We start from the raw sequence: 144179 nt of genomic DNA on the forward strand, positions 1-144179 counted from the left end.
GGAAGAGTTATTCCCTCCAGAGTACTAGAGGAAGAGTTATTCCCTCCAGAGTACCAAAGGAAGAGTTATTCCCTCCAGAGTACTAGAGGAAGAGTTATTCCCTCCAGAGTACTAGAGGAAGAGTTATTCCCTCCAGAGTACTAGAGGCAGAGTTATTCCCTCCAGAGTACTAGAGGAAAAGTTATTCCCTCCAGAATACTAGAGGAAGAGTTATTCCCTCCAGGAAGAGTTATTCCCTCCAGAGTACTAGAGGAAGAGTTATTCCCTCCAGAATAGTAGAGGAAGAGTTATTCCCTCCAGAGTACTAGAGGAAGAGTTATTCACTCCAGAGTACTAGAGGAAGAGTTATTCCCTCCAGAATACTAGAGGAAGAGTTATTCCCTCCAGAGTACTAGAGGAAGAGTTATTCCCTCCAGAGTACTAGAGGAAGAGTTACTCCCTCCAGAGTACTAGAGGAAGAGTTATTCCCTCCAGAGTACCAAAGGAAGAGTTATTCCCTCCAGAATACTAGAGGAAGAGTTATTCCCTCCAGAGTACCAAAGGAAGAGTGATTCCCTCCAGAATACTAGAGGAAGAGTTATTCCCTCCAGAGTACTAGAGGAAGAGTTATTCCCTCCAGAGTACTAGAGGAAGAGTTATTCCCTCCAGAGTACTAGAGGAAGAGTTATTCCCTCCAGAGTACTAGAGGAAGAGTTATTCCCTCCAGAGTACTAGAGGAAGAGTTATTCCCTCCAGAATACTAGAGGAAGAGTTATTCCCTCCAGAGTACTAGAGGAAGAGTTATTCCCTCCAGAATACTAGAGGAAGAGTTATTCCCTCCAGAGTACTAGAGGAAGAGTTATTCCCTCCAGAGTACAAGAGGAAGAGTTATTCCCTCCAGAGTACTAGAGGAAGAGTTATTCCCTCCAGAGTACTAGAGGAAGAGTTATTCCCTCCAGAGTACTAGAGGAAGAGTTATTCCCTCCAGAGTACTAGAGGAAGAGTTATTCCCTCCAGAGTACCAAAGGAAGAGTTATTCCCTCCAGAGTACCAAAGGAAGAGTTATTCCCTCCAGAGTACTAGAGGAAGAGTTATTCCCTCCAGAGTACCAAAGGAAGAGTTATTCCCTCCAGAGTACTAGAGGAAGAGTTATTCCCTCCAGAGTACCAAAGGAAGAGTTATTCCCTCCAGAGTACTAGAGGAAGAGTTATTCCCTCCAGAGTACTAGAGGAAGAGTTATTCCCTCCAGAGTACTAGAGGAAGAGTTATTCCCTCCAGAGTACTAGAGGAAGAGTTATTCCCTCCAGAGTACTAGAGGAAGAGTTATTCCCTCCAGAATACTAGAGGAAGAGTTATTCCCTCCAGAGTACTAGAGGAAGAGTTATTCCCTCCAGAGTACTAGAGGAAGAGTTATTCCCTCCAGAATACTAGAGGAAGAGTTATTCCCTCCAGAGTACTAGAGGAAGAGTTATTCCCTCCAGAGTACTAGAGGAAGAGTTATTCCCTCCAGAGTACTAGAGGAAGAGTTATTCACTCCAGAGTACTAGAGGAAGAGTTATTCCCTCCAGAATACTAGAGGAAGAGTTATTCCCTCCAGAGTACTAGAGGAAGAGTTATTCCCTCCAGAGTACTAGAGGAAGAGTTACTCCCTCCAGAGTACTAGAGGAAGAGTTATTCCCTCCAGAGTACCAAAGGAAGAGTTATTCCCTCCAGAATACTAGAGGAAGAGTTATTCCCTCCAGAGTACCAAAGGAAGAGTGATTCCCTCCAGAATACTAGAGGAAGAGTTATTCCCTCCAGAGTACCAAAGGAAGAGTTATTCCCTCCAGAATACTAGAGGAAGAGTTATTCCCTCCAGAGTACTAGAGGAAGAGTTATTCCCTCCAGAATACTAGAGGAAGAGTTATTCCCTCCAGAATACTAGAGGAAGAGTTATTCCCTCCAGAGTACCAAAGGAAGAGTTATTCCCTCCAGAGTACTAGAGGAAGAGTTATTCCCTCCAGAGTACTAGAGGAAGAGTTATTCCCTCCAGAGTACTAGAGGAAGAGTTATTCCCTCCAGAGTACCAAAGGAAGAGTTATTCCCTCCAGAGTACCAAAGGAAGAGTTATTCCCTCCAGAGTACTAGAGGAAGAGTTATTCCCTCCAGAGTACCAAAGGAAGAGTTATTCCCTCCAGAGTACTAGAGGAAGAGTTATTCCCTCCAGAGTACCAAAGGAAGAGTTATTCCCTCCAGAGTACTAGAGGAAGAGTTATTCCCTCCAGAGTACTAGAGGAAGAGTTATTCCCTCCAGAGTACTAGAGGAAGAGTTATTCCCTCCAGAGTACCAAAGGAAGAGTTATTCCCTCCAGAGTACTAGAGGAAGAGTTATTCCCTCCAGAGTACCAAAGGAAGAGTTATTCCCTCCAGAGTACTAGAGGAAGAGTTATTCCCTCCAGAGTACTAGAGGAAGAGTTATTCCCTCCAGAGTACTAGAGGAAGAGTTATTCCCTCCAGAGTACCAAAGGAAGAGTTATTCCCTCCAGAATACTAGAGGAAGAGTTATTCCCTCCAGAGTACCAAAGGAAGAGTTATTCCCTCCAGAATACTAGAGGAAGAGTTATTCCCTCCAGAGTACCAAAGGAAGAGTTATTCCCTCCAGAATACTAGAGGAAGAGTTATTCCCTCCAGAGTACTAGAGGAAGAGTTATTCCCTCCAGAGTACCAAAGGAAGAGTTATTCCCTCCAGAGTACTAGAGGAAGAGTTACTCCCTCCAGAATACTAGAGGAAGAGTTATTCCCTCCAGAATACTAGAGGAAGAGTTATTCCCTCCAGAATACTAGAGGAAGAGTTATTCCCTCCAGAGTACTAGAGGAAGAGTTATTCCCTCCAGAGTACCAAAGGAAGAGTTATTCCCTCCAGAGTACTAGAGGAAGAGTTATTCCCTCCAGAGTACCAAAGGAAGAATTATTCCCTCCAGAGTACTAGAGGAAGAGTTACTCCCTCCAGAGTACTAGAGGAAGAGTTACTCCCTCCAGAGTACTAGAGGAAGAGTTACTCCCTCCAGAGTACTAGAGGAAGAGTTATTCCCTCCAGAGTACTAGAGGAAGAGTTATTCCCTCCAGAGTACTAGAGGAAGAGTTATTCCCTCCAGAGTACTAGAGGAAGAGTTATTCCCTCCAGAGTACCAAAGGAAGAGTTATTCCCTCTGGAATACCAGAGGAAGAGTTATTCCCTCCAGAGTACTAGAGGAAGAGTTATTCCCTCCAGAGTACTAGAGGAAGAGTTATTCCCTCCAGAGTACCAAAGGAAGAGTTATTCCCTCCAGAGTACTAGAGGAAGAGTTACTCCCTCCAGAGTACTAGAGGAAGAGTTATTCCCTCCAGAATACTAGAGGAAGAGTTATTCCCTCCAGAGTACTAGAGGAAGAGTTACTCCCTCCAGAGTACTAGAGGAAGAGTTATTCCCTCCAGAGTACTAGAGGAAGAGTTATTCCCTCCAGAGTACTAGAGGAAGAGTTACTCCCTCCAGAGTACCAAAGGAAGAGTTATTCCCTCCAGAGTACCAAAGGAAGAGTTATTCCCTCTGGAATACCAGAGGAAGAGTTATTCCCTCCAGAGTACCAAAGGAAGAGTTATTCCCTCTGGAATACCAGAGGAAGAGTTATTCCCTCTGGTATTCCAGAGGGCCATATTAAAAGTGCAGAGGTGCCTGGGCCCAGAGAGTCCCAGGCCCCCCACCACAACATTGTGAAAATTGTGAACGATTTACTGTGAAATGACATTTCTTACATCTTTCAGCTGGTGGGACCAACAGCAACACGCTAGACACTGTGCTGTAACTTTCTGGCTTGTTTCTACATTTTCTTCACGTCCATCAGGCCAGTTCATGTCTCAGATTTTCCTTCACAAACACCTATTAATGTTCCATTCCTGGGTCTGTCCACACCTTTCTGTCTCTCAGTGCTTGTCTCCATCCTCCTTTCTCCATCTCTATACTCCATGTCTTCCTTCATCGCTCCATCCTGACTGTGTCTCAGCCATTTTTCTTTTCTCCTTATTGGTGAAACACGTATCTGATATGAAAAGGAAAATCCTCTGACGTTCCCGCTGCAGGCTAACAGTAGCCTCCTCCAGATTCAGACCCGGCTTAACTTCCACATCATCTTCTACGACTTCTTCATCCTCGTTTTCCTCTCAGTTTGAGGAGGAACGTGTCTCTAGAAGGCATCATTTCTAATAGACATGCATCCCTCTCCTCTCTTTCGCTTCCGTTGGTGTACGCCCAACGTGGGCATGGGCCCTGTACGTGTGTACACCCTGGACAGCTTGCCAGTCCATCGCAGGGACACACAGAGACACACAACCAGTCAGTCCTACGGGCCTTTTAGAGTAACAAGTTAACCCAACATGCATGTCTTTGGCCGGTGGGAGGAAGCCGGAGAAACCAGAGAGATGTGCTGTGAGGCCACAGTGCTAACCACTATGCCACTGTGCAGTCCTGCACTAAGGAGCAGCTACACACAGTTTGTTGTCGTATAACATGATAATAAAGGCACTTCTGATTCTGATGACCAGATTACTACTAATAATAATCAGATTACTTCTGAAAACAATTGTGAACTCCTGAGCGTACTTTCTCTCACCTGACTCCTGAACGCCCAGCAGCCGGTGGTCCTGCTGCTCCGGACAAACCCCCGAGCTCCCAGTAAAACCTGAAGCAGAACAGCATGAGAAAGTGGCCTCGGAGATTAAGTCAGAAAAACATGAACATGTGACCAAACGCAGACACACACACACACACCGATCCAGAAATACTCACCGCAGTCTGGAGGAGGAACTGACTCACACACACACATTCACACACACACTCACACACACATACATACCAATAAACCAGAAGCCCATAGACCGGTGGCCCAGGTGGCTTCTCTGGTCACATGACCATCCCACAGGAAGTGAATCTTCAGCTCAGGAAACAGCAGCAGGATGTTAGATAACATGCAGACTATCGCCATGGGAACCAGGGACACGCCCACACATCGAAGACACATCGAAACACACATCTATCAGGAATGAAAGAGTCAACCATCACCATCAGGGGTCCAAGCCCGCGAAGCAGCCGACGATGCACGAATCGTTGTGGTTCCCAACACTCCAGTTGTTTCTTATTCTTCTTCGTATTTTTTGGGTAAAAAAGGTCGTTAGGCCGCCAAACTGCGCGCAAATGATGGAATTTCCAAGGCTTGCACCATACCTGAATGGAGGTGCAGACACCTTCCAGCCACTGGGTGGCGCTATGGTGAGGGTCATTGCGTTACAGCATGATGCATTGGCAGATTTCCAACATGAGACCCCAACAACTGTCTCTAAGTAAGAACAGGACTGGTTTTAGAGCCTGGGTGGACTGGTCCCACAACACAGCTCCAGTCTACCACAGCGGACTCCACCGACTGAACAGACTCAGGTGCTTTGGAGCGCTCTGGTGGTCTGACGACTCCATGGTGGCCTCAGCTATAGCTGGTCAACTGGAACAGCCGAAGTGTCATGTACACGGACACGTACATGTACACGGAAACGGACATGTGCATGTACACGGAAACGGACATGTGCATGGACATGTACAGGTATATGTACATGTACACGGACACAAACATGTACATGTACACGGACACGGACATGTACACGGACACGGACACGTACACGGACATGTACACGGACACGTAGATGTACACGGACAGGGACATGTACATGGACACGGACATGTGCACGGACACGTATACAGATATGTACATGGACACGGATATGTACATGGACACGGACAGGGACACGTACATGTACACAGACACGGATATGTACATGGACATGTACATGTACATGGACATGGACAGGGAAATGTGCACGGACACATACACGGACATGTACACAGACACGTTCAGGGACACGTACACGGACATGTACACGGACACGTACACGGACACAGACACAAACATGTACATGTACAAGGACATGTACATGTTCATGTACATGTACATGGACATGGACAGGGAAATGTGCACGGACATGTACACGGACATGTACACAGACATGTTCAGGGACACAGACACGTACACGGACACGGATATGTACACGGATACAGACATGTGCACGGACACGTACACGGACATGTACATGGACACGGACATGTACACGGACATGTACATGGACACGTACACGGACACAGACATGTACACGGACATGGACATGGAAATGTGCACGGACACATACACGGATATGTACATGGACACGGATATGTACACGGACAAGTACATGTACGCATGTACACGGACACGGAAATGTGCACGGACACGTACACGTACACGAATATGTACATGGACACAGATATATACACGGACATGTACACGGACACGGATATGTACCCAACATGTACACAGACACGGACATGTACAAGGACACGGATATGTACACGGACACGGACATGTGCACGGATATGAACATGGACATGCTTTGCAGCTTCAGAACCGGTCTAACTGCCTTCAGGTCTACGGATTATTGTGCTACCTTCATATCCCCACTGAGGAACAAACTATTTAAATGATAACAAAAACATGAACAGTTTGTTTGTGAAAGTTAATTTTTTTTTAAATAAAGTGTGAAAAACGACTTATATACTTTAAAAAAAAAAAAAAAAAGATAATCATTCTGATAATAAAAAATGTAAAAAGAAACTCAGAAATTTTACAGGGAAATGTTTTTTTATAAACTGGACAATAGTTTAATAGACCAAAATAAAATCCACTTCATTTCATCCCGACATGTCAGTCGTGCCTCCCTGAACCCTACAAATGGTTTAAAAAGGAGGAAGACCAGGAAACTAACAGTTCAACTTACCATGAAGTCCGTCGGTCCGGTTTGGACTGGGTCCGAGGACTGGAGTAGACTTTTACACACAGGCGAGGACACACCCCCCTCTCAGAGGCGGGAAAATAGGCTAAACATTGTCCAGAAGTCCAACCAGACGGACACATGGAGGGAAAGGAAACCTGAGGAAGACCAGCAGTCTGACTCTGATGTGGATCTGAAGGTCCAGCTTGCTCCCCAAGTCCACTTCATGTCTTTTTTTCAGTTCTTCTTATTTTAGCTCCTGTGACTCACTGCAGGACTGCAAAGACTCATCTGTAGATGTGTCAGCATCACTTGATCTGGTCCCAATACTGGACCAGAGTCCCGGTCCATCAGCATCACCTGATCTGGTCCCAATACTGGACCAGAGTCCCGGTCCATCAGCATCACCTGATCTGGTCCCAATACTGGACCAGAGTCCCGGTCCATCAGCATCACCTGATCTGGTCCCAATACTGGACCAGAGTCCCGGTCCATCAGCATCACCTGATCTGGTCCCAATACTGGACCAGAGTCCCGGTCCATCAGCATCACCTGATCTGGTCCCAATACTGGACCAGAGTCCCAGTCCATCAGCATCACCTGATCTGGTCCCAATACTGGACCAGAGTCCCGGTCCATCAGCATCACCTGATCTGGTCCCAATACTGGACCAGAGTCCCGGTCCATCAGCAGCGTCTGATCTGGTCCCAATACTGGACCAGAGTCCTGGTCCATTAGCATCACCTGATCTGGTCCCAATACTGGACCAGAGTCCCAGTCCATCAGCAGCGTCTGATCTGGTCCCAATACTGGACCAGAGTCCCGATCCATTAGCATCACCTGATCTGGTCCCAATACTGGACCAGAGTCCCAGTCCATCAGCATCACCTGATCTGGTCCCAATACTGGACCAGAGTCCCAGTCCATCAGCAGCGTCTGATCTGGGCCCAATACTGGACCAGAGTCCCAGTCCATCAGCATCACCTGATCTGGTCCCAATACTGGACCAGAGTCCCGGTCCATCAGCATCACTTGATCTGGTCCCAATACTGGACCAGAGTCCCGGTCCATCAGCATCACTTGATCTGGTCCCAATACTGGACCAGAGTCCCGGTCCATCACCATCAACTGATCTGGTCTCAATACTGGACCAGAGTCCCAGTCCATCAGCAGCGTCTGATCTGGTCCCAATACTGGACCAGAGTCCCAGTCCATCAGCAGCGTCTATCTGGTCCCAATACTGGACCAGAGTCCCAGTCCATCAGCATCACTTGATCTGGTCCCAATACTGGACCAGAGTCCCAGTCCATCAGCAGCGTCTATCTGGTCCCAATACTGGACCAGAGTCCCGGTCCATCAGCATCACCTGATCTGGTCCCAATACTGGACCAGAGTCCCAGTCCATCAGCAGCGTCTATCTGGTCCCAATACTGGACCAGAGTCCCAGTCCATCAGCAGCGTCTGATCTGGTCCCAATACTGGACCAGAGTCCCAGTCCATCAGCAGCGTCTATCTGGTCCCAATACTGGACCAGAGTCCCGGTCCATCAGCATCACCCGATCTGGTCCCAATACTGGACCAGAGTCCCAGTCCATCAGCATCACCTGATCTGGTCCCAATACTGGACCAGAGTCCCAGTCCATCAGCAGCGTCTGATCTGGTCCCAATACTGGACCAGAGTCCCAGTCCATCAGCATCACCTGATCTGGTCCCAATACTGGACCAGAGTCCCAGTCCATCAGCATCACCTGATCTGGTCCCAATACTGGACCAGAGTGCCAGTCTATCAGAAGTGTCTATCTGGTCCCAATACTGGACCAGAGTCCCGGTCCATCAGCATCACCTGATCTGGTCCCAATAATGGACCAGAGTCCCGGTCCATCAGCATCACCTGATCTGGTCCCAATACTCTACCAGAGTCCCGGTCCATCAGCATCACCTGATCTGGTCCCAATACAGGACCAGAGTCCTGGTCCATCAGCATCACCTGATCTGGTCCCAATACAGGACCAGAGTCCTGGTCCATCAGCAGGTCCACTAAGAGCTGGACCTCCTGAGACCACAGGATCCATCTTGGACACGGGTCTGACTCAACGTCATCTGGTCTGGGAGTGAGTTCCACTGTCAACACTGAGGTTTCTGTAACTCCTGATCCAGAGTCAAAACCAGAGTCATCAGGGACACGAGACGCCGGGTCACATGACTGATGAGGTCACATTACTGCCTGAAACCTCAGCGTGGTGATGAAACTTCCTCTGAAACACCCACAGACAACTTCATACTGCAGTCCGTCCCTCACCTCTTTGTCCTCGCTCATCTGTGGTGGAATTTTGCGTATAGTGTTGTTTTAATATGTTACTCATTTATTAAGTTTCTTTTAAGTAGTACAAGATATATATTCTGCATAGTTAGAGTAGTTCAGTAAGCTTGCTTTGGTAGATTCATGCATAAAACTAAGTGTTCTGTTCAAGGCCTGTTTCAGCTTTGACTGTTGTTATCTCCAAGCTAGGAGTTGTTTTGACTAGTGCTGCCAGGCAAAGGTTGTTTGTGTCTGCTTAAAGAACTATGTAGCACTCTGAGCAGGGGCAACATCTGTACATGGTCAATAAATTGAACAGAAAACAGTTGATTTATAGATTTATTTCTTATCTGATAAATTCCATGACAATTTGGTGTCAGAAGTGGGATCCCATGTGTTTCTGCCGGGACCAGACTGAGGGGCAGGCTGCCGGAATCCAAACAGATTCATCCTCAAACCTCGAATAGGCCTTAAGAGTGACGAAGGCCACAGTCACCGGTTTCGGTCGATCACGAAGGGATCTCAACCCACGTGTGGATTTATCTGGTGAGAAGTATATTTTTCCAAATTATAATTTGATTGAAAGTGGTTTTTGATATAATATTATAGACTGAGTGATTCTTAATGCTAATTGAACTGAAACAGTTTTGTTTATAAAATTGTCGACTGTTTTCATAATAATGGTGGTAGTGCTCCTTTTCCCCAGGACTGACTTTGACAATAAATAAAAATAAAGCAAAAATCAAACAAAAACAGAGACATAGACTCTACGAGATCAGGTTCCAAAACGAAGCCCTGTGAGTACGAGATCAGGTTACTAAACGAAGCCCTGTGAGTAGAAATACGAGATCAGGTTACTAAACGAAGCCCTGTGAGCAGACTTTTAGGACTGACATAACAGAAATATAAGACCAGGTGACGATGGGGACTATAGGGGGAAAGGAGGAGCAACCTAAACCAAATTCTATGAAGGTGTTTTTAAAGCAGCAATATGGTGAAGATGTAAGTAAACTATTTAACGTTCTGCTGTGAAGAATGTGGGTTTCCAGAAGGAAGCTTTATGAGCATGTATCAGATGAAAAAGTTGGAACAGAAAAAAAAAAAAGAGAAAAAGCAAAAATACATTAAAGTGTGGGCTGGTTCACTCTCCATAAGAGGAATTAAAAATAGAGGTCTGACCTGCTATTCTCTGGAGAGTTGTGTGGAAATATTGTAGGAGATTTTTGTTGTTTTTGGTGACTCTTTTCATGGGTGGATTGAAACTGTGATTGGCTGGCTTGGTTGACGTCACAGGGCCATAGCGGCCATTCACACAGAAATCTGTTTGTGTGTAAGTTTGCTCATATGGTGGCAAGTCCCGTGAAGGATCTGCAAATGGTAAAGAACAAGAATATATATATATATATATATATATATATATATATATATATATATATATATATATATATATATATATATATATATATATATATATTAAAGATTGAAAATCAGATCACGGGCATTTCTCCAAAAGATGACAGTAAAGCCTGGTTCAGGCAGACTCTGTTAGATGTGACAGGACGTGCCTGGATGGACCAGGAAAGAAAAGAGGGATTATTATCTTCCCTTAACAGTTTAGTGAAGAGGAGGTTAGAGATTAAATGACAGACAAATATGTATTATTGCAGAGTTTAGAAAATTTTAATAAATTTAGAAAGAACTGTTAGAAGCAGGGGACGAGTTCAGAGCACATCTAACATGTTTACATGTATTTTACAAACTACTGATCAGTGCAGGTGGAGGAGATAAGGAGAAGCTTGGATGAGGAAGGCAGAGCAAAGGAAAGGAAAACATGAGAGAGGGGAGTGAGGAAGAAGAGTGTGTTCATTCAAGGCCTTATGCTCACTGAAGGGGATGATGTCACAGCATTTTTAGTTGTAACAACACATTGGATGAAGTAAAGAATAAACCGAAAGATGAGGGACGTGATGTGTGGCGTTGGGAGCTGATTCTGTTGGGTTGGTGTGCATTGCGTGGACTGGATGGGCTTGGGCTTCTGTTTAATCCCTTTCAGACATGGTGACTTTTGTTTCTTTAAGATTACAGTTATTTTTATGTTTATTATGACTAAATAAACTGACGTTGACTGAAAATAAACGGAGAACGACTTTGGGCTGTACTTGTTAAATACCCAGCTGAGAGAGATCTCAAGCTTTAAAACAGGAACGACACACCAACATCATCTTCATGTGTTAAAGCTGCGTTATCTTCTTGGCGAGGTCATGTTCAGCTTTCCCAGGGAAACACTGACTTATGGATCCACTGCCACTATAGTCTCACACAGATACAGTTATGATCCAAAGTCTAGGATTTTCACAGCACAGAACATGGTCCACATGATATGTTTAACAGTATTCAACAGAAGATTATTATAATTATGAGACTATAATCACATGACTAAATGATTCAGATGCAGCCTCAGAGGCTCGTCTGCTGCACGGCATCGACCACGGCAGCTCGCCGCCCCTTTAACCCTTGTCAGCATGCACCATGGTCTCCACAGGGACCCCAACATGTTAACATGCCCGAGGGGGATTAGGGGGGTGGACTGGGGAAGGGGAGTTTTGGTCTGGACCACTGCAGAGTTCTGTTTGTCACACATGCTGTCAGTCAGGACACTGGAGCAGAAACGGTCCCTACAACATGCTGCAACACTCCACCTTCCTCCTGTGTCAGCTCTGAGTCCTGGAGCAGGACCTGATATGCAGATGTGACTGCAGGGACCCGGCCACTGCTGATGGGGCCCGGGGATCCCAGAACCAGAGGGTCTGGCAGAGCCCTGCTGGTTGTGACTGTGAACAGTGTGGATATGGATTTTATGGGGGACATGTGGGCTTGGTTTTCACCTTTGACCTCTGGAGGTGATGGATCCTCCTTGTCCTCAGACTGGTTGTGGGATTTTCTGGAAGTAAAAGACTAACGGATGTGGCCGGCAGGCAGCACGAGTCCCACCCCGACTACAGAGTCAGATGATGTTTTCTGGAATAAGCTGCACCCTGATTCTGTCAGAAAGACTGTTGTGTTCACTCAGTTCTCTGCAGAGAACCTGGATCTGCTTCCTGGAACCTTTTGTCCCCCTCTCTGATCCTTTACATGTCAGTCTTTATTAATTACACATATGAACCCGATTTATCAACCAGGAAGCTTTAATAGACATGTGTTGGGCACTTCCTGGCATAAATTTCTGCTTGTATGCTGATTGGTGGGGGGGGCATGGTGACTGTGGTGGATCTGATTCCTGAGCAGACCGAGTGGTCCGAGCTGAATGATTATACACACCTCCATATATTCCTGGCCTTGTATCCACATGACCAGGCCAAAAATTAGACCAAAGATCAAACATTTTCTCACTATTTCTGCTTAGCTTCATACTACACTTTGAACATGCATCCAAAGTTCTGCAGTCCTGCAGACTTTTGCAACTGAACAAGGTCCCAGTATTTTCTCTGCTCTGCTGCTGTGAAGCGAAACATCAGTTCTTACAGACAAAACAACTTCTGGCACGCTCTACATCTCTAGCTGTGCCTTATCACAAAACATTTATTTTCAGTGTCTCTGACAAAACATGCACCAGGCAGGCTGTTACGGTGGCAAACCTGTTTAAAGACAGCACACAGATGATCTCTGAGTATTCCTGGCTTGTGTACGTTTCTAAATTTTCAGCCCAGACAACATAAGGCTGCATTAACTGTATGACAATAAATAAGAAGGTAATTTCCTGGCTTCGGTGTTCGCCACTCAGGTGCAATATCGAAGAAAAATATTAGGAAAGGTTGGAATCCTCCATGTTTTTATATGCTGACAGCCCGGTGTGTTAGTCCTGATCTGACTAAGTTAGTCCGATTAATTTCACATCAAGTGGTTTTATCTGACGAGGGGAAGCAACTCTTGTGAAGGCTGCCAGTCGACAGCCCGTTCTCTGGCTCAACATGCTCAACAAACAAATATTTGTACCCTGTAGGTCTTCAAAATACCATAAACATGAGGCCGATCATCTGGGATAATACTGATCTTTCCAAGGTTAAGCTAGTTATGCTAGACCGTTAGCCTTGGCCTTTTCTGATACACACCTTTGTGTTAAGTCCAGTGGAGAAGTGTGTGTAACAGTGAAAAACGTTCTCAAGAAGGAGGTGTTGCTGTGTGTGTGGGTGTGCACGTGCACATGTGTGTGTGTGTGTGTGTGTGTATGTGTGTGTCTTGTTGTAGTGGATGAAATCATCTTTAACATCAGTGTTGGATGTTTTATTCGCGATTTGACTGTCAATCGACACACAGTCCTACATCCAGCCTCTCTACTCCCCGCTCCTGCTGATGACACGCACCATGACTGTGCGGCTGGACTGGCCATCCTCTGCACCCCCAGACCTGACCTCTCTGACCGACCTCTAGTTGACCCTGACTTGATGGCTCCGCTCTCAGAACCCAGACCCAGGTGTGGGTTTTGGAGCGCTGTGGAAACACCGTGGTTTCCTGACATCTGATGGTGACCCAGTTCGTCACTGTCGCCTTATTGACTCCCTTCTTTCTGCCATTTTGCTCCCTTAACAGGTTGCTGTATGCACATGTGCACTGACTCTTCTGACCCTGTCTCTACAGGTGACTCTCCTGCAGATGAAGGCTGCATCTCTGACCCACCCTCCTTTTACAGCCTCTCACTTCCTCTTTTCTCTCACGGCCCATAGATGGAGAGATTTCCTCCTTGGTCTCTCTCAGGCCTTTTCAGGCCTCTTGGACCAAAGCACTTCCTCTCGTGCTGTTGTCCATGTGCATGCGTAAAAGGGGAGGACCAAATTGGTCCCCCCGTAGATTCTTTTCGCAGGTCCACCCGAATGGGCATGGGCCCCTCCGAGGCTCCCCCTCCTGGCACGACCCTGTGTGATAGTAATGTTTTAACATACTGTGCTGATCTCATGTGAACCTTTTCAGGCATTTGCTCTCAGGTTTCTGCAGGCCTTCCTGAACCAGCGTCTAAGCAGCTCCGTTTACTTCAGCCTGGAGACTTTGTTCTGATGAGAAGCTTCAAATGTCAATGGGACCACCCATTTCAGATTCTTCTGGTGACCCAGACAGATGACCGTGCTACTTGGCTGCCCGTAGTATCCAACTACCGTATCATTGCTGCAGGAAGGTTCCTGCACCGACCGTGGCTCCCCGGCTTGCTGCTGATCCTGACGCAGCAGTGTAACGCACCACCCGACAGAGGGCAGAATAATCCCTGTGGTAGCGTGGGTAGTGAGACAGTCTACTCTCACACCTGAAGACCAGCCGCCGTTCTCAAGCAATCTCAGTGTGGAGTGAAATTAGCGTCCACCTGCAACAGTAGCGTGCCAAGCTCCAACGCAAGCTCCGCCCACATGGCATCATAGAGAGAGATCGACCCTGGCATCCATTTAGGGTTCATGTCTGATCATTAAAGAGCTCAATGTGTTGTTTGGTTATTTTAGCTATCATCATTGTGTTTCCTATTGTCTTCTTTAATCAATCTGCTTCACCCCCTGTTAACCGCTCTGCAACTCCCTACCGCTCCTTCTCTGCCCCGCGGTCGCTGAGTGCCCAGAAGGGTTCTAAGGGCAACCTCCAACGGTTAAAAGTGAAGCCTATGCTGAAGTGCATTCAGCTGCAGTTCCCCCTTCATCCACTAGGGGCCGGCTCCAAAACAGAGCAAATCCCCATAGACTCCCATGTCCCATGTTCCCATGCGGGTCCTTTTTATTGACAGGTACCAATCTCTGGCTTCAAGGACGAAGAACGTAGAACAACCACGGTTTTTAGCCGGTAAACAATGTGACTTAGCTTTAGCCTCCGTTAGCTGGGTAGCTCCCGTTATCTTGGGGTTAGCTCAGTTAGCTTTTAGCTACAGTTAGCTCTGTTAGCTTTTAGCTACAGTAGGCTTGGAGTTCGCTAGATGTCCGTCATCCGCCATGACACTCACAGCCCTCCTCTCAACTCCACCTCTTTGCCCATATTTGTGTTTTCCGGGCGAGACGACGCGCATGACGCTACCAACATGGTGACGGTAGGAACCGCCCACCGAGCTTCAATTCAGCTCTTCAGGAACCTATGGGTGACGTCATGGAGACCCCGTCCATCTCTTTATACAGTCTGTGGTTCTAACAGGTAGACGCGCCGTCATGTATTTCCCTGTTAGCACTCTGAGGAGCCCCTGTGCGGTCTACTCTGTCATTATGATACCTGCGCCATGTGTGTGCTCTGGTTCTTTGGATGGCATGGTGATCGGTGGACCAGTTACCAGTGGTGTTTTTCTGATTCCACTTCTGCATCTACTTGGGGGACAGTTTTTTCCTAAACTGGAACTGACTGGTCTCCTTCCTCCTACGTGGGTAAGAAGAATTGTCGCAGGTGGTCTTGTGTATTGAAATTAGACCTGACTAAGGCTACTTTGGTGTTCATGTTTAACACTACCTCTAAACCTCTTTTGTAGTATCCTCCTCCTAGCCAATATCGGGGTGACACTTTTAATAACTCCTGTTGTCGTATGAGGTTGTTTGTGTATGTTCTGGGCCCTCGCCGGGACCCGTAAGTGGATTTTTCTCTTTGCAGTGATGTCGCGTCGTCGCCTCGTAGCTTGGCTGAGTCCTATGCTGATTTCCCCGTTGTCGGTCTTTTCCCGGGTCCCAAGTCTGAACTTGAGAAGTAAGTGGATGATTGCTTTGAGATGATGACTGGCATGTCTGCTCAGAGTAATAATTGGATATTGCTGGCTGAGCAGGTAGAAGTGTTTGTTGGAGTTGCCTGTGTGGTCTGCCTGGGGCCCAGACCTGTGCTGCATGTAGTTACCCCGCCACCTGAGTTTGACTCCACCTGTATGATCGATTTGCTCTCTTCTGAAAACCCTAACCCTTTCAGATATGTATTTCCTTGGATGTTCCTTTCCTTGTTTCCCGCACACAGTCCCCTCCTCTCTGGTTCAGGTGTGACGAAGTGAGGTTTTACTTGCTTCATGAGCTCCTCTCCGGATTCTGGTTTTGGTCCGTGCTTGGTGTGACAGTGTTTATGCTGTTAATTTTCTGTGGCCTGCGCCGGCCTTTGGTGGTGGTACGGTGGTCTGGTTCTTAGGGGCGTGCTGGTATATATGCCCCTGTCACCCTTCTCTTGCCTACAGCTGTCTTCCTGGGTTTCCCATCTGCCCCCTTATCCGGTCACTCGGTCCAGGCACTCTGTTCATCCTGACGACTCAGCTGCTTCTGCCTACATCAATGCTATTGGGGTTCCATTGCAGTATTTGTTGCCCTTTTTGTTCTGTGTTTGCTGTGTCGTCCCGTGTATCAGAGCCTTGTTGGTTGGGCTGATTGACTCTGCCTTAAGATGTTGCATTCCTCGGCTTGTTTATTACTCTCTTCCTGCTTCGGATCTCCCTCTCTTTGATCCTTTTTCCTTCTTTTTTGATAGTGATGGCTTTTCTGATTCTGACTCTGACACGTGAGTGTTTTTCCTTTCAGGATGTTTTATGACGAATGTTCTTCAACCCTGCCGGGAGTGGCCATTCTGATGTTTTAGTTTCCTGCATCTCTTTGGGTAGTTAGTGTTATTTTATGGGTTTGTTTTGTTGCCTTGTTATGTTCGTGAATTGTGTTTCTTTTGTGTTGATCCTGAAAGGATCAAAAGGGGGGAATGTGGTGGAATTATGCGTATAGTGTAGTTTTAATATGTTATTCATTTATTAAGTTTCTTTTAAGTAGTACAAGATATATATTCTGCATAGTTAGAGTAGTTCAGAAAGCTTGCTTTGGTAGATTCATGCATAAAACTAAGTGTTCTGTTCAAGGCCTGTTTCAGCTTTGACTGTTATTTCCAGTTGTTTTGACTAGTGCTGCCAGGCAAAGGTTGTGTCTGCTTAAACACTGTAGCACACTGAGCAGGGGCAGAGCTCTCGAGACCTCTCGCCCGCAACATCTGTACATGCCCAATAAATTGAACAGAAAACAGCTGATTCATAGATTTATTTCTTATCGGATAAATTCCACGACACCTTTCATTAGGTCTCTTACTCTATTTGACATTTTATGTCTTATATTTGACATTTTGTCTCTTATTCTGTTCTACATTTTTTTTGTCTTATTCTATTTTACATCTCATGTCTTTTCATGAGCGATTCGCGGCCGAGTGTGAAGCGGCTGGGATGAGAGTCAGCACCTCCAAATCTGAGACCATGGTCCTCAGCCGGAATAGGGTGGATTGCCCTCTCCGGGTTGGGAGTGAGGTCCTGCCTCAAGTGGAGGAGTTTAAATATCTCGGGGTCTTGTTCACGAGTGAGGGAAGGATGGAGCGTGAGATGGACAGACGAATCGGTGCGACGTCTGCAGTAATGCGGACTCTGCGCCGGTCTGTTGTGGTGAAGAAGGAGCTGAGCCAGAAGGTGAAGCTCTCAATTTACCAGTCGATCTACGTTCCTACCCTCACCTATGGTCATGAGCTGTGGGTCGTGACCGAAAGGAGATCTTGTATACAGGCGGTTGAAATGAGTTTCCTACGCAGGGTGGCCGGGCTCTCCCTTAGAGATAGGGTGAGGAGCTCGATCATCTGAGCCACTGCTCCTGCGCATCGAGAGGAACCAGTTGAGGTGGCTCAGGCATCTGGTCAGGATGCCTCCTGGACCTCCCTGGTGAGGTGTTCCAGGCACGTCCCTCTGGGAGGAGACCCCGGGGAAGACCCAGGACACGCTGGAGGGATTATATCTCTCGGCTGGCCTGGGAACGCCTCGGGATCCCCCCCCGCAGAGTTGGCAAATGTGGCTGGGGAGAGGGAAGTCTGGGCTTCCCTGCTTAGGCTGCTGCCCCCGCGACCCAACCCCGAATAAGTGGCAGAAGATGGATACATGAATGAGTTTTACGTGTTTTTATACATCATACAACAAAGAGGTAAAAAAAACTTTATTGTAAAGATTCACTGACTGTGGAGAACGACCGTCAGAACCCGGCGGTCAGAACCCGGCGGTCAGAACCCGGCAGTCAGAACCCGGCAGTCAGAACCCGGCAGTCAGAACCCGGCGGTCAGAACCAGACCATCAGAACCCAGCTATCAGTCCCTGCAGTAAACATGATGATGTGTTCAGGTACAGCTTGGATCATTACATCTGGGTGCTCAGATTATGCCCCACCCCCAGGCAAACCGTGTCCAATCAGATTTGAGGAAAATCGGTGTGAAAGCAGTAGCAACGTGTGCTGAACCTGACCGATGGCAGGAAGAAACGTGGAGCGTCGTGGTCACGAAGCAGATGCTGGAAGTTTCTGGAAAATGATTTATTCCACTGAAGGAGAACCGACCATCAGCTGTTCAGACTGGAGAACATCGTAGTCAGAGTGGTTTGCTTGGAGGACGAGGCTTGAGTAGTTTTAGTGGTCTTGTGGGCGGAGCCTCCAGATTTCCTTCCTGTCTTGTGGGCGGAGCCTCCAGATTTCCTTCCTGTCTTGTGGGTGGAACCTCCAGGTGTAGCTGCTGCGTTCTGGCGGAGCAGGTAAGCATCGGAGGATCCTTTGCGTCGGTCGGTGGCTCTTCGGCGTTCCTCCTCATCCAGCTCCTTCTGCAGCAGCAGAGCCAGCCGTCGGTCCTCCTCCTCCTGCTGCTGCCGCCTCGCTTGTTGCTCCGCCTCCCAATCAGCTAGCCCCGCCTCCAGAGTGGAGGACATGAGGGCTCGTTTGGAAATCACCTCCTCTTCTTCAGGTGTTTCCAGTGCAGACATCTTCCTCTTGGTTGACGAAGGTGTGATCAGTTGACTCCTCTTTTCCAACTCTGTCTGAGGGCTGCTACAGTCCACCTGAGGGAGGGGCCGTTCCACCTGAAGCCCCGCCTGCGACATGACGATGTTCTCCTGAAACAGGAAGGAGAAGATGTGATGTCATTGATTTCACCTGTTCTGACCAATCAGAGTAATCCAAACTGACCTTGTTGCACAGGAAGCTGCAGGCGGAGCTGGACTGGAGGACGCGAGGACAGAGAAACCTGGGTCAAACACACTCCCTTATTGATCCAGTTACTGTACCACTTATTGATGCAGGTATTGATCCACTTGTTAAAGGCTTGGTGTCATGTGACCACAGCTTTGAACGTAAACACTCACCTTTCCATGCGACCCCCCCCCTCCTCCTTCTTCTTCTTCACCATGGCATCACACAGACGAGGGTCCTGAGCAGAGTTCTGGAGGAGGAAGAGGAGTTCCCAGCGTTTATCACCTGTGGCTGGAAATGATGACATTACAGCGACATCATCAGGCGAGACACTGACCAGCTGGTGACTGAGCATTTGGGCCAGCCGCTCGTCGTCGTCCTTCCTCCTCCTCTCCTCCTGCAGCTGCTCCTCTTCCTCCTGAAGCAGCCTCTGGATCAGCTCCTCACTGGCCTTCGTCTCCTCCTCGTCCAGCAGCCGCCGTTCCTCCATCAGCTGGAAGAGAGACGACCTCGTCAGCAGGGGACGTCAGATGACCCGTCTTCGCTAGAGGTGGCCCTGATCAACACGCCGTTCGTAGAAAAGCCGCGTTCGTTAGCCAGCGTTAGCTAACGTTAGCCAGCGTTAGCTAGCATTAGCCAGTGTTAGCTAGCATTAGCTAGCGTTAGCCAGCATTAGCTAACGTTAGCCAGCGTTAGCTAACGTTAGCTAGTGTTAGCTAACGTTAGCCAGTGTTAACTAGCAAGCTAACGTTGGCTAACGTTAGCTGACGTAAGCCAGCTTCCCACCTTGGTGGGACGATGAACCCTGGACCCCTTTACAACCTGCCATTTGCAGGTCTACCTACACCTGGTCCTGATGGAGGACCCGGTCTACCTGTCCCTGATGGAGGACTCGGTCTACCTGGTCCTGATGGAAGACTCGGTCTACCTGGTCCTGACGGAGGACCCGGTCTACCTGGTCCTGATGGAGGAAGTACTTTCAGTGGAATTACGCAACACTACCCATGAGAATGTATAGAAATCAATGTATTAGCTTAAGGCTAAGGTGAATGGAAAATGCCATTAGTAGGCTCGCGGTTAGCATGTGTGAAGGAAGTAAAACTTTTGTCTCCTTCAGCAAATGTTTATGTTGACAATAATATCTGTCTTCAGTTGCACACTGAGCAGAATACTTGCAGGAAAACATTTTCTGGCCATGAAAGATAAGAGGAAAAACACCTGAACTTCCTGGTTATTCTGACTCAGCTGACTACAGAAAGTGTGAAAGAACCAAACACTTCTTTTTCTCCATTGGCAAAGCAAAGCGTCTCCCCCTTCCTGTCTCCCCCCTCCCTTCCCCCCCTGACACACACACACAACCTGTCCTGGCCTACATGACTCTCAGCAGCAGGTTGACATGATAGCAGCGTTTATTAACTAGATGTGGAAATGCGCTGTATAAGTCTGGAAACTGCTGCAGGACAGCAGGTGAGAAACGGGTGAAACGCAGAAGGTGGAGCTGGCGACAAAGCCAGGTGAAACCAACCAATAGAAACTCTGCTCTCATTCACCAGCGCAGGCCCCGCCCATCAAATGTGTTTAAATTTGCAAACAAAACTTTACAACTTGTAACCAAAGGTTTTTAACTGTAAAGAGAAAAGGACTTATTTTATCCACAATGGTTGTAGTTTCTGACTTTTCTTCATTTGCAATGTGTGACAATGTGGAAACTTATGTGACAAATTTCAATAGTCACTGCTTAACTGTTTTGGACACTGTTGCCCCCTCTAAAAGCACTCTTGCGCATAAAAAGCCCTGTCCATGGATGAGTGAGGCTATTTGTAACTTTAAAAGAAGCTGTCGGAAAGTGGAGCGTTTGTGGAAAGCCACAAAATTAGAGGTGCATAGACTCAATCTTAAAGAAATGATGTCGGAGCTAAATGAAATGATAAAAGTAGCTCGGTCAACTTACTTCTCAAATCTAGTGTCATGTAATAAGAAAAACCCTAAAGTCCTGTTTGATACTATTGAAAACCTTGTTGTGCCTTCATCTCCACATGTTCCTGTGTATACACAGGAGGATTGCAATAATTTTTTAAACTTCTTTGTGTCCAAAGTGAAAGACATTAGGGCCAGCATCAGTCCTTCTTTAAATAACTTATGCCCTGTGTCAAATAGTGTTCGGATATGGTCCTCGTTCACTCCTGTCAGCCTGCAGAATGTGAAGGCTTTAGTGGACAAGATGAAACCTTCCTCAAGTCTGGCAGACATTCTACAGACATCTTTGTTTGTGAAGGTTTTTGATGTAGTTGGTCCTTGGGTTGTTAAATTGATCAATCTTTCATTGGAATCTGGCTCAGTCCCCAACTACTTCAAACATGCAGTGGTAAATCCCATCCTTAAAAAAACAAATCTAGATCCTGCGGAACCAAGAAATTATAGGCCCATATCAAAACTTCCTTTCCTTTCTAAGATCTTAGAGAAAGTAGTGGCTGAACAGCTAACTACATTTTTGGAAGAAAATGATTTTTACGACAAATTTCAGTCAGGTTTCCGCAAAAACTGAAACTGCCTTATTGAGAGTTTCAAATGATGTGATGATGGCCGCTGACTCTGGTCGCTACACAGTTTTGGTTTTACTAGATTTAACGTCTGCCTTTGACACAGTAGACCATGACTTATTGATTGATCGACTTAAATTAGAGATGGGTTTTTCTGGGACTGTTCTTCAGTGGTTCTCCTCATACATAAAAGGTAGAACCTTTAATGTTGCGGTAAACAATATAATGTCTCATGTGTCTAAACTGTCGTGTGGAGTGGCCCAAGGTTCTGTCCTGGGACCTGTTTTGTTTCTTTTGTACTTATTGCCTCTTGGCCGACTTATTTGTGGTTTTGAAAATGTATCTTATCACTTTTACGCTGATGATATTCAGTTGTACTGTTCCTTCAATGATTCAGAGTTTTATTTTTTATCTATGTTGTTAGAATGTGTGTCCTGCATTAAAAACTGGCTCTCCTCAAATTACCTTCAGATAAATTCTAACAAAACAGAAACTCTGATCATTGCCCCTGATAAAAAGATACCTATGATCAAAAACTATCTTGCTGCTCTGGGCTCGTCTGTGAAAACCAGTCTCAGAAACCTTGGGGTTGTGTTTGATCAGGCCATGTCTTTGGAGAGTCACACCCGACAACTGACCAAAAACGGTTTCTATCATCTAAGAAACATCTCTAAAGTAAGGAGGTTGTTGTCAAAATCAGATCTTGAAATGATCATCCATGCTTTCATCTCGAGTCGCATTGATTACTGTAACTCTGTTTTCACTTACATAAATAAGACAACTCTAAATAAGCTTCAAATTGTGCAGAACTCTGCTGCCAGACTTTTGACAGGTGCAGCCAGAACAGCCCACATCACCCCTGTTTTGACACGTCTTCATTGGCTTCCTGTTAAATTTCGCATAGATTTTAAAATTTTAGTATTGACCTTTCAGGCGTTACATGGTCAGGCCCCTCAGTATATCACCGACTTACTATGTCCATACTCTTCTGGACGCTCTCTTCGGTCTTCTGGCCAGAACCTCCTGAAGGTTCCAAAAACTCGTTTTAAAACTGGTGGTGACTTGTCTTTCCAGTCTGTTGCTCCCAGACTCTGGAATGAGCTGCCTCTGTCCCTTCGTGTGCTTGACTCTGTGGACTCTTTTAAAATGCAGCTAAAGACTCTACTGTTTAGAAGAGCTTTTGGTTGATTCTTGGATGATTTTAATTTTTGCTGATTGTTGCTAATTGTGTTATTGTACCCATTTTTATGTACAGCACTTTGTGATTTTTATCTGTGAAAAGCGCTTTATAAATAAACTTTACTTACTTACAAACATTAGTTCTGATTGAAGTTGGAGAAGTATGCTTTCTCAAATATATATTTTTTTTAATTGGAACCTAATTAGTTTCTTTCTCTACAAAAAATTTGATTCTCACTTTTTTTTTGCTCTCAAAAATCATTTTTGGTTTCAAATCTAACCTTTTTGATTGGATAATAAAGACACAAATTTCTCTCCATACTAGTCTGGATTCTTCCAGTTATGGATCAATCTGCTTCCAGATATTTTCCTCCTGCAGCTGGAACCAGACACATTTCTGACTTCATGAATATTTACACATAAATCCCAGAATGTCTGAATGAATCAAACCATTGATCACAAAGTTTTTCTTTTCCTTTATCTATTTTTTATAATTCTATATTTATAATTATCTCTATTTTATTCTATGCCTAGCCCTTTTTCCCTGTGTTCTATTTGCTGCACCGTAAATTTACCCGCTTTGCCACAAATAAAGGAATCTTGAATCAATCCATAAAGATGATCAGATGATGAATTAGATCTGAGGTTGGGACTCCTGCAGGCATGTCTGTGGCTGAAGACCAGCTCAGGTGATTCTTTACGTAGTGGAGGTCTGAGACCATTGATCTATCTGATCAGCCTACACGTCTCTTATTACAACCCCGTGATGCCGTCACCCAGAACTCTTTCACAACACCTGAGGTGACGGAAGGAACGAAGGGGATGATGTGTCCGTCCACATCAGAAAATTTACCTTTCAAAGTGACAAAACAAGTCAAAACGGTGACTGGACTTACTTTGGTGACCTGGTCTTCATACTCCTGTCGTAGCTCACCAGGTTGACTAACCCTGGGAACACACACACACCCTGCACGCGCACACACACACACACACACACACACACACACACACACACACACACACACACACACACACACACACACACACACACACACACACACACAGAAAGATTAAAGTAACATCTCACTGAAGGAGAAAAACCACTGACATCAGCAGAACATCAAAGAAAACATGATGAACATCCACCACCTGCCAGTTGTCGAGCCCCAAGTGGTGGCCAGTGCCTCCCTGAACAAAAAGCTGGCCACCCCACAAATATTGCACGTTTTACTGTTAACACTGCACAGCATAGTTTGTTTATATTTGTGTGTCAAAATATTTCCAAAGCGAAATAAAAACAAATTAGAAAAGTGCTCCTCTTGCAGAAGAGCAAATGTGAATGCCCTTTTATGATGAATGATTGATATGCAATTGCATAACCATTGGAAAAGCAGCACAACTGCAACTTAAATTGTTATAGTAACGCATCAGGATTCAAACCCACAAACATCTGAACAAGAGCCCATTTCTTTAACCACTACAGCTGTCCAATGTGGCATGGCAGAATCATCTAAATTTTTTATCATTGGAATGGGAATGTTTTTTTTAACACTTCCTACAGTGTGGATTCGGCAAAAGACTTGAAGATTTAAATGTGTAAAATAGCACAAAGATCTATTAGACATAGATCAGCATAAGGAGAAGAAGTACAACCATCTGATACGATTTATGAAGACCCAGCACCAGGGATTTTAACTCACGGCCTCCTGAATGACAGGCAATTCATTTTACCACTATGCCACTACAGTTCTTCTTCTTCTTCTTACCATTGGTATGGGATTGCCTTTTCCACCAGTGTGTCATCAGCAGAATTGCAAAAGATGTGAAAGGTTGAACTGCTGTCAGAAAGCTAAAGATTACTTTAAATAGTTTGTAAATACAACTAAAATTCTGAAGTCAGTAGTTAAACTGCATCAATCATTTAGAACTGCTTGTGTAATCAGACTTTATTGTTCAACGTGAGCAATGCTTCATTTAAAGCATTTTAACAACTGTCACATTTTACTGTCATTTCTGCCGTTTTTTTTTTTAACCTTGAACTAACCCTTCGTATTAATTGCACAACTTTTAAAGACAGACATTGCACAGGATATATCTTATTTGTGCAGACAGCCCATACTTTAATTGCACAGTTTGCAGCCAAATACACAGTCAAAGCTGTTTGAGCAGATCAGTCCACAGCACTCTGGTTGCATAACTGACATACCATTACAGTGTACAATGTTCAAGACTGGATTTGAACCCCTGCCTTGTATACCAATGCGTACCTGTGTACCAGTGCAGAAAATGGACCAATTAGACATTCACAATGGGCATTCACAATAATAATAGTGTATCAGGCAAGCAGAGGGCACCTCTCTCAGGTCCTATTAGGACCCTCAATGAGAGGCAGGACAATGAAGTGCGAAGATCAGGGTGATATTCATTGCACTAGTGGGATGGACACGACCAGCTGCAGCACAACAAGAGAGTCGTCAGTAAGTATATAATAAAATAATCACTTCAGTTAAAGGGTTTGATGCCAATTATCGGTGGTGTTTAGAGAACTACTGGGATGATGACTAGTGCTGACATGTAAGTGACCCGAAACGAATAACAAAATCCGTTCCTGCTTCATGGGCTAACCAAGGCTAGGCTAACTAGCTTGGTTACTTAACTTGGAAACATCCTGTTTCTTTTCCCTTTTCCAAAGGCTTTATGTCTGTTATGTCTACTTTATGTATGTGTCTGGATCACATGTAGCAGGAGATGTATCGGGGGCCTGTTAGAAGCTACAGACGCTGACAGAGACACAGTGGGCTTGCAGATATAAAGCATGTCAGGTCGTTAAAGATAGACTACCAGCAATTACTCATCTTCACTAGGAACTGTCGTTAGAGGGAGGTGATCACCGTTGTGATGATGCAAGGGGTTTTAGACCTCTTTAAATTGGACCGTTTTCATCAAACCGATATAATTCCCATTCTCCAAGGTTTAAATGAACTACATATACCAGGTCCTTTGATCTTGGACTTTGGCTATGCCTGTCTCAAGAGCCATGTAGTTTTATTGTTGACGTTTCTCAAAAACAACACAAAATTCGAGATATTATGTCCTTGTTTTATTGTCGCTTCCCAGAGGTTGGTGCTGTAGCATTCAAAGTTGTACCAAATGAAAGCTAATAAAATGTTCTTGCATCTGGAAACACATATACATTGTGCATTAAAATTAGTTAAAACTTACACAAACAATAGCAAAATTTCAAATTTTTTATGCTTGGAAAGGATGACATGTGATATATAACTCAAAATTGTTACCTTTAATGCTTGTACATCACATTTTTATCACTAATTATGTTTTATGTCTTTATTTCAAATGGTCAGTTAAGATTGATTTGTTAAGATTTGATACCTTTGGGTAACTTGATGTTTTAAGTGGAGTCAAAAAGGGCAAAGGCCCTCAACCTTGATTCGTTGGTTGATTTGTTGCCAGAAAACACAACAGCCGAAGGATTAGACTCTTCTAAGTGCTATGTTATGTACTTCATTGTAGTGATATGTACTACTGTTTATTTTAATGTCAATAAACATTTTTTGTAACTTTCCAAATGTTCTGCTTGTTCCTACAAAGAAAGTTGGTTTTTCTCTGCATTTTCTAATAAGTGCAACTTTTTAATAAATACACATTTTAATGGAGTAAAGAGTTGATGTGCTGATGTCCATTAGGTTGTTTAACTAGGTCAAGGCTGTAGTTTCCAAATACATGAAGTGAAATAAGTCCTTACGATATTCGTGGTCTTTGTCTGAATCCAACTTTCAAGACATTTGAAGTTAAATCTCAGTTTTTGGCTTTGTATGTTGAGGAGCAAAGTATTTGCACCAGATAAATGCATTTTAATCTATGATATTACAAGTTTTCTCCTGGGGTGCAAGCCCCCTGACCCCCCCCCCCAGCTAAAGCTATCTACATGATGGCAGATAATTAAGTTATTACAGAACATTATTGAGTTCCTGTTCTTTATATCTTATTATTATTATTATTATTATTATGAACATTATGATAATAATATATTATTCCGCCAATTTTTGCCGTGCTACTAGTCCTGCACCATTCAGGTCACTTCAATCATTCAGATAAACTGTGCAGCTCCTTCCTTCCATGTGTGCTACGATTTCTTTTATTTGAAATCTTTGTAGTTTTTGAGATATATAACATTTTATAAAAATAAATTCAGCCTTTTCATTGGATGAAAGTCCTTCAAACCTAATTTAGATTGGACGTTGAAAAAGTTCAGCTCAGTGATTGGTCGGTTTTTGCATAATGAACTGAAAACAGCTTCATCGGGGGTTCGGAGCTCTGCACCGGTTTACAGTGTCCGGTTCGTCTCGGTCCCGGTCTCCAGTGTCTTTCCTGCAAAATATTTTAAACACTACTCCTCCTACACAGTTTGTCTCACTTCAACCATTCAAGTATCAAACTCTTCAGTTCATTTAGGAGATATGTTCTACGACTTTTGCTCTTTGGAACATTTAAACTTTTTAAGTTATTCAAGTTTTTGTCAATGTATTGAAATCCATTCCTGTGAATGGACGAACCGGAATTCAGCTCAGCAATTGGTCCATTTTCTGCACCAGTACACAGATACACATACAAGGCACTGGTTCAAATGCAGCATTTAAACATATAGTGCCATTGTTGTTTGTCAGCTGTTGCTTGTGTGATGGCGTGCAGACTGCTCAATGTGAACTATTGGTCTCAGCTGCACACTTCAAGGAGCAAAGGAATTTATTTGCAAACGTCCCAGTTAAATATGAAGGATTTGTTCCAACAACGCTCCCTGCAACATTTCAACTCTTTGATAAATCTTAAACACATTTAAAAAAGTTTTTCCACATTGAACAAAGTCTTTCACATCTTAACTGGAGTTTAGTTCAACCTTGCACCTGTTTTTGTAATCCCGCAAATTCCACCCTGCTGGAAGAGTAAAAAATGAAGACATTCCCATGCTGACTGGAAAAACTTTCAACGTTTTTTTTTCCTAGACGCAAGTGTGAGTCCTAGTGGTGTAGTGAGTGAAGTCAGTGTGCTTCAAAACAGGAGATTATGGGTTCAAATCCCGATGGGGGCCAATTAGAATAAATGTCAGTTGAGTATTTTTTTTTTCAATTTCTTATACTTATGCAATTTCATTTAAATCATTCAGCATAGTTCAATAAATGGGCATTCATATTGCTATTATTCCAATAATAGCTGTTTCTTGTTTCATTTGGTCATTTTTCTTTTAATTAAACACGTCAGATTGGTACAATCTGATCTTTGCCATAAATTCAAACCAACCAGATTTAGGTTCTTGCTCACATACAATATTGACTTTTGTAGTTATGCATCATATACTTAATAACTATTTGCCACCCTTAAAAAAGTCTGTGGGCATCCCTGGTGTGGGGAATATCCCAGATATGCTTTTCATGGGGTGGATATGTCAGCAATACCTGAACGGTCCTCGTCCTCGGAGTCCTTCCCACTCAGACGACGCTGACACTGTAGAGGGAAGCAGGTCTGGATCTTCCTCCAGAGCTCCTGGTCCACCAGACTGTTGTTCCTGCTGTTCAGGCGGGTCCAGGAAGAGATCCGCTTCCTGCAGAGCGGACAGTACAGTGTGGCTTTGTCCACCGACTCCAGGAAGCACACCTGGAAACAAAAGAGGAAGTTAGCAAGCAGACAGGAATCAAATGGAACGTCAAGGACGTTCCCAACGGGAAGGCGGCGGTCGTAGAGGAAACGTTCCCAACGGGAAGGCGGCGGTCGTAGAGGAAACGTTCCCAACGGGAAGGCGGCGGTCGTAGAGGGAACGTTCCCAACGGGAAGGCGGCGGTCGTAGAGGGAACGTTCCCAACGGGAAGGCGGCGGTCGTAGAGGGAACGTTCCCAACGGGAAGGCGGCGGTCGTAGAGGAAACGTTCCCAACGGGAAGGCGGCGGTCGTAGAGGGAGCGCTCCCAACGGGAAGGCGGCGGTCGTAGAGGGAGCGCTCCCAACGGGAAGGCGGCGGTCGTAGAGGAAACGTTCCCAACGGGAAGGCGGCGGTCGTAGAGGGAGCGCTCCCAACGGGAAGGCGGCGGTCGTAGAGGGAGCGCTCCCAACGGGAAGGCGGCGGTCGTAGAGGGAGCGCTCCCAACGGGAAGGCGGCGGTCGTAGAGGGAGCGCTCCCAACGGGAAGGCGGCGGTCGTAGAGGGAGCGCTCCCAACGGGAAGGCGGCGGTCGTAGAGGGAACGTTCCCAACGGGAAGGCGGCGGTCGTAGAGGGAACGTTCCCAACGGGAAGGCGGCGGTCGTAGAGGGAACGTTCCCAACGGGAAGGCGGCGGTCGTAGAGGAAACGTTCCCAACGGGAAGGCGGCGGTCGTAGAGGGAAGGTTCCCAACGGGAAGGCGGCGGTCGTAGAGGGAAGGTTCCCAACGGGAAGGCGGCGGTCGTAGAGGGAAGGTTTCCAACGGGAAGGCGGCGGTCGTAGAGGGAACGTTCCCAACGGGAAGGCGGCGGTCGTAGAGGGAACGTTCCCAACGGGAAGGCGGCAGTCGTAGAGGGAACGTTCCCAACGGGAAGGCGGCGGTCGTAGAGGGAACGTTCCCAACGGGAAGGCGGCGGTCGTAGAGGGAACGCTCCCAACGGGAAGGCGGCGGTCGTAGAGGGAAGGTTCCCAACGGGAAGGCGGCGGTCGTAGAGGGAAGGTTCCCAACGGGAAGGCGGCGGTCGTAGAGGGAAGGTTTCCAACGGGAAGGCGGCAGTCGTAGAGGGAACGTTCCCAACGGGAAGGCGGCGGTCGTAGAGGGAACGTTCCCAACGGGAAGGCGGCGGTCGTAGAGGGAACGCTCCCAACGGGAAGGCGGCGGTCGTAGAGGGAACGTTCCCAACGGGAAGGCGGCGGTCGTAGAGGGAACGCTCCCAACGGGAAGGCGGCGGTCGTAGAGGGAACGTTCCCAACGGGAAGGCGGCGGTCGTAGAGGGAACGCTCCCAACGGGAAGGCGGCGGTCGTAGAGGGAACGTTCCCAACGGGAAGGCGGCGGTCGTAGAGGGAACGTTCCCAACGGGAAGGCGGCGGTCGTAGAGGGAACGTTCCCAACGGGAAGGCGGCGGTCGTAGAGGGAACGTTCCCAACGGGAAGGCGGCGGTCGTAGAGGAAACGTTCCCAACGGGAAGGCGGCGGTCGTAGAGGAAACGTTCCCAACGGGAAGGCGGCGGTCGTAGAGGGAGCGCTCCCAACGGGAAGGCGGCGGTCGTAGAGGGAAGGTTCCCAACGGGAAGGCGGCGGTCGTAGAGGGAAGGTTCCCAACGGGAAGGCGGCGGTCGTAGAGGGAACGCTCCCAACGGGAAGGCGGCGGTCGTAGAGGGAACGCTCCCAACGGGAAGGCGGCGGTCGTAGAGGGAACGTTCCCAACGGGAAGGCTTCGGTCGTAGAGGAAACGTTCCCAACGGGAAGGCGGCGGTCGTAGAGGAAACGTTCCCAACGGGAAGGCGGCGGTCGTAGAGGAAACGTTCCCAACGGGAAGGCGGCGGTCGTAGAGGAAACGTTCCCAACGGGAAGGCGGCGGTCGTAGAGGGAGCGTTCCCAACGGGAAGGCGGCGGTCGTAGAGGGAAGGTTCCCAACGGGAAGGTGGCGATCGTAGAGGGAAGGTTCCCAACGGGAAGGCGGCGGTCGTAGAGGGAAGGTTCCCAACGGGAAGGCGGCGGTCGTAGAGGGAAGGTTTCCAACGGGAAGGCAGCAGTCGTAGAGGGAAAGTTCCCAACGGGAAGGCGGCGGTCGTAGAGGGAAGGTTTCCAACGGGAAGGCGGCGGTCGTAGAGGGAAAGTTCCCAACGGGAAGGCGGCGGTCGTAGAGGGAAGGTTTCCAACGGGAAGGCGGCAGTCGTAGAGGGAGCGCTCCCAACGGGAAGGCGGCGGTCGTAGAGGGAGCGCTCCCAACGGGAAGGCCGTAGATTGAACGTGTTACCTTACAGAAGGTGTGGTCGCAGGGAAGTGTGACCGGCTCCATGAAGATCTCCAAACAGACGGGACAGAGGACGTCCTCGCGGGACAGCACTTCATCCCCCCTGTCAGTTACCGAGGACACCTCCACATCTGAGACCGGAGCCATCTTCTTCTTCTTCCTCAAAGTACGTTATAACTTAAAGTACAAAATAGTTTATGTCAGCATAAGGTCTAAACTGGTTCCACCGACCAGCACCTGAAGGCAACCAGAGGACTTAAGAGGTAACTTTGTGGATGACATAAACCATGTTGTTTCTGAGATAACAGTTATTCCAGCCTCGGCTAGCTGTTAGCTCCTCTTTCCAACTCAAATCTGTTCCATTTCAACCAACACCTATCATGCCATAACTCACCTGGTCACACCTGCGCGTCTGCAACTTCTGACTGCCAACAAGTAAAAGCTGTGTTTACGCTGCGTCTGATGGCAGCTGATTGTCCAGCTGGTTAGCCGCCAACAGTTGGTTAGCCGCTAACACTTGATTGGCCGCTAACACTTGATTAGCCGCTAACAGTTTATTAGCCGCTAACAGTTTATTAGCCGCTAACAGTTGGTTAGCCGCTAACAGTTGGTTAGCCGCTAACAGCTGATTAGCCGCTAACAGCTGATTAGCCGCTAACACTTGATTAGCCGCTAACAGTTTCTCTAATGAACACCGTGCTTATACATGGATCCTGGGCAGCTTTAAAATAACCGTAAATCCTATAAACTGACTGGTGCTAACAGAGGCTAACCGCAGGTTAACACCGAGTCCCCGGAATCCCCGCGTGAAGACTGTTGGCACATTGCGCATGTGCGAAGATGTTACGTCGCTCATGCTACGTTCACTTGGATCACGTAATTTGTACTATTTACACAGGATTGTCTTCTTTCATTAAATTTTACAAAGTAGTTGTGATTGTAATGTAACAAAAGTATCAGTTTTACAATGACACTGCCATACTAACTTTAATTAAAACTTCATCATCAGTAGAAAATAAACAAAATTTCATTGAAACTTTTTCACATTTTATTGAAAGGATTAACGTCCGTCTTTTCCAGTAGGTTCTGGTCAAGCAGCGTCCACTCTGTCCGAGTCACAGCAGGGTCTGGTCTGTCTGAGTCGCAGCAGCGTTGAGTCGTCCAGGTCAAAGCAGGGTTCGGTCCGTCCGAGTCGCAGCAGGGTTCGGTCCGTCCGAGTCGCAGCAGGGTCTGGTCTGTCTGAGTCGCAGCAGCGTTGAGTCGTCCAGGTCAAAGCAGGGTTCGGTCCGTCCGAGTCGCAGCAGGGTTCGGTCGGTCCGAGTCGCATCAGGGTTCGGTCTGTCCGAGTCACAGCAGGGTCTTTGTCACAGCAGGGTTCGGTCGGTCCGAGTCGCATCAGGGTTCGGTCTGTCCGAGTCACAGCAGGGTCTTTGTCACAGCAGGGTTCGGTCCGTCCGAGTCGCATCAGGGTTTGGTCTGTCCGAGTCACAGCAGGGCCTCAGTCACAGCAGGGTCTGGTCTGTCCGAGTCACAAAAGGGTTCGGTCTGTCCGAGTCACAGCAGGGCCTCAGTCACAGCAGGGTTCGGTCTGTCCGAGTCACAGCAGGGCCTCAGTCACAGCAGGGTTCGGTCTGTCCGAGTCACAGTAGGGCCTCAGTCACAGCAGGGTTCGGTCTGTCCGAGTCACAGTAGGGCCTCAGTCACAGCAGGGTTCGGTCTGTCCGAGTCACAGTAGGGCCTCAGTCACAGCAGGGTTCGGTCTGTCCGAGTCACAGTAGGGCCTCAGTCACAGCAGGGTTCGGTCTGTCCGAGTCACAGTAGGGCCTCAGTCACAGCAGGGTTCGGTCTGTCCGAGTCACAGTAGGGCCTCAGTCACAGCAGGGTTCGGTCTGTCCGAGTCACAGTAGGGCCTCAGTCACAGCAGGGTTCGGTCTGTCCGAGTCACAGTAGGGCCTCAGTCACAGCACGGTTCGGTCTGTCCGAGTCACAGTAGGGCCTCAGTCACAGCAGGGTTCGGTCTGTCCGAGTCACAGCAGGGTTCGGTCTGTCCGAGTCACAGCAGGGTTCGGTCTGTCCGAGTCACAGTAGGGCCTCAGTCACAGCACGGTTCGGTCTGTCCGAGTCACAGCAGGGTCCGGTCCGTCCGAGTCACAGCAGGGTTCGGTCTGTCCGAGTCACAGTAGGGCCTCAGTCACAGCAGGGTCTGGTCTGTCCGAGTCACAAAAGGGTTCGGTCTGTCCGAGTCACAGCAGGGCCTCAGTCACAGCAGGGTCTGGTCTGTCCGAGTCACAGCAGGGTTCGGTCGGTCCGAGTCGCATCAGGGTTCGGTCTGTCCGAGTCACAGCAGGGTCTTTGTCACAGCAGGGTTCGGTCCGTCCGAGTCGCATCAGGGTTTGGTCTGTCCGAGTCACAGCAGGGCCTCAGTCACAGCAGGGTCTGGTCTGTCCGAGTCACAAAAGGGTTCGGTCTGTCCGAGTCACAGCAGGGCCTCAGTCACAGCAGGGTTCGGTCTGTCCGAGTCACAGTAGGGCCTCAGTCACAGCAGGGTTCGGTCTGTCCGAGTCACAGTAGGGCCTCAGTCACAGCAGGGTTCGGTCTGTCCGAGTCACAGTAGAGCCTCAGTCACAGCAGGGTTCGGTCTGTCCGAGTCACAGTAGGGCCTCAGTCACAGCAGGGTTCGGTCTGTCCGAGTCACAGTAGGGCCTCAGTCACAGCAGGGTTCGGTCTGTCCGAGTCACAGTAGGGCCTCAGTCACAGCAGGGTTCGGTCTGTCCGAGTCACAGTAGGGCCTCAGTCACAGCAGGGTTCGGTCTGTCCGAGTCACAGCACGGTTCGGTCTGTCCGAGTCACAGTAGGGCCTCAGTCACAGCAGGGTTCGGTCTGTCCGAGTCACAGTAGGGCCTCAGTCACAGCAGGGTTCGGTCTGTCCGAGTCACAGTAGGGCCTCAGTCACAGCACGGTTCGGTCTGTCCGAGTCACAGTAGGGCCTCAGTCACAGCAGGGTTCGGTCTGTCCGAGTCACAGCAGGGTTCGGTCTGTCCGAGTCACAGCAGGGTTCGGTCTGTCCGAGTCACAGTAGGGCCTCAGTCACAGCACGGTTCGGTCTGTCCGAGTCACAGCAGGGTCCGGTCCGTCCGAGTCACAGCAGGGCCTCAGTCACAGCACGGTTCGGTCTGTCCGAGTCACAGTAGGGCCTCAGTCACAGCACGGTTCGGTCTGTCCGAGTCACAGTAGGGCCTCAGTCACAGCAGGGTTCGGTCTGTCCGAGTCACAGTAGGGCCTCAGTCACAGCAGGGTCCGGTCCGTCCGAGTCACAGCAGGGCCTCAGTCACAGCAGGGTCTGGTCTGTCCGAGTCACAAAAGGGTTCGGTCTGTCCGAGTCACAGTAGGGTCTCAGTCACAGCAGGGTCTGGTCTGTTCGAGTCACAACAGGGTTCGAGTCACAGCAGGGTCCGGTCTGTCAGAGTCACAACAGGGTTCAGTCTGTCCGAGTCACAGTAGGGTTCGAGTCACAGCAGGATCTGGTCCGTCTGAGTCACAGCAGATTCCGGTCCGTCCGAGTCACAGCAGGGTCCGGTCCGTCCGAGTCACAGCAGGGTCCGGTCCGTCCGAGTCACAGCAGGGTCCGGTCCGTCCGAGTCACAGCAGGGTCCGGTCCGTCCGAGTCGCAGCAGAGTCTTGTCCGTCCGAGTCGCAGCAGGGTCCGGTCCGTCCGAGTCGCAGCAGGATTCGGTCCGTCCGAGTCGCAGCAGGGTCCGGTCCGTTCGATCGCAGCATGGTCCGGTCTGTCCGAGTCACAGCAGGATTCGATCCGTCCGAGTCACAGTAGGGTTCGAGTCACAGCAGGATTCAGTCCGTCCGAGTCGCAGCAGGATTCGGTCCGTTCGAGTCGCAGCAGGGTCCGGTCCGTTCGAGTCGCAGCAGGGTCCGGTCCGTCCGAATCGCAGCGGGGTCCGGTCCGTCCGAATCGCAGCGGGGTCCGATCCGTCCGAGTCACAGCGGGGTCCGGTCAGTCCGAGTCACAGCAGGGTCCGGTCCGTCCGAGTCGCAGCGGGGTCCGATCCGTCCGAGTCACAGCGGGGTCCGGTCTGTCCGAGTCACAGCAGGGTCCGGTCTGTCCGAGTCACAGCAGGGTCCGGTCTGTCCGAGTCAGAGCAGAGCCCGGTCCGTCCGAGTCAGAGCAGGGTCCGGTCCGTCCGAGTCAGAGCAGAGCCCGGTCCGTCCGAGTCAGAGCAGAGTCCGGTGCGTCCGAGTCAAAGCAGGGTTCGGTCCGTCCGAGTCACAGCAGGGTCTGATCCGTCCGAGTCAAAGCAGAGTCCGGTCCGTCCGAGTCGCAGCAGGATTCGATCCGTCCGAGTCACAGTAGGGTTCGAGTCGCAGCAGGATTCGGTCCGTTCGAGTCGCAGCAGGGTCCGGTCCGTTCGAGTCGCAGCAGGGTCCGGTCCGTTCGAGTCGCAGCAGGGTCCGGTCCGTCCGAATCGCAGCGGGGTCCGATCCGTCCGAGTCACAGCGGGGTCCGGTCAGTCCGAGTCACAGCAGGGTCCGGTCCGTCCGAGTCGCAGCGGGGTCCGTTCCGTCCGAGTCAGAGCAGAGCCCGGTCCGTCCGAGTCAGAGCAGGGTCCGGTCCGTCCGAGTCAGAGCAGAGCCCGGTCCGTCCGAGTCAGAGCAGAGTCCGGTGCGTCCGAGTCAAAGCAGGGTTCGGTCCGTCCGAGTCGCAGCAGGATTCGATCCGTCCGAGTCGCAGTAGGGTTCGAGTCACAGCAGGGTCCGATCCGTCCGAGTCACAGCAGGGTCCGATCCGTCCGAGTCACAGCAGGGTCCGATCCGTCCGAGTCACAGCAGGGTCCGATCCGTCCGAGTCAAAGCAGAGTCCGGTCCGTCCGAGTCGCAGCAGGATTCGATCCGTCTGAGTCGCAGTAGGGTTCGAGTCACAGCAGGGTCCGATCCGTCCGAGTCACAGCAGGGTCCGATCCGTCCGAGTCACAGCAGGGTCCGATCCGTCCGAGTCAAAGCAGAGTCCGGTCCGTCCGAGTCGCAGCAGGATTCGATCCGTCTGAGTCGCAGTAGGGTTCGAGTCACAGCAGGGTCCGATCCGTCCGAGTCACAGCAGGGTCCGATCCGTCCGTGTCACAGCAGGATCTGGTCCGTCCGAGTCACAGCAGAGTCCGGTCCGTCCAGGTGAAGACTCGTTCCCCGTCCCCACCCCCACACTGGTGCTTCTTCAGCTGCCGCGAGTCGGAGAAGCCCTGGCGGCAGCGGCTGCAGGAGTAGAGTTTGATGCCGGTGTGGATCTGCATGTGGGACTTGAGCTGGTTGGACTGCCTGAACCTGCGGTTGCAGACACTGCACTGGTACGGCTTCTCTCCAGTGTGAACCAGCAAGTGACGGTGGTAGTTTTGCGGCGTTCTGAACTCCTTCCCGCACTGCTGGCAGCGATGTGGTTTGACTCCGGTGTGCAGCAGCTCGTGCTGCTTTAGCTGCGACGGCAGCAGAAAGCTCTTGCTGCAGACGCTGCAGACGTGCGGGCGGTCGCCGCTGTGATGGCGCAGGTGGTACAGGTACAGATGGCGCAGGTGGAAGGCCTTCCCACAGGCGTCACAAGTAAACTCTTTCTTCTGGTTGTGGCTCTTCTCGTGCGTCTTCAGCGCGCTGCTGCTGCTGAAACTCTTCAGACAGATTTTACAGCTGAATGGTTTAACTCCGGCTGACCGCCGTCCGGCCGGATCTACACCAGACTTCCTGTGGTCGGCACCGCTGTGGACCAGCTGCTGGTGTTTCTGCAGCTGACAGTTGTAGAAAAACGTTTTTCCGCACAGGTCGCACATGAAGGGCTTCTCCACACCGTGAACCAGCATGTGGGTCTTCAGAGACCAGGTCCCAGAGAAGCCTTGGCCACATTGATCACACCTGGGGGACAGGTGAGGAAGAGGAGACAAAAGTTAGAGGAAACACTTGCTCTTTCTGGCAGATAACTCTGAGTTCCGATCAGTCATTGACTGATCAATCTCTACTTGACTGGCCTGGCTGATCTGGTTCTCTGAACGTACCTGAAGGGCTTCTCCCCGCTGTGCAGACGCAGGTGTCTCTGCAGGTTGTATTTCAGTCCGAAGCCGAGTCCGCAGGTATGGCAGGTGAAGGGTTTTTCTCCAGAGTGGACCACGCGGTGCTGCAGCAGTCCCATCCGGCACTTGAAGGCTTTGCTGCATTCGCTGCACTCGTAGGGCCGTTGGTCCGAGTGGGACCGCTTGTGGACGCGCAGGTTGCTGGGGGTCGAAAACCTTTTGCTGCAGGTCTGGCAAGCGTAAGGCCGGGCCCCTGTGTGGACCGTCTGGTGCTCTCTGAGGCTCTTCTTCCGAGTGAAACTTTTCCCACAGACGTCACACATGAAAGGCTTGACTTTAGCATGCGACGCCTCGTGATATCTGAGCGCGCTGGTGGAGGTGAAGGTCCGGTCGCAAGTGTGACACTTCAGTGGCGTCTTCTCCAGCCGGTGGAAGGCTTGATGCGCTCGGAGCTGGCGCCGCAGCCTGAACGTGCGGTCACACTGGTCGCAGTGCAGTAGCTTGTCAGGGTGGCTGTCCTGAGCGTCCCTCAGCCGGTGGCTCAGCTGGTGCTTGTGCAGCGTCTGCGCCTTGTAGAAACCCTTATCGCAGGAACTGCAGGGGAACGGCTTCAGGTGGCACGCCATGTGCTTCATCAGCTGGTGTTTCTGATGGAAGCCTTTGTTACAGAGCTCACAGAAGAACCTCTTGTCCTTGTACAGCTCCCTCCTCCTCCTCCTCTCCTGCTCCTTCTGCTCTTCCTCACTTAGAGCTGCAGCACAATCGGACAAACAGAAGAACATCATAAAGATGGAGGGCATGTCTATCCTAAAGCCCCGTCCCGCCACCTCTGCTGCTGAGCAGGGATGTTCCAGACGCCGGCCAGAAAGGCCACACGTCTTCCCGGAGTTTCATCTGTGAGGATGGCAAAGATAGACATAGATCAATGAGGGAGGGATCAATGAGGTGGCCACACCAAGCTAATGAAGGACATGTCAGCGGTCAGGTGATGCTTCTGAGGAAGAAGCCAGTAAAACCATCAATGAAGTAAAATGAAGCAAGATGGCGCCTGTGTACAAGGGCCCTCTCTTTGGATCCTGTTTTTCTGCCTACGGAGTCCTTGCTGATGTATAATCGCCAGTTTTTACTTAATCTCCAGTTTAATGAGAGAGTTTTTATCCCTGTCATATTACAGTCAACATAAAAGTCTTCCTCCGCTGCCGTCTGGCATACCAGCTCGCCTGTTCAGGGCTTCGGCACTCCTCCCACAGAAGAAACGCCACTGCATAGGCTGCAAGCGAGGTGACTATTTGGTGAACTTGAAGGCATCCCTGGCACGTTTCTCATCGTTTTCCCAACCAGGACCCTTTCCATCCCTACACGGTGTCCTGGCGTTCCCTGGATCCACCTGATATCTGCCTCGTTCCTGTCGTTGGGTCTGTGGCCCAGCCTCACCGCTCCTGCTCTCTCTGACCCTGTCAGCGTGGAATAAATCCCACCAATCTAAGGATCTGCTGCGCCGATGACCACTCCGTGTTAGCCCACTTCGCTAGGTCTGCTGACTCTGTCGCCACACTTACCTTTGGTCTGGTAAACATCCGTTCACTTACAAACAAGAGGATTTCATCCAGGATCTCATATCTGACCGTGAGATGGATTTTTATGACTGAAACGTGGCAACAGCCCAATGACTTCATTCATCTCAACGCATCCACTCCACCTGAGTTTGTTTACATGTTCACACCATGCTGCTCAGGAAGAGGGGGTGGTCTCGCGATGATTCACTGCCAGCATTACAAAGTAAAGCCACTTGACTCCCTGATGCTCAACTCATTTGAATACACGTCCTCACAACTCTCTGGACTGATTCCCACTATTTTATGTATTATGTCCCGACCACCCAAACCTAATAAGGACATTTTAAATGACTTTGCGGCTCTTCTTGCTCATCTGTCTTCGCTGTCTCCAAATCTGATTATACTTGGTGATTTCAATGGTCATATGGTTAATGACAATCCTCCTTCCAGGGACTTTGGATCCTGCTTAAATAGTTTTGGTCTACAACAACATATAAACTTCTCCACTCACGGTAAAGATCATATTCTGGGCTTGGTTTGTTGCTCTAGTGTTATTCCTGCTGACTGTCAAGCACATCACATTCCCTTCTCCGACCATAAACTGATCTGTTTCCACTCCTGCTTTCAGCGAAGGCGGACGCTTTTCTCTTTGCTCCTGTTTCCTCCCTCTCCTCCCACTCTGGCCTGCGACTTTGTCCTGTCTGACTCGGAGACTCTTTTTACAACGCTTTACTCAAATTTACATCATGGATCTGATCGGCTGGTCTCTCAACGCAATTGATCAAATTTTCTCAACCAGAAGATCGGGCAGACGGGAGCCTGCATGTCCTGAGGGGACGCTTCCGGCTGGATACGTTCAGGACTCATGGGCCAGGTGGAGACCGATGTGTCTGGCGGTTCTGTCCTCTGAGGACGTGGAGGATGTTTACATCTTTGGATTATTGGTGATCGGGATTCTGCTGATTGGCGATGGCAGAGTCCTGATCTACCTGAAGACCCGTGAGATTCTGGCAACAACTGGCAGGCTGCCAGAATTCTGTAACAGTACAGTGGGGCTCCAAAGTTTGGGCACCCTTGGTAAAAATTTATTTTAATGTGAAAATAAGGAGTTTTAAAAAGATGGAAAATCTCCAAAAGGCATCAAATTACAGTTTAGACATTCTTATAACATGTAAAAAAAAAAAGTTACATCTTATTTCCATCAGTTAAACCTTCAAAATAACAGAAAGGAAAATATGGCGTCTGTAAAAGTTTGGGCACCCTGCAGAGTTAGTACCTTGTACGCCCCCATTTTGACAACAGAGACCTGACAGTGTCCTGGATTGTTCACAGTTAGTGTCTGGAAAGACCAGGTGATGTCAATCTCAAAGGTTTTAAATGCCCAGACTCATCTGACCTTGTCAAGAACACTGAAACTGAAAATAGTTGATGCTCACAAAGCAAGAGAAGGGTGTAAGAAAATAGCAAAGCGTTTTCAAATGCTAATATCCTCTGTTCGGAATGTAATCAAGAAATGGCGGTCATTGGGAACAGAGGAAGTTAAAGCAAAATCTGGAAGACAAAGAAAAATATCAGACAGAACAGCTCACAAGATTGTAAGAAAAGCAAGTCAAAACCCAAGTTTGACTGCACGATCCCTCCAGGAAGATCTGGCTGATACTGGAGTCACGGTGCACTTTTCCACTATAAAGAGGTACTTGTACAAATATGGCCTTCATGGAAGAGTCATCAGAAGGAAACTTCTTTTACATCCTTACCACAAAAATCTGCATTTGAAGTTTGCAAAGGAACATAAAGACAAGCCTGATGCTTTTTGGAAACCAGTTCTGTGGACTGATGAGGTTAAAATTGAACTTTTTGGCCGGAATGAGCACAGGTACGTTTGGAGAAGACAGGGCACAGAATTTAATGAAAAGAACCTCTATCCAACTGTTAAGCATGGGGGTGGATCAGTTATGCTTTGGGGTTGTATTGCAGCCAGTGGCACAGGGAACATGTCACGAGTAGAACGAAAAATGGATTCAATGGGATTTGAGCTAATTTTGGATGCTAACCTAATGCCATCTGTGAAAAAGCTGCAGTTAAAGAGAAAATGGCTTCTACAAATGAAAAATGATCCTAAAAACACCTCAAAATCCAGGGTGGATTACATCAAGAGGCATGAACTGAAGGTTTTGCCATGGTCTTCACAATCTCCTGACCTCAACATAATTGAAAGTCTATGGATAGACCTTAAAAGAGCAGTGCGTCACAGATGACCCAGAAATCTCAAAGATCTGGAAGACTTTTGCAAGGAAGAATGGGTGAAGATACCTCAAACAAGATTAGAAAGACTATTGGCTGGCTATAAAAAGTGTTTACAAGCTGTCATACTTGCCAAACGGAGGAATAGAAGGTACTAACTATGCAGGGTGCCCAAACTTTTGCAGAGGCCATTTTTTGTTTTCTGTTATCTTAAAAGTTATAATGATGGAAATAAGATCAAACTTTTTTTTTGACATGTTATAAGAATGTCTAATCTGTAATTTGACGCCTTTTGGAGATGTTCCATCTTTTGTTAGCTTCTTATTTGCACATTAAAATAAATTTTTATCAGGGGTGCCCAAACTTTGGAGCCCCACTGTATATGCCGGGCTAGCAGTGCACAGATTCTTGTGTTGACCAGACTCGACCGTAAGCAGGATGCCAGTCTGGCCCACACTGGTCATTTGGCCGAGGTCCCGGAGCTGGTCCGCAAAATCGATAACAACATGGAGAAGATGTCTGCTAGAATGGGTGGAAATTGACCCCCCCCCCCCATTCGGCTATCTGGAGCTGCCTGCCTGAGATCAGCTATGGACTCAAGGCCGAGGGTAAATTGGTTTCCTTGCCTGGAACCAACAGGTTCAGATATGAACCTCGACCCCCCCCATGATTGTAATGTATCTCTGTTTTTACCTGTTATAAGGCAGCGCCAGTAAAACTGGCTGCGTGGCCTAAGCTTAAGCTCAGTTCTGTATTACTCTTTTGTCATTAATGTTACATGTCTGTATGGCAAATCTTGGACGAACTGGCTTGAACTTTGAATTTCCCCTCTGGGATGAATAAAGTATTTGATTTGATTTGATAAGTCTCTCTCTCACCAAAACCTACCCGCCCTGCTACAACTCATTCATTTCTTTTCCTAACCACTTACTCCAATTCAGGGTCACAGGGACGCAGCAGTCTTTGGGCGAAAGGCAGGCCCTTGACAGCTCACCAGTTTATTGCAGGGCCACATAGAAAACCACTCACTCCAATGGGCAATTTAGAGTAACCAATTAGCCTAACATGCATGTCTTTGGACGGTGGGAAGAAGCTGGAGTACCCACACATACACAGGGAGAACATGCAAACTCTACACAGAAAGGCCACTGTCCAACCCTCGCCCCAGCATCGAACCAGCAACCTTCTCGCTGTGAGGCCACAGTGCTAACCACTATGTCACCGTGCAGCTCACCCCGCTACAACTCTTTCAGGAAAATCAAGGATATCAATCTTGACACATTCTCATCTGCCATAAACAACCTCCTGACGCCATCCACTCCACTCCCGATGAGCTCGTCTCTCTCTATAACAATAGCCTCAACAACCTCCTTAACACCTTTACTCCACAGAAACTTCCTCCAATTTGCTTCCTTCTCCTGCTCTGCTCCATGGTCCACCCCCACCCTCTGTCAACTCAAAGCTAAAAGGCGCCAGCTGGAACGCCTTGCCAAGAAAACTGGACTCACTCTTCACAGGAACATATGAAATAGCCATATTCTTCTATACAAGGACTGTATTGCTTCAGCAAAATCCACTTATTGGTCTGGTCTACCATCCCCTTCACAGCACAGAATCATCTTTTCTAAAAACCACCAACGACCTTCTGATGGCAGCTGACTCTGGTCTCCTCACCATCCTCATCCTCTTTGATCTTAATGCAGCATTTCATACCATTTCCAACAGCATCCTGCTAAATAGACTGGCATCTCTCTTGGGCTCCGATAATCCTGTCACCTGGTTCTCTTCATATCTGTCCAACCGCACACAGTTCATTCAACTTAAGGCTCATTATTCCAAGTCATTCCCCGTCACTGCTGATATTCCCCAGGGCTCAGTCCTGCGACCCCTTCTGTTCATCACCTATGTTCTCCCCCTCGACCACATATTCTGTGACTACAGCACCAATTTCCATTCCTATGCAGACGACACCCAGCTCTACATCTCCTCAAAACCCAACTCCTCTCCTCCACCCTTCTCCCTCTCCGACTGTCTCCAGGAAATCAAAGCCTGGTTCTCTTCCAGTCATCTCAAACTTAACAGCAGTAAAACAGAAGTTTTACTTGTAGGCCTTCATCCATTCATCCATCCATCCATCTTCTGCCGCTTATCCGGGGTCGGGTCGCGGGGGCAGCAGCCTAAGCAGGGAAGCCCAGACTTCCCTCTCCCCAGCCACATTTGCCAACTCTGCGGGGGGATCCCGAGGCGTTCCCAGGCCAGCCGAGAGATATAATCCCTCCAGCGTGTCCTGAAGCAGGACCTGACTCCCGACCCGGAGAGGGCAATCCACCCTATTCCGGCTGAGGACCATGGTCTCAGATTTTGAGGTGCTGATTCTCATCCCAGCCGCTTCACACTCGGCCGCAAATCGCTCAAGTGAGAGCTGGAGATCACGACCAGATGAAGCCAACAGGACCGCGTCATCGGCAAAAAGCAGGGACCCAATCCTGAGGCCACCAAGCCGGATCCCCTCAACACCTCGGCTGCACCTAGAAATTCTGTCCATATAAGTTATGAACAGAATCGGTGATAAAGGGCAGACTTGGCGGAGTCCAACCCTCACTGGAAACGAATCCGACTTACTACCGGCAATGTAGACCAAGCTCTGATACCTGTCGTACAGGGACCGGACAGCTTGTACAAGAGGGTCCGGTACCCCATACCCTCCACAGGAGCCCCCCAGGGGACATGGTGGAACGCCTTCTCCAGGTCCACAAAGCACATGTAGACTGGTTGGGCAAACTCCCATGCCCCCTCCAGGACCCCAAAGAGGGTATAGAGCTGGTCCACTGTTCCACGACCAGGACGAAAACCACACTGCTCCTCCTCAATCCGAGATTCGACTATCCGGCGGACCCACCTCTCCAGGACCCCTGAATAGACCTTACCAGGGAGGCTGAGGAGTGTGATTCGCCTGTAACTGGAACACACCCTCCGGTACCCCTTCTTAAAAAGGGGGACCACCACCCCAGTCTGCCAATCCAGCGGTACTGTCCCTGATGTCCACGCGATGCTGCAGAGGCGTGTCAGCCAGGACAGCCCCACAGCATCCAGAGCCTTAAGGAACTCTGGGCGGATCTCATCCACCCCCGGGGCCTTGCTGCCAAGGAGCTTGTTGACCACCTCAGCGACTTCAGCCCCAGAGATAGGAGAGTCCACCCCTGAGTCCGCCAGCTCTGCTTCCTCATGGGAAGCAACTGCTTTTCTCAGCATGATGGCAGAGACGTGTGGAGGACACAGCAGGACTACAACCTACAGTGTCCTGAAAAGAGAACAGAGGGTACTTGGATGGATAAGGAAACCCAGGAGGGATCTGTGGACACATGAATAACTGAAGTAGGAAAGACCAACCTGGGATGATATTTTTACTCGGCTAGCTCTGGGACTTCTATGATATTTTTCCTTGTGGCTGACAATTTGGGAATATACTTCGGCCTCTGTAACCAAGGCAGTCGGAGTAGGTCTGGGAATTCTGGATGAAACCTCTGCTGCATTCACCACCACCATTCAGAGCTTCTTCGCTACATCGACTTGACAGGCCACCACTTCTAGAATTTTAGCTCCATGTCTTTAAAATAGAGAGAATTACATAGTCTCACATGCATCAATGGGGAGGGGGTAGGACCTGATCAGACTTTGTTAGTCACCCCCAAAGCAAGATACACTTCCACAGCCTTCTTCCAAGCTTGGTATTCGCTAAAACACCCCATGAAATATGTTCGGTTTAGTATGGTGATCATTTAAATCTCCAGCAGGTCCTCCTGCTCAGAGACATGTTCCTCTGGGTGAAGTGGTTCCTCGTCCTGATAGTAGTCTATACATTCTGTAATCATGAACAATAAGAAATATAGTTAGACCCCTCAGTTTACTGTAAATCTGTAAAAACTCTGACCGATCCAAACGTTCCGACCCAAATGGAGTTGTTCATTTCTTATATTTCCTAAGCTTCTTCTCCCGGCTCCCCTCCTCCCCCTCCTGCAGCGCATACCTGATAGCCACACCCTGCATTTAAACAGCATGTTAGGATGAAAACACAAAGTAGTGAAGAAGAAACTTGGAAGGCAAACATGGCTGAGAAAATGCAGGAAGGATTTCCCAACCCGGCTCGGTTTATTTGCCTCCTCCTGCTAAACAGCCGAGAAAGAGAAAATCGTTGGTTGAAAAAGCTGCGAATAAAAAAGCCTCGGATCACGCAAGGAGCAGAACCAGAGGGGGAGGAGCCAAGACAGGGGGAGGAGCCAAGACAGGGGGATGGATCAGACAGGGAGAGGGGCCAACACAGGGGAGGAGCCATAACAGGGGGAGGAGCTAACACAGGGGAGGAGCCAAGTCAAGAGGAGGGTACAAGACAGAAGGAGGGGCCAAGTCAAGAGGAGGGGCCAAGACAGGAGGAGGGGCCAATACAGGGGGGCAAGGCCAGGACAGGGGGAGGAGCAGAGACAGGGTCCTGCTAGCTCCCCAACATTACTTACCCGCAATGTTCATGTTAAAACATAAAAAAAATGCTGAACGCCACGGCAAACCTATCATGAACCAGCAAAGACCTGAACCAGGACCTGAGACCAGCACCTGGACCTTCAGCTGATCCAGCTACCTGGATGGAAGCCTTGTCAGAAATAGTCTTCATGGAGGGATGTATCCTCCCCAGAACCTGGACCTCAGCGGGTCTCACATGCTCTGCCTACATCACACGTCCAATCTGTAACACCTGTCTAACCTACATCACCTATCTCATCTATCTCACCTGTTCGGTTGTCATGGACGACCTGAGCGCCATCTGTTTCCTCTTTCGTTCCCATCGTGGTTTCTGTCGCCTGGAAAACACAGACCGAAATCTTTAGCAGTTCTGATTACTGATCCTTATCACCGATCGTCCGACAGATTAAATGATCAATGTGAAGAATCAGCAACTGGACCATCATGAGTAAACAAAACCGCTGAGGGACGCGCTGACGTTGCGGTAACGTATTGTGTCATTTCCTGTTTCCCTAGCGTGTATCACTGCGGATTGCTACGAGCCGTTGGCTCCTTTAACCTCTTTCTAACTGCTATCTATTGTTAACCAACCACTCACTTTAGTGCACAATATCTTCCCAAACCACTGTTCTATATATTGCATTTATTTTTGGGATCTTTGGCTTTCTGTTTACTGACTTAAACAGCTCAAACACTCGGTTTTAGCATGGCTGCTAGCTCTCTTCCCACACCCCGGTCCCCTGCCTTTTCTTGCTCGGTGTGTCTGATGTTTAGCTACTCCTCCGCCTCCTTTAGTGATAACGGTAGGTGTATTAAGTGTAGCAGCTTTGGAGGCGAGGCTCTGTGAGTTAGAAGCCCAGCTCCGCACTCAGTTAGGGAAGCAGTTAGTCAGCAAGCCCCCATTAGCCAGTGCGGAGCTACCAGCCAGGGCAGCTAACCCACCTAGCGGTCCCTCAGCAGTTCCCGTGCAGCCGGGAGCCGAGGCAGGCTGGACGACGGTCAGGCGGAAGCGTAGCCCCAAACCAAAACCCACTGGCCACCACCGACCTGTTCACGTTTCTAACAGATTTTCCCCGCTCGGCGACACACCCGCTGAGGCAGAAACCCTGATTATAGGTAGTTCCATAGTCAGAAACGTGGCTCTAGAGACACCGGGGACCATAGTCAAATGCATTCCTGGGGCCAGAGCGGGCAACGTCGAATCGTATCTGAAACTGCTGGCTAAGGCTAAACGTAAATACCGTAAGATTGTAATTCACGTCGGCGGTAACGACACCCGGTTACGCCAATCGGAGGTCACTAAAATGAATGTTGCTTCGGTGTGTAACTTTGCCAAGAGCATGTTGGACTCCGTAGTTTTCTCTGGTCCCTTGCCAAATTTAATCAGTGATGACATGTTTAGCCGCATGTCATCCTTCAACCGCTGGTTGTCTAGGTGGTGTCCCGATAACAACGTGGGTTTTATAGATAATTGGAGCGCTGTTTGGGGAAAGCCTGGTCTTATTAGGAGAGATGGCATCCATCCCACATTGGATGGAGCCGCTCTCTTATCTAGCAATATGGACTCTTTTATTAGTCAGCTAAATTGACAACTCAGGGTTGGGACCAGGAGGCAGAATTGTAGTCCTACACACTTTTCTGCAGCTTCCCACCTGCCGCCGCCCACCCAAAACCCCATTCCGACCTTATACAACTTCCCAGCAGTAAGAATTAAACAACACAAAAACACTTCTGGGGTTAATCGTGAAAACCTCGTAAAAATAAAAACAATGGATCTAATAAAATCTGAAAATAAGACAATAAAGTGTGGCCTACTGAATATCAGATCCCTCCCAAATAAGTCTTTATTAGTCAATGACTTGATAGGTGACCACCACATTGATTTATTCTGTCTTACGGAAACCTGGTTACAGCAAGAGGATTATGTTAGTATTAATGAAGCTACGCCAGCTAACTATTTAAACTTTCACATTCCTAGAACTACAGGCAGAGGAGGAGGTGTTGCAGCTATTTTTAAGTCAGAATTATTAATTAGTCCCAAGCTCAAAACTAACTATAAATCCTTTGAATTCCTGACATTAAATTTATCTCATCCAAAATGGAATTGAGAGAAACCGCTCCTTTTAGCATTAGTGTATCGCCCACCTGGACCTTACTCCGAGTTTCTGACCCAATTCTCTGATCTCTTGTCTGAGTTAGTGCTGACTACTGATAAGGTCATTGTACTAGGTGATTTTAATATTCATGTTGACCATGAAAATGATAGTTTAAACATTTCCTTTAGCTCTATTCTAAACTCAACTGGGTTTTCACTAAATGTCCATGGAGCCACTCACTCTCATGGTCATACTCTTGATCTGGTTCTAACATCTGGTATTGAGACTGATAAGCTCAAAGTATTTCCTCAAAACCCTGTCTTGTCCGATCACTTCTCATTAACCTTTGAATTCACTTTATTTGATTACTCACTGACCAAAAATAAATTCTACTATAGTAGATGTTTATCAGACAATAATATTACAAAATTTAAACAATCAATTGAATAAATTTTTTCCCCTCTACCATGTGTTAGCATGACTGAGAGTCCCCCTTTAAGCCTTACTCCTGCTCAGATTGATCAACATGCTGATACTATAACAGCTTCAATGCGTACAACCTTGGATAATGTTGCTCCCCTAAAGAAGAAGAAATTAGGTAAGATTATGAAGGCTCCCTGGTTTAATTCCCAGCTTCGAGCTCTAAAACAGGCGTCAAGGCGTTTGGAAAACAGATGGCGTTCATCAGGACTAGAGGAGTCTCACTTAACCTGGAAAGAAAGTTTAATTGTATACAAAAAAGCCTTACGTACGGCAAGAACAGCTTATTATTCATCATTGATAGAGGAAAACAAAAACAACCCTCGGTTTCTTTTCAGCACTGTAGCTAGGCTTACTAGGAGCCAGAGCGCTGTGGAGCCATGTATTCCTTTCTCACTTAGCTGTGATGATTTCATGTATTTTTTCAGGACTAAAATTGACACTATTAGAGATCAAATCCACAATATTCTTCCTTCTACCTATAATGTTGGGGCTGTTGTGGTCTCCGAAACATCCTTAGAACCAGGATCTGACTTGTGTCTAAATAGTTTCTGTCCTGTCCAACCCTCTGAATTAACTAAAATAATAGCTTCATCTAAACCATCCACCTGTATCTTAGACCCTCTCCCAACGAGCCTCTTTAAGGACATTTTCCCTTTAATTAATACATCACGACTAAATCTTATCAATATGTCTTTAGTGACAGGATATGTACCACAATCATTTAAAACTGCTGTAATCAAGCCTTTACTTAAAAAGCAATCTCTGGATCCAGAGGTGATAGCAAATTATAGACCTATATCTAACCTCCCGTTTATGTCCAAAATTCTGGAGAAAATAGTTTCAGCTCAGCTACATGCCCACCTGAGCAGAAATAATTTATGCGAGGAGTTTCAGTCAGGATTTAGAGCTCATCATAGCACTGAGACAGCATTGGTGAAAGTTACTAATGACCTTCTTATGGCCTCAGACAAAGGACTTGTGTCCGTACTTATCTTGCTTGATCTTAGTGCTGCATTTGATACAGTCGATCATAACATTCTGTTACAGAGACTAGAACAGGTGGTTGGAATTACAGGTACAGCGTTAAGCTGGTTTAAATCATATTTATCTGATAGACTTCAGTTCGTTCATGTAAATGACAAGTCCTCCTCCCAAACTACAGTAAGTCATGGAGTTCCTCAAGGTTCTGTACTTGGACCAATACTCTTCACGCTATATATGCTCCCTTTAGGCAAAATTATTAGCATGGAATAAACTTTCATTGTTATGCAGATGATACTCAACTATACTTATCCTTTAAACCAGATTAAACAAATCAGCCCGATAGGCTACAAAATTGTCTCATAGACATAAAGACTTGGATGTCTAGAAATTTTCTCCTCTTAAACTCAGATAAGACTGAAGTAATTCTCGTTGGATCTGAAAAACTCAGAGCTAAATTTTCCGGTTTTGTAATGAACCTGGATGGCATTACTTTAGCTTCCAGTGCTACAGTGAGAAACCTTGGAGTAATATTTGACCCTGACCTGTCCTTTGGTCCACATATTAAGCAGGTTACTAAAACAGCCTTCTTTCATTTACGTAATAAAGCCAAAATTAGGGACATTCTGTCTCAGAGTGATGCAGAAAAACTGGTTCATGCTTTTGTTACTTCGAGACTAGATTACTGTAACTCTCTATTACTGGGCTGTCCTAAATATGCCCTGAAAAGCCTTCAGCTGATCCAGAATTCTGCAGCCAGAGTCCTGACCAGAACCAGCAGGAGAGATCATATTTCTCCAGTTTTAGCCTCTCTTCATTGGCTGCCTGTTGAATCTAGAATAGAATTTAAAATCCTTCTCCTTACATATAAAGCCCTCCACAGCCAGGCACCACTATATATCAAAGACCTCATAGTTCCTTATATACCAAGCAGAGTACTTCGTTCCCAGACTGCAGGCTTACTTGTGGTTCCTAGAGTCTCAAAGAGCCGAGCAGGAGGCAGAGCCTTTGGTTATCAGGCCCCTCTCTTATGGAATAAGCTCCCAGTTAGTGTTAGGGAAGCAGACACCCTCCCCACCTTTAAGACTAGACTGAAGACTTATCTTTTTGATAAGTCCTACAGCTAGGGATGGTTAGCATCCCTTAGTTATGCTGCTATAGGTTTAGACTGCTGAGGGACATTTCCTGATACACTGAGCTTCTTCTCTTTATCTCTCTCTTTTATCCCCCCCAATAACAGTGTTGCATCATTAACATGTATGTCTCCTGTCTCAGCAGGTCTCCCTGGCCGGGAGTAGCAGTTCCTGTTGTCTGTTGTCTTTCTGTCCTCTTCCCCCCACACAGCAGAGGCAGATGGCTGCCTGTCCTGAGCCGGGTTCTGCCGGAGGTTTCCTTCCTGTTAAAAGGGAGTTTTTTCCTTCCCACTGTTGCCAGTGTGCTTGCTCAGGATGGGAGATTGAGTTGGACTCAACTCAATCTGTTGGTTTCCTTATATAGGCTGTTATGAATTGGCCTTCATTATGTTTTCCCCTCTGTCTGTAAAGCGTCTTGAGATGGCATTGCCGTGATTTGATGCTATATAAATAAAGTTGAATTGAATTGAATTGAATTAAACAAAACCCAGCTGGTCAGAACTGGGTCTGAAATAAGGTGGACTTACAGCCGCCTGTTCTTCAGGTGAGGGTGTGTCTATAAGCTCACTGATTGGCTGAACACCAGTCACAGGAAGTGATGTCATGTTCCCACTGGGTTCAGCATCCTTGTAGTTCTGTTCCATTTCTAAAACCACCTCAGCCTGGACATCAGCCGGATCGGGTTTCTCCTGCAGTATGAGCACAGGGACCTGAGTGCTGCTGGGGCGTCCCGAGCCCAGGACGGGCCAGGCCGTGGCCAGGTGGTCGGGTGATGGACAAGGTTGGACTACAGAGAGAGAGAGAGAGAGGACACTTTACTGTCGTTGCACACAAGTTGCAACCAAATCATTCTACACCACCATGACAAGAAATCGTGAAATAAGACGATTTAAAACTGTTGAAACAGAGAGGTTCATCAGTGCAGCCGTGTGCAAACTACGTTATTTCCATCCGTGTGAGTGTACAGATGTAGACAGATGTTCCAGCAGGATGAGGACAGATGTTCCAGCAGGATGAGGACAGATGTTCCAGCAGGATGAGGACAGATGTTCCAGCAGGATGAGGACAGATGTTCCAGCAGGATGAGGACAGATGTTCAAGCAGGATGAGGACAGATGTTCCAGCAGGATGTAGACAGATGTTCCAGCAGGATGTAGACAGATGTTCCAGCAGGATGTAGACAGATGTTCCAGCAGGATGTAGACAGATGTTCCAGCAGGATGTGGACAGATGTTCCAGCAGGATGAGGACAGATGTTCCAGCAGGATGAGGACAGACGTTCCAGCAGGATGTAGACAGATGTTCCAGCAGGATGTGGACAGATGTTCCAGCAGGATGAGGACAGACGTTCCAGCAGGATGAGGACAGACGTTCCAGCAGGATGTAGACAGATGTTCCAGCAGGATGAGGACAGATGTTCCAGCAGGATGTAGACAGATGTTCCAGCAGGATGTAGACAGATGTTCCAGCAGGATGAGGACAGATGTTCCAGCAGGATGTAGACAGATGTTCCAGCAGGATGTAGACAGATGTTCCAGCAGGATGAGGACAGATGTTCCAGCAGGATGTAGACAGATGTTCCAGCAGGATGTAGACAGATGTTCCAGCAGGATGAGGACAGATGTTCCAGCAGGATGTAGACAGATGTTCCAGCAGGATGAGGACAGATGTTCCAGCAGGATGTAGACAGATGTTCCAGCAGGATGTAGACAGATGTTCCAGCAGGATGAGGACAGATGTTCCAGCAGGATGTAGACAGATGTTCCAGCAGGATGTAGACAGACGTTCCAGCAGGATGAGGACAGACGTTCCAGCAGGATGAGGACAGACGTTCCAGCAGGATGTAGACAGATGTTCCAGCAGGATGAGGACAGATGTTCCAGCAGGATGTAGACAGATGTTCCAGCAGGATGAGGACAGACGTTCCAGCAGGATGAGGACAGACGTTCCAGCAGGATGTAGACAGACGTTCCAGCAGGATGTAGACAGACGTTCCAGCAGGATGTAGACAGACGTTCCAGCAGGATGAGGACAGATGTTCCAGCAGGATGAGGACAGATGTTCCAGCAGGATGTAGACAGACGTTCCAGCAGGATGTAGACAGACGTTCCAGCAGGATGTAGACAGACGTTCCAGCAGGATGAGGACAGATGTTCCAGCAGGATGAGGACAGATGTTCCAGCAGGATGAGGACAGACGTTCCAGCAGGATGTAGACAGACGTTCCAGCAGGATGTAGACAGACGTTCCAGCAGGATGAGGACAGATGTTCCAGCAGGATGAGGACAGATGTTCCAGCAGGATGTAGACAGACGTTCCAGCAGGAAGAGGACAGATGTTCCAGCAGGATGTGGACAGATGTTCCAGCAGGATGAGGACAGACGTTCCAGCAGGATGAGGACAGATGTTCCAGCAGGATGAGGACAGATGTTCCAGCAGGATGTAGACAGATGTTCCAGCAGGATGTGGACAGACGTTCCAGCAGGATGAGGACAGATGTTCCAGCAGGATGAGGACAGATGTTCCAGCAGGATGTAGACAGATGTTCCAGCAGGATGTAGACAGATGTTCCAGCAGGATGTAGACAGATGTTCCAGCAGGATGAGGACAGATGTTCCAGCAGGATGAGGACAGATGTTCCAGCAGGATGAGGACAGATGTTCCAGCAGGATGAGGACAGACGTTCCAGCAGGATGTAGACAGATGTTCCAGCAGGATGTAGACAGATGTTCCAGCAGGATGTGGACAGATGTTCCAGCAGGATGTAGACAGATGTTCCAGCAGGATGTAGACAGATGTTCCAGCAGGATGAGGACAGATGTTCCAGCAGGATGTAGACAGATGTTCCAGCAGGATGTAGACAGATGTTCCAGCAGGATGTAGACAGATGTTCCAGCAGGAAGAGGACAGACGTTCCAGCAGGATGAGGACAGATGTTCCAGCAGGATGTAGACAGATGTTCCAGCAGGATGTAGACAGATGTTCCAGCAGGATGAGGACAGATGTTCCAGCAGGATGTAGACAGATGTTCCAGCAGGATGTAGACAGATGTTCCAGCAGGATGTAGACAGATGTTCCAGCAGGATGTAGACAGATGTTCCAGCAGGATGTAGACAGATGTTCCAGCAGGATGAGGACAGATGTTCCAGCAGGATGTAGACAGATGTTCCAGCAGGATGTAGACAGATGTTCCAGCAGGATGTAGACAGATGTTCCAGCAGGATGTAGACAGATGTTCCAGCAGGATGTAGACAGATGTTCCAGCAGGATGTAGACAGATGTTCCAGCAGGATGTAGACAGATGTTCCAGCAGGAAGAGGACAGATGTTCCAGCAGGATGTAGACAGATGTTCCAGCAGGATGTAGACAGATGTTCCAGCAGGATGAGGACAGATGTTCCAGCAGGAAGAGGACAGATGTTCCAGCAGGATGAGGACAGATGTTCCAGCAGGATGTAGACAGATGTTCCAGCAGGAAGAGGACAGATGTTCCAGCAGGAAGTAGACAGATGTTCCAGCAGGATGTAGACAGATGTTCCAGCAGGATGAGGACAGATGTTCCAGCAGGATGAGGACAGATGTTCCAGCAGGATGAGGACAGATGTTCCAGCAGGATGTAGACAGATGTTCCAGCAGGATGAGGACAGATGTTCCAGCAGGAAGAGGACAGATGTTCCAGCAGGATGTAGACAGATGTTCCAGCAGGATGAGGACAGATGTTCCAGCAGGATGAGGACAGATGTTCCAGCAGGATGAGGACAGATGTTCCAGCAGGATGAGGACAGATGTTCCAGCAGGATGAGGACAGATGTTCCAGCAGGATGTAGACAGATGTTCCAGCAGGATGTAGACAGATGTTCCAGCAGGATGAGGACAGATGTTCCAGCAGGATGTAGACAGATGTTCCAGCAGGATGTAGACAGATGTTCCAGCAGGATGTAGACAGATGTTCCAGCAGGATGTAGACAGATGTTCCAGCAGGATGTAGACAGATGTTCCAGCAGGATGTAGACAGATGTTCCAGCAGGATGTAGACAGATGTTCCAGCAGGATGTACATAGATGTTCCAGCAGGATGTAGACAGATGTTCCAGCAGGATGTAGACAGATGTTCCAGCAGGATGAGGACAGATGTTCCAGCAGGATGTAGACAGATGTTCCAGCAGGATGTAGACAGATGTTCCAGCAGGATGTAGACAGATGTTCCAGCAGGATGTAGACAGATGTTCCAGCAGGATGTACATAGATGTTCCAGCAGGATGTAGACAGATGTTCCAGCATGATGTAGACAGATGTTCCAGCAGGATGAGGACAGACGTTCCAGCAGGATGAGGACAGATGTTCCAGCAGGATGAGGACAGATGTTCCAGCAGGATGTAGACAGATGTTCCAGCAGGATGAGGACAGATGTTCCAGCAGGATGAGGACAGATGTTCCAGCAGGATGTAGACAGATGTTCCAGCAGGATGTAGACAGATGTTCCAGCAGGAAGAGGACAGATGTTCCAGCAGGATGTAGACAGATGTTCCAGCAGGATGAGGACAGATGTTCCAGCAGGATGAGGACAGATGTTCCAGCAGGATGAGGACAGATGTTCCAGCAGGATGTAGACAGATGTTCCAGCAGGATGAGGACAGATGTTCCAGCAGGATGTAGACAGATGTTCCAGCAGGATGAGGACAGATGTTCCAGCAGGATGTGGACAGATGTTCCAGCAGGATGAGGACAGATGTTCCAGCAGGATGTAGACAGATGTTCCAGCAGGATGTAGACAGATGTTCCAGCAGGATGAGGACAGATGTTCCAGCAGGATGTAGACAGATGTTCCAGCAGGATGAGGACAGATGTTCCAGCAGGATGTAGACAGATGTTCCAGCAGGATGTAGACAGATGTTCCAGCAGGATGTAGACAGATGTTCCAGCAGGATGAGGACAGATGTTCCAGCAGGATGAGGACAGATGTTCCAGCAGGATGAGGACAGACGTTCCAGCAGGATGTAGACAGACGTTCCAGCAGGATGTAGACAGATGTTCCAGCAGGATGTAGACAGATGTTCCAGCAGGATGAGGACAGATGTTCCAGCAGGATGAGGACAGATGTTCCAGCAGGATGAGGACAGATGTTCCAGCAGGATGAGGACAGATGTTCCAGCAGGATGTAGACAGATGTTCCAGCAGGATGTAGACAGATGTTCCAGCAGGATGTAGACAGACGTTCCAGCAGGATGAGGACAGACGTTCCAGCAGGATGTAGACAGATGTTCCAGCAGGATGTAGACAGATGTTCCAGCAGGATGAGGACAGATGTTCCAGCAGGATGAGGACAGATGTTCCAGCAGGATGAGGACAGATGTTCCAGCAGGATGAGGACAGACGTTCCAGCAGGATGAGGACAGATGTTCAAGCAGGATGAGGACAGATGTTCCAGCAGGATGTGGACAGATGTTCCAGCAGGATGTAGACAGATGTTCCAGCAGGATGTAGACAGATGTTCCAGCAGGATGTAGACAGATGTTCCAGCAGGATGAGGACAGATGTTCCAGCAGGATGAGGACAGACGTTCCAGCAGGATGAGGACAGATGTTCCAGCAGGATGTAGACAGATGTTCCAGCAGGATGTAGACAGATGTTCCAGCAGGATGAGGACAGATGTTCCAGCAGGATGAGGACAGATGTTCCAGCAGGATGAGGACAGATGTTCCAGCAGGATGTGGACAGATGTTCCAGCAGGATGAGGACAGATGTTCCAGCAGGATGAGGACAGATGTTCCAGCAGGATGTAGACAGATGTTCCAGCAGGATGTAGACAGATGTTCCAGCAGGATGAGGACAGATGTTCCAGCAGGATGAGGACAGATGTTCCAGCAGGATGAGGACAGATGTTCCAGCAGGATGTGGACAGATGTTCCAGCAGGATGTAGACAGATGTTCCAGCAGGATGTAGACAGATGTTCCAGCAGGATGAGGACAGATGTTCCAGCAGGATGTAGACAGATGTTCCAGCAGGATGAGGACAGATGTTCCAGCAGGATGTAGACAGATGTTCCAGCAGGATGAGGACAGATGTTCCAGCAGGATGAGGACAGATGTTCCAGCAGGATGTAGACAGATGTTCCAGCAGGATGTAGACAGATGTTCCAGCAGGATGAGGACAGATGTTCCAGCAGGATGTAGACAGATGTTCCAGCAGGATGTGGACAGATGTTCCAGCAGGATGTAGACAGATGTTCCAGCAGGATGTGGACAGATGTTCCAGCAGGATGTAGACAGATGTTCCAGCAGGAAGAGGACAGACGTTCCAGCAGGATGAGGACAGATGTTCCAGCAGGATGTAGACAGATGTTCCAGCAGGATGTAGACAGATGTTCCAGCATGATGTAGACAGATGTTCCAGCAGGATGTAGACAGATGTTCCAGCAGGATGAGGACAGATGTTCCAGCAGGATGTAGACAGATGTTCCAGCAGGATGTAGACAGATGTTCCAGCAGGATGTAGACAGATGTTCCAGCAGGATGAGGACAGATGTTCCAGCAGGATGTAGACAGATGTTCCAGCAGGATGAGGACAGATGTTCCAGCAGGATGAGGACAGATGTTCCAGCAGGATGAGGACAGATGTTCCAGCAGGATGAGGACAGATGTTCCAGCATGATGTAGACAGATGTTCCAGCATGATGTAGACAGATGTTCCAGCAGGATGAGGACAGATGTTCCAGCAGGATGAGGACAGATGTTCCAGCAGGATGAGGACAGATGTTCCAGCAGGATGTGGACAGATGTTCCAGCAGGATGAGGACAGATGTTCCAGCAGGATGAGGACAGATGTTCCAGCAGGATGTAGACAGATGTTCCAGCAGGATGTAGACAGATGTTCCAGCAGGATGAGGACAGATGTTCCAGCAGGATGAGGACAGATGTTCCAGCAGGATGTAGACAGATGTTCCAGCAGGATGTAGACAGATGTTCCAGCAGGATGTAGACAGATGTTCCAGCAGGATGAGGACAGATGTTCCAGCAGGATGAGGACAGATGTTCCAGCAGGATGTAGACAGATGTTCCAGCAGGATGAGGACAGATGTTCCAGCAGGATGTAGACAGATGTTCCAGCAGGATGTAGACAGATGTTCCAGCAGGATGTAGACAGATGTTCCAGCAGGATGTAGACAGATGTTCCAGCAGGATGAGGACAGATGTTCCAGCAGGATGTAGACAGATGTTCCAGCAGGATGTAGACAGATGTTCCAGCAGGATGTAGACAGATGTTCCAGCAGGATGTAGACAGATGTTCCAGCAGGATGTACATAGATGTTCCAGCAGGATGTAGACAGATGTTCCAGCAGGATGTAGACAGATGTTCCAGCAGGATGTAGACAGATGTTCCAGCAGGATGTAGACAGATGTTCCAGCAGGATGAGGACAGATGTTCCAGCAGGATGTAGACAGATGTTCCAGCAGGATGTAGACAGATGTTCCAGCAGGATGTAGACAGATGTTCCAGCAGGATGAGGACAGATGTTACAGCAGGAAGAGGACAGATGTTCCAGCAGGATGTGGACAGACGTTCCAGCAGGATGAGGACAGATGTTACAGCAGGAAGAGGACAGATGTTCCAGCAGGATGAGGACAGATGTTCCAGCAGGATGTAGACAGATGTTCCAGCAGGATGAGGACAGATGTTACAGCAGGAAGAGGACAGATGTTCCAGCAGGATGAGGACAGATGTTCCAGCAGGATGAGGACAGATGTTCCAGCAGGATGTAGACAGATGTTCCAGCAGGATGAGGACAGATGTTCCAGCAGGATGTAGACAGATGTTCCAGCAGGATGTAGACAGATGTTCCAGCAGGATGTAGACAGATGTTCCAGCAGGATGAGGACAGATGTTCCAGCAGGATGTAGACAGATGTTCCAGCAGGAAGAGGACAGATGTTCCAGCAGGATGTAGACAGATGTTCCAGCAGGATGAGGACAGATGTTCCAGCAGGATGAGGACAGATGTTCCAGCAGGATGAGGACAGATGTTCCAGCAGGATGTAGACAGATGTTCCAGCAGGATGTAGACAGATGTTCCAGCAGGATGTAGACAGATGTTCCAGCAGGATGAGGACAGATGTTCCAGCAGGATGTAGACAGATGTTCCAGCAGGATGAGGACAGATGTTCCAGCAGGATGTAGACAGATGTTCCAGCAGGAAGAGGACAGATGTTCCAGCAGGATGAGGACAGATGTTCCAGCAGGATGAGGACAGATGTTCCAGCAGGATGTAGACAGATGTTCCAGCAGGATGTAGACAGATGTTCCAGCAGGATGTAGACAGATGTTCCAGCAGGATGTAGACAGATGTTCCAGCAGGATGAGGACAGATGTCCCAGCAGGATGAGGACAGATGTTCCAGCAGGATGAGGACAGATGTTCCAGCAGGATGAGGACAGATGTTCCAGCAGGATGTAGACAGATGTTCCAGCAGGATGTAGACAGATGTTCCAGCAGGATGAGGACAGATGTTCCAGCAGGATGTAGACAGATGTTCCAGCAGGATGAGGACAGATGTTCCAGCAGGATGTAGACAGATGTTCCAGCAGGATGAGGACAGATGTTCCAGCAGGATGTAGACAGATGTTCCAGCAGGATGTAGACAGATGTTCCAGCAGGATGAGGACAGATGTTCCAGCAGGATGTAGACAGATGTTCCAGCAGGATGAGGACAGATGTTCCAGCAGGATGAGGACAGATGTTCCAGCATGATGTAGACAGATGTTCCAGCAGGATGTAGACAGATGTTCCAGCAGGATGTAGACAGATGTTCCAGCAGGATGAGGACAGATGTTCCAGCAGGATGAGGACAGATGTTCCAGCAGGATGTAGACAGATGTTCCAGCAGGATGAGGACAGATGTTCCAGCAGGATGAGGACAGATGTTCCAGCAGGATGTAGACAGATGTTCCAGCAGGATGAGGACAGATGTTCCAGCAGGATGAGGACAGATGTTCCAGCATGATGTAGACAGATGTTCCAGCAGGATGTAGACAGATGTTCCAGCAGGATGTAGACAGATGTTCCAGCAGGATGAGGACAGATGTTCCAGCAGGATGAGGACAGATGTTCCAGCAGGATGTAGACAGATGTTCCAGCAGGATGTAGACAGGGTTAGGGTTAGTAAGACAGAAGTAACAGAGAAAGGTACACATAATGGAGCCTCTGTCACTGCACCTGTGTGCGCCACCATCCTGGAAAAAGTGAACATGCTTCAGCTTCAGAAGCTGTTGTGATGTTCTTGTAAACTCACCTGAGTCTTCAGGAAACATCTGGGTCTTCAGGGCTGCACTGAACTTCTGTTGTAGTTTAGTCTCGAGGAGTCTGACTTTGTACTTCAGAGTTTCGTTTTCTCTCACCATGCTCGTGTAGAGCTCTCTGAAGACGCTGCAGATCTTCCGAGCAGCCTGTCTGGACATGGCGGTCAACACGGCGGTCAGCTGGGACTGCAGGACGAGGATGAAAACAAAGCGTTAAAAGAAAAACCCACAGATCCCTGAAGGGAGACCTTTACTTTAGGCCAGAGGTGTCCAGCTCCGGTCCTCGAGGGCCAGAATCCTGCAGGTTTTCTATGTATCCCTGCTCAGACACACCTGATTCAAATTAATTAGTAGTAGAGCTTAATCGGTTGTGCACGTCATTGGCTGTTTGATCCATTTAGTGGAAGCTAGATGTGTTGGAACAGGAATACAAGGGAAACCTGCAGGACAGCAGCCCTCGAGGACCGACTTTGGACACCCCTGCTTTAGGGTTTCCACAGACATTTCAGAGATGTGTTGCAGTTAGCTTATCCTCACGAAAGATCAGGTGGAAGATGCTTCGAACGATCAATAATCCATTTCCAACAATCAATCATCCATTTGCAACGATCAATCATCCATTTCCAACGATCAATACTCCATTTCCAACTATCAATACTCCATTTTCAACCATCAATCAACCATTTCCAACCATCAATCATCCATTTCCTACTATCAATACGCCATTTCCAACGATCAATCATCCATTTCCAACGATCAATACTCCATTTCCAACTATCAATACTCCATTTCCAACCATCAATCAACCATTTCCAACGATCAATCATCCATTTCCACTGATCAATGCTCCATTTCCAACCATCAATCAACCATTTCCAACCATCAATCAACCATTTCCAACGATCAATACTCCATTTCCAACGATCAATCATCCATTTCCAACCATCAATCATCCATTTGCAACGATCAATCATCCATTTGCAACGATCAATCATCCATTTGCAACGATCAATCATCCATTTCCAACGATCAATAATCCATTTCCAACGATCAATGATCCATTTCCAACGATAAATGATCCATTTCCAACAATCAATCATCCATTTGCAATGATCAATCATCCATTTGCAACGATCAATAATCCATTTCCAACTATCAATAATTCATTCCCAACGATCAATATTCCAATTCCAACGATCAATATTCCATTTCCAACCATCAATGATCCATTTCCAACCATCAATAATCCATTTGCAACGATCAATCATCCATTTCCAACGATCAATCATCCATTTCCAACGATCAATAATCCATATCCAACGATCAATATTCCATTTCCAACCATCAATCATCCATTTCCAACCATAAATAATTCATTTCCAACGATCAATCATCCATTTCCAACGATCAATCATCCATTTCCAACTATCAATATTCCATTTTCAACCATCAATCATCCATTTCCAACCATCAATCATCCATTTCCAACAAACAATACTCCATTTCCAACTATCAATACTCCATTTCCAACCATCAATCATCCATTTCCAACTATCAATACTCCATTTCCAACTATCAATACTCCATTTCCAACCATCAATCATCCATTTCCAACGATCAATCATCCATTTGCAACGATCAATCATCCATTTCCAACGATCAATCATCCATTTCCAACGATCAATAATCCATTTCCAACCATCAATCATCCATTTCCAACGATCAATCATCCATTTCCAACGATCAATACTCCATTTCCAACTATCAATACTCCATTTCCAACCATCAATCAACCATTTCCAACCATCAATCATCCATTTCCTACTATCAATACGCCATTTCCAACGATCAATCATCCATTTCCAACGATCAATACTCCATTTCCAACTATCAATACTCCATTTCCAACCATCAATCAACCATTTCCAACGATCAATACTCCATTTCCAACGATCAATCATCCATTTGCAACGATCAATCATCCATTTGCAACGATCAATAATCCATTTCCAACCATCAATCATCCTTTTGCAACGATCAATCATCCATTTGCAACGATCAATCATCCATTTGCAACGATCAATAATCCATTTCCAACGATCAATAATCCATTTCCAACGATCAATAATCCATTTCCAACGATCAATCATCCATTTGCAACGATCAATCATCCATTTGCAACGATCAATAATCCATTTCCAACTATCAATAATTCATTCCCAACGATCAATATTCCATTTCCAACGATCAATATTCCATTTCCAACCATCAATCATCCATTTCCAACCATCAATCATCCATTTCCAACCATCAATAATCCATTTGCAACGATCAATCATCCATTTCCAACGATCAATATTCCATTTCCAACTATCAATATTCCATTTCCAACCATCAATCATCCATTTCCAACCATCAATCATCCATTTCCAACGAACAATACTCCATTTCCAACTATCAATACTCCATTTCCAACCATCAATCATCCATTTCCAACGATCAATACTCCATTTCCAACTATCAATACTCCTTTTCCAACCATCAATCATCCATTTCCAACGATCAACACTCCATTTCCAACTATCAATATTCCATTTCCAACCATCAATCATCCATTTCCAACGATCAATAATCCATTTGCAACGATCAATCATCCATTTCCAACGATCAATAATTCATTCCCAACGATCAATATTCCATTTCCAACGATCAATATTCCATTTCCAATGATCAATCATCCATTTCCAACGATCAATATTCCATTTCCAACGATCAATCATCCATTTCCAACGATTAATATTCCAATTCCAACCACCAATCATCCATTTGCAACGATCAATCATCCATTTCCAACGATCAATTATTCATTTCCAATGATAAATATTCCATTTCCAACTATCAATACTCCATTTCCAACCATCAATCATCCATTTTCAACGATCAATCATCCATTTCCTACTATCAATACGCCATTTCCAACGATCAATCATCCATTTCCAACGATCAATACTCCATTTCCAACTATCAATACTCCATTTCCAACCATCAATCAACCATTTCCAACGATCAATCATCCATTTCCACTGATCAATACTCCATTTCCAACAATCAATACCCCATTTCCAACCATCAATCAACCATTTCCAACGATCAATACTCCATTTCCAACGATCAATCATCCATTTGCAACGATCAATCATCCATTTGCAACGATCAATAATCCATTTCCAACCATCAATCATCCATTTGCAACGATCAATCATCCATTTCCAACGATCAATACTCCATTTCCAACTATCAATATTCCATTTCCAACCATCAATCATCCATTTCCAACGATCAATCATCCATTTGCAACGATCAATAATCCATTTCCAACGATCAATAATCCATTTCCAACGATCAATATTCCATTTCCAAAGATCAATATTCCATTTCCAACGATCAATCATTCATTTCCAACGATCAATATTCCATTTCCAACGATCAATATTCCATTTCCAACGATTAATATTCAATTTCCAACCATCAATCATCCATTTCCAACCACCAATCATCCATTTGCAAAGATCAATCATCCATTTCCAACGATCAATAATTAATTTCCAATGATAAATATTCAATTTCCAACGATCAATATTCCACTTCCAACCATCAATATTCCATTTCCAACGATCAATATTCCATTTCCAACCATCAATCATCCATTTCCAACCATCAATACTCCATTTCCAACTATCAATACTCCTTTTCCAACCATCAATCATCCATTTCCAACGATCAATACTCCTTTTCCAACCATCAATCATCCATTTCCAACGATCAATACTCCATTTCCAACTATCAATATTCCATTTCCAACCATCAATCAACCATTTCCAACGATCAATCATCCATTTCCACTGATCAATACTCCATTTCCAACAATCAATACCCCATTTCCAACCATCAATCAACCATTTCCAACGATCAATACTCCATTTCCAACGATCAATCATCCATTTGCAACGATCAATAATCCATTTCCAACGATCAATAATTCATTCCCAACGATCAATATTCCCTTTCCAACGATCAATATTCCATTTCCAACGATCAATACTCCATTTCCAACAATCAATACCCCATTTCCAACCATCAATCAACCATTTCCAACGATCAATACTCCATTTCCAACGATCAATCATCCATTTGCAACGATCAATCATCCATTTCCAACGATCAATAATTCATTCCCAACGATCAATATTCCCTTTCCAACGATCAATATTCCATTTCCAACGATCAATCATCCATTTCCAACGATCAATATTCCATTTCCAACGATCAATATTCCATTTCCAACGATTAATATTCCATTTCCAACCATTAATCATCCATTTCCAACGATCAATAATTCATTTCCAATGATAAATATTCCATTTCCAACTATCAATACGCCATTTCCAACCATCAATCATCCATTTCCAACGATCAATATTCCATTTCCAACCATCAATCATCCATTTCCAACCATCAATCATCCATTTCCAACGATCAATACTCCATTTCCAACGATCAATCATCCATTTGCAACGATCAATCATCCATTTGCAACGATCAATAATCCATTTCCAACCATCAATCATCCATTTGCAACGATCAATCATCCATTTCCAACGATCAATACTCCATTTCCAACTATCAATATTCCATTTCCAACCATCAATCATCCATTTCCAACGATCAATCATCCATTTGCAACGATCAATAATCCATTTCCAACGATCAATATTCCATTTCCAAAGATCAATATTCCATTTCCAACGATCAATCATTCATTTCCAACGATCAATATTCCATTTCCAACGATCAATATTCCATTTCCAACGATTAATATTCAATTTCCAACCATCAATCATCCATTTCCAACCACCAATCATCCATTTGCAAAGATCAATCATCCATTTCCAACGATCAATAATTAATTTCCAATGATAAATATTCAATTTCCAACGATCAATATTCCACTTCCAACCATCAATATTCCATTTCCAACGATCAATATTCCATTTCCAACCATCAATCATCCATTTCCAACCATCAATACTCCATTTCCAACTATCAATACTCCTTTTCCAACCATCAATCATCCATTTCCAACGATCAATACTCCTTTTCCAACCATCAATCATCCATTTCCAACGATCAATACTCCATTTCCAACTATCAATATTCCATTTCCAACCATCAATCAACCATTTCCAACGATCAATCATCCATTTCCACTGATCAATACTCCATTTCCAACAATCAATACCCCATTTCCAACCATCAATCAACCATTTCCAACGATCAATACTCCATTTCCAACGATCAATCATCCATTTGCAACGATCAATAATCCATTTCCAACGATCAATAATTCATTCCCAACGATCAATATTCCCTTTCCAACGATCAATATTCCATTTCCAACGATCAATACTCCATTTCCAACAATCAATACCCCATTTCCAACCATCAATCAACCATTTCCAACGATCAATACTCCATTTCCAACGATCAATCATCCATTTGCAACGATCAATCATCCATTTCCAACGATCAATAATTCATTCCCAACGATCAATATTCCCTTTCCAACGATCAATATTCCATTTCCAACGATCAATCATCCATTTCCAACGATCAATATTCCATTTCCAACGATCAATATTCCATTTCCAACGATTAATATTCCATTTCCAACCATTAATCATCCATTTCCAACGATCAATAATTCATTTCCAATGATAAATATTCCATTTCCAACTATCAATACGCCATTTCCAACCATCAATCATCCATTTCCAACGATCAATATTCCATTTCCAACCATCAATCATCCATTTCCAACCATCAATCATCCATTTCCAACGATCAATACTCCATTTCCAACGATCAATCATCCATTTGCAACGATCAATCATCCATTTGCAACGATCAATAATCCATTTCCAACCATCAATCATCCATTTGCAACGATCAATCATCCATTTCCAACGATCAATACTCCATTTCCAACTATCAATATTCCATTTCCAACCATCAATCATCCATTTCCAACGATCAATCATCCATTTGCAACGATCAATAATCCATTTCCAACGATCAATATTCCATTTCCAAAGATCAATATTCCATTTCCAACGATCAATCATTCATTTCCAACGATCAATATTCCATTTCCAACGATCAATATTCCATTTCCAACGATTAATATTCAATTTCCAACCATCAATCATCCATTTCCAACCACCAATCATCCATTTGCAAAGATCAATCATCCATTTCCAACGATCAATAATTAATTTCCAATGATAAATATTCAATTTCCAACGATCAATATTCCACTTCCAACCATCAATATTCCATTTCCAACGATCAATATTCCATTTCCAACCATCAATCATCCATTTCCAACCATCAATACTCCATTTCCAACTATCAATACTCCTTTTCCAACCATCAATCATCCATTTCCAACGATCAATACTCCTTTTCCAACCATCAATCATCCATTTCCAACGATCAATACTCCATTTCCAACTATCAATATTCCATTTCCAACCATCAATCAACCATTTCCAACGATCAATCATCCATTTCCACTGATCAATACTCCATTTCCAACAATCAATACCCCATTTCCAACCATCAATCAACCATTTCCAACGATCAATACTCCATTTCCAACGATCAATCATCCATTTGCAACGATCAATAATCCATTTCCAACGATCAATAATTCATTCCCAACGATCAATATTCCCTTTCCAACGATCAATATTCCATTTCCAACGATCAATACTCCATTTCCAACAATCAATACCCCATTTCCAACCATCAATCAACCATTTCCAACGATCAATACTCCATTTCCAACGATCAATCATCCATTTGCAACGATCAATCATCCATTTCCAACGATCAATAATTCATTCCCAACGATCAATATTCCCTTTCCAACGATCAATATTCCATTTCCAACGATCAATCATCCATTTCCAACGATCAATATTCCATTTCCAACGATCAATATTCCATTTCCAACGATTAATATTCCATTTCCAACCATTAATCATCCATTTCCAACGATCAATAATTCATTTCCAATGATAAATATTCCATTTCCAACTATCAATACGCCATTTCCAACCATCAATCATCCATTTCCAACGATCAATATTCCATTTCCAACCATCAATCATCCATTTCCAACCATCAATCATCCATTTCCAACGATCAATAATTCATTTCCAACGATAAATATTCCATTTCCTACTATCAACACGCCATTTGCAACGATCAATCATCCATTTCCAACGATCAATAATTCATTTCCAATGATAAATATTCCATTTCCAACTATCAATACTCCATTTCCAACCATCAATCATCCATTTCCAACGATCAATCATCCATTTCCTACTATCAATACGCCATTTCCAACGATCAATCATCCATTTCCAACGATCAATACTCCATTTCCAACTATCAATACTCCATTTCCAACCATCAATCAACCATTTCCAACGATCAATCATCCATTTCCACTGATCAATACTCCATTTCCAACAATCAATACCCCATTTCCAACCATCAATCAACCATTTCCAACGATCAATACTCCATTTCCAACGATCAATCATCCATTTGCAACGATCAATCATCCATTTGCAACGATCAATAATCCATTTCCAACCATCAATCATCCATTTACAACGATCAATCATCCATTTCCAACGATCAATACTCCATTTCCAACTATCAATATTCCATTTCCAACCATCAATCATCCATTTCCAACGATCAATCATCCATTTGCAACGATCAATGATCCATTTCCAACGATCAATAATTAATTCCCAACGATCAATATTCCATTTCCAAAGATCAATATTCCATTTCCAACGATCAATCATTCATTTCCAACGATCAATATTCCATTTCCAATGATTAATATTCCATTTCCAACCATCAATCATCCATTTCCAACCACCAATCATCCATTTGCAACGATCAATCATCCATTTCCAACGATCAATAATTAATTTCCAATGATAAATATTCCATTTCCAACGATCAATATTCCACTTCCAACCATCAATATTCCATTTCCAACGATCAATATTCCATTTCCAACCATCAATCATCCATTTCCAACCATCAATCATCCATTTCCAACGATCAATACTCCATTTCCAACTATCAATACTCCTTTTCCAACCATCAATCATCCATTTCCAACGATCAATACTCCATTTCCAACTATCAATACTCCTTTTCCAACCATCAATCATCCATTTCCAACCATCAATAATCCATTTCCAACCATCAATACTCCATTTCCAACGATCAATAATCCATTTCCAACCCCGATCAATACTCCATTTCCAACGATAAATATTCCATATCCAACGATCAATATTCCATTTCCAACCATCAATCATCCATTTCCAACCATCAATCATCCATTTGCAACGATCAATCATCCATTTCCAACCATCAATTATCCATTTCCAACGATCAATATTCCATTTCCAACGATCAATATTCCATTTCCAACCATCAATCATCCATTTCCAACCATCAATCATCCATTTCCAACGATCAATACTCCATTTCCACCTATCAATACTCCTTTTACAACGATCAATCATCCATTTCCATCGATCAATACTCCATTTCCAACTATCAATATTCCATTTCCAACCATCAATCATCCATTTCCAACGATCAATCATCCATTTGCAACGATCAAAAATCCATTTCCAACGATCAATAATTAATTCCCAACGATCAATATTCCATTTCCAATGATCAATATTCCATTTCCAACGATCAATCATCCATTTCCAACGATCAATATTCCATTTCCAACGATCAATCATCCATTTCCAACGATTAATATTCCATTTCCAACCATCAATCATCCATTTCCAACCACCAATCATCCATTTGCAACGATCAATCATCCATTTCCAACTATCAATAATTAATTTGCAACGATAAATATTCCATTTCCAACTATCAATACTCCATTTCCAACGATCAATAATTCATTTCCAATGATAAATATTCCATTTCCTACTATCAATACGCCATTTCCAACCATCAATCATCCATTTCCAACGATCAATATTCCATTTCCAACCATCAATCATCCATTTCCAACCATCAATCATCCATTTCCAACGATCAATAATTCATTTCCAACGATAAATATTCCATTTCCTACTATCAATACGCCATTTCCAACCATCAATCATCCATTTCCAACTATCAATACTCCATTTCCAACCATCAATCATCCATTTCCAACCATCAATAATCCATTTCCAACCATCAATACTCCATTTCCAACGATCAATAATCCATTTCCAACCCGATCAATACTCCATTTCCAACCATCAATATTCCATTTCCAACGATCAATATTCCATTTCCAACCATCAATCATCCATTTCCAACCATCAATCATCCATTTGCAACGATCAATCATCCATTTCCAACCATCAATCATCCATTTCCAACGATCAATAATCCATTTCCAACGATCAATCATCCATTTCCAACCATCAATCATCCATTTCCAACGATCAATATTCCATTTCCAACGATCAATATTCCATTTCCAACCATCAATCATCCATTTCCAACCATCAATCATCCATTTCCAACGATCAATACTCCATTTCCACCTATCAATACTCCTTTTCCAACGATCAATCATCCATTTCCATCGATCAATACTCCATTTCCAACTATCAATATTCCATTTCCAACCATCAATCATCCATTTCCAACGATCAATCATCCATTTGCAACGATCAATAATCCATTTCCAACGATCAATAATTCATTCCCAACGATCAATATTCCATTTCCAATGATCAATATTCCATTTCCAACGATCAATCATCCATTTCCAACGATCAATATTCCATTTCCAACGATCAATCATCCATTTCCAACGATTAATATTCCATTTCCAACCATCAATCATCCATTTCCAACCACCAATTATCCATTTGCAACGATCAATCATCCATTTCCAACGATCAATAATTAATTTGCAACGATAAATATTCCATTTCCAACTATCAATACTCTATTTCCAACGATCAATAATTCATTTCCAATGATAAATCATCCATTTACAGTTCAGTCAGCTTCATTAGAACCGCTTCACGACGACGTCTCAGGGAGGACCGGTCGTCAGAACCGGGTCAGGGAGGACCGGTCGTCAGAGCCGGGTCAGGGAGGGCGGCCGTCAGAGCCGGGTCAGGGAGGGCGGCCGTCAGAGCCGGGTCAGGGAGGGCGGCCGTCAGAGCCGGGTCAGGGAGGGCGGCCGTCAGAGCCGGGTCAGGGAGGACGGCCGTCAGAGCCGGGTCAGGGAGGGCGGCCGTCAGAGCCGGGTCAGGGAGGGCGGCCGTCAGAGCCGGGTCAGGGAGGGCGGCCGTCAGAGCCGGGTCAGGGAGGACGGCCGTCAGAGCCGGGTCAGGGAGGGCGGCCGTCAGAGCCGGGTCAGGGAGGGCGGCCGTCAGAGCCGGGTCAGGGAGGACCGGCCGTCAGAGCCGGGTCAGGGAGGGCGGCCGTCAGAACCGGGTCAGGGAGGACCGGTCGTCAGAGCCGGGTCAGGGAGGGCGGCCGTCAGAGCCGGGTCAGGGAGGACGGCCGTCAGAACCGGGTCAGGGAGGACCGGTCGTCAGAGCCGGGTCAGGGAGGGCGGCCGTCAGAGCCGGGTCAGGGAGGACGGCCGTCAGAACCGGGTCAGGGAGGACCGGTCGGGGTGGAGAGGAGGGGAAAGACAGATCAACATGTTCAGCAGCTTTTATTCTGAAAGTCCTGCAGGAAGAGGAGGAACATGCTGATGATGTCATACAAGGAGGAAGAGGAGCAGAGAGATGAAGAAGAGCTCAGTGCATCGTGGGACTCATCATTTACAAACTGAAATCTATCAGATAAATCTGACTGGAACCAGTCTAATGCGGTCCCTTTAATCCCAATAACATGTTCCAGCCTCTGTAGCAGAATATTGTGATCAATAGTGTCGAATGCAGAACTGAGATCTAAAAGAATGAGTCCAGACAGAAGTCCTTTATCTGAGGCCATGAGAAGATCATTAGACTTTCACCAGTGCTGTCTCTGTGCTATGATGAGCTCTAAATCCTGACTGGAACTCTTCACGTTGGTTCTGATGGAAGTTGGGCTGAAACTGTTTTCTCCAGGATTTTAGACAAGAAGAGGAGGTTTGGATATCAATCTATAATTCGCTAAAACTCCTGGATCCAAACTCGGTAAAGATTTTAGGGAAAGTGAAGTCGGAATATTCAGCTTTTATTCTGGAGGGATCAGCAAACTTCCACATTCACACAAGATGGAATAGCATCTGATGGCATTCATCACAATAATCAACACATCTGGTGTTTGGTTGCATGAACGGACAACTTTATAGAAGAGGAGAAAAATGGTCAGAAAACGTCGAACCCCGCCTCCATCCTCCATCTTGCCTGACCTGCTCGCTCTCTCCAGCACAAGTCACATGACTCTGGTTTCTCTCTTGTCATTTTCCTGCGTTTCTTTACTGAATCAGAGACAAGAGGAGCACGTCTCTCAGCAGGAGGAGCGACTAGAGGAGCACGTCTCTCAGCAGGAGGAGCGACTAGAGGAGCACGTCTCTCAGCAGGAGGAGCGACTAGAGGAACACGTCTCTCAGCAGGAGGAGCGACTAGAGGAACACGTCTCAGCAGGAGGAACGACTAGAGGAGCACGTCTCTCAGCAGGAGGAGCGACTAGAGGAACACGTCTCTCAGCAGGAGGAGCGACTAGAGGAGCACGTCTCTCAGCAGGAGGAACGACAAGAGGAGCACGTCTCTCAGCAGGAGGAGCGACTAGAGGAGCACGTCTCTCAGCAGGAGGAGCGACTAGAGGAGCACGTCTCTCAGCAGGAGGAGCGACTAGAGGAGCACGTCTCTCAGCAGGAGGAGCGACTAGAGGAACACGTCTCTCAGCAGGAGCGACTAGAGGAACACGTCTCTCAGAAGGGGGGGAGCGACTAGAGGAACACGTCTCAGCAGGAGGAGCGACTAGAGGAACACGTCTCAGCAGGAGGAGCGACTAGAGGAACACGTCTCTCAGCAGGAGGAGCGACAAGAGGAGCACGTCTCTCAGCAGGAGGAGCGACTAGAGGAACACGTCTCTCAGCAGGAGGAGCGACTAGAGGAGCACGTCTCTCAGCAGGAGGAGCGACTAGAGGAGCACGTCTCTCAGCAGGAGGAGCGACTAGAGGAACACGTCTCTCAGCAGGAGCGACTAGAGGAACACGTCTCTCAGAAGGGGGGGAGCGACTAGAGGAACACGTCTCAGCAGGAGGAGCGACTAGAGGAACACGTCTCAGCAGGAGGAGCGACTAGAGTAACACGTCTCTCAGCAGGAGGAGCGACTAGAGGAACACGTCTCTCAGCAGGAGGAGCGACTAGAGGAACACGTCTCTCAGCAGGAGGAGCGACAAGAGGAGCACGTCTCTCAGCAGGAGGAGCGACTAGAGGAACACGTCTCTCAGCAGGAGGAGCGACTAGAGGAGCACGTCTCTCAGCAGGAGGAGCGACTAGAGGAACACGTCTCTCAGCAGGAGGAGCTACTAGAGGAACACGTCTCTCAGCAGGAGGAGCTACTAGAGGAGCACGTCTCTCAGCAGGAGGAGCGACTAGAGGAACACGTCTCTCAGCAGGGGGAGCGACTAGAGGAACACGTCTCAGCAGGAGGAGCGACTAGAGGAACACGTCTCAGCAGGAGGAGCGACTAGAGGAACACGTCTCTCAGCAGGAGGAGCGACAAGAGGAGCACGTCTCTCAGCAGGAGCAGCGACTAGAGGAACACGTCTCAGCAGGAGGAGCGACTAGAGGAGCACGTCTCTCAGCAGGAGCAGCGACTAGAGGAACACGTCTCAGCAGGAGGAGCGACTAGAGGAGCACGTCTCTCAGCAGGAGCAGCGACTAGAGGAGCACGTCTCACAGCAGGAGGAGCGACTAGAGGAGCACGTCTCTCAGCAGGAGGAGCGACTAGAGGAACACGTCTCTCAGCAGGAGGAGCGACTAGAGGAACACGTCTCTCAGCAGGAGGAGCGACTAGAGGAGCACGTCTCTCAGCAGGAGGAGCGACTAGAGGAGCACGTCTCTCAGCAGGAGGAGCGACTAGAGGAACACGTCTCTCAGCAGGAGGAGCGACTAGAGGAACACGTCTCTCAGCAGGAGGAACGACTAGAGGAGCACGTCTCAGCAGGAGGAGCGACTAGAGGAGCACGTCTCTCAGCAGGAGGAGCGACTAGAGGAACACGTCTCTCAGCAGGAGGAACGACTAGAGGAACACGTCTCTCAGCAGGAGGAACGACTAGAGGAACACGTCTCTCAGCAGGAGGAGCGACAAGAGGAGCACATCTCTCAGCAGGAGGAGCGACTAGAGGAACACGTCTCTCAGCAGGAGGAGCGACCAGAGGAACACGTCTCTCAGCAGGAGGAGCGACCAGAGGAGCACGTCTCTCAGCAGGAGGAGCGACTAGAGGAGCACGTCTCTCAGCAGGAGGAGCGACTAGAGGAACACGTCTCTCAGCAGGAGGAGCGACAAGAGGAACACGTCTCTCAGCAGGAGGAGCGACCAGAGGAACACGTCTCTCAGCAGGAGGAGCGACCAGAGGAACACGTCTCTCAGCAGGAGGAGCGACTAGAGGAGCACGTCTCTCAGCAGGAGGAGCGACTAGAGGAACACGTCTCTCAGCAGGAGGAGCGACAAGAGGAGCACGTCTCTCAGCAGGAGGAGCGACTAGAGGAACACGTCTCTCAGCAGGAGGAGCGACTAGAGGAACACGTCTCTCAGCAGGAGGAGCGACTAGAGGAGCACGTCTCAGCAGGAGGAGCGACTGGAGGAACACGTCTCTCAGCAGGAGGAGCGACTAGAGGAACACGTCTCAGCAGGAGGAGCGACTAGAGGAGCACGTCTCTCAGCAGGAGGAGCGACTAGAGGAGCACGTCTCTCAGCAGGAGGAGCGACTAGAGGAGCACGTCTCTCAGCAGGAGGAGCGACTAGAGGAACACGTCTCTCAGCAGGAGGAGCGACTAGAGGAACACGTCTCTCAGCAGGAGGAGCGACTAGAGGAACACGTCTCAGCAGGAGGAGCGACTAGAGGAACACGTCTCTCAGCAGGAGGAGCGACTAGAGGAACACGTCTCTCAGCAGGAGGAGCGACTAGAGGAACACGTCTCTCAGCAGGAGGAGCGACTAGAGGAACACGTCTCTCAGCAGGAGGAGCGACTAGAGGAGCACGTCTCTCAGCAGGAGGAGCGACTAGAGTAACACGTCTCTCAGCAGGAGGAGCGACTAGAGGAGCACGTCTCTCAGCAGGAGGAGCGACTAGAGGAACACGTCTCTCAGCAGGAGCAGCGACTAGAGGAACACGTCTCTCAGCAGGAGGAGCGACTAGAGGAACACGTCTCTCAGCAGGAGGAGCGACTAGAGGAACACGTCTCTCAGCAGGAGGAGCGACAAGAGGAGCACGTCTCAGCAGGAGGAACGACTAGAGGAACAAGTCTCAGCAGGAGGAGCGACTAGAGGAGCACGTCTCAGCAGGAGGAGCGACTAGAGGAGCACGTCTCAGCAGGAGGAGCGACTAGAGGAACACGTCTCTCAGCAGGAGGAGCGACTAGAGGAACACGTCTCTCAGCAGGAGGAGCGACTAGAGGAACACGTCTCTCAGCAGGAGGAGCGACTAGAGGAACACGTCTCTCAGCAGGAGGAGCGACTAGAGGAGCACGTCTCAGCAGGAGGAGCGACTAGAGGAGCACGTCTCAGCAGGAGGAGCGACTAGAGGAGCACGTCTCTCAGCAGGAGGAGCGACTAGAGGAGCACGTCTCTCAGCAGGAGGAACGACTAGAGGAACACGTCTCTCAGCAGGAGGAGCGACTAGAGGAACACGTCTCTCAGCAGGAGGAGCGACTAGAGGAACTCGTCTCTCAGCAGGAGGAGCGACTAGAGGAAAACGTCTCTCAGCAGGAGGAGCGACTAGAGGAACACGTCTCTCAGCAGGAGGAGCTACTAGAGGAGCACGTCTCTCAGCAGGAGGAGCGACAAGAGGAGCACGTCTCTCAGCAGGAGGAGCGACTAGAGGAACACGTCTCTCAGCAGGAGGAGCGACTAGAGGAGCACGTCTCTCAGCAGGAGGAACGACTAGAGGAACACGTCTCTCAGCAGGAGGAGCGACAAGAGGAGCACGTCTCTCAGCAGGAGGAGCGACTAGAGGAACACGTCTCTCAGAAGGAGGAGCGACTAGAGGAACACGTCTCAGCAGGAGGAGCGACTAGAGGAACACGTCTCTCAGCAGGAGGAGCGACTAGAGGACCACGTCTCTCAGCAGGAGGAGCAACTAGAGGAACACGTCTCAGCAGGAGGAGCGACTAGAGGAACACGTCTCTCAGCAGGAGGAGCAACTAGAGAAACACGTCTCAGCAGGAGGAGCGACTAGAGGAACACGTCTCTCAGCAGGAGGAGCGACAAGAGGAGCACGTCTCTCAGCAGGAGGAGCGACTAGAGGAGCACGTCTCTCAGCAGGAGGAGCGACTAGAGGACCACGTCTCTCAGCAGGAGGAGCGACTAGAGGAACACGTCTCTCAGCAGGAGGAGCGACTAGAGGAACACGTCTCTCAGCAGGAGGAGCGACTAGAGGAACACGTCTCAGCAGGAGGAGCGACTAGAGGAACACGTCTCAGCAGGAGGAGCGACTAGAGGAACACGTCTCTCAGCAGGAGGAGCAACTAGAGAAACACGTCTCAGCAGGAGGAGCGACTAGAGGAACACGTCTCTCAGCAGGAGGAGCGACAAGAGGAACACGTCTCTCAGCAGGAGGAGCGACAAGAGGAGCACGTCTCTCAGCAGGAGGAGCGACTAGAGTAACACGTCTCTCAGCAGGAGGGGCGACAAGAGGAGCACGTCTCTCAGCAGGAGGAACGACTAGAGGAACACGTCTCAGCAGGAGGAGCGACTAGAGGAACAAGTCTCAGCAGGAGGAGCGACTAGAGGAGCACGTCTCTCAGCAGGAGGAGCGACAAGAGGAGCACGTCTCTCAGCAGGAGGAGCGACAAGAGGAGCACGTCTCTCAGCAGGAGGAGCGACTAGAGGAACACGTCTCTCAGTTGGAGGAGCGACTAGAGGAACACGTCTCTCAGCAGGAGGAGCGACTATAGGAACACGTCTCAGCAGGAGGAGCGACTAGAGGAAAACGTCTCTCAGCAGGAGCAGCGACTAGAGGAACACGTCTCTCAGCAGGAGGAGCGACTAGAGGAACACGTCTCTCAGCAGGAGGAGCTACTAGAGGAACACGTCTCTCAGCAGGAGGAGCGACAAGAGGAGCACGTCTCTCAGCAGGAGGAGCGACAAGAGGAGCACGTCTCTCAGCAGGAGGAGCGACTAGAGGAACACGTCTCTCAGCAGAAGGAGCTACTAGAGGAACACGTCTCTCAGCAGGAGGAGCTACTAGAGGAACACGTCTCTCAGCAGGAGGAGCTACTAGAGGAACACGTCTCTCAGCAGGAGGAGCGACAAGAGGAGCACGTCTCTCAGCAGGAGGAGCGACAAGAGGAGCACGTCTCTCAGCAGGAGGAGCGACAAGAGGAGCACGTCTCTCAGCAGGAGGAGCGACTAGAGTAACACGTCTCTCAGCAGGAGGAGCTACTAGAGGAACACATCTCTCAGCAGGAGGAGCGACTAGAGGAACACGTCTCTCAGCAGGAGGAGCTACTAGAGGAACACGTCTCTCAGCAGGAGGAGCGACAAGAGGAGCACGTCTCTCAGCAGGAGGAGCGACAAGAGGAGCACGTCTCTCAGCAGGAGGAGCGACTAGAGGAACACGTCTCTCAGCAGGAGGAGCTACTAGAGGAACACGTCTCTCAGCAGGAGGAGCTACTAGAGGAGCACGTCTCTCAGCAGGAGGAGCGACAAGAGGAGCACGTCTCTCAGCAGGAGGAGCGACAAGAGGAGCACGTCTCTCAGCAGGAGGAGCGACTAGAGGAGCACGTCTCTCAGCAGGAGGAGCGACTAGAGGAACACGTCTCTCAGCAGGAGGAGCGACAAGAGGAGCACGTCTCTCAGCAGGAGGAGCGACTAGAGGAGCACGTCTCTCAGCAGGAGGAGCGACTAGAGGAACACGTCTCTCAGCAGGAGGAGCTACTAGAGGAACACATCTCTCAGCAGGAGGAGCTACTAGAGGAACACGTCTCTCAGCAGGAGGAGCGACTAGAGGAGCACGTCTCTCAGCAGGAGGAGCGACAAGAGGAGCACGTCTCTACGCAGGAGGAGCGACAAGAGGAGCACGTCTCTCAGCAGGAGGAGCGACTAGAGTAACACGTCTCTCAGCAGGAGGAGCGACTAGAGGAGCACGTCTCTCAGCAGGAGGAGCGACTAGAGGAACACGTCTCTCAGCAGGAGGAGCGACAAGAGGAACACGTCTCTCAGCAGGAGGAGCGACAAGAGGAGCACGTCTCTCAGCAGGAGGAGCGACTAGAGAAACACGTCTCAGCAGGAGGAGCGACTAGAGGAAAACGTCTCTCAGCAGGAGGAGCGACAAGAGGAGCACGTCTCTCAGCAGGAGGAGCGACTAGAGAAACACGTCTCAGCAGGAGGAGCGACTAGAGGAAAACGTCTCTCAGCAGGAGGAGCGACAAGAGGAGCACGTCTCTCAGCAGGAGGAGCGACTAGAGTAACACGTCTCTCAGCAGGAGGAGCGACAAGAGGAGCACGTCTCTCAGCAGGAGGAACGACTAGAGGAACACGTCTCAGCAGGAGGAGCGACTAGAGGAGCACGTCTCTCAGCAGGAGGAGCGACTAGAGTAACACGTCTCTCAGCAGGAGGAGCTACTAGAGGAACACGTCTCTCAGCAGGAGGAGCGACTAGAGGAACAAGTCTCAGCAGGAGGAGCGACTAGAGGAAAACGTCTCTCAGCAGGAGGAGCGACAAGAGGAGCACGTCTCTCAGCAGGAGGAGCGACTAGAGGAACACGTCTCTCAGCAGGAGGAGCGACTAGAGGAACAAGTCTCAGCAGGAGGAGCGACTAGAGGAGCACGTCTCAGCAGGAGGAGCGACTAGAAGAACACGTCTCTCAGCAGGAGGAGCGACTAGAGGAGCACGTCTCAGCAGGAGGAGCGACTAGAGGAACACGTCTATCAGCAGGAGGAGCGACTAGAGGAGCACGTCTCTCAGCAGGAGGAGCGACTAGAGGAACACGTCTCTCAGCAGGAGGAGCGACTAGAGGAGCACGTCTCTCAGCAGGAGGAGCGACTAGAGGAACACGTCTCTCAGCAGGAGCAGCGACAAGAGGAACAAGTCTCAGCAGGAGGAGCGACTAGAGGAGCACGTCTCAGCAGGAGGAGCGACTAGAGGAGCACGTCTCAGCAGGAGGAGCGACTAGAGGAACACGTCTCTCAGCAGGAGGAGCGACTAGAGGAACACGTCTCTCAGCAGGAGGAGCGACTAGAGGAACATGTCTCTCAGCAGGAGGAGCGACAAGAGGAGCACGGCTCTCAGCAGGAGGAGCGACTAGAGGAACACGTCTCTCAGCAGGAGGAGCGACTAGAGGAACACGTCTCTCAGCAGGAGGAACGACTAGAGGAACACGTCTCTCAGCAGGAGGAGCGACTGGAGGAACACGTCTCTCAGCAGGAGGAGCGACTAGAGGAACACGTCTCTCAGCAGGAGGAGCGACTAGAGGAACACGTCTCTCAGCAGGAGGAGCGACTAGAGGAACACGTCTCTCAGCAGGAGGAGCGACTAGAGGAGCACGTCTCAGCAGGAGGAGCGACTAGAGGAGCACGTCTCTCAGCAGGAGGAGCGACAAGAGGAGCACGTCTCTCAGCAGGAGGAACGACTAGAGGAACACGTCTCTCAGCAGGAGGAGCGACTAGAGGAACACGTATCTCAGCAGGAGGAGCGACTAGAGGAACACGTCTCTCAGCAGGAGGAGCGACTAGAGGAACACGTCTCTCAGCAGGAGGAGCGACTAGAGGAACACGTCTCTCAGCAGGAGGAGCTACTAGAGGAGCACGTCTCTCAGCAGGAGGAGCGACAAGAGGAGCACGTCTCTCAGCAGGAGGAACGACTAGAGGAACACGTCTCTCAGCAGGAGGAGCGACAAGAGGAGCACGTCTCTCAGCAGGAGGAGCGACTAGAGGAACACGTCTCTCAGAAGGAGGAGCGACTAGAGGAACACGTCTCAGCAGGAGGAGCGACTAGAGGAACACGTCTCTCAGCAGGAGGAGCGACTAGAGTAACACGTCTCTCAGCAGGAGGAGCGACTAGAGGAGCACGTCTCTCAGCAGGAGGAGCGACTAGAGGACCACGTCTCTCAGCAGGAGGAGCGACTAGAGGAGCACGTCTCTCAGCAGGAGGAACGACTAGAGGAGCACGTCTCTCAGCAGGAGGAGCGACTAGAGGACCACGTCTCTCAGCAGGAGGAGCAACTAGAGGAACACGTCTCTCAGCAGGAGGAGCGACAAGAGGACCACGTCTCTCAGCAGGAGGAGCGACTAGAGGACCACGTCTCTCAGCAGGAGGAGCGACTAGAGGACCACGTCTCTCAGCAGGAGGAGCAACTAGAGGAACACGTCTCAGCAGGAGGAGCGACTAGAGGAACACGTCTCTCAGCAGGAGGAGCAACTAGAGAAACACGTCTCAGCAGGAGGAGCGACTAGAGGAACACGTCTCTCAGCAGGAGGAGCGACAAGAGGAGCACGTCTCTCAGCAGGAGGAGCGACTAGAGGAGCACGTCTCTCAGCAGGAGGAGCGACTAGAGGACCACGTCTCTCAGCAGGAGGAGCGACTAGAGGAACACGTCTCTCAGCAGGAGGAGCGACTAGAGGAACACGTCTCTCAGCAGGAGGAGCGACTAGAGGAACACGTCTCAGCAGGAGGAGCAACTAGAGGAACACGTCTCAGCAGGAGGAGCGACTAGAGGAACACGTCTCTCAGCAGGAGGAGCAACTAGAGAAACACGTCTCAGCAGGAGGAGCGACTAGAGGAACACGTCTCTCAGCAGGAGGAGCGACTAGAGGAACACGTCTCTCAGCAGGAGGAGCAACTAGAGAAACACGTCTCAGCAGGAGGAGCAACTAGAGAAACACGTCTCAGCAGGAGGAGCGACTAGAGGAGCACGTCTCTCAGCAGGAGGAGCGACTAGAGGAACACGTCTCTCAGCAGGAGGAGCGACTAGAGGAACACGTCTCTCAGCAGGAGGAGCGACAAGAGGAACACGTCTCTCAGCAGGAGGAGCGACAAGAGGAACACGTCTCTCAGCAGGAGGGGCGACAAGAGGAGCACGTCTCTCAGCAGGAGGAACGACTAGAGGAACACGTCTCAGCAGGAGGAGCGACTAGAGGAACAAGTCTCAGGAGGAGGAGCGACTAGAGGAGCACGTCTCAGCAGGAGGAGCGACTAGAGGAACACGTCTCAGCAGGAGGAGCGACTAGAGGAACACGTCTCTCAGCAGGAGGAACGACTAGAGGAGCACGTCTCTCAGCAGGAGGAACGACTAGAGGAGCACGTCTCTCAGCAGGAGGAGCGACTAGAGGAACAAGTCTCAGCAGGAGGAGCGACTAGAGGAGCACGTCTCAGCAGGAGGAGCGACTAGAGGAACACGTCTCAGCAGGAGGAGCGACTAGAGGAACACGTCTCTCAGCAGGAGGAGCGACTAGAGGAACACGTCTCTCAGCAGGAGGAGCGACTAGAGGAGCACGTCTCTCAGCAGGAGGAGCGACTAGAGGAGCACGTCTCAGCAGGAGGAGCGACTAGAGGAACACGTCTCTCAGCAGGAGGAGCGACTAGAGGAGCACGTCTCTCAGCAGGAGGAGCGACTAGAGGAACACGTCTCTCAGCAGGAGGAGCGACTAGAGGAACACGTCTCTCAGCAGGAGGAGCGACTAGAGGAAGACGTCTCTCAGCAGGAGGAGCGAATAGAGGAACACGTCTCTCAGCAGGAGGAGCGACTAGAGGAACACGTCTCTCAGCAGGAGGAGCTACTAGAGGAACACGTCTCTCAGCAGGAGGAGCTACTAGAGGAACACGTCTCTCAGCAGGAGGAGCGACAAGAGGAGCACGTCTCTCAGCAGGAGGAGCGACAAGAGGAGCACGTCTCTCAGCAGGAGGAGCGACTAGAGTAACACGTCTCTCAGCAGGAGGAGCGACTAGAGGAGCACGTCTCTCAGCAGGAGGAGCGACAAGAGGAGCACGTCTCTCAGCAGGAGGAGCGACTAGAGAAACACGTCTCAGCAGGAGGAGCGACTAGAGGAAAACGTCTCTCAGCAGGAGGAGCGACAAGAGGAGCACGTCTCTCAGCAGGAGGAGCGACTAGAGAAACACGTCTCAGCAGGAGGAGCGACTAGAGGAAAACGTCTCTCAGCAGGAGGAGCGACAAGAGGAGCACGTCTCTCAGCAGGAGGAGCGACTAGAGGAACACGTCTCTCAGCAGGAGGAGCTACTAGAGGAGCACGTCTCTCAGCAGGAGGAGCGACAAGAGGAGCACGTCTCTCAGCAGGAGGAGAGACAAGAGGAGCACGTCTCTCAGCAGGAGGAACGACTAGAGGAACACGTCTCTCAGCAGGAGGAGCGACTAGAGGAGCACGTCTCTCAGCAGGAGGAGCGACTAGAGGAACACGTCTCTCAGAAGGAGGAGCGACTAGAGGAACACGTCTCAGCAGGAGGAGCAACTAGAGGAGCGACTAGAGGAACACGTCTCTCAGCAGGAGGAGCGACTAGAGGAACACGTCTCTCAGCAGGAGGAGCGACTAGAGGAACACGTCTCTCAGCAGGAGGAGCGTCTAGAGGAACACGTCTCTCAGCAGGAGGAGCGACTAGAGGAACACGTCTCTCAGCAGGAGGAGCGACTAGAGGAACACGTCTCTCAGCAGGAGGAACGACAAGATGAACACGTCTCTCAGCAGGAGGAGCGACTAGAGGACCACGTCTCTCAGCAGGAGGAGCGACTAGAGGACCACGTCTCTCAGCAGGAGGAGCGACTAGAGGAACACGTCTCTCAGCAGGAGGAGCGACTAGAGGAACACGTCTCTCAGCAGGAGGAGCGACTAGAGAAACACGTCTCAGCAGGAGGAGCGACTAGAGAAACACGTCTCAGCAGGAGGAGCGACTAGAGGAGCACGTCTCTCAGCAGGAGGAGCGACTAGAGTAACACGTCTCTCAGCAGGAGGAGCAACTAGAGGAACACGTCTCAGCAGGAGGAGCGACTAGAGGAACACGTCTCTCAGCAGGAGGAGCGACTAGAGAAACACGTCTCAGCAGGAGGAGCGACTAGAGGAACACGTCTCTCAGCAGGAGGAGCGACAAGAGGAGCACGTCTCTCAGCAGGAGGAGCGACTAGAGGAGCACGTCTCTCAGCAGGAGGAGCGACTAGAGGACCACGTCTCTCAGCAGGAGGAGCGACTAGAGGAACACGTCTCTCAGCAGGAGGAGCGACTAGAGGAACACGTCTCTCAGCAGGAGGAGCGACTAGAGGAACACGTCTCAGCAGGAGGAGCAACTAGAGGAACACGTCTCAGCAGGAGGAGCGACTAGAGGAACACGTCTCTCAGCAGGAGGAGCAACTAGAGAAACACGTCTCAGCAGGAGGAGCGACTAGAGGAACACGTCTCTCAGCAGGAGGAGCGACTAGAGGAGCACGTCTCTCAGCAGGAGGAGCGACTAGAGTAACACGTCTCTCAGCAGGAGGGGCGACAAGAGGAGCACGTCTCTCAGCAGGAGGAACGACTAGAGGAACACGTCTCAGCAGGAGGAGCGACTAGAGGAACAAGTCTCAGCAGGAGGAGCGACTAGAGGAGCACGTCTCAGCAGGAGGAGCGACTAGAGGAACACGTCTCAGCAGGAGGAGCGACTAGAGGAACACGTCTCTCAGCAGGAGGAACGACTAGAGGAGCACGTCTCTCAGCAGGAGGAACGACTAGAGGAGCACGTCTCTCAGCAGGAGGAACGACTAGAGGAGCACGTCTCTCAGCAGGAGGAGCGACTAGAGGAACAAGTCTCAGCAGGAGGAGCGACTAGAGGAACAAGTCTCAGCAGGAGGAGCGACTAGAGGAGCACGTCTCTCAGCAGGAGGAGCGACTAGAGGAGCACGTCTCAGCAGGAGGAGCGACTAGAGGAACACGTCTCTCAGCAGGAGGAGCGACTAGAGGAACACGTCTCTCAGCAGGAGGAGCGACTAGAGGAACACGTCTCTCAGCAGGAGGAGCGACTAGAGGAGCACGTCTCTCAGCAGGAGGAGCGACTAGAGGAGCACGTCTCTCAGCAGGAGGAGCGACTAGAGGAGCACGTCTCAGCAGGAGGAGCGACTAGAGGAACACGTCTCTCAGCAGGAGGAGCGACTAGAGGAGCACGTCTCTCAGCAGGAGGAGCGACTAGAGGAACACGTCTCTCAGCAGGAGGAGCGACTAGAGGAACACGTCTCTCAGCAGGAGGAGCGACTAGAGGAAGACGTCTCTCAGCAGGAGGAGCGACTAGAGGAACACGTCTCTCAGCAGGAGGAGCGACTAGAGGAACACGTCTCAGCAGGAGGAGCTACTAGAGGAACACGTCTCTCAGCAGGAGGAGCGACTAGAGGAACACGTCTCTCAGCAGGAGGAGCGACAAGAGGAGCACGTCTCTCAGCAGGAGGAGCGACTAGAGGAACACGTCTCTCAGCAGGAGGAGCGACAAGAGGAACACGTCTCTCAGCAGGAGGAGCGACTAGAGGAACACGTCTCTCAGCAGGAGGAGCGACAAGAGGAGCACGTCTCTCAGCAGGAGGAGCGACTAGAGGAGCACGTCTCTCAGCAGGAGGAGCGACTAGAGGAACACGTCTCTCAGCAGGAGGAGCTACTAGAGGAGCACGTCTCAGCAGGAGGAGCAACTAGAGGAACACGTCTCAGCAGGAGGAGCGACTAGAGGAACACGTCTCTCAGCAGGAGGAGCAACTAGAGAAACACGTCTCAGCAGGAGGAGCGACTAGAGGAACACGTCTCTCAGCAGGAGGAGCGACAAGAGGAGCACGTCTCTCAGCAGGAGGAGCGACTAGAGTAACACGTCTCTCAGCAGGAGGAACGACTAGAGGAGCACGTCTCTCAGCAGGAGGAGCGACAAGAGGAGCACGTCTCTCAGCAGGAGGAACGACTAGAGGAACACGTCTCAGCAGGAGGAGCGACTAGAGGAACAAGTCTCAGCAGGAGGAGCGACTAGAGGAGCACGTCTCAGCAGGAGGAGCGACTAGAGGAACACGTCTCAGCAGGAGGAGCGACTAGAGGAACACGTCTCTCAGCAGGAGGAACGACTAGAGGAGCACGTCTCTCAGCAGGAGGAACGACTAGAGGAGCACGTCTCTCAGCAGGAGGAACGACTAGAGGAGCACGTCTCTCAGCAGGAGGAGCGACTAGAGGAACAAGTCTCAGCAGGAGGAGCGACTAGAGGAACAAGTCTCAGCAGGAGGAGCGACTAGAGGAGCACGTCTCTCAGCAGGAGGAGCGACTAGAGGAGCACGTCTCAGCAGGAGGAGCGACTAGAGGAACACGTCTCTCAGCAGGAGGAGCGACTAGAGGAACACGTCTCTCAGCAGGAGGAGCGACTAGAGGAGCACGTCTCAGCAGGAGGAGCGACTAGAGGAGCACGTCTCTCAGCAGGAGGAGCGACTAGAGGAGCACGTCTCAGCAGGAGGAGCGACTAGAGGAACACGTCTCTCAGCAGGAGGAGCGACTAGAGGAGCACGTCTCTCAGCAGGAGGAGCGACTAGAGGAACACGTCTCTCAGCAGGAGGAGCGACTAGAGGAACACGTCTCTCAGCAGGAGGAGCGACTAGAGGAAGACGTCTCTCAGCAGGAGGAGCGACTAGAGGAACACGTCTCTCAGCAGGAGGAGCGACTAGAGGAACACGTCTCAGCAGGAGGAGCTACTAGAGGAACACGTCTCTCAGCAGGAGGAGCGACAAGAGGAGCACGTCTCTCAGCAGGAGGAGCGACTAGAGGAACACGTCTCTCAGCAGGAGGAGCGACAAGAGGAGCACGTCTCTCAGCAGGAGGAGCGACTAGAGGAACACGTCTCTCAGCAGGAGGAGCGACAAGAGGAACACGTCTCTCAGCAGGAGGAGCGACTAGAGGAACACGTCTCTCAGCAGGAGGAGCGACAAGAGGAGCACGTCTCTCAGCAGGAGGAGCGACTAGAGGAGCACGTCTCTCAGCAGGAGGAGCGACAAGAGGAGCACGTCTCTCAGCAGGAGGAGCGACTAGAGGAACACGTCTCTCAGCAGGAGGAGCGACTAGAGGAACACGTCTCTCAGCAGGAGGAGCGACTAGAGGAGCACGTCTCTCAGCAGGAGGAGCGACTAGAGGAGCACGTCTCTCAGCAGGAGGAGCGACTAGAGGAACACGTCTCTCAGCAGGAGGAGCGACTAGAGGAGCACGTCTCTCAGCAGGAGGAGCGACTAGAGGAACACGTCTCTCAGCAGGAGGAGCGACTAGAGGAGCACGTCTCTCAGCAGGAGGAGCGACTAGAGGAGCACGTCTCAGCAGGAGGAGCGACTAGAGGAGCACGTCTCAGCAGGAGGAGCGACTAGAGGAGCACGTCTCTCAGCAGGAGGAGCGACTAGAGTAACACGTCTCTCAGCAGGAGGAGCGACTAGAGGAACAAGTCTCAGCAGGAGGAGCGACTAGAGGAGCACGTCTCAGCAGGAGGAGCGACTAGAGGAGCACGTCTCAGCAGGAGGAGCGACTAGAGGAACACGTCTCTCAGCAGGAGGAGCGACTAGAGGAACACGTCTCTCAGCAGGAGGAGCGACTAGAGGAACATGTCTCTCAGCAGGAGGAGCGACAAGAGGAGCACGTCTCTCAGCAGGAGGAGCGACTAGAGGAACAGATCTCTCAGCAGGAGGAGCGACTAGAGGAACACGTCTCAGCAGGAGGAGCGACTAGAGGAACACGTCTCTCAGCAGGAGGAGCGACTAGAGGAACACGTCTCTCAGCAGGAGGAGCGACTAGAGGAACACGTCTCTCAGCAGGAGGAGCTACTAGAGGAGCACGTCTCTCAGCAGGAGGAGAGACAAGAGGAGCACGTCTCTCAGCAGGAGGAACGACTAGAGGAACACGTCTCTCAGCAGGAGGAACGACTAGAGGAACACGTCTCTCAGCAGGAGGAGCGACTAGAGTAACACGTCTCTCAGCAGGAGGAACGACTAGAGGAACACGTCTCAGCAGGAGGAGCGACTGGAGGAACACGTCTCTCAGCAGGAGGAGCGACTGGAGGAACACGTCTCTCAGCAGGAGGAGCGACTAGAGGAACACGTCTCTCAGCAGGAGGAGCTACTAGAGGAGCACGTCTCTCAGCAGGAGGAGCGACAAGAGGAGCACGTCTCTCAGCAGGAGGAGCGACTAGAGGAACACGTCTCTCAGCAGGAGGAACGACTAGAGGAGCACGTCTCTCAGCAGGAGGAACGACTAGAGGAGCACGTCTCTCAGCAGGAGGAACGACTAGAGGAACACGTCTCTCAGCAGGAGGAACGACTAGAGGAGCACGTCTCTCAGCAGGAGGAGCGACTAGAGGAACACGTCTCTCAGCAGGAGGAACGACTAGAGGAACACGTCTCTCAGCAGGAGGAGCGACTAGAGGAACACGTCTCTCAGCAGGAGGAGCGACTAGAGGAACACGTCTCTCAGCAGGAGGAGCGACTAGAGGAACACGTCTCTCAGCAGGAGGAGCGACTAGAGGAACACGTCTCTCAGCAGGAGGAGCGACTAGAGGAACACGTCTCTCAGCAGGAGGAGCTACTAGAGGAGCACGTCTCTCAGCAGGAGGAGAGACAAGAGGAGCACGTCTCTCAGCAGGAGGAACGACTAGAGGAACACGTCTCAGCAGGAGGAGCGACTAGAGGAACAAGTCTCAGCAGGAGGAGCGACTAGAGGAGCACGTCTCAGCAGGAGGAGCGACTAGAGGAACACGTCTCAGCAGGAGGAGCGACTAGAGGAACACGTCTCTCAGCAGGAGGAACGACTAGAGGAGCACGTCTCTCAGCAGGAGGAACGACTAGAGGAGCACGTCTCTCAGCAGGAGGAACGACTAGAGGAGCACGTCTCTCAGCAGGAGGAGCGACTAGAGGAACAAGTCTCAGCAGGAGGAGCGACTAGAGGAACAAGTCTCAGCAGGAGGAGCGACTAGAGGAGCACGTCTCTCAGCAGGAGGAGCGACTAGAGGAGCACGTCTCAGCAGGAGGAGCGACTAGAGGAACACGTCTCTCAGCAGGAGGAGCGACTAGAGGAACACGTCTCTCAGCAGGAGGAGCGACTAGAGGAGCACGTCTCTCAGCAGGAGGAGCGACTAGAGGAGCACGTCTCTCAGCAGGAGGAGCGACTAGAGGAGCACGTCTCAGCAGGAGGAGCGACTAGAGGAACACGTCTCTCAGCAGGAGGAGCGACTAGAGGAGCACGTCTCTCAGCAGGAGGAGCGACTAGAGGAACACGTCTCTCAGCAGGAGGAGCGACTAGAGGAACACGTCTCTCAGCAGGAGGAGCGACTAGAGGAAGACGTCTCTCAGCAGGAGGAGCGACTAGAGGAACACGTCTCTCAGCAGGAGGAGCGACTAGAGGAACACGTCTCAGCAGGAGGAGCTACTAGAGGAACACGTCTCTCAGCAGGAGGAGCGACAAGAGGAGCACGTCTCTCAGCAGGAGGAGCGACTAGAGGAACACGTCTCTCAGCAGGAGGAGCGACAAGAGGAGCACGTCTCTCAGCAGGAGGAGCGACTAGAGGAACACGTCTCTCAGCAGGAGGAGCGACAAGAGGAACACGTCTCTCAGCAGGAGGAGCGACTAGAGGAACACGTCTCTCAGCAGGAGGAGCGACAAGAGGAGCACGTCTCTCAGCAGGAGGAGCGACTAGAGGAGCACGTCTCTCAGCAGGAGGAGCGACAAGAGGAGCACGTCTCTCAGCAGGAGGAGCGACTAGAGGAACACGTCTCTCAGCAGGAGGAGCGACTAGAGGAACACGTCTCTCAGCAGGAGGAGCGACTAGAGGAGCACGTCTCTCAGCAGGAGGAGCGACTAGAGGAGCACGTCTCTCAGCAGGAGGAGCGACTAGAGGAACACGTCTCTCAGCAGGAGGAGCGACTAGAGGAGCACGTCTCTCAGCAGGAGGAGCGACTAGAGGAACACGTCTCTCAGCAGGAGGAGCGACTAGAGGAGCACGTCTCTCAGCAGGAGGAGCGACTAGAGGAGCACGTCTCAGCAGGAGGAGCGACTAGAGGAGCACGTCTCAGCAGGAGGAGCGACTAGAGGAGCACGTCTCTCAGCAGGAGGAGCGACTAGAGTAACACGTCTCTCAGCAGGAGGAGCGACTAGAGGAACAAGTCTCAGCAGGAGGAGCGACTAGAGGAGCACGTCTCAGCAGGAGGAGCGACTAGAGGAGCACGTCTCAGCAGGAGGAGCGACTAGAGGAACACGTCTCTCAGCAGGAGGAGCGACTAGAGGAACACGTCTCTCAGCAGGAGGAGCGACTAGAGGAACATGTCTCTCAGCAGGAGGAGCGACAAGAGGAGCACGTCTCTCAGCAGGAGGAGCGACTAGAGGAACAGATCTCTCAGCAGGAGGAGCGACTAGAGGAACACGTCTCAGCAGGAGGAGCGACTAGAGGAACACGTCTCTCAGCAGGAGGAGCGACTAGAGGAACACGTCTCTCAGCAGGAGGAGCGACTAGAGGAACACGTCTCTCAGCAGGAGGAGCTACTAGAGGAGCACGTCTCTCAGCAGGAGGAGAGACAAGAGGAGCACGTCTCTCAGCAGGAGGAACGACTAGAGGAACACGTCTCTCAGCAGGAGGAACGACTAGAGGAACACGTCTCTCAGCAGGAGGAGCGACTAGAGTAACACGTCTCTCAGCAGGAGGAACGACTAGAGGAACACGTCTCAGCAGGAGGAGCGACTGGAGGAACACGTCTCTCAGCAGGAGGAGCGACTGGAGGAACACGTCTCTCAGCAGGAGGAGCGACTAGAGGAACACGTCTCTCAGCAGGAGGAGCTACTAGAGGAGCACGTCTCTCAGCAGGAGGAGCGACAAGAGGAGCACGTCTCTCAGCAGGAGGAGCGACTAGAGGAACACGTCTCTCAGCAGGAGGAACGACTAGAGGAGCACGTCTCTCAGCAGGAGGAACGACTAGAGGAGCACGTCTCTCAGCAGGAGGAACGACTAGAGGAACACGTCTCTCAGCAGGAGGAACGACTAGAGGAGCACGTCTCTCAGCAGGAGGAGCGACTAGAGGAACACGTCTCTCAGCAGGAGGAACGACTAGAGGAACACGTCTCTCAGCAGGAGGAGCGACTAGAGGAACACGTCTCTCAGCAGGAGGAGCGACTAGAGGAACACGTCTCTCAGCAGGAGGAGCGACTAGAGGAACACGTCTCTCAGCAGGAGGAGCGACTAGAGGAACACGTCTCTCAGCAGGAGGAGCGACTAGAGGAACACGTCTCTCAGCAGGAGGAGCTACTAGAGGAGCACGTCTCTCAGCAGGAGGAGAGACAAGAGGAGCACGTCTCTCAGCAGGAGGAACGACTAGAGGAACACGTCTCTCAGCAGGAGGAGCGACTAGAGGAGCACGTCTCTCAGCAGGAGGAGCGACTAGAGGAACACGTCTCTCAGAAGGAGGAGCGACTAGAGGAACACGTCTCAGCAGGAGGAGCAACTAGAGGAGCGACTAGAGGAACACGTCTCTCAGCAGGAGGAGCGACTAGAGGAACACGTCTCTCAGCAGGAGGAGCGACTAGAGGAACACGTCTCTCAGCAGGAGGAGCGTCTAGAGGAACACGTCTCTCAGCAGGAGGAGCGACTAGAGGAACACGTCTCTCAGCAGGAGGAGCGACTAGAGGAACACGTCTCTCAGCAGGAGGAGCGACTAGAGGAACACGTCTCTCAGCAGGAGGAGCTACTAGAGGAGCACGTCTCTCAGCAGGAGGAGAGACAAGAGGAGCACGTCTCTCAGCAGGAGGAACGACTAGAGGAACACGTCTCTCAGCAGGAGGAGCGACTAGAGGAGCACGTCTCTCAGCAGGAGGAGCGACTAGAGGAACACGTCTCTCAGAAGGAGGAGCGACTAGAGGAACACGTCTCAGCAGGAGGAGCAACTAGAGGAGCGACTAGAGGAACACGTCTCTCAGCAGGAGGAGCGACTAGAGGAACACGTCTCTCAGCAGGAGGAGCGACTAGAGGAACACGTCTCTCAGCAGGAGGAGCTACTAGAGGAGCACGTCTCTCAGCAGGAGGAGAGACAAGAGGAGCACGTCTCTCAGCAGGAGGAACGACTAGAGGAACACGTCTCTCAGCAGGAGGAGCGACTAGAGGAGCACGTCTCTCAGCAGGAGGAGCGACTAGAGGAACACGTCTCTCAGAAGGAGGAGCGACTAGAGGAACACGTCTCAGCAGGAGGAGCAACTAGAGGAGCGACTAGAGGAACACGTCTCTCAGCAGGAGGAGCGACTAGAGGAACACGTCTCTCAGCAGGAGGAGCGACTAGAGGAACACGTCTCTCAGCAGGAGGAGCGTCTAGAGGAACACGTCTCTCAGCAGGAGGAGCGACTAGAGGAACACGTCTCTCAGCAGGAGGAGCGACTAGAGGAACACGTCTCTCAGCAGGAGGAGCGACTAGAGGAACACGTCTCTCAGCAGGAGGAGCGACTAGAGTAACACGTCTCAGCAGGAGGAGCGACAAGAGGAGCACGTCTCTCAGCAGGAGGAGCGACTAGAGGACCACGTCTCTCAGCAGGAGGAGCGACTAGAGGACCACGTCTCTCAGCAGGAGGAGCAACTAGAGGAACACGTCTCAGCAGGAGGAGCGACTAGAGGAACACGTCTCTCAGCAGGAGGAGCAACTAGAGAAACACGTCTCAGCAGGAGGAGCGACTAGAGGAACACGTCTCTCAGCAGGAGGAGCGACAAGAGGAGCACGTCTCTCAGCAGGAGGAGCGACTAGAGGACCACGTCTCTCAGCAGGAGGAGCGACTAGAGGACCACGTCTCTCAGCAGGAGGAGCGACTAGAGGAACACGTCTCTCAGCAGGAGGAGCGACTAGAGGAACACGTCTCTCAGCAGGAGGAGCGACTAGAGGAACACGTCTCAGCAGGAGGAGCAACTAGAGGAACACGTCTCAGCAGGAGGAGCGACTAGAGGAACACGTCTCTCAGCAGGAGGAGCAACTAGAGAAACACGTCTCAGCAGGAGGAGCGACTAGAGGAACACGTCTCTCAGCAGGAGGAGCGACAAGAGGAGCACGTCTCTCAGCAGGAGGAGCGACTAGAGTAACACGTCTCTCAGCAGGAGGGGCGACAAGAGGAGCACGTCTCTCAGCAGGAGGAACGACTAGAGGAACAAGTCTCAGCAGGAGGAGCGACTAGAGGAACAAGTCTCAGCAGGAGGAGCGACTAGAGGAGCACGTCTCAGCAGGAGGAGCGACTAGAGGAACACGTCTCAGCAGGAGGAGCGACTAGAGGAGCACGTCTCTCAGCAGGAGGAACGACTAGAGGAGCACGTCTCTCAGCAGGAGGAACGACTAGAGGAGCACGTCTCTCAGCAGGAGGAACGACTAGAGGAGCACGTCTCTCAGCAGGAGGAGCGACTAGAGGAACAAGTCTCAGTAGGAGGAGCGACTAGAGGAACAAGTCTCAGCAGGAGGAGCGACTAGAGGAGCACGTCTCTCAGCAGGAGGAGCGACTAGAGGAGCACGTCTCAGCAGGAGGAGCGACTAGAGGAACACGTCTCTCAGCAGGAGGAGCGACTAGAGGAACACGTCTCTCAGCAGGAGGAGCGACTAGAGGAGCACGTCTCTCAGCAGGAGGAGCGACTAGAGGAGCACGTCTCTCAGCAGGAGGAGCGACTAGAGGAGCACGTCTCAGCAGGAGGAGCGACTAGAGGAACACGTCTCTCAGCAGGAGGAGCGACTAGAGGAGCACGTCTCTCAGCAGGAGGAGCTACTAGAGGAGCACGTCTCTCAGCAGGAGGAGCGACTAGAGGAACACGTCTCTCAGCAGGAGGAGCGACTAGAGGAACACGTCTCTCAGCAGGAGGAGCGACTAGAGGAAGACGTCTCTCAGCAGGAGGAGCGACTAGAGGAACACGTCTCTCAGCAGGAGGAGCGACTAGAGGAACACGTCTCTCAGCAGGAGGAGCGACTAGAGGAACACGTCTCTCAGCAGGAGGAGCGACTAGAGGAACACGTCTCTCAGCAGGAGGAGCGACTAGAGGAACACGTCTCTCAGCAGGAGGAGCGACTAGAGGAACACGTCTCTCAGCAGGAGGAGCGACTAGAGGAACACGTCTCAGCAGGAGGAGCTACTAGAGGAACACGTCTCTCAGCAGGAGGAGCGACTAGAGGAACACGTCTCTCAGCAGGAGGAGCGACAAGAGGAGCACGTCTCTCAGCAGGAGGAGCGACAAGAGGAACACGTCTCTCAGCAGGAGGAGCGACTAGAGGAACACGTCTCAGCAGGAGGAGCGACTAGAGGAACACGTCTCTCAGCAGGAGGAGCGACTAGAGGAACACGTCTCAGCAGGAGGAGCGACAAGAGGAGCACGTCTCTCAGCAGGAGGAGCGACTAGAGGAGCACGTCTCTCAGCAGGAGGAGCGACTAGAGGAGCACATCTCTCAGCAGGAGGAGCGACAAGAGGAGCACGTCTCTCAGCAGGAGGAGCGACTAGAGGAACACGTCTCTCAGCAGGAGGAGCGACTAGAGGAACACGTCTCTCAGCAGGAGGAGCGACTAGAGGAGCACGTCTCTCAGCAGGAGGAGCGACTAGAGGAGCACGTCTCTCAGCAGGAGGAGCGACTAGAGGAACACGTCTCTCAGCAGGAGGAGCGACTAGAGGAGCACGTCTCTCAGCAGGAGGAGCGACTAGAGGAACACGTCTCTCAGCAGGAGGAACGACTAGAGGAACACGTCTCTCAGCAGGAGGAGCGACAAGAGGAACACGTCTCTCAGCAGGAGGAGCGACTAGAGGAACACGTCTCTCAGCAGGAGGAGCGACAAGAGGAGCACGTCTCTCAGCAGGAGGAGCGACTAGAGGAGCACGTCTCTCAGCAGGAGGAGCGACAAGAGGAGCACGTCTCTCAGCAGGAGGAGCGACTAGAGTAACACGTCTCTCAGCAGGAGGAGCGACTAGAGGAACACGTCTCTCAGAAGGAGGAGCGACTAGAGTAACACGTCTCTCAGCAGGAGGAGCGACTAGAGGAACACGTCTCTCAGCAGGAGGAGCGACAAGAGGAGCACGTCTCTCAGCAGGAGGAGCGACTAGAGAAACACGTCTCAGCAGGAGGAGCGACTAGAGGAAAACGTCTCTCAGCAGGAGGAGCGACAAGAGGAGCACGTCTCAGCAGGAGGAACGACTAGAGGAACAAGTCTCAGCAGGAGGAGCGACTAGAGGAACACGTCTCTCAGCAGGAGGAGCGACTAGAGGAACACGTCTCTCAGCAGGAGGAGCGACTAGAGGAACACGTCTCTCAGCAGGAGGAGCGACTAGAGTAACACGTCTCTCAGCAGGAGGAGCTACTAGAGGAGCACGTCTCTCAGCAGGAGGAACGACTAGAGGAACACGTCTCTCAGCAGGAGGAGCGACTAGAGGAACACGTCTCTCAGCAGGAGGAGCGACTAGAGTAACACGTCTCTCAGCAGGAGGAACGACTAGAGGAACACGTCTCTCAGCAGGAGGAGCGACAAGAGGAACACGTCTCAGCAGGAGGAGCGACTAGAGGAGCACGTCTCTCAGCAGGAGGAGCGACTAGAGTAACACGTCTCTCAGCAGGAGGAACGACTAGAGGAACACGTCTCAGCAGGAGGAGCGACTAGAGGAGCACGTCTCTCAGCAGGAGGAGCGACTAGAGTAACACGTCTCTCAGCAGGAGGAGCGACTAGAGGAACAAGTCTCAGCAGGAGGAGCGACTAGAGGAGCACGTCTCAGCAGGAGGAGCGACTAGAAGAACACGTCTCTCAGCAGGAGGAGCGACTAGAGGAGCACGTCTCAGCAGGAGGAGCGACTAGAGGAACACGTCTCTCAGCAGGAGGAGCGACTAGAGTAACACGTCTCTCAGCAGGAGGAGCGACAAGAGGAGCACGTCTCTCAGCAGGAGGAGCGACAAGAGGAGCACGTCTCTCAGCAGGAGGAGCGACTAGAGGAACACGTCTCTCAGCAGGAGGAGCGACTAGAGGAACACGTCTCTCAGCAGGAGGAGCGACTAGAGGAGCACGTCTCTCAGCAGGAGGAGCGACTAGAGGAACACGTCTCTCAGCAGGAGGAGCTACTAGAGGAGCACGTCTCTCAGCAGGAGGAGCGACTAGAGGAACACGTCTCTCAGCAGGAGGAGCGACTAGAGGAACACGTCTCTCAGCAGGAGGAGCTACTAGAGGAGCACGTCTCTCAGCAGGAGGAGCGACAAGAGGAGCACGTCTCTCAGCAGGAGGAACGACTAGAAGAACACGTCTCTCAGCAGGAGGAGCGACAAGAGGAGCACGTCTCTCAGCAGGAGGAGCGACTAGAGGAACACGTCTCTCAGAAGGAGGAGCGACTAGAGGAACACGTCTCAGCAGGAGGAGCGACTAGAGGAACACGTCTCTCAGCAGGAGGAGCGACTAGAGTAACACGTCTCTCAGCAGGAGGAGCGACTAGAGGAACACGTCTCTCAGCAGGAGGAGCGACTAGAGGAACACGTCTCTCAGCAGGAGGAGCGACTAGAGGAACACGTCTCTCAGCAGGAGGAGCGACTAGAGGACCACGTCTCTCAGCAGGAGGAGCGACTAGAGGACCACGTCTCTCAGCAGGAGGAGCGACTAGAGGACCACGTCTCTCAGCAGGAGGAACGACTAGAGGAACACGTCTCTCAGCAGGAGGAGCGACTAGAGGAACAAGTCTCAGCAGGAGGAGCGACTAGAGGAGCACGTCTCAGCAGGAGGAGCGACTAGAGGAGCACGTCTCAGCAGGAGGAGCGACTAGAGGAACACGTCTCAGCAGGAGGAGCGACTAGAGGAACACGTCTCTCAGCAGGAGGAACGACTAGAGGAGCACGTCTCTCTGCAGGAGGAACGACTAGAGGAGCACGTCTCTCAGCAGGAGGAACGACTAGAGGAGCACGTCTCTCAGCAGGAGGAGCGACTAGAGGAACAAGTCTCAGCAGGAGGAGCGACTAGAGGAGCACGTCTCAGCAGGAGGAGCGACTAGAGGAACACGTCTCAGCAGGAGGAGCGACTAGAGGAACACGTCTCTCAGCAGGAGGAGCGACTAGAGGAGCACGTCTCTCAGCAGGGGGAGCGACTAGAGGAAGACGTCTCTCAGCAGGAGGAGCGACTAGAGGAACACGTCTCTCAGCAGGAGGAGCGACTAGAGGAGCACGTCTCAGCAGGAGGAGCGACAAGAGGAGCACGTCTCTCAGCAGGAGGAGCGACTAGAGGAACACGTCTCTCAGCAGGAGGAGCGACTAGAGGAACACGTCTCTCAGCAGGAGGAGCGACTAGAGGAAGACGTCTCTCAGCAGGAGGAGCGACTAGAGGAAGACGTCTCTCAGCAGGAAGAGCGACTAGAGGAGCACGTCTCTCAGCAGGAGGAGCGACTAGAGGAACACGTCTCTCAGCAGGAGGAGCGACTAGAGGAGCACGTCTCTCAGCAGGAGGAGCGACTAGAGGAACACGTCTCTCAGCAGGAGGAGCGACCAGAGGAACACGTCTCTCAGCAGGAGGAGCGACTAGAGGAACACGTCTCTCAGCAGGAGGAGCGACTAGAGGAACACGTCTCAGCAGGAGGAGCGACTAGAGGAACACGTCTCTCAGCAGGAGGAACGACTAGAGGAACACGTCTCTCAGCAGGAGGAGCGACAAGAGGAGCACGTCTCTCAGCAGGAGGAGCGACTAGAGGAGCACGTCTCTCAGCAGGAGGAGCGACTAGAGGAACACGTCTCTCAGCAGGAGGAGCGACTAGAGGACCACGTCTCTCAGCAGGAGGAGCGACTAGAGGACCACGTCTCTCAGCAGGAGGAGCAACTAGAGGAACACGTCTCTCAGCAGGAGGAACGACTAGAGGAACACGTCTCAGCAGGAGGAGCGACTAGAGGAACAAGTCTCAGCAGGAGGAGCGACTAGAGGAGCACGTCTCAGCAGGAGGAGCGACTAGAGGAACACGTCTCAGCAGGAGGAGCGACTAGAGGAACACGTCTCAGCAGGAGGAGCGACTAGAGGAACACGTCTCTCAGCAGGAGGAACGACTAGAGGAGCACGTCTCTCAGCAGGAGGAACGACTAGAGGAGCACGTCTCTCAGCAGGAGGAACGACTAGAGGAGCACGTCTCTCAGCAGGAGGAGCGACTAGAGGAACAAGTCTCAGCAGGAGGAGCGACTAGAGGAGCACGTCTCAGCAGGAGGAGCGACTAGAGGAACACGTCTCAGCAGGAGGAGCGACTAGAGGAACACGTCTCTCAGCAGGAGGAGCGACAAGAGGAGCACGTCTCTCAGCAGGGGGAGCGACTAGAGGAGCACGTCTCAGCAGGAGGAGCGACTAGAGGAACACGTCTCAGCAGGAGGAGCGACTAGAGGAACACGTCTCTCAGCAGGAGGAGCGACTAGAGGAACACGTCTCTCAGCAGGAGGAGCGACTAGAGGAACACGTCTCTCAGCAGGAGGAGCGACTAGAGGAAGACGTCTCTCAGCAGGAGGAGCGACTAGAGGAACACGTCTCTCAGCAGGAGGAGCGACTAGAGGAGCACGTCTCAGCAGGAGGAGCGACAAGAGGAGCACGTCTCTCAGCAGGAGGAGCGACTAGAGGAACACGTCTCTCAGCAGGAGGAGCGACTAGAGGAACACGTCTCTCAGCAGGAGGAGCGACTAGAGGAAGACGTCTCTCAGCAGGAGGAGCGACTAGAGGAACACGTCTCTCAGCAGGAGGAGCGACTAGAGGAGCACGTCTCTCAGCAGGAGGAGCGACTAGAGGAACACGTCTCTCAGCAGGAGGAGCGACTAGAGGAGCACGTCTCTCAGCAGGAGGAGCGACTAGAGGAACACGTCTCTCAGCAGGAGGAGCGACTAGAGGAAGACGTCTCTCAGCAGGAGGAGCGACTAGAGGAACACGTCTCTCAGCAGGAGGAGCGACTAGAGGAACACGTCTCAGCAGGAGGAGCGACTAGAGGAACACGTCTCTCAGCAGGAGGAACGACTAGAGGAACACGTCTCTCAGCAGGAGGAGCGACAAGATGAGCACGTCTCTCAGCAGGAGGAGCGACTAGAGGAGCACGTCTCTCAGCAGGAGGAGCGACTAGAGGAACACGTCTCTCAGCAGGAGGAGCGACTAGAGGAACACGTCTCTCAGCAGGAGGAGCGACTAGAGGAACACGTCTCTCAGCAGGAGGAACGACTAGAGGAACACGTCTCTCAGCAGGAGGAGCGACAAGAGGAACACGTCTCTCAGCAGGAGGAGCGACTAGAGGAACACGTCTCTCAGCAGGAGGAGCGACAAGAGGAGCACGTCTCTCAGAAGGAGGAGCGACTAGAGGAGCACGTCTCTCAGCAGGAGGAGCGACTAGAGGAGCACGTCTCAGCAGGAGGAGCGACTAGAGGAGCACGTCTCTCAGCAGGAGGAGCGACTAGAGGAGCACGTCTCTCAGCAGGAGGAGCGACTAGAGGAGCACGTCTCTCAGCAGGAGGAGCGACTAGAGGAACACGTCTCTCAGCAGGAGGAGCAACTAGAGGAACACGTCTCTCAGCAGGAGGAGCGACTGGAGGAGCGACTAGAGGAACATGTCTCTCAGCAGGAGGAGCGACTAGAGGATCACGTCTCTCAGCAGGAGGAGCAACTAGAGGAACACGTCTCTCAGCAGGAGGAGCGACTGGAGGAGCGACTAGAGGAACACGTCTCTCAGCAGGAGGAGCGACTGGAGGAGCGACTAGAGGAACATGTCTCTCAGCAGGAGGAGCGACTAGAGAAACACGTCTCTCAGCAGGAGGAGCGACTAGAGGAACACGTCTCTCAGCAGGAGGAGCAACTAGAGGAACACGTCTCTCAGCAGGAGGAGCGACTAGAGAAACACGTCTCTCAGCAGGAGGAGCGACTAGAGGAACACGTCTCTCAGCAGGAGGAGCAACTAGAGGAACACGTCTCTCAGCAGGAGGAGCGACTAGAGGAACACGTCTCTCAGCAGGAGGAGCGACTAGAGGAACACGTCTCTCAGCAGGAGGAGCGACTAGAGGAGCACGTCTCTCAGCAGGAGGAGCGACTAGAGGAACACGTCTCTCAGCAGGAGGAGCAACTAGAGGAACACGTCTCTCAGCAGGAGGAGCGACTGGAGGAGCGACTAGAGGAACACGTCTCTCAGCAGGAGGAGCGACTGGAGGAGCGACTAGAGGAACATGTCTCTCAGCAGGAGGAGCGACTAGAGAAACACGTCTCAGCAGGAGGAACGACTAGAGGAACATGTCTCTCAGCAGGAGGAACGACTGGAGGAGCGACTAGAGGAACATGTCTCTCAGCAGGAGGAGCGACTAGAGGAACACGTCTCTCAGCAGGAGGAGCTACTAGAGGAGCACGTCTCAGCAGGAGGAGCGACTAGAGGAGCACGTCTCTCAGCAGGAGGAGCGACTAGAGGAGCACGTCTCTCAGCAGGAGGAGCGACTAGAGGAACACGTCTCAGCAGGAGGAACGACTAGAGGAACACGTCTCAGCAGGAGGAACGACTAGAGGAACACGTCTCTCAGCAGGAGGAACGACTAGAGGAACACGTCTCTCAGCAGGAGGAGCGACTAGAGGAACACGTCTCAGCAGGAGGAACGACTAGAGGAACACGTCTCTCAGCAGGAGGAACGACTAGAGGAACACGTCTCTCAGCAGGAGGAACGACTAGAGGAACACGTCTCAGCAGGAGGAACGACTAGAGGAACACGTCTCTCAGCAGGAGGAACGACTAGAGGAACACGTCTCTCAGCAGGGGGAGCGACTAGAGGAACACGTCTCAGCAGGAGGAACGACTAGAGGAACACGTCTCTCAGCAGGAGGAACGACTAGAGGAACACGTCTCTCAGCAGGAGGAGCGACTAGAGGAACACGTCTCAGCAGGAGGAACGACTAGAGGAACACGTCTCTCAGCAGGAGGAACGACTAGAGGAACACGTCTCTCAGCAGGAGGAACGACTAGAGGAACACGTCTCAGCAGGAGGAGCGACTAGAGGAACATGTCTCTCAGCAGGAGGAGCGACTAGAGGATCACGTCTCTCAGCAGGAGGAGCAACTAGAGGAACACGTCTCTCAGCAGGAGGAGCGACAAGAGGAGCACGTCTCTCAGAAGGAGGAGCGACTAGAGGAGCACGTCTCTCAGCAGGAGGAGCGACTAGAGGAGCACGTCTCAGCAGGAGGAGCGACTAGAGGAGCACGTCTCTCAGCAGGAGGAGCGACTAGAGGAGCACGTCTCTCAGCAGGAGGAGCGACTAGAGGAGCACGTCTCTCAGCAGGAGGAGCGACTAGAGGAGCACGTCTCTCAGCAGGAGGAGCGACTAGAGGAACACGTCTCTCAGCAGGAGGAGCAACTAGAGGAACACGTCTCTCAGCAGGAGGAGCGACTGGAGGAGCGACTAGAGGAACATGTCTCTCAGCAGGAGGAGCGACTAGAGGATCACGTCTCTCAGCAGGAGGAGCAACTAGAGGAACACGTCTCTCAGCAGGAGGAGCGACTGGAGGAGCGACTAGAGGAACACGTCTCTCAGCAGGAGGAGCGACTGGAGGAGCGACTAGAGGAACATGTCTCTCAGCAGGAGGAGCGACTAGAGAAACACGTCTCTCAGCAGGAGGAGCGACTAGAGGAACACGTCTCTCAGCAGGAGGAGCAACTAGAGGAACACGTCTCTCAGCAGGAGGAGCGACTAGAGAAACACGTCTCTCAGCAGGAGGAGCGACTAGAGGAACACGTCTCTCAGCAGGAGGAGCAACTAGAGGAACACGTCTCTCAGCAGGAGGAGCGACTAGAGAAACACGTCTCTCAGCAGGAGGAGCAACTAGAGGAACACGTCTCTCAGCAGGAGGAGCAACTAGAGGAGCACGTCTCTCAGCAGGAGGAGCGACTAGAGGAACACGTCTCTCAGCAGGAGGAGCGACTAGAGGAACACGTCTCTCAGCAGGAGGAGCGACTAGAGGAGCACGTCTCTCAGCAGGAGGAGCGACTAGAGGAACACGTCTCTCAGCAGGAGGAGCAACTAGAGGAACACGTCTCTCAGCAGGAGGAGCGACTGGAGGAGCGACTAGAGGAACACGTCTCTCAGCAGGAGGAGCGACTGGAGGAGCGACTAGAGGAACATGTCTCTCAGCAGGAGGAGCGACTAGAGAAACACGTCTCAGCAGGAGGAACGACTAGAGGAACATGTCTCTCAGCAGGAGGAACGACTGGAGGAGCGACTAGAGGAACATGTCTCTCAGCAGGAGGAGCGACTAGAGGAACACGTCTCTCAGCAGGAGGAGCTACTAGAGGAGCACGTCTCAGCAGGAGGAACGACTAGAGGAACACGTCTCTCAGCAGGAGGAACGACTAGAGGAACACGTCTCTCAGCAGGAGGAACGACTAGAGGAACACGTCTCAGCAGGAGGAGCGACTAGAGGAACATGTCTCTCAGCAGGAGGAGCGACTAGAGGATCACGTCTCTCAGCAGGAGGAGCGACTAGAGGAACACGTCTCAGCAGGAGGAACGACTAGAGGAACACGTCTCTCAGCAGGAGGAACGACTAGAGGAACACGTCTCTCAGCAGGAGGAACGACTAGAGGAACACGTCTCTCAGCAGGAGGAACGACTAGAGGAACACGTCTCAGCAGGAGGAGCGACTAGAGGAACATGTCTCTCAGCAGGAGGAGCGACTAGAGGATCACGTCTCTCAGCAGGAGGAGCAACTAGAGGAACACGTCTCTCAGCAGGAGGAGCGACTGGAGGAGCGACTAGAGGAACACGTCTCTCAGCAGGAGGAGCGACTGGAGGAGCGACTAGAGGAACATGTCTCTCAGCAGGAGGAGCGACTAGAGAAACACGTCTCTCAGCAGGAGGAGCGACTAGAGGAACACGTCTCTCAGCAGGAGGAGCAACTAGAGGAACACGTCTCTCAGCAGGAGGAGCGACTAGAGAAACACGTCTCTCAGCAGGAGGAGCGACTAGAGGAACACGTCTCTCAGCAGGAGGAGCAACTAGAGGAACACGTCTCTCAGCAGGAGGAGCGACTGGAGGAGCGACTAGAGGAACACGTCTCTCAGCAGGAGGAGCAACTAGAGGAACACGTCTCTCAGCAGGAGGAGCAACTAGAGGAGCACGTCTCTCAGCAGGAGGAGCGACTAGAGGAACACGTCTCTCAGCAGGAGGAGCGACTAGAGGAACACGTCTCTCAGCAGGAGGAGCGACTAGAGGAGCACGTCTCTCAGCAGGAGGAGCGACTAGAGGAACACGTCTCTCAGCAGGAGGAGCAACTAGAGGAACACGTCTCTCAGCAGGAGGAGCGACTGGAGGAGCGACTAGAGGAACACGTCTCTCAGCAGGAGGAGCGACTGGAGGAGCGACTAGAGGAACATGTCTCTCAGCAGGAGGAGCGACTAGAGAAACACGTCTCAGCAGGAGGAACGACTAGAGGAACATGTCTCTCAGCAGGAGGAACGACTGGAGGAGCGACTAGAGGAACATGTCTCTCAGCAGGAGGAGCGACTAGAGGAACACGTCTCTCAGCAGGAGGAGCTACTAGAGGAGCACGTCTCAGCAGGAGGAGCGACTAGAGGAGCACGTCTCTCAGCAGGAGGAGCGACTAGAGGAGCACGTCTCTCAGCAGGAGGAGCGACTAGAGGAGCACGTCTCTCAGCAGGAGGAACGACTAGAGGAACACGTCTCAGCAGGAGGAACGACTAGAGGAACACGTCTCTCAGCAGGAGGAACGACTAGAGGAACACGTCTCAGCAGGAGGAACGACTAGAGGAACACGTCTCAGCAGGAGGAACGACTAGAGGAACACGTCTCTCAGCAGGAGGAACGACTAGAGGAACACGTCTCTCAGCAGGAGGAGCGACTAGAGGAACACGTCTCAGCAGGAGGAACGACTAGAGGAACACGTCTCTCAGCAGGAGGAACGACTAGAGGAACACGTCTCTCAGCAGGAGGAACGACTAGAGGAACACGTCTCAGCAGGAGGAACGACTAGAGGAACACGTCTCTCAGCAGGAGGAACGACTAGAGGAACACGTCTCTCAGCAGGGGGAGCGACTAGAGGAACACGTCTCAGCAGGAGGAACGACTAGAGGAACACGTCTCAGCAGGAGGAACGACTCCTCACCTGGACCTCCTCCCCGCAGCTCCTTTGCTCCTCCAGCCGCTGCAGGACGGACACGGCGCCCTCCGTGGCCGCCTCCATGATGAGCTCCGTCTGGGAGGAGAAAGTTTGCACCGCTTCAAGCTGCTCCTCGTCCCGCTGCATGGCGACGCTATTCTTACTGGAGGATTGTGGGACTCGAACTGCCGGATTAAGTGAAACTTTGGGACAAATGAAGCAGGAGGGATGTTCCCCAATCCAACATGGCGTCCCAAAACTTTGGTCACATCCGGGTCACAGTGTCTTCCTGTGGATCATGGTTCGTCTAAGCGTGATGCTGCCCCCTGGTGGTCACCACCTGCAGGTCTAAGCGTGATGCTGCCCCCTGGTGGTCACCACCTGCAGGTCTGAGCGTGATGCTGCCCCCTGGTGGTCACCACCTGCAGGTCTGAGCGTGATGCTGCCCCCTGGTGGTCACCACCTGCAGGTCTGAGCGTGATGCTGCCCCCTGGTGGACACCACCTGCAGGTCTGAACGTGATGCTGCCCCCTGGTGGACACCACCTGCAGGTCTGAGCGTGATGCTGCCCCCTGGTGGACACCACCTGCAGGTCTGAACGTGATGCTGCTCCCTGGTGGTCACCACCTGCAGGTCTGAACGTGATGCTGCCCCCTGGTGGTCACCACCTGCAGGTCTAAGCGTGATGCTGCCCCCTGGTGGTCACCACCTGCAGGTCTGAACGTGATGCTGCCCCCTGGTGGACACCACCTGCAGGTCTGAGCGTGATGCTGCCCCCTGGTGGTCACCACCTGCAGGTCTGAACGTGATGCTGCCCCCTGGTGGTCACCACCTGCAGGTCTGAATGTGATGCTGCCCCCTGGTGGTCACCACCTGCAGGTCTGAGCGTGATGCTGCCCCCTGGTGGTCACCACCTGCAGGTCTGAATGTGATGCTGCCCCCTGGTGGTCACCACCTGCAGGTCTGAACGTGATGCTGCCCCCTGGTGGTCACCACCTGCAGGTCTGAACGTGATGCTGCCCCCTGGTGGTCACCACCTGCAGGTCTGAACGTGATGCTGCCCCCTGGTGGACACCACCTGCAGGTCTGAACGTGATGCTGCCCCCTGGTGGACACCACCTGCAGGTCTGAACGTGATGCTGCTCCCTGGTGGTCACCACCTGCAGGTCTGAACGTGATGCTGCTCCCTGGTGGTCACCACCTGCAGGTCTAAGCGTGATGCTGCCCCCTGGTGGACACCACCTGCAGGTCTGAACGTGATGCTGCTCCCTGGTGGTCACCACCTGCAGGTCTGAACGTGATGCTGCTCCCTGGTGGACACCACCTGCAGGTCTGAACGTGATGCTGCCCCCTGGTGGTCACCACCTGCAGGTCTAAGCGTGATGCTGCTCCCTGGTGGACACCACCTGCAGGTCTGAACGTGATGCTGCCCCCTGGTGGACACCACCTGCAGGTCTGAACGTGATGCTGCTCCCTGGTGGTCACCACCTGCAGGTCTGAACGTGATGCTGCCCCCTGGTGGTCACCACCTGCAGGTCTGAGCGTGATGTTGCTCCCTGGTGGTCACCACCTGCAGGTCTGAACGTGATGCTGCCCCCTGGTGGTCACCACCTGCAGGTCTAAGCGTGATGCTGCCCCCTGATGGTCACCACCTGCAGGTCTGAGCGTGATGCTGCCCCCTGGTGGTCACCACCTGCAGGTCTGAACGTGATGCTGCCCCCTGGTGGTCACCACCTGCAGGTCTGAACGTGATGCTGCCCCCTGGTGGACACCACCTGCAGGTCTAAGCGTGATGCTGCCCCCTGGTGGTCACCACCTGCAGGTCTGAACGTGATGCTGCCCCCTGGTGGTCACCACCTGCAGGTCTAAGCGTGATGCTGCCCCCTGGTGGTCACCACCTGCAGGTCTAAGCGTGATGCTGCCCCCTGGTGGACACCACCTGCAGGTCTGATCGTGATGCTGCCCCCTGGTGGACACCACCTGCAGGTCTGAACGTGATGCTGCTCCCTGGTGGACACCACCTGCAGGTCTGAGCGTGATGCTGCCCCCTGGTGGTCACCACCTGCAGGTCTGAGCGTGATGCTGCCCCCTGGTGGTCACCACCTGCAGGTCTGAACGTGATGCTGCTCCCTGGTGGACACCACCTGCAGGTCTGAACGTGATGCTGCCCCCTGGTGGTCACCACCTGCAGGTCTAAGCGTGATGCTGCCCCCTGGTGGTCACCACCTGCAGGTCTGAACGTGATGCTGCCCCCTGGTGGTCACCACCTGCAGGTCTAAGCGTGATGCTGCCCCCTGGTGGTCACCACCTGCAGGTCTGAGCGTGATGCTGCCCCCTGGTGGACACCACCTGCAGGTCTGAGCGTGATGCTGCCCCCTGGTGGACACCACCTGCAGGTCTGAACGTGATGCTGCTCCCTGGTGGACACCACCTGCAGGTCTGAACGTGATGCTGCCCCCTGGTGGTCACCACCTGCAGGTCTGAACGTGATGCTGCTCCCTGGTGGTCACCACCTGCAGGTCTGAACGTGATGCTGCTCCCTGGTGGACACCACCTGCAGGTCTAAGCGTGATGCTGCCCCCTGGTGGACACCACCTGCAGGTCTGAGCGTGATGCTGCCCCCTGGTGGTCACCACCTGCAGGTCTGAACGTGATGCTGCCCCCTGGTGGACACCACCTGCAGGTCTGAACGTGATGCTGCCCCCTGGTGGTCACCACCTGCAGGTCTGAACGTGATGCTGCTCCCTGGTGGACACCACCTGCAGGTCTGAACGTGATGCTGCCCCCTGGTGGTCACCACCTGCAGGTCTGAACGTGATGCTTCTCCCTGGTGGTCACCACCTGCAGGTCTGAACGTGATGCTTCTCCCTGGTGGACACCACCTGCAGGTCTGAACGTGATGCTGCCCCCTGGTGGTCACCACCTGCAGGTCTGAACGTGATGCTTCTCCCTGGTGGTCACCACCTGCAGGTCTGAACGTGATGCTTCTCCCTGGTGGTCACCACCTGCAGGTCTGAACGTGATGCTGCTCCCTGGTGGACACCACCTGCAGGTCTGAACGTGATGCTGCCCCCTGGTGGTCACCACCTGCAGGTCTAAGCGTGATGCTGCCCCCTGGTGGACACCACCTGCAGGTCTGAGCGTGATGTTGCTCCCTGGTGGTCACCACCTGCAGGTCTAAGCGTGATGCTGCCCCCTGGTGGACACCACCTGCAGGTCTAAGCGTGATGCTGCCCCCTGGTGGTCACCACCTGCAGGTCTGAACGTGATGCTGCCCCCTGGTGGACACCACCTGCAGGTCTGAACGTGATGCTGCTCCCTGGTGGACACCACCTGCAGGTCTGAACGTGATGCTGCTCCCTGGTGGTCACCACCTGCAGGTCTGAACGTGATGCTGCTCCCTGGTGGTCACCACCTGCAGGTCTGAACGTGATGCTGCCCCCTGGTGGTCACCACCTGCAGGTCTGAATGTGATGCTGCCCCCTGGTGGTCACCACCTGCAGGTCTGAACGTGATGCTGCCCCCTGGTGGACACCACCTGCAGGTCTGAACGTGATGCTGCCCCCTGGTGGTCACCACCTGCAGGTCTGAACGTGATGCTGCCCCCTGGTGGACACCACCTGCAGGTCTGAACGTGATGCTGCCCCCTGGTGGTCACCACCTGCAGGTCTGAACGTGATGCTGCCCCCTGGTGGTCACCACCTGCAGGTCTGAGCGTGATGCTGCCCCCTGGTGGTCACCACCTGCAGGTCTGAATGTGATGCTGCCCCCTGGTGGTCACCACCTGCAGGTCTGAACGTGATGCTGCCCCCTGGTGGTCACCACCTGCAGGTCTGAATGTGATGCTGCCCCCTGGTGGTCACCACCTGCAGGTCTGAACGTGATGCTGCCCCCTGGTGGTCACCACCTGCAGGTCTGAACGTGATGCTGCCCCCTGGTGGACACCACCTGCAGGTCTGAACGTGATGCTGCCCCCTGGTGGTCACCACCTGCAGGTCTGAATGTGATGCTGCCCCCTGGTGGTCACCACCTGCAGGTCTGAATGTGATGCTGCTCCCTGGTGGTCACCACCTGCAGGTCTGAACGTGATGCTGCCCCCTGGTGGACACCACCTGCAGGTCTGAACGTGATGCTGCCCCCTGGTGGACACCACCTGCAGGTCTGAGCGTGATGCTGCCCCCTGGTGGTCACCACCTGCAGGTCTGAACGTGATGCTGCCCCCTGGTGGACACCACCTGCAGGTCTGAACGTGATGCTGCCCCCTGGTGGTCACCACCTGCAGGTCTGAACGTGATGCTGCCCCCTGGTGGACACCACCTGCAGGTCTGAGCGTGATGCTGCCCCCTGGTGGTCACCACCTGCAGGTCTGAACGTGATGCTGCTCCCTGGTGGTCACCACCTGCAGGTCTGAACGTGATGCTGCTCCCTGGTGGTCACCACCTGCAGGTCTGAACGTGATGCTGCTCCCTGGTGGTCACCACCTGCAGGTCTGAGCGTGATGCTGCCCCCTGGTGGTCACCACCTGCAGGTCTGAACGTGATGCTGCCCCCTGGTGGTCACCACCTGCAGGTCTGAACGTGATGCTGCTCCCTGGTGGTCACCACCTGCAGGTCTGAACGTGATGCTGCCCCCTGGTGGTCACCACCTGCAGGTCTGAACGTGATGCTGCTCCCTGGTGGTCACCACCTGCAGGTCTGAACGTGATGCTGCCCCCTGGTGGTCACCACCTGCAGGTCTGAACGTGATGCTGCTCCCTGGTGGTCACCACCTGCAGGTCTGAACGTGATGCTGCTCCCTGGTGGTCACCACCTGCAGGTCTGAACGTGATGCTGCCCCCTGGTGGTCACCACCTGCAGGTCTGAACGTGATGCTGCTCCCTGGTGGTCACCACCTGCAGGTCTGAACGTGATGCTGCTCCCTGGTGGTCACCACCTGCAGGTCTGAACGTGATGCTGCCCCCTGGTGGTCACCACCTGCAGGTCTGAACGTGATGCTGCTCCCTGGTGGACACCACCTGCAGGTCTGAACGTGATGCTGCTCCCTGGTGGACACCACCTGCAGGTCTGAGCGTGATGCTGCCCCCTGGTGGACACCACCTGCAGGTCTGAACGTGATGCTGCCCCCTGGTGGACACCACCTGCAGGTCTGAGCGTGATGCTGCCCCCTGGTGGTCACCACCTGCAGGTCTAAGCGTGATGCTGCCCCCTGGTGGACACCACCTGCAGGTCTGAACGTGATGCTGCCCCCTGGTGGACACCACCTGCAGGTCTGAACGTGATGCTGCTCCCTGGTGGTCACCACCTGCAGGTCTGAACGTGATGCTGCCCCCTGGTGGTCACCACCTGCAGGTCTGAACGTGATGCTGCTCCCTGGTGGTCACCACCTGCAGGTCTGAACGTGATGCTGCCCCCTGGTGGTCACCACCTGCAGGTCTGAGCGTGATGCTGCTCCCTGGTGGACACCACCTGCAGGTCTAAGCGTGATGCTGCCCCCTGGTGGACACCACCTGCAGGTCTGAACGTGATGCTGCTCCCTGGTGGTCACCACCTGCAGGTCTGAGCGTGATGCTGCTCCCTGGTGGTCACCACCTGCAGGTCTAAGCGTGATGCTGCCCCCTGGTGGACACCACCTGCAGGTCTGAACGTGATGCTGCCCCCTGGTGGTCACCACCTGCAGGTCTGAGCGTGATGCTGCTCCCTGGTGGTCACCACCTGCAGGTCTGAACGTGATGCTGCCCCCTGGTGGACACCACCTGCAGGTCTAAGCGTGATGCTGCCCCCTGGTGGTCACCACCTGCAGGTCTGAGCGTGATGCTGCTCCCTGGTGGTCACCACCTGCAGGTCTAAGCGTGATGCTGCCCCCTGGTGGTCACCACCTGCAGGTCTGAACGTGATGCTGCCCCCTGGTGGTCACCACCTGCAGGTCTAAGCGTGATGCTGCCCCCTGGTGGTCACCACCTGCAGGTCTGAACGTGATGCTGCCCCCTGGTGGACACCACCTGCAGGTCTGAACGTGATGCTGCCCCCTGGTGGTCACCACCTGCAGGTCTGAACGTGATGCTGCTCCCTGGTGGACACCACCTGCAGGTCTGAGCGTGATGCTGCTCCCTGGTGGTCACCACCTGCAGGTCTGAACGTGATGCTGCCCCCTGGTGGTCACCACCTGCAGGTCTGAGCGTGATGCTGCCCCCTGGTGGACACCACCTGCAGGTCTGAACGTGATGCTGCCCCCTGGTGGTCACCACCTGCAGGTCTGAACGTGATGCTGCTCCCTGGTGGTCACCACCTGCAGGTCTGAACGTGATGCTGCCCCCTGGTGGTCACCACCTGCAGGTCTGAACGTGATGCTGCCCCCTGGTGGTCACCACCTGCAGGTCTGAGCGTGATGCTGCCCCCTGGTGGACACCACCTGCAGGTCTGAACGTGATGCTGCTCCCTGGTGGTCACCACCTGCAGGTCTGAACGTGATGCTGCCCCCTGGTGGTCACCACCTGCAGGTCTGAACGTGATGCTGCCCCCTGGTGGACACCACCTGCAGGTCTGAACGTGATGCTGCTCCCTGGTGGTCACCACCTGCAGGTCTGAACGTGATGCTGCCCCCTGGTGGTCACCACCTGCAGGTCTGAACGTGATGCTGCCCCCTGGTGGTCACCACCTGCAGGTCTGAACGTGATGCTGCCCCCTGGTGGTCACCACCTGCAGGTCTGAACGTGATGCTGCCCCCTGGTGGACACCACCTGCAGGTCTGAACGTGATGCTGCCCCCTGGTGGTCACCACCTGCAGGTCTGAGCGTGATGCTGCCCCCTGGTGGTCACCACCTGCAGGTCTGAACGTGATGCTGCCCCCTGGTGGTCACCACCTGCAGGTCTGAACGTGATGCTGCCCCCTGGTGGTCACCACCTGCAGGTCTGAACGTGATGCTGCCCCCTGGTGGTCACCACCTGCAGGTCTGAGCGTGATGCTGCTCCCTGGTGGTCACCACCTGCAGGTCTGAGCGTGATGCTGCCCCCTGGTGGACACCACCTGCAGGTCTGAACGTGATGCTGCCCCCTGGTGGTCACCACCTGCAGGTCTGAACGTGATGCTGCCCCCTGGTGGTCACCACCTGCAGGTCTGAACGTGATGCTGCCCCCTGGTGGTCACCACCTGCAGGTCTGAACGTGATGCTGCCCCCTGGTGGTCACCACCTGCAGGTCTGAACGTGATGCTGCCCCCTGGTGGTCACCACCTGCAGGTCTGAACGTGATGCTGCCCCCTGGTGGTCACCACCTGCAGGTCTGAACGTGATGCTGCCCCCTGGTGGTCACCACCTGCAGGTCTGAGCGTGATGCTGCTCCCTGGTGGACACCACCTGCAGGTCTGAGCGTGATGCTGCCCCCTGGTGGTCACCACCTGCAGGTCTGAACGTGATGCTGCCCCCTGGTGGACACCACCTGCAGGTCTGAACGTGATGCTGCCCCCTGGTGGACACCACCTGCAGGTCTGAACGTGATGCTGCCCCCTGGTGGTCACCACCTGCAGGTCTGAGCGTGATGCTGCTCCCTGGTGGTCACCACCTGCAGGTCTGAGCGTGATGCTGCCCCCTGGTGGACACCACCTGCAGGTCTGAACGTGATGCTGCTCCCTGGTGGTCACCACCTGCAGGTCTGAACGTGATGCTGCTCCCTGGTGGTCACCACCTGCAGGTCTGAACGTGATGCTTCTCCCTGGTGGTCACCACCTGCAGGTCTGAGCGTGATGCTTCTCCCTGGTGGTCACCACCTGCAGGTCTGAACGTGATGCTGCCCCCTGGTGGTCACCACCTGCAGGTCTGAACGTGATGCTGCCCCCTGGTGGTCACCACCTGCAGGTCTAAGCGTGATGCTGCCCCCTGGTGGTCACCACCTGCAGGTCTGAACGTGATGCTGCTCCCTGGTGGTCACCACCTGCAGGTCTGAACGTGATGCTGCCCCCTGGTGGTCACCACCTGCAGGTCTAAGCGTGATGCTGCCCCCTGGTGGTCACCACCTGCAGGTCTGAGCGTGATGCTGCTCCCTGGTGGACACCACCTGCAGGTCTGAACGTGATGCTGCCCCCTGGTGGTCACCACCTGCAGGTCTGAACGTGATGCTGCCCCCTGGTGGTCACCACCTGCAGGTCTGAACGTGATGCTGCTCCCTGGTGGTCACCACCTGCAGGTCTAAGCGTGATGCTGCCCCCTGGTGGTCACCACCTGCAGGTCTGAACGTGATGCTGCTCCCTGGTGGTCACCACCTGCAGGTCTAAGCGTGATGCTGCCCCCTGGTGGTCACCACCTGCAGGTCTGAACGTGATGCTGCCCCCTGGTGGACACCACCTGCAGGTCTGAACGTGATGCTGCTCCCTGGTGGACACCACCTGCAGGTCTGAACGTGATGCTGCCCCCTGGTGGTCACCACCTGCAGGTCTGAACGTGATGCTGCCCCCTGGTGGTCACCACCTGCAGGTCTGAGCGTGATGCTGCCCCCTGGTGGACACCACCTGCAGGTCTGAGCGTGATGCTGCTCCCTGGTGGTCACCACCTGCAGGTCTGAACGTGATGCTGCTCCCTGGTGGACACCACCTGCAGGTCTGAACGTGATGCTGCCCCCTGGTGGTCACCACCTGCAGGTCTGAACGTGATGCTGCCCCCTGGTGGTCACCACCTGCAGGTCTGAACGTGATGCTGCCCCCTGGTGGTCACCACCTGCAGGTCTGAACGTGATGCTGCTCCCTGGTGGACACCACCTGCAGGTCTGAACGTGATGCTGCTCCCTGGTGGACACCACCTGCAGGTCTGAACGTGATGCTGCCCCCTGGTGGTCACCACCTGCAGGTCTAAGCGTGATGCTGCCCCCTGGTGGACACCACCTGCAGGTCTGAACGTGATGCTGCCCCCTGGTGGTCACCACCTGCAGGTCTGAACGTGATGCTGCTCCCTGGTGGACACCACCTGCAGGTCTGAACGTGATGCTGCTCCCTGGTGGACACCACCTGCAGGTCTAAGCGTGATGCTGCTCCCTGGTGGTCACCACCTGCAGGTCTGAGCGTGATGCTGCCCCCTGGTGGTCACCACCTGCAGGTCTGAATGTGATGCTGCCCCCTGGTGGACACCACCTGCAGGTCTGAGCGTGATGCTGCCCCCTGGTGGTCACCACCTGCAGGTCTGAACGTGATGCTGCCCCCTGGTGGTCACCACCTGCAGGTCTGAACGTGATGCTGCCCCCTGGTGGTCACCACCTGCAGGTCTGAGCGTGATGCTGCTCCCTGGTGGTCACCACCTGCAGGTCTGAACGTGATGCTGCCCCCTGGTGGTCACCACCTGCAGGTCTAAGCGTGATGCTGCCCCCTGGTGGTCACCACCTGCAGGTCTGAACGTGATGCTGCCCCCTGGTGGTCACCACCTGCAGGTCTGAGCGTGATGCTGCTCCCTGGTGGTCACCACCTGCAGGTCTGAACGTGATGCTGCCCCCTGGTGGTCACCACCTGCAGGTCTGAATGTGATGCTGCCCCCTGGTGGTCACCACCTGCAGGTCTGAACGTGATGCTGCCCCCTGGTGGTCACCACCTGCAGGTCTGAGCGTGATGCTGCTCCCTGGTGGTCACCACCTGCAGGTCTGAACGTGATGCTGCCCCCTGGTGGTCACCACCTGCAGGTCTGAATGTGATGCTGCCCCCTGGTGGACACCACCTGCAGGTCTGAACGTGATGCTGCCCCCTGGTGGTCACCACCTGCAGGTCTAAGCATGATGCTGCCCCCTGGTGGTCACCACCTGCAGGTCTGAGCGTGATGCTGCTCCCTGGTGGACACCACCTGCAGGTCTAAGCATGATGCTGCCCCCTGGTGGTCACCACCTGCAGGTCTGAACGTGATGCTGCTCCCTGGTGGTCACCACCTGCAGGTCTGAACGTGATGCTGCCCCCTGGTGGTCACCACCTGCAGGTCTGAACGTGATGCTGCCCCCTGGTGGTCACCACCTGCAGGTCTGAGCGTGATGCTGCCCCCTGGTGGACACCACCTGCAGGTCTGAACGTGATGCTGCTCCCTGGTGGTCACCACCTGCAGGTCTGAACGTGATGCTGCTCCCTGGTGGTCACCACCTGCAGGTCTGAGCGTGATGCTGCCCCCTGGTGGACACCACCTGCAGGTCTGAACGTGATGCTGCTCCCTGGTGGTCACCACCTGCAGGTCTGAACGTGATGCTGCTCCCTGGTGGTCACCACCTGCAGGTCTGAACGTGATGCTGCTCCCTGGTGGTCACCACCTGCAGGTCTGAGCGTGATGCTGCCCCCTGGTGGTCACCACCTGCAGGTCTGAACGTGATGCTGCCCCCTGGTGGTCACCACCTGCAGGTCTGAACGTGATGCTGCCCCCTGGTGGTCACCACCTGCAGGTCTGAGCGTGATGCTGCCCCCTGGTGGACACCACCTGCAGGTCTGAACGTGATGCTGCTCCCTGGTGGTCACCACCTGCAGGTCTGAACGTGATGCTGCCCCCTGGTGGTCACCACCTGCAGGTCTGAACGTGATGCTGCCCCCTGGTGGACACCACCTGCAGGTCTGAACGTGATGCTGCTCCCTGGTGGTCACCACCTGCAGGTCTGAACGTGATGCTGCCCCCTGGTGGTCACCACCTGCAGGTCTGAACGTGATGCTGCCCCCTGGTGGTCACCACCTGCAGGTCTGAACGTGATGCTGCCCCCTGGTGGACACCACCTGCAGGTCTGAACGTGATGCTGCCCCCTGGTGGTCACCACCTGCAGGTCTGAGCGTGATGCTGCCCCCTGGTGGTCACCACCTGCAGGTCTGAACGTGATGCTGCCCCCTGGTGGTCACCACCTGCAGGTCTGAACGTGATGCTGCCCCCTGGTGGTCACCACCTGCAGGTCTGAACGTGATGCTGCCCCCTGGTGGTCACCACCTGCAGGTCTGAGCGTGATGCTGCTCCCTGGTGGTCACCACCTGCAGGTCTGAGCGTGATGCTGCCCCCTGGTGGTCACCACCTGCAGGTCTGAGCGTGATGCTGCTCCCTGGTGGACACCACCTGCAGGTCTGAACGTGATGCTGCCCCCTGGTGGTCACCACCTGCAGGTCTGAACGTGATGCTGCCCCCTGGTGGTCACCACCTGCAGGTCTGAACGTGATGCTGCCCCCTGGTGGTCACCACCTGCAGGTCTGAACGTGATGCTGCCCCCTGGTGGTCACCACCTGCAGGTCTGAACGTGATGCTGCCCCCTGGTGGTCACCACCTGCAGGTCTGAACGTGATGCTGCCCCCTGGTGGTCACCACCTGCAGGTCTGAACGTGATGCTGCCCCCTGGTGGTCACCACCTGCAGGTCTGAGCGTGATGCTGCTCCCTGGTGGACACCACCTGCAGGTCTGAGCGTGATGCTGCCCCCTGGTGGTCACCACCTGCAGGTCTGAACGTGATGCTGCCCCCTGGTGGACACCACCTGCAGGTCTGAACGTGATGCTGCCCCCTGGTGGACACCACCTGCAGGTCTGAACGTGATGCTGCCCCCTGGTGGTCACCACCTGCAGGTCTGAGCGTGATGCTGCTCCCTGGTGGTCACCACCTGCAGGTCTGAGCGTGATGCTGCCCCCTGGTGGACACCACCTGCAGGTCTGAACGTGATGCTGCTCCCTGGTGGTCACCACCTGCAGGTCTGAACGTGATGCTGCTCCCTGGTGGTCACCACCTGCAGGTCTGAGCGTGATGCTACCCCCTGGTGGTCACCACCTGCAGGTCTGAACGTGATGCTGCCCCCTGGTGGACACCACCTGCAGGTCTGAACGTGATGCTGCCCCCTGGTGGTCACCACCTGCAGGTCTGAGCGTGATGCTGCCCCCTGGTGGTCACCACCTGCAGGTCTGAACGTGATGCTGCTCCCTGGTGGACACCACCTGCAGGTCTGAACGTGATGCTGCCCCCTGGTGGTCACCACCTGCAGGTCTGAGCGTGATGCTGCCCCCTGGTGGTCACCACCTGCAGGTCTGAACGTGATGCTGCCCCCTGGTGGACACCACCTGCAGGTCTGAGCGTGATGCTGCTCCCTGGTGGACACCACCTGCAGGTCTGAGCGTGATGCTGCCCCCTGGTGGTCACCACCTGCAGGTCTGAACGTGATGCTGCCCCCTGGTGGTCACCACCTGCAGGTCTGAACGTGATGCTGCCCCCTGGTGGTCACCACCTGCAGGTCTGAACGTGATGCTGCTCCCTGGTGGTCACCACCTGCAGGTCTGAACGTGATGCTGCCCCCTGGTGGACACCACCTGCAGGTCTGAGCGTGATGCTGCCCCCTGGTGGTCACCACCTGCAGGTCTGAACGTGATGCTGCCCCCTGGTGGTCACCACCTGCAGGTCTGAGCGTGATGCTGCCCCCTGGTGGTCACCACCTGCAGGTCTGAACGTGATGCTGCCCCCTGGTGGTCACCACCTGCAGGTCTGAACGTGATGCTGCCCCCTGGTGGACACCACCTGCAGGTCTGAACGTGATGCTGCCCCCTGGTGGTCACCACCTGCAGGTCTGAGCGTGATGCTGCTCCCTGGTGGTCACCACCTGCAGGTCTGAATGTGATGCTGCCCCCTGGTGGTCACCACCTGCAGGTCTGAATGTGATGCTGCCCCCTGGTGGTCACCACCTGCAGGTCTGAACGTGATGCTGCTCCCTGGTGGTCACCACCTGCAGGTCTGAACGTGATGCTGCTCCCTGGTGGTCACCACCTGCAGGTCTGAACGTGATGCTGCCCCCTGGTGGTCACCACCTGCAGGTCTGAGCGTGATGCTGCTCCCTGGTGGTCACCACCTGCAGGTCTGAACGTGATGCTGCCCCCTGGTGGACACCACCTGCAGGTCTGAACGTGATGCTGCCCCCTGGTGGTCACCACCTGCAGGTCTGAGCGTGATGCTGCCCCCTGGTGGTCACCACCTGCAGGTCTGAACGTGATGCTGCCCCCTGGTGGTCACCACCTGCAGGTCTGAATGTGATGCTGCCCCCTGGTGGTCACCACCTGCAGGTCTGAACGTGATGCTGCTCCCTGGTGGTCACCACCTGCAGGTCTGAACGTGATGCTGCTCCCTGGTGGTCACCACCTGCAGGTCTGAACGTGATGCTGCCCCCTGGTGGTCACCACCTGCAGGTCTGAACGTGATGCTTCTCCCTGGTGGACACCACCTGCAGGTCTGAATGTGATGCTGCCCCCTGGTGGTCACCACCTGCAGGTCTGAACGTGATGCTTCTCCCTGGTGGACACCACCTGCAGGTCTGAATGTGATGCTGCCCCCTGGTGGTCACCACCTGCAGGTCTGAACGTGATGCTGCCCCCTGGTGGACACCACCTGCAGGTCTGAACGTGATGCTTCTCCCTGGTGGTCACCACCTGCAGGTCTGAACGTGATGCTTCTCCCTGGTGGTCACCACCTGCAGGTCTGAGCGTGATGCTGCTCCCTGGTGGTCACCACCTGCAGGTCTGAACGTGATGCTGCTCCCTGGTGGTCACCACCTGCAGGTCTGAACGTGATGCTGCTCCCTGGTGGTCACCACCTGCAGGTCTGAACGTGATGCTGCCCCCTGGTGGTCACCACCTGCAGGTCTGAACGTGATGCTGCTCCCTGGTGGTCACCACCTGCAGGTCTGAACGTGATGCTGCCCCCTGGTGGTCACCACCTGCAGGTCTGAATGTGATGCTGCCCCCTGGTGGTCACCACCTGCAGGTCTGAACGTGATGCTGCCCCCTGGTGGTCACCACCTGCAGGTCTGAACGTGATGCTGCCCCCTGGTGGTCACCACCTGCAGGTCTGAACGTGATGCTGCCCCCTGGTGGTCACCACCTGCAGGTCTGAACGTGATTCTGCCCCCTAAAATTGATGGGTTTTTTTTCTTTAATTCACACATAAAACTAAAAATAAAAGCAACTGTGAATGTAACATAGTTATATGAAACATAAAAGTGGAGTACTGGCAATAGAAAAAACACAACAGTTTTTTATTTTTGATCATTAATATTTATTCCCCAATATGGCAAAAATATATCAAATATATTATAGTCTCAATTATTAATGTAATTCTAACTAGTTTGTATAGATCTTCACACCTTCATTATATTATTAACCGCAGCCCAGAAAGCAACTAAAGGGTTCGCTTGGATATTCTCTGCCTGACAGAACCATGGATCTCTCCGGGTGAGTCGGAAGTCTTTTTGGAGTTGCTACCTCGCTGTAGCTCTTATGTGAACCCTCCGAGGTCTGCGGGTCGTGGAGGAGGTTTGGCTCCAGTTTATAAGTCAAGTTTGGACTGTAAGCAGTTGGCCTTTTGGACTATTTCCTCTAGCTTTAAGTTGAGTCTTATCGAACTGGGTCGTGCTGCTCTGCAGAGAATTATTGGTCTCAAAATACAAAAAAAGTCTTCTTAAGAGACTTTTCTGACTTTTTGGGCAAAGTTTTTTCAAAGTATGATCAAGCTTTATTAGTTGGGGATTTTAATATTTACGTGTGTTGTTTGGAGAAGCCTCTGATGAAGGATTTTTTTTTTACACGTAATAGATGCCTTTGGACTCGGTGAAAAAGGCCGACTCATGAACGTAGCCACACACTGGACCTTGTCTTACCATGGGGCTTATCCATCTGAAATGCTGAAACTTGGGATGCAGTGTTTTCAGACCACATGCCTGTTTTACTTGATTTTATTCCCTCTGTTCAATCATTTAAACCCCCGCCCGTGTTTTTAACTCCTCCACTGCTGCTCTTTTCTCTGCCGTTTTTAATGACGCAGATTTGCACACTACTGTGTCCTGAAGTAACGAGGGTCTCCTTGCCAGTTTTAATCCATTGTGCCGTACCTCAGTGGTCAAAACGAGGCGTTTAAAGCCCAAACCAGACCCCTGGTTAGGTGATCACACCCGAGCCATTAGACGGGAATGCAGGAGATTTGGGCGGTTTTTTTAAGATGCAGAGAGAGAGTTGGTACCACGGTCAAAGTGTGAAATCTGCAAAATATTTCTCTATTTAACAGCCACAAACTCACACAATAAATACTGCTCTGAATCATCTCTGCCATGAAGCCAGCTGGTTCTCCTCTGGACATTGTTCTCCCATTTCTTCATAAGGAGACATTCCCAACCGTCGGCCCTCTGCTACTTAACATTATTTATGCTAGTTTGATCTCTGTTGTGCTGAGACTTTAAACATGCTGTGGTGCAGCCTTTGTTGAAAAAAACTGGTCTTGATCCCTTGGCCTTGTCCAGTTCTAGGCCAGTTTCAAAGTTAAAACTCCTAGAGGACGTAGTCTGCATCCAGCTGAAGGCCTTCCTGGATGCATATAATATCACAGAGGTGTTTTAGTCGGGTTTAAAATGAGTCGCAGTGCTGAATCAGCACTTCGGAGAGTTTTTAATTTTTAGAAATGGATTCTGGGAACTGTGTTGTACTTTTGCTTTTAGATTGAACAGCTGCCTTTGACACAGTGGACCATGATGTTCTCCTCTCCAGGCTGGAGCAGTGTGTTGGCATCGCTGGCCCCGCCTTGCAGTGGTTCACATCATTTATCTGACAGGAGTTTTAGTGTCATGATGGATGACTTCACGTCATGCAGCCTGTCTAACCTGCAGAGGCGAACTCCCTTGCCATTTTTAAAAATAATTTATAAACACATTGATCTGCCCCCTCTGGTCAGGTCCAGCACTACTATGTAAATTCAGTAACAATTATTCAAAATCAATAAACAAATAAAATAAGAGTTCAGGTTAGCAAGGGGATCTTTGTATCGATAAAGTTCCTCCTTTCAAAGCAAACTCAGACTGTTATTATCTGACATTCTGCTGCTTTAATGCTGGACAAGATGAGTTAAGAGGGACAAAAAGCTGACTTATGAACCAGATGAGCTCATTTAACATTTTAATTTGATACTAACGAAGCAACTATGACAGACAGGAGCAAAAATAAAACACTTAGAAAAAGGACAGAAACCAACTGATATCATGCTGACCCTGTCCCCATCATCATCCTCGTGTCCTCTTCAAACCCCTGCGGCTGGCATATGCTAGGGCTTCCCATGTAGACCTCATGGTGATGGAGTTTCAGATGGCGGTGTCCCCGAAGACAGTGGTAGTGTGTCCGGTGGTGGTGGGCGGGCCTGAATATGGTGGCGGCTGCTTCTTCTTCCAGCTGGGCAGGATGGGCATACTGTCCTGTTTACACAGATTCTTCTCAGGACGCTGACGAGCTTTTATCTCACGACACAAAACTCTCTTCTTCTCAATCATTTCCATCATGGTAGCGTCTCCACAGAGCCATGGCATCTGGAGAGGAAGAACAGCTCATCATCATCATCATCATCATCATCTTATCCTTTCGCTAAAACACTTAACTGTCTTGTCTGAACCTACAGATTGAATCGGCCACTTTTTTTTTTTTTCAAAACCAAAAGCACATTTCACCTGTTTAGAGACAACTTGCCAACACATTTTCACTGTCATGTGCCCGTGTTACATAACGGTGATTCCAGGTGACAAAAGTCAAGTACAAGTAAAGCACAGGTGTCACCAGATGAACACCATAACCCAAAATTACTGGTAATCACAATTGTTGTCATGGTTCTGATTGGTCTTCACCTTATCCATGGATGAAGGATCGCCACCTTCAGCTCCATCTGTCCAAGACAGAGCTCATTGTCTGTCCAGCCAATCCTTCCTTACCTCCGCAGATACGTGTGAAGCTCCACTCTATCACACTTGTTCCTGCTGCCTGGAATCTGGGTGTCATGGTGGATGACCAGCTGACCTTTGAGGTCCATGTTGCCTCGGTGGCCCGTACCTGCCGACATGCTCTCTACAACATCAAGAGAATCAGACGTACCTGACAGAACACACGACTCAGCTTCTGGTTCAGGTTCTGGTCATCTCACACATGGATTACTGCAGTTCCCTACTGGCAGGTCTGCCTGCATGCTGGTTAAACCTCTGCAGATGATCCAGAACCAGCAGCACGTCTGGTCTACAACCAACCCAAACTGGTTCATGTCATTCCGCTGCTAATCGCTCTTCACTGGTTTCCAGTTGCAGAGCATCACATTCAAAGCTTTGCCTCTGGTTTACAAAACAACAACTCAAACGTCTCCCGTCTACCTTCACTCCCTAATCCAGACCTACACTCCCTCTCCACAGCTACGTTCCACCAGAGAAAAACGCCTCGTGTTACCACCACAACGTGGGACTAAATCACCAGCCAGACTCTTTTCCTCTGTTGTTCCACGATGGTGGAATGATCTCCCAAACTCTGTCCGCTCTGCAGAGTCCCTGTCTACTTTTAAGACCCAGCTGAAGACTCAGCTCTTCAAGGAGAACTTCAACACTTAGTTTAGCTGTATTTGTTGGAAAGTTGGAGAACTTAGCCCAGTTCTTTGCAATAAACATGATGGTATTAACACATGTGATATTATGGGGTGGGAAGGGAGAACAACAAAAAAAAAGCTGTAGCTTCATGTAAGGACCTGCATCCAACTGGACAGTCCACCAGAACCTTCCTACCATGTCCTCTACTGTCTGATTTCCTGCTTGTGTTGTTCTCACTCAGATGTAAGTGGCTTTGGATAAAAGCGTCTAAATGACTGTAGAATAGAATAGAATAGAATAAAATAGAATAGAATATTTGGACACTTCCTGAAGACTGGTATTGATTGCCATAATTAACCTCACCTGTACTCTTCCCTTTAAGAAGAAGCGCCTGCCTCAGATCCCTGCCAGATTGTCTGCAGTCTACACTGTGAAGTGGCTTCCTGTGAGTTTCCCCCTGATCTCGGTTTCTGATCCCACCAACCCCACCCCTGGAAAACTGTAAGCTCTTCTTTCATAAATTCTGAATGTTTCTGGATTTTGGAATTAAGGAATTGGATTTTGGATGTGGACTTATTTTGTGATGCCAGACTGAAGTTGATCTAAACTAATATTGGCTGTTTTGGATTGTAAGTCCTTACTTTTAAGACATCTGTTTCCCAGCCTGCCAGTTCACCCACCACCACGGGATCCCGGCTCCTTCGTCATAACAGTGAGTGTCACTTTTATTATCTGACATTCCTGTTTTGCCAGCAAAGTCATTCACCCCCTGTCCATCTTTAGAGATCCTGGCACCTGGCTCACCGACTGCATCACCTGGTCTCCCAAAGTAATTTTCTGTTGCCATATATTAAAATGCATTCTTATCTCAAGTTACTGGCATTTGAGTCCATCACGCACTATTGTTACATTTGTGGCACAGTGATGTGCAGGAACACGTGATCAGAACAGGTAATCACCTATGTTGACAGCAATTGTTACGAGTATACTGTAAGTAATGTGTTTCAGTACATCACTTTACCAACGTAGTCCATGGAAATTTGGTCTGTTTGTAGACCTATTTAATAATTTTGAAACCACATATTCTCTTTACGTAGAATTAAGGGACTGCCACATGGGGATTGGATGACAGCTATATTCTCCCCACACCAAGAGACCCTAATTGTTAAAGTCCATGAGAACCTAATTAAACTGTGTAATATTCAGCAGTATCTCACTATAAATGTTGAGGATATTAGCAATGTCAATCTCTCCATTCCAGGAGTGCCCAAGTACGATCCTTGAGATCTACCATCCTGCTGTTTTTAGGTGCAACCCTTCTCCAACACACCTGAATGAAATAAGTGGCTCGTTCGCAGGCCTCTGCAGAGCTGGATGACATGCAGAAGAGGAATTCAGCTGTTTGACTCAGCTGTGCTGGACAGGGGTTGCATCTGAAGGTTGCAGGATGGTAGATCTCGAGAACCGGACTTGGGCACCCCTGCTCTACTGTATATTTCAAGTTCAACAGATTGCACATGAAACAGCTTTACAGTGTCCTTAGATTTAAACTCAGAATCAAAGAGGAAAGATTCCAGTATGTACAGCTTGTATCCAATTTCAATGGTGATAACTGCAAGGAGGGATTTACTGTAGCAGCATAAATCACTTCTGCATCACTTACAACTATTTCTACAGAGGTTTTCATCTAGCTGCAATGAAAAGACCCCATAAATCTACAAAGACCAAGCTGAATTTAATGTCACAAAAAGAGGAGGTTGTAGTGTGATTGGCCAACGAGCACTTATTGGTGTCCCTGGGCAAAGTGGTGGCAATGCTGCATTGTTTGATCAGTCATTGAGCAATCATAGGGTTGTCTGCCATATTACCAACTTGGGGCTCTACAACACTCACCTGCTCCTCATCCTACATGACATGCAGGATGCTCTGTTAGGGCAGCGGGATGAGCTTGAGCGGTTCCGACTAGATGTAGTTGGACTCACCTCGACGCATGGCTTGGGCTCTGGAACCAGTACCCTCGAGAGGGGCTGGACCTTCTTCCACTCTGGAGTTGCTCATGGTGAGAGGCGCCGAGCAGGTGTGGGCATTCTCATCAGCCCCCAGCTTGGTGCCTGCACGTTGGGGTTTACCCCGGTGGATGAAAGGGTAGTTTCCCTCCGCCTCCGGGTGGGGGGGACGGGTCCTGACTGTTGTCTGTGCTTATGCACCGAACAGCAGTTCAGAGTACCCACCCTTTCTGGAGTCCTTGGAGGGAGTGCTGGAGGGTGCTCCTTCTGGGGACTCCATTGTTCTGCTGGGGGACTTCAATGCTCATGTGGGCAATGACAGTGAGACCTGGAGGGGAGTGATTGGGAGGTATGGTCCCCCCCCTCTGAACCCAAATGGTGTTTTGTTATTGGACTTCTGTGCTCGTCATGGATTGTCTATAACGAACACCATGTTCCAGCATAAGAGTGTCCATATGTACACCTGGCATCAGGATTCCCTGGGCCGCAGTTCAATGATCGACTTTGTAGTCGTATCGTCGGACCTGCGGCCACATGCCTTGGACACTCAGGTGAAGAGGGGGGCGGAGCTTCAACTGATCACCACCTGGTGGTGAGTTGGCTCAGATGGTGGGGGAGGAAGCCGGTCAGATCTGGCAGGCCCAAACGTGTTGTGAGGGTCTGCTGGGAGCGTCTGGCTGAGTCCCCCGTCAGAGCGAGCTTCAACTCACACCTTCAGCAGAGCTTCAACCATGTCCCGGGTGAGGCGGGGGACATTGAGTCTGAATGGGCTGTGTTCCGTGCCTCTATTGCTGAGGCGGCCGGCCGGAGCTGTGGCTGTAAGGTCGTTGGTGCCTGTCGTGGCGGTAATCCCAGGACTCGTTGGTGGACACCAACGGTGAGGGATGCCGTCAAGCTGAAGGAGTCCTATCGGGCCTTCTTGGCCTGTGGGACTCTGGAGGCAGCTGATGGGTACCGGCGGGCTAAGCGGCATGCGGCTTCAGCTGTCGCCGAGGCAAAAACTCGGGCATGGGAGGAGTTCGGCGAGGTCATGGAGAAAGACTTCCGGATGGCTTCGAGGAGATTCTGGTCCACCATCCGGCGGCTCAGGAGGGGGAAGCAGTGCTCCATCAACACTGTGTACAGTGGAGGTGGGGAGCTGCTGACCTCAACTCGGGACGTTGTGGGTCGGTGGAGGGAATACTTCGAAGACCTCCTCAATCCTACCAACACGTCTTCCGGTATGGGGAGAGGTAAGTCTGGGCTCCCCTGCTTAGGCTGCTGCCCCCACGACCCGACCCTGATAAGTGGCTGAATATGATGATGGAACATTTAGTTCGTACTTTTTTGCATGTGCAATTAGCACATATTTTTGTAAATGTAACTATCGTTGAGCTGGCTCAATTACACTAGTGGATCTTTACGTGACTGTATCAACATGTATATATGATGTTATGTCTTAACCAAAAAAGATGTCATTTTTTTATCTTGCCACTTTCTCAGCAGCCAGTTGACTGGAACTTCAGAGATTTTTTTTGTTTTATTGGACATATGAGACAGACAGACGGACATATGAGACAGACAGACGGACATATGAGACAGACGGACGGACATATGAGACAGACGGACGGACATATGAGACAGACGGACGGACATATGAGACAGACGGACGGACATATGAGACAGACGGACGGACATATGAGACAGACGGACGGACATATGAGACAGACGGACGGACGCAGAGACAGACGGACGGACGCAGAGACAGACGGACGCACGCACGCACGCACGCACGCACGGACGGACGGACGCACGCACGCACGCACAGACACAGACGGGGGGGACGCAGAGACACAGACGGGGGGGACGCAGAGACACAGACGGGGGGGACGCAGAGACACAGACGGGGGGGACGCAGAGACACAGACGGGGGGGACGCAGAGACAGACAGACGGGGGGGACGCAGAGACAGACAGACGGGGGGGACGCAGAGACAGACGGGGGGGACGCAGAGACAGACGGGGGGGACGCAGAGACAGACGGGGGGGACGCAGAGACAGACAGACGGGGGGGACGCAGAGACAGACGGGGGGGACGCAGAGACAGACAGACGGGGGGGACGCAGAGACAGATTAACAGTCATATTGACAGATGGACTGATGGACAGACAGACACACAGGTGGTTGAGGGAAAGAAGAGTTTATTTTGCTGTTTTGCAGGATGTCATTTGTCAGAAACTCAACATTCAACCTTCCACAAGTTTTATGAACCACATTTCCACAATACTTGGAGCCGTTTCTTCTTTTTTACATGTATGATTAATTAACTGATGAATTATTTCACAAGTATGACAACCAAAAGGCAGAATTTGATGCAGAAACTCTCCTGATGTGCTTCCAGAAGGCTCTTTATGGCTTACTGCCCTTTCAGCTCCCTGGCTTTCCCATTCTTTTCCCAGTATTCTGCAGTAAAGATGGTGAAAGACCAAACTCTGTTCCAATCTGACTGAGAAATCCTGAGGAAAGCAGGAAATTAGAAGAAAATAAAATTTGTTGAACTTCCAAAGGATTATCTGATGGAGTTTGGGCACGACACGTCCTTGATAGAAAACCTAAAACTTTGCTAGATGCTGCTTTTATACCCAACCTTGACACCCTCACCTGTCAGTCTTCTGGTTGGAAAATTTTCAAGAAACTTCCTGTTTGTTGCTGAAACAACTTTAAGATTCTGCAGCCGATTCTTTGTTGGTCAGAAAGGTTTGTAGTTTGTCTCACATTTCAGGCCAGTTCATTAAACACGAAACGATTTCATTTCAGTAGACATCAACCAAAGCTTCAATCAGGAGGTGATGAATCAGATCCAAATTTTCTCAACAATTTCACAAATTTCTTTTCCAACCTCTGAGTTTGTTTAATTTAAACGACTCAAACTTTTTACAAACATTTTCTGATTAATAGTAAGAAATATAAATGAAAGAAGTTTGTGTTTGCCTAAAGTGTCTCTATTATGCACATTTCAGCCTAATTCCGGGACATCACTAAAATGTCGAAGTAGAAAAATCTCTAAAACCAATAGCTTCTGTTGCCATGGAAACCGATTGTAGCGAGTCCTGGAAAACTCAAACATGCATTTAGGAGATAAATGGTGCCGTTCACATGTCGGATGAGTCTTCATCACTATAACACCGTAGAAAGCTGAGAAAACTAGAAATGGCATCATAGAGACACTTTCAGGGTGAATGGATGGTTCATGGGGGCGGGGTTAAAGCTGAGGCCCCCCCCAGCACACCGAGCTGGGAACACTAACTTTTCCATCACAATCGTCTCGGCTCGGTTTTCAGGGTTTTCCACGCGGCTTTTGGACCCGTTTACCGGTTTCTGGAACTCCTCAGCCCAGGTTCTCAGCGAGCCGAGTCGGGCTGTGTGGGACGTCGCCAGACTGCATGCTGCTATTGGTCAGGAGCGCGGCCAATCAGATGTCAGGGAGCGACATCACTGGAAGAGCGACTCCATGTTGTTTACATTACAACAAGCAACGGCGCAACAGAAGTCTGTCCCGTGGTCCAGAACCCAGGTGGAGACATGTCTCTGGTTGCTGAGGGAACCAGATGGAGCCACACCAGATGAAAACATCAAGAGCTTTCCGACTCGACGTCTACGGCAAGCAACGAGTTTCCAGCGGCGTCAAGAGAAGCTGGAAAAGATCCAAAGTGACCATCGGCAGGTGGAGGACCACGATGAGCGGATCAGACAGACTGGAAGTGGTTCCGACAGACGGAGACGATTTCCAGTCAGCGGCCGGCGAGCCACAGACGAGTAGCAGGGCGCCTCTAGGTCCGGTGTTGTTACAGAGCTCGTCGTGCACAACACTGACGTCACGGCGATTTCACACAAGCCCCGCCCCTTTTAGACCTGCTACTAAACTGATGGAAAAGAAACGGGACGGAGCTGAGGCGAGTTGGGACGAGCGGATACTGACGGAAAAGAGGCATAGTACTGATAAAAGGATTATTTAGTTTTACTGCCAGTTTTTATTAAAGTGATGATAATAATCAATAGAGAGGGAAAGATCACCAGTTTGATCACCAGACAAATCGTTATTTCAGTGGATGAACATCCGATATCAGGTTCTGCCACATTATGATCTGGATTAGATTCAGTATCGACAGATCAATATTCTGTGTCAATAATCAGAATTCCAGCTCACAGCTCTGGATATCCATTACATTCCCACATGAGGAAATGGAAAAGTTCCACGTCAAGCGAAGTCTGGCAGCCGATCAGTGGATCGGATTGATCCAGGGTTCCAGTGATTGGATGGGATGGATGGGAAATACACGACGAAGATGAAACTCAACTGTTTTTGATCTGATCAGCGATTCATCAATACTTCGAACAGTTAGTGAGGGTTAGTAAACAGGTGAGGAACAGGTGTTGCACATTAAACACGCGACAGAGATAAAACCCTAAAGATCAAGTTGATGTGTATAAAGTGAGGACATCTTGGGGTAAAGACACGTCTGAAGTTCATCAGGAGATCTGGAGCTTCATTAACATGTTTTATGTCTCTTCACTCCTGTGAGAACATTCAGACAAATGTCAAACATGAAACATTCAGACAGGTAAGCAGCTTCTTGGCAGGCGTGTTACCTGGCTGAGGGCAGGATGATGCGACTCATGCAGGTAACGCGGCGCCGCACCTGGAGAAGGAACTCCTGACGTAGACGCTGATCGGCCAAGTTCACACGAAGCTTTCGGTTCTGCAAATGAAAATATTTTAACAATGGTCTACTGAAAAACTTCCTCACATGTTCCTCACATGTTCCTCTCATGTTCCTCACATGTTCCTCTCATGTTCCTCACATGTTCCTCACATGTTCCTCACATGTTCCTCTCATGTTCCTCTCATGTTCCTCACATGTTCCTCTCATGTTCCTCACATGTTCCTCACATGTTCCTCTCATGTTCCTCTCATGTTCCTCACATGTTCCTCTCATGTTCCTCACATGTTCCTCACATGTTCCTCTCATGTTCCTCTCATGTTCCTCACATGTTCCTCACATGTTCCTCTCAGGTTCCTCTCAGGTTCCTCTCATGTTCCTCACATGTTCCTCACATGTTCCTCTCATGTTCCTCTCATGTTCCTCACATGTTCCTCACATGTTCCTCACATGTTCCTCACATGTTCCTCTCATGTTCCTCTCATGTTCCTCACATGTTCCTCACATGTTCCTCTCATGTTCCTCTCATGTTCCTCACATGTTCCTCTCATGTTCCTCACATGTTCCTCTCAGGTTCCTCTCATGTTCCTCACATGTTCCTCACATGTTCCTCACATGTTCCTCTCATGTTCCTCTCATGTTCCTCACATGTTCCTCTCATGTTCCTCACATGTTCCTCTCAGGTTCCTCTCAGGTTCCTCTCAGGTTCCTCTCATGTTCCTCACATGTTCCTCTCATGTTCCTCTCATGTTCCTCACATGTTCCTCTCAGGTTCCTCTCATGTTCCTCACATGTTCCTCTCATGTTCCTCACATGTTCCTCACATGTTCCTCTCAGGTTCCTCTCATGTTCCTCTCATGTTCCTCTCATGTTCCTCACATGTTCCTCTCATGTTCCTCTCATGTTCCTCACATGTTCCTCACATGTTCCTCTCAGGTTCCTCTCATGTTCCTCACATGTTCCTCACATGTTCCTCACATGTTCCTCTCATGTTCCTCTCATGTTCCTCTCATGTTCCTCTCAGGTTCCTCTCAGGTTCCTCTCAGGTTCCTCACATGTTCCTCTCATGTTCCTCACATGTTCCTCTCAGGTTCCTCTCAGGTTCCTCTCATGTTCCTCACATGTTCCTCACATGTTCCTCTCATGTTCCTCTCATGTTCCTCTCATGTTCCTCACAGGTTCCTCTCAGGTTCCTCTCATGTTCCTCTCATGTTCCTCACATGTTCCTCTCATGTTCCTCTCATGTTCCTCACATGTTCCTCACATGTTCCTCTCAGGTTCCTCTCAGGTTCCTCACATGTTCCTCTCAGGTTCCTCACATGTTCCTCACATGTTCCTCTCAGGTTCCTCTCAGGTTCCTCTCAGGTTCCTCACATGTTCCTCTCATGTTCCTCACATGTTCCTCTCAGGTTCCTCTCATGTTCCTCTCATGTTCCTCTCAGGTTCCTCTCATGTTCCTCTCATGTTCCTCTCATGTTCCTCACAGGTTCCTCTCAGGTTCCTCTCATGTTCCTCACATGTTCCTCACATGTTCCTCACATGTTCCTCTCATGTTCCTCTCATGTTCCTCACATGTTCCTCTCAGGTTCCTCTCAGGTTCCTCTCATGTTCCTCTCATGTTCCTCACATGTTCCTCTCATGTTCCTCTCATGTTCCTCACATGTTCCTCTCATGTTCCTCTCATGTTCCTCACATGTTCCTCTCATGTTCCTCACATGTTCCTCTCATGTTCCTCACATGTTCCTCACATGTTCCTCTCATGTTCCTCTCATGTTCCTCACATGTTCCTCTCAGGTTCCTCTCAGGTTCCTCTCATGTTCCTCTCAGGTTCCTCACATGTTCCTCTCATGTTCCTCTCATGTTCCTCTCATGTTCCTCACATGTTCCTCTCAGGTTCCTCTCAGGTTCCTCACATGTTCCTCACATGTTCCTCTCAGGTTCCTCTCAGGTTCCTCACATGTTCCTCACATGTTCCTCACATGTTCCTCTCAGGTTCCTCACATGTTCCTCACATGTTCCTCTCATGTTCCTCTCATGTTCCTCACATGTTCCTCTCAGGTTCCTCTCATGTTCCTCACATGTTCCTCACATGTTCCTCTCAGGTTCCTCACATGTTCCTCTCATGTTCCTCACATGTTCCTCACAGGTTCCTCACATGTTCCTCACATGTTCCTCTCATGTTCCTCTCATGTTCCTCGCATGTTCCTCTCATGTTCCTCGCATGTTCCTCTCAGGTTCCTCTCATGTTCCTCTCATGTTCCTCTCATGTTCCTCTCATGTTCCTCACATGTTCCTCTCCTGTTCCTCTCATGTTCCTCACATGTTCCTCTCATGTTCCTCACATGTTCCTCTCATGTTCCTCACATGTTCCTCTCAGGTTCCTCTCAGGTTCCTCTCATGTTCCTCACATGTTCCTCTCAGGTTCCTCACATGTTCCTCACATGTTCCTCTCATGTTCCTCTCATGTTCCTCACATGTTCCTCTCATGTTCCTCTCATGTTCCTCTCAGGTTCCTCTCAGGTTCCTCTCATGTTCCTCTCATGTTCCTCACATGTTCCTCTCAGGTTCCTCTCAGGTTCCTCTCATGTTCCTCACATGTTCCTCTCAGGTTCCTCTCATGTTCCTCACATGTTCCTCACATGTTCCTCTCATGTTCCTCTCATGTTCCTCACATGTTCCTCACATGTTCCTCTCAGGTTCCTCTCAGGTTCCTCTCATGTTCCTCTCATGTTCCTCTCAGGTTCCTCTCAGGTTCCTCTCATGTTCCTCACATGTTCCTCTCATGTTCCTCTCAGGTTCCTCTCATGTTCCTCTCATGTTCCTCTCAGGTTCCTCTCATGTTCCTCTCATGTTCCTCACAGGTTCCTCACATGTTCCTCACATGTTCCTCTCAGGTTCCTCTCATGTTCCTCTCAGGTTCCTCTCAGGTTCCTCACATGTTCCTCACATGTTCCTCTCAGGTTCCTCTCAGGTTCCTCACATGTTCCTCACATGTTCCTCTCAGGTTCCTCTCATGTTCCTCACATGTTCCTCTCAGGTTCCTCTCATGTTCCTCTCATGTTCCTCACATGTTCCTCTCAGGTTCCTCTCATGTTCCTCTCATGTTCCTCTCAGGTTCCTCTCAGGTTCCTCTCATGTTCCTCTCATGTTCCTCTCAGGTTCCTCACATGTTCCTCACATGTTCCTCTCAGGTTCCTCTCATGTTCCTCTCATGTTCCTCTCAGGTTCCTCTCATGTTCCTCTCATGTTCCTCTCAGGTTCCTCACATGTTCCTCTCAGGTTCCTCTCAGGTTCCTCTCATGTTCCTCTCAGGTTCCTCACAGGTTCCTCACATGTTCCTCTCAGGTTCCTCTCAGGTTCCTCTCATGTTCCTCTCATGTTCCTCTCAGGTTCCTCTCAGGTTCCTCACATGTTCCTCACATGTTCCTCTCATGTTCCTCACAGGTTCCTCACAGGTTCCTCACAGGTTCCTCTCATGTTCCTCTCATGTTCCTCATGTTCCTCATGTTCCTCATGTTCCTCATGTTCCTCTCAGGTTCCTCTCAGGTTCCTCTCATGTTCCTCTCATGTTCCTCTCATGTTCCTCACATGTTCCTCTCATGTTCCTCTCAGGTTCCTCTCAGGTTCCTCTCAGGTTCCTCTCAGGTTCCTCTCATGTTCCTCACATGTTCCTCTCATGTTCCTCACATGTTCCTCTCATGTTCCTCATGTTCCTCTCATGTTCCTCACATGTTCCTCTCATGTTCCTCATGTTCCTCTCATGTTCCTCACATGTTCCTCTCAGGTTCCTCTCAGGTTCCTCACATGTTCCTCACATGTTCCTCTCAGGTTCCTCTCAGGTTCCTCTCATGTTCCTCACATGTTCCTCTCATGTTCCTCACATGTTCCTCTCAGGTTCCTCTCATGTTCCTCTCATGTTCCTCACATGTTCCTCTCAGGTTCCTCTCATGTTCCTCTCATGTTCCTCACATGTTCCTCTCAGGTTCCTCTCATGTTCCTCTCATGTTCCTCTCAGGTTCCTCACATGTTCCTCACATGTTCCTCTCAGGTTCCTCTCATGTTCCTCTCATGTTCCTCTCAGGTTCCTCTCAGGTTCCTCTCATGTTCCTCTCAGGTTCCTCACATGTTCCTCACATGTTCCTCTCAGGTTCCTCTCATGTTCCTCTCAGGTTCCTCACAGGTTCCTCACATGTTCCTCTCAGGTTCCTCTCAGGTTCCTCTCATGTTCCTCTCATGTTCCTCACATGTTCCTCTCAGGTTCCTCACAGGTTCCTCACAGGTTCCTCTCAGGTTCCTCTCATGTTCCTCTCATGTTCCTCTCATGTTCCTCACATGTTCCTCTCATGTTCCTCTCAGGTTCCTCACATGTTCCTCACAGGTTCCTCACAGGTTCCTCTCAGGTTCCTCTCAGGTTCCTCACATGTTCCTCACATGTTCCTCTCAGGTTCCTCTCATGTTCCTCACAGGTTCCTCTCATGTTCCTCACATGTTCCTCTCATGTTCCTCTCATGTTCCTCACAGGTTCCTCACATGTTCCTCACATGTTCCTCTCAGGTTCCTCTCAGGTTCCTCTCAGGTTCCTCACATGTTCCTCTCAGGTTCCTCACATGTTCCTCTCATGTTCCTCTCATGTTCCTCTCAGGTTCCTCTCAGGTTCCTCTCATGTTCCTCTCATGTTCCTCAGGTTCCTCACATGTTCCTCACATGTTCCTCTCAGGTTCCTCTCAGGTTCCTCACATGTTCCTCACATGTTCCTCTCAGGTTCCTCTCAGGTTCCTCTCATGTTCCTCTCATGTTCCTCACATGTTCCTCTCAGGTTCCTCTCAGGTTCCTCACATGTTCCTCTCAGGTTCCTCTCAGGTTCCTCTCATGTTCCTCTCATGTTCCTCACATGTTCCTCTCATGTTCCTCTCAGGTTCCTCTCAGGTTCCTCTCATGTTCCTCTCAGGTTCCTCTCAGGTTCCTCTCAGGTTCCTCACATGTTCCTCACATGTTCCTCTCATGTTCCTCACAGGTTCCTCTCAGGTTCCTCTCAGGTTCCTCTCATGTTCCTCTCAGGTTCCTCACATGTTCCTCACATGTTCCTCTCAGGTTCCTCTCATGTTCCTCTCAGGTTCCTCACATGTTCCTCACATGTTCCTCTCAGGTTCCTCTCAGGTTCCTCTCAGGTTCCTCACAGGTTCCTCACATGTTCCTCTCAGGTTCCTCTCAGGTTCCTCACATGTTCCTCACATGTTCCTCTCAGGTTCCTCTCAGGTTCCTCACAGGTTCCTCACATGTTCCTCTCAGGTTCCTCTCAGGTTCCTCACATGTTCCTCTCAGGTTCCTCTCAGGTTCCTCTCAGGTTCCTCACATGTTCCTCACATGTTCCTCACATGTTCCTCTCATGTTCCTCTCATGTTCCTCACAGGTTCCTCTCATGTTCCTCATGTTCCTCATGTTCCTCATGTTCCTCTCAGGTTCCTCTCAGGTTCCTCTCATGTTCCTCTCATGTTCCTCACAGGTTCCTCACAGGTTCCTCTCATGTTCCTCTCATGTTCCTCATGTTCCTCAGGTTCCTCTCAGGTTCCTCTCATGTTCCTCTCATGTTCCTCTCATGTTCCTCACAGGTTCCTCTCATGTTCCTCTCATGTTCCTCACATGTTCCTCACATGTTCCTCTCATGTTCCTCTCATGTTCCTCTCAGGTTCCTCTCAGGTTCCTCTCAGGTTCCTCACAGGTTCCTCACAGGTTCCTCTCAGGTTCCTCTCATGTTCCTCATGTTCCTCACATGTTCCTCACATGTTCCTCTCATGTTCCTCACATGTTCCTCTCAGGTTCCTCTCAGGTTCCTCTCATGTTCCTCACATGTTCCTCACATGTTCCTCTCATGTTCCTCTCATGTTCCTCACATGTTCTTCTCATGTTCCTCACATGTTCCTCTCATGTTCCTCTCATGTTCCTCACATGTTCCTCTCAGGTTCCTCTCATGTTCCTCACATGTTCCTCACATGTTCCTCTCATGTTCCTCTCAGTTTCCTCACATGTTCCTCACATGTTCCTCTCATGTTCCTCTCATGTTCCTCACAGGTTCCTCACAGGTTCCTCACAGGTTCCTCTCATGTTCCTCTCATGTTCCTCATGTTCCTCATGTTCCTCTCATGTTCCTCTCAGGTTCCTCTCAGGTTCCTCTCAGGTTCCTCACAGGTTCCTCACAGGTTCCTCACAGGTTCCTCACAGGTTCCTCTCATGTTCCTCATGTTCCTCATGTTCCTCATGTTCCTCTCATGTTCCTCTCAGGTTCCTCTCAGTTTCCTCTCAGGTTCCTCTCAGGTTCCTCTCATGTTCCTCTCATGTTCCTCTCAGGTTCCTCTCATGTTCCTCTCAGGTTCCTCTCAGGTTCCTCTCATGTTCCTTTCAGGTTCCTCTCATGTTCCTCTCATGTTCCTCACATGTTCCTCTCATGTTCCTCACATGTTCCTCTCATGTTCCTCACATGTTCCTCTCATGTTCCTTTCAGGTTCCTCTCAGGTTCCTCACATGTTCCTCTCATGTTCCTCACATGTTCCTCTCAGGTTCCTCTCAGGTTCCTCTCAGGTTCCTCACATGTTCCTCTCAGGTTCCTCTCAGGTTCCTCTCAGGTTCCTCTCAGGTTCCTTTCAGGTTCCTTTCAGGTTCCTCTCATGTTCCTCACATGTTCCTCTCATGTTCCTCTCATGTTCCTCACATGTTCCTCTCATGTTCCTCACATGTTCCTCTCAGGTTCCTCTCAGGTTCCTCACATGTTCCTCACATGTTCCTCTCAGGTTCCTCTCATGTTCCTCACATGTTCCTCACATGTTCCTCTCATGTTCCTCACATGTTCCTCACATGTTCCTCTCATGTTCCTCTCATGTTCCTCTCATGTTCCTCACATGTTCCTCTCAGGTTCCTCTCATGTTCCTCACATGTTCCTCACATGTTCCTCTCATGTTCCTCTCATGTTCCTCACATGTTCCTCTCATGTTCCTCTCATGTTCCTCTCAGGTTCCTCTCAGGTTCCTCTCAGGTTCCTCACATGTTCCTCACATGTTCCTCTCAGGTTCCTCTCATGTTCCTCACATGTTCCTCTCAGGTTCCTCTCAGGTTCCTCACATGTTCCTCTCAGGTTCCTCTCAGGTTCCTCACATGTTCCTCACATGTTCCTCTCATGTTCCTCACATGTTCCTCACATGTTCCTCACATGTTCCTCACAGGTTCCTCTCATGTTCCTCTCAGGTTCCTTTCAGGTTCCTCTCATGTTCCTCTCATGTTCCTCACATGTTCCTCTCATGTTCCTCACATGTTCCTCTCATGTTCCTCTCATGTTCCTCACATGTTCCTCTCATGTTCCTCACATGTTCCTCTCATGTTCCTCACAGGTTCCTCACAGGTTCCTCTCAGGTTCCTCTCAGGTTCCTCTCAGGTTCCTCACAGGTTCCTCACATGTTCCTCACAGGTTCCTCACATGTTCCTCTCAGGTTCTTCTCATGTTCCTCTCAGGTTCCTCACAGGTTCCTCTCAGGTTCCTCACAGGTTCCTCACAGGTTCCTCTCAGGTTCCTCTCATGTTCCTCACATGTTCCTCACATGTTCCTCTCATGTTCCTCACAGGTTCCTCTCATGTTCCTCACAGGTTCCTCACAGGTTCCTCTCAGGTTCCTCTCATGTTCCTCACAGGTTCCTCACAGGTTCCTCTCAGGTTCCTCACATGTTCCTCACAGGTTCTTCTCATGTTCCTCACAGGTTCCTCACAGGTTCTTCTCATGTTCCTCACAGGTTCCTCACAGGTTCCTCTCATGTTCCTCTCATGTTCCTCTCATGTTCCTCACATGTTCCTCACAGGTTCTTCTCATGTTCCTCACAGGTTCCTCACAGGTTCCTCTCAGGTTCCTCTCATGTTCCTCTCATGTTCCTCACAGGTTCTTCTCATGTTCCTCACAGGTTCCTCACAGGTTCCTCTCAGGTTCCTCTCATGTTCCTCTCATGTTCCTCACAGGTTCTTCTCATGTTCCTCACAGGTTCCTCTCAGGTTCCTCTCATGTTCCTCTCAGGTTCCTCTCATGTTCCTCACAGGTTCCTCACATGTTCCTCTCATGTTCCTCACATGTTCCTCTCATGTTCCTCTCATGTTCCTCTCAGGTTCCTCTCAGGTTCCTCTCATGTTCCTCTCAGGTTCCTCACATGTTCCTCACATGTTCCTCACAGGTTCCTCACAGGTTCCTCACAGGTTCCTCTCAGGTTCCTCTCAGGTTCCTCTCATGTTCCTCTCAGGTTCCTCACAGGTTCCTCTCATGTTCCTCTCATGTTCCTCTCAGGTTCCTCTCAGGTTCCTCTCATGTTCCTCTCAGGTTCCTCACATGTTCCTCACATGTTCCTCACAGGTTCCTCACAGGTTCCTCACAGGTTCCTCTCAGGTTCCTCTCAGGTTCCTCTCATGTTCCTCTCAGGTTCCTCACAGGTTCCTCACAGGTTCCTCACAGGTTCCTCTCATGTTCCTCTCAGGTTCCTCTCAGGTTCCTCACAGGTTCCTCACAGGTTCCTCTCAGGTTCCTCTCATGTTCCTCACAGGTTCCTCTCAGGTTCCTCTCATGTTCCTCACAGGTTCCTCACAGGTTCCTCACAGGTTCCTCACATGTTCCTCTCAGGTTCCTCTCAGGTTCCTCACATGTTCCTCACATGTTCCTCACATGTTCCTCACATGTTCCTCTCAGGTTCCTCACGTTCTTCACATGTTCCTCTCAGGTTCCTCACGTTCTTCACCTGTTCCTCTCATGTTCCTCTCATGTTCCTAACATGGTATTCACCTGTCCGTCACATGTTCCTCACGTTCATAACACGTTCTTCACCTGCTCATAACATGTTCTTCAACTCTTCCTCACCTCCTCATCCCCCTTTTCCTCCCATTTTCCTCATTGCTCTGTTTAGGTTCATCACCTGTTCCTCCCGTTCCTCCCTTTTTCCTTACATGTTCTTCCTGTGATCTTCACATGTTCCCCCTCGTTTTCTCACCTGCTCCTCACCTGTTTCTCACATGTTCCTTCACTGTTCCCCACATGTTTTTCAAATGTTCTCATGTTCCTCCCTTTCCACCGCTTTTCCTTACATGTTCTTCCCGTGATCTTCACGTTGCTCACATTTCCCTTAACTGCACCTAACCCAGTGGAAAATACTTTATAAAAAAGGAGATCAAATAATAAAAGAGAAAAGAATTTATAGATTTTATAAGTGTTCTCCTGGTCACACCTTAGCTTTGGGTGAATTTTTTTTGGAAATCTAGAACTTTTTAGTTCAACTTTGCATGCTGCAGACTGAAGACATTAACTGGGTGTGATACAGAAATTTGTTGGTCAATATACCAGTATCCTTCCTGTCTTATCTGACATAAACATTTATTTTCCTACTTCAACCTTACTCACCTCCTCCCCCTCCCGCCAGCATCATGGTGGGGCTGACAGATGACCTCCCCATCCTGCTGGAAACTGGACTAGATGGTCCATCTTTGCCTTTACTGTCATGTCTGGGGATAGACCTGCAGTCTCCTGGGGAGACACAAAACAAGATCCAGAAGGACAAAAATACATTAAATGTTTTTATTTCTTTAAAAAAAAAAGACAAATAAATTAAATTGGTAACATGAAAAATCCTGAATTTTTTTGTCAAATGGTCTTAATGATGAACTCTTCATTTATCATCTACTAAGACCTAAATTAAACTTAAAAAACTTTGGACACTAAAAATGTGTCAAATAATGTGTCGATGTAAAAAAGAATGTATATATCCATGCAATCTAGACAACAGAGACAACTGGAAATCAACTGGTTGCAGGCCCATAAAGGATGACACTGTGCTAACCAAGTCTGGATCTCATGTCCAGAGAGCTAATTGAATTCTGAGACTGGAGAACATGGAAAAAAGGATCTTGGAGACTGCAACTCAAACACTAAGCAGCGAAGGGGATGCTCACACTAATGGATGCTGACAGATGTGAAAGGATGGTTCATAAAAAGAAATATCAAAACACAAGGTGCCAAATACTAGTCAGAAGACAATTCTCTGGTTCCATGGAACATAGGTTGCAGCATCAAGTGGAGTTAAGTACGACGTTAAAATGAAAACAAGACAGAAAGTAACATTAAATAAAAACTATTAAAATCATGATTCATTCTAACTTGAAGAAACATGTAGATTTGGACTTAAAATAAAAACTGGTGAAGTTCAGCTAAGAACAGGAGGGTTTTTAACTGGAAGTTCCAGCTGATCTGAGACTTTATGGGATTTTCTTCCAGACATGTGGAGCACAGAAGATGAATGCAGTTCACCAGGTCTCCTGCTGCAGGTGTCTGATTTTTTTTGTCTTGTTCAGCATTTAAACAGGCAACATGGATGGTTTTCTGGATGCTGTATTCTGCTCGACAAATTTACTTTGCCAAGGGCAGCATCATAGATATAATGTTCCCCTTGATATTCTGGATTTTTATTTTATTTTTATTTTGCATAATTGTTTGTATTACAAAGTTTGTAGTGCTGGACCGGACCGGAGAGGACAGAAGAGGGACAGAAAGAGAATCGAAAAGAAGAGAAAACAGAAAACAACTTGTAGAGAGAAAAAGAGAGAGAGAAAGAAAATAAAAGATTGAAAAAGAGAACAGCCTATATTTGCATGTATATAAGCACACATACACACCCACTTATACAAAAAAAGAAGGGGACCACTTTATGTCAAATTATACCAAAGAATGATTTATGACCCCTGTCATCCAATGAGAAGCTGCCACGTCACACGTGGGCGTGGCTTAATGAACCGGACATGTCTTCTGGACGTACGTCATGTCAGCATGTTAGGGGCGTGTCCGAACGAGTCTACAGGTATAAAGAGGGGTCGGGGGGGGAAAAGAAAATTAAAATTAAACGTCTAAGAGAAAGAGTAATAAAATAAGGTAAAGAAACTTTTGGAAAAAGAAGGCATTACCTTCTCCATATGTGTGTCACTCTGATGCAGTCAGTATATCTTCAGCGATGAGACGTGGTGTTTTTGCCTTTGAGTCTTTTGGGTCTACTGGAAAAGAGCAAACTTATCATGGGAAATGCAGAAAGTAGGATAAACAGAGTTTACTGGGTGGGAAGAGAGAAAAAAGTTTCTGCTGGCTGCAAAAATCCTCTCTGAGTCTGTTTGTATTTCCACCCCCTCCCTCTGTTGTAGTGACAAGCACCCCCCTTGTCTGCAGCAGGCTTTTTACCACCCTCTGTTCAGGTGTTTTCTGTGACTTTTGCATTGATAAACTATTGGAAAAAGAAGAAGAATTAAACTATTATGATAAATGCAAAAAGAGTGGTAAGAAATAGAAGTGTTAGCAAAAAAACGTACTAATAAACGGGTGGGAAAAGAAAAGAAGTTTTTTTGCTCCTGCAGTCTGCAAAATCCTTTTTCCCCTCGGTGGTGGGACATGTGTTCTGTTGTTGGACTGAAAGAAGAGCAAAAAAGCCAACTTATTATATTTGTAGAGTTTTAACTGATAAAAGTTAACGGAGTACCTTTTTTCTCCACGTCTATCTGCTGCTCATGCGTTTTGAGTCTGTTTTTACTGAAGGAAGAGAAAAAAGTTCCTTTGACTGTCTCTGTTTAAATCCTGTAACCCCGGTATTTGCTGGGATAACTTACAGAGAAGTGTCAGCATGCTGTTAGCTGAGATAATACAAACAGAACCACATATTCTCGGTCAAAGTGAGCTTTTTTAATTGCTTACTCACCCCTCTAGCCGGGGGAAAAAAAGTTTTAAAACCAGACACCTGGTCCATGTTTAAGAGAAAAAGTTTCTTTAACCTATGGATGCTCATATATTTAACAGAAATGTCTGGTAAACATACGATAACTTACAGAGAAGTGTCAGCAAGCTGTTAGCTGAGATAATACAAACAGAACATTCTCTCTCTCTCTCAAAGTGAGCTTTTATTGCTTAATGACCCTCTAACGGTCAAGAAAAGCTGCCAACAACGGTTGCTTCTTGTCTGAAAGTTAAGTTAACGTACTTAACACGTACTTTGGTTCAGTTGACAATGTTGGGTCAGTTTTGTCCTGCAGGTTTTGCTCTGGCCTTATTCTCAAGTACTTTGAGCCTTTGTCCGAAAGCCAACTTCACTACATCAACTTTCCCGCCGATCTGAACGAGCTGAAAATAGTTTGCATTCCTCTAGTTGGGACAGGTGTCATCGCAGGTACTTCTCACATGGTTTCATAAAGTTATCAATGTTATACAAACTTTGTGAGGTGTTTAGTTTACCTGATTCCACATTTTCTACTTGCAAGTCTTCGCAGCACAATGTGTGGACCTTTTAAATGTAACCTGTGGTCCTGTTCACCGAATAATGCTGACGGCCGACACGCTGCATAACAGTAGCATAGAATGACCTTGTTAGCAGACTGATGTCGTAACATTTTAACAGAGAAGTTTTTATATTAGCTAATATTAGTCACTATGAGGCGCTTCATTCTGTTCACACAGAATTAAAAAAAGAACTGTTTATGTTGTTCCAGAGAATTTGCTTCGTCAGTCGGACTTTTCCCTCCAATTAGCGTCTTTATCAGGCTGGGGAAGAGTCTTTCTTCTATTTTAGAAACAGATAAGAAGAAAATTAAAGAAGTTTCTCAATTCTCTACTTAGACCGTCTCCATTTGTGATTGTTGCTGTTGGAACAAGCAGATCTTTCTGTCTCACACTGACTGAACAGCTATCAGTGATGAAACTATTAGCCTTTGGTTTGCAGGTTGTAACACCTGGGTTGTGGTTTGATTTCATCAGGTGTGAAGTGTGGAGCCCTCCAGGAACGCTGCAATACAAACACTTTTGTACGTAATGGTATCCGCTCTCCTGTCCCTGGCTGTTGGTAAGACTCGCTTTTATCACAAAACCTGTAAATAGACACGTTATTAAGGCAGCTATCAATCATATTTAGTTTGCTTCATGTTGTAGGACTAGTTTAGTGGCCGGCTTGTAGGTAACTATGATCAAATCAAAGATACTTTAATTAAAACCGTGTCAGTCTTATGATCCGTTCTTCTGCTGAAACATTTTAAACCTGGAATCTTTGCAGACTACTTCAGGTGAGAGGAGTTTTCCATGCTTTAGTAAAACAGCTTTGCTATATATGATAGTTGGATAGAAAGTAACCTGCAGGCTTTTCTTTGTGTCGAGGATGAAAAGTACCCAAGCGGTGGTGGTGCAACTTGTTTGGCTTCAAAATATTAGATAATATTTAGGTACATGCTAAAGACTGTGGTCTCATTGTTACCCCCCATTAATTATTACTATTACTGAATATGAATGAAGCGCCTCATAGTGACTAATATTAGCTAATATAAAAACTTCTCTGTTAAAATGTTACGACATCAGTCTGCTAACAAGGTCATTCTATGCTACTGTTATGCAGCGTGTCGGCCGTCAGCATTATTCGGTGAACAGGACCACAGGTTACATTTAAAAGGTCCACACATTGTGCTGAGAAGACTTGCAAGTAGAAAATGTGGAATCAGGTAAACTAAACACCTCACAAAGTTTGTATAACATTGATAACTTTATGAAACCATGTGAGAAGTACCTGCGATGACACCTGTCCCAACTAGAGGAATGCAAACTATTTTCAGCTCGTTCAGATCGGCGGGAAAGTTGATGTAGTGAAGTTGGCTTTCGGACAAAGGCTCAAAGTACTTGAGAATAAGGCCAGAGCAAAACCTGCAGGACAAAACTGACCCAACATTGTCAACTGAACCAAAGTACGTGTTAAGTACGTTAACTTAACTTTCAGACAAGAAGCAACCGTTGTTGGCAGCTTTTCTTGACCGTTAGAGGGTCATTAAGCAATAAAAGCTCACTTTGAGAGAGAGAGAGAATGTTCTGTTTGTATTATCTCAGCTAACAGCTTGCTGACACTTCTCTGTAAGTTATCGTATGTTTACCAGACATTTCTGTTAAATATATGAGCATCCATAGGTTAAAGAAACTTTTTCTCTTAAACATGGACCAGGTGTCTGGTTTTAAAACTTTTTTTCCCCCGGCTAGAGGGGTGAGTAAGCAATTAAAAAAGCTCACTTTGACCGAGAATATGTGGTTCTGTTTGTATTATCTCAGCTAACAGCATGCTGACACTTCTCTGTAAGTTATCCCAGCAAATACCGGGGTTACAGGATTTAAACAGAGACAGTCAAAGGAACTTTTTTCTCTTCCTTCAGTAAAAACAGACTCAAAACGCATGAGCAGCAGATAGACGTGGAGAAAAAAGGTACTCCGTTAACTTTTATCAGTTAAAACTCTACAAATATAATAAGTTGGCTTTTTTGCTCTTCTTTCAGTCCAACAACAGAACACATGTCCCACCACCGAGGGGAAAAAGGATTTTGCAGACTGCAGGAGCAAAAAAACTTCTTTTCTTTTCCCACCCGTTTATTAGTACGTTTTTTTGCTAACACTTCTATTTCTTACCACTCTTTTTGCATTTATCATAATAGTTTAATTCTTCTTCTTTTTCCAATAGTTTATCAATGCAAAAGTCACAGAAAACACCTGAACAGAGGGTGGTAAAAAGCCTGCTGCAGACAAGGGGGGTGCTTGTCACTACAACAGAGGGAGGGGGTGGAAATACAAACAGACTCAGAGAGGATTTTTGCAGCCAGCAGAAACTTTTTTCTCTCTTCCCACCCAGTAAACTCTGTTTATCCTACTTTCTGCATTTCCCATGATAAGTTTGCTCTTTTCCAGTAGACCCAAAAGACTCAAAGGCAAAAACACCACATGTCTCATCGCTGAAGATATACTGACTGCATCAGAGTGACACACATATGGAGAAGGTAATGCCTTCTTTTTCCAAAAGTTTCTTTACCTTATTTTATTACTCTTTCTCTTAGACGTTTAATTTTAATTTTCTTTCCCCCCCCCGACCCCTCTTTATACCTGTAGACTCGTTCGGACATGCCCCTAACATGCTGACATGACGTACGTCCAGAAGACATGTCCGGACATGTCCGGTTCATTAAGCCACGCCCACGTGTGACGTGGCAGCTTCTCATTGGATGACAGGGGTCATAAATCATTCTTTGGTATAATTTGACATAAAGTGGTCCCCTTCTTTTTTTTGTATACACACATCCATACACCTATACACACTGGAGTTATGTTCCCCCTGCGGGAGGACGAAGCCATCAACTATCAGGAAAACCCAGAGCTCACAAGTTAGATCAGACATACAGGAAGAAAACCAGCCGATGTTAGTAAATGAACCTGCAGGCGACTCAGTGACTGTGTCACATGCAGAACATACAGAGTGGAACGTGTTCAGAGAAGAGTGAGCATGCCAATGTGGCCCCGCCCACACAATGTGGCCCCGCCCACACACAGGCAAGAGGAAGGCCCGGAGAACCCCGAGGCTGGAGCAGCTGGTGGCCGTCCCTAAGCACAGATCCCACCCCCCCACCCCCCCCCCGTTCCCCTTTTACACTGTCCCCCTATACATGCCCACACTCCGACCCCATCCCTCCACCTCGCTCCACCTCTATACACCCACACACACCCCATCACATACTCTACACACATACACACCCCCTAACGCCCCTTCCATCCGGCCTCATATTCCTTATACACACTACATCATGCACGCATCCATCTCATTGTGTCCCCCCTAACACGCCTCTTCCCATACCCCAGCCATCCTCGTCCCATTGCCCACCCACTTACCTGAATTCCCCCCCCCCACACACACACACACACCCAAACATCCACATACACACATGCATGCTGAGACCACCCACTCCTTTGGTCCCAGGGCCACAACCAAGCACAAGGGCATGGACAACCCCCCCCCCCACCACCACCACCACAACAGCAGCAAGCCCAGCCCTCCTGGTGCAGGCCGACCCTCCCCCCACCCCGCAGCGACACGGCAACCTGCCACGGAGCCCAGGCCCGCCATTCCCGCCTCTGCCAGCAGCCTCGCCCCGCCCCCGTGAGGCAACTCCAACCGCTGACCCACCCAAGCCCCCCCAGGACAGGAGACACAGCCACCCCAGCAGCAAGGCAGCCAAGATCCCCACCCAGGAGGCTACCACAGACCCACAGACATCTGTGCACTGTGAACACAGGTTAGATGATGCAAGACCCATCTGGAACATTCTCTTTCCTCTGTAATGTGTTCTGTGCAGAATTGTATAAGTTATAAGTTTGGGTGTTTAATCATTGTAAAGGTGTTTAAACATACTTGTGACCAGAAGGTCTGACTAAGGTTAATGGATAAATCAGATTCCCATTTTAAGGGAGAGAGCGTGTCTGATTTTTATTTAGGAAATCAGTTAGCCTGGACTAGTTTTTCCAGGTCCTGCTGTGACATCAGATTTTTCCTCCTATATACACACTATTAAGTTGATGATATGCTGACCTATTTTTAATTTCCAAATTGTGTTTAGGTCCAAGTCCCTCGCTACACCCAGATTTCTGGCCGGGTTAGTGGTTTTTGGGTGTAAAGAATGAATCTCTGTAGTGACCTTGAATTGTTTCTATTTGGCTCCAAAGCTGATCACTTAGGTATTGTTTATGTTTAACTGAAGAAAGTTTAGTCACATCCAGCCATTAATCTCCTTTATGCATTTACCAAGGTCCTGTACAGGTCATACGGTCTCCTGCTGACATTGTAATATAAATCTGTAAGTCGTTTGCATAGCTGTGGTAACTGATGTTCTGTATGACTTTTGCCAGTTGATGTAGATGTTAAAACAGAAGAGGCCCCAGGATGGAACTTTGTGGAACTCCACATGTAATTCTTGTTTGATGAGATGTAAAGTTACATAATGACACAAAGTACTTCCTGTTCTCCAAGTACTTATTGAACCAATTTCGTGCAGTAAACATGAAACCAAATACTAAATTTAAATAAGCCAAACACTCAACTAGACCAAAATAACAATTAAACATTCAAATGAACTAAATCAAACTAAACACTAAATAAAAACAAAACAAGAAACTTAAACTGAATTAAACACAAATCTGAACTAAGCTAAACACTAAACTAAACCAAAGATCAAAATAAATAATAAAAAAAATTAAAATTAACCAAACTGAACTGTAAAGTAAATGAGTAAATTCATTTACTAAATAAAATGATAAAATCATGGAAGAAAAATGTTAGAGAGAAAAAATTACTTGGATAAGTTAAAAAAAAAAAAAAAAAAAAAAAAAGAACAGGGCAGAAACATAGTTTTGGTTCAGGTGGAACTCTGTATCTGGACTGACTCATCTCAGGTGTGTTTAGGTACTCAGTGGTTTCCTTACCTTCACCTTCCTTGTTCTTCTTTCCTGCTGACCCCTTCTTCATCACCTGTCTGCCTGATGTAAACAGGTTGTTTAACTCATCCAATGGGCTTGTTGGAGTCTGAGACCTCAACGACACATTGTGCATGGAACCATGTGTGCAGGAGGAGTTACTGAGTTTAGACTCTCCCTCACCTGCCCTATGAGAGTATGATGATGATGATGAGGAGCGAGGCATGCTTCCCCCTGCCATCAGAGTGTCATATGGTGGTGGTCTCTTCAGGCTCAGTGGAGTCAGAGAGCGACCCTTGCTGACCGGAGAGGGGCATGCTGATTGGCTGCGGGGGTAACCATGACCACTGTGGGTAGAGCCAGATGACTTGTAGAAGTTTGACGGAAGAGGTGGAGCTGATGAGCGACCGGAGGATGTGATAGTATGAGTGGAGGGCAGATCCCGGTCCCGGTCTTTCCGGTGGTGAGTGGAGCTGTGTGGGTGATTGACACCACCTGACTTACTGTAGGTGGCATTTTCAAACATGGGTAGACGGGTGACATCCAGAGGGGTGAGGGGGGACTCATCGGAGTTGGGGGAGCACTGGGCTGGGGCAGGAGGGAAGATTAGCAATGGTGGGCGGTGAGTCAGCAGGTTGGGGAAGGGAGGAGGGATGCCACAGAGGAATCCCCTAGATGACCAAAGTTCTGGATCAATGATGGCAGACTGGGAGTCTTGCAGGAAGTCCTCCAGCATGGGGTACTTCATCTCCTCATACACTGACTCGCTCTGCTCATCCTCCACTGCTTCCTGACTTTTCAGCTCCCGCAAGATGTTTCCAACCATCTCAATATAAACCGGCTCTTCATCATCTGTGTCTCTAGATGCTGGACTCTGACTAGATGAAGATTTGTCCCCTTGCAAGGAAGATTTCTTGTGACCGTGGTTATGAATGCAAGATTCATCAAAGGAAGTACTGAGCTGCGTGCTTGGGTTCCTCTTGGGTTTTGGTGGAGGCATCTTTTTGGACTCTTCAGAGGGGAGATGGTTTCCAGCTGCAGATAGACAATGAAGTTAAAACATGAGGGACAAGAAATGCTTTACAACTACATGAAGTTCTCATAAATGGATCAAATTATTTACACTTCAGGTTCTGTGATGGCAATGACAGCGATGATAACAAGCTTCACATTTTCCATTCTTCGAGTCTCTTCCAACTGGTTCTCTCAGAGTTCACCTACCAGGATTCCTGCTCATCATTAACGTGGAAACTAGACTTGGACTAACCTTCCATATGTTCCAGCACATCTCTGGTTTCTTGGTACTCTCTATTGATAAATCCATCCACTGCCTCAGAGCTGCTGCTCA

General features: G+C 50.4%; 3 protein-coding genes across 3 annotated transcripts in view; all 3 read right to left on the reverse strand.

Moving 5' to 3' along the window:
* Positions 1–18137: 18137 nt before the first annotated feature.
* Positions 18138–31561, reverse strand: rnf168 (ring finger protein 168). Its single transcript, XM_079246275.1, has 8 exons — positions 31165–31561; positions 30774–30947; positions 28277–28475; positions 23702–23772; positions 19424–19579; positions 19260–19336; positions 19084–19141; positions 18138–19010 (listed from the first exon to the last, which is right to left on the reverse strand). Exons 2-8 carry the CDS (start codon positions 30915–30917, stop codon positions 18468–18470), a joined length of 1248 nt encoding a protein of 415 aa, XP_079102401.1. The 5' UTR covers positions 30918–30947; positions 31165–31561; the 3' UTR covers positions 18138–18467.
* Positions 31562–35919: 4358 nt separating this feature from the next.
* Positions 35920–101748, reverse strand: LOC306760658 (uncharacterized protein). Its single transcript, XM_079246607.1, has 6 exons — positions 101509–101748; positions 59124–59316; positions 50368–50627; positions 45416–45485; positions 36818–37583; positions 35920–36677 (listed from the first exon to the last, which is right to left on the reverse strand). Exons 1-6 carry the CDS (start codon positions 101647–101649, stop codon positions 35924–35926), a joined length of 2184 nt encoding a protein of 727 aa, XP_079102733.1. The 5' UTR covers positions 101650–101748; the 3' UTR covers positions 35920–35923.
* Positions 101749–117573: 15825 nt separating this feature from the next.
* The window catches only part of nyap2a (neuronal tyrosine-phosphorylated phosphoinositide-3-kinase adaptor 2a), a gene marked incomplete at both ends in the record, with an annotated part of 27425 nt that continues 819 nt past the window's right edge, over positions 117574–144179 (reverse strand). The window contains 5 exons of the mRNA XM_079246773.1: positions 117574–117795; positions 125462–125571; positions 134948–135070; positions 142841–143866; positions 144099–144179. The exon at positions 144099–144179 is cut by the window's right edge and continues 224 nt beyond it. Coding sequence (XP_079102899.1) covers positions 117574–117795; positions 125462–125571; positions 134948–135070; positions 142841–143866; positions 144099–144179 — 1562 coding nt within the window. The remainder of the gene's footprint in view (positions 117796–125461; positions 125572–134947; positions 135071–142840; positions 143867–144098) is intronic.

Source organism: Telmatherina bonti, assembly GCF_933228915.1.
Source record: "Telmatherina bonti genome assembly, chromosome: 9".
Classification (NCBI taxonomy): Eukaryota; Metazoa; Chordata; class Actinopteri; order Atheriniformes; family Telmatherinidae; genus Telmatherina; species Telmatherina bonti.

Excerpts from the sequence above, each read along its gene's own strand:
- LOC306760658 (XM_079246607.1), bottom strand. The coding sequence starts at position 101,649 with ATGCAGCGGGACGAGGAGCAGCTTGAAGCGGTGCAAACTTTCTCCTCC. Across the intron at positions 59,317-101,508 it reads GCTGCGGGGAGGAGGTCCAG|TCCCAGCTGACCGCCGTGTT; the intron begins GTGAGGAGTCGT and ends CTCGTCCTGCAG. Across the intron at positions 50,628-59,123 it reads GATGTTTCCTGAAGACTCAG|TCCAACCTTGTCCATCACCC; the intron begins GTGAGTTTACAA and ends CTCTCTCTGTAG.
- rnf168 (XM_079246275.1), bottom strand. The coding sequence starts at position 30,917 with ATGGCTCCGGTCTCAGATGTGGAGGTGTCCTCGGTAACTGACAGGGGG. Across the intron at positions 23,773-28,276 it reads CGAGGACGAGGACCGTTCAG|GGTGTGTGTGTGTTCCCAGG; the intron begins GTATTGCTGACA and ends GTGCGCGTGCAG. Across the intron at positions 19,337-19,423 it reads AAATGCTCAGTCACCAGCTG|AACTCTGCTCAGGACCCTCG; the intron begins GTCAGTGTCTCG and ends TTCCTCCTCCAG.